General features: G+C 41.8%; 1 protein-coding gene and 1 long non-coding RNA gene across 3 annotated transcripts; both read right to left on the bottom strand.

The window, feature by feature from the left end:
* Positions 1-674: 674 nt before the first annotated feature.
* On the bottom strand, positions 675-97,306 carry PIAS1 (protein inhibitor of activated STAT 1). 2 transcript variants are annotated; one of them, XM_073304444.2, is made up of 15 exons: positions 97,244-97,271; positions 68,315-68,386; positions 58,256-58,700; positions 25,492-25,576; positions 24,730-24,777; positions 23,235-23,325; positions 22,154-22,288; positions 16,776-16,881; positions 14,697-14,770; positions 7,308-7,468; positions 5,761-5,891; positions 5,189-5,366; positions 3,537-3,679; positions 3,168-3,205; positions 675-1,943 (listed from the first exon to the last, which is right to left on the bottom strand). In XM_073304444.2, exons 2-15 carry the CDS (start codon positions 68,315-68,317, stop codon positions 1,650-1,652), a joined length of 1,932 nt encoding a protein of 643 aa, XP_073160545.1. In that variant the 5' UTR covers positions 68,318-68,386; positions 97,244-97,271; the 3' UTR covers positions 675-1,649. The 2 variants fall into 2 exon arrangements, with proteins under 2 accessions (XP_073160545.1, XP_073160544.1); XM_073304443.2 differs by lacking the exon at positions 68,315-68,386 and having other exon boundaries at positions 97,244-97,306.
* On the bottom strand, positions 27,753-37,898 carry LOC140895128 (uncharacterized). Its single transcript, XR_012154111.2, has 3 exons — positions 36,539-37,898; positions 29,287-29,326; positions 27,753-27,828 (listed from the first exon to the last, which is right to left on the bottom strand). It is a non-coding gene; the product is annotated as an uncharacterized LOC140895128 (long non-coding RNA).
* Positions 97,307-121,896: the final 24,590 nt, after the last annotated feature.

Raw genomic sequence — 121,896 nt, 5'->3', positions numbered from 1 at the left:
GGGACATAAAAATTCAGACAAGAATCTGCTAATTGTGGTATTCCTTCCTATCCTTCCTGATAAGCTTGTTACCTGCACTTTCAACTAGCTAAAAAAATATTTTTCACACCAGAGGACATATTCACTCTCTCTGGTGAGGACTTTGGGACACAATAGAATCACCTCCCTGCTCCATCCCCCAACTCTTATTTTAAAGAATCTCCTGAAAAACTGCTTTCCATCTATTTACATGTTTCTCTATTTAATAAGAATGGATCAGTCCAAATGATCCATCAGTTCTAAAAAAGACTTTCCTATGTCATGCATTCTTTTAAAAAAAAAAAAAAAAAAAGTAATAGGAATTGGAAAACACGTATGGCTCACACAGTTCAATAAAAGCATACTTAAAAACAGGGAATCACTCAAAAAAACTAGGAGGCCAAAAAGAGAAAAATCCAATTTGGAACCACTAACAGATTTCTACAGACAGACATTTCAATACAGTTAAGTGAGTGGGCTATGGTTTGGGTGCTGTTTTTGTTTAGTTGTTTTTTTAAGCTTAATGTCTAACATTCAATGTTAAGTTAATTTTGATGCATCTGAAGTCAAAAGACGATGTATCACTACCACTGACAGCAGCACAAACCATGCAACAGTGCATTCTAAACCATACTTCCTTCTCTTTGTTTGACAGGCTTGTTTTTAGCAGAAATTTAATCTATTGTGGCCAAAAGTAGGTATTCACTGACAGAGCCATTTTGGCCCCAATTCAGTAAGCTACTTAAGCACACTGCTCACTTTAAAGCACATGAGTCATTCCACACCTTAAAATTTAACACACGTTTAAGTACCTTGTTGATTGGGACCGCAATTATTTAAAGGATTAATACTGGAGGTTAGAAATAAAAATCTAGAGTGACGGTGTGTCAGTGCTTTTATATGGGGCTAGATTCTATGAAACTGTCCTGTCTCAAAACAATACCTCAGCTTGAGAGTGTATGGAGTCTGGCCCATAAGAGTAACTGACACACTAATGAGCTTGCAACATGTTTGATGAAAGAGCTGGAACTCCACATGCCAACTGAATATACAGTCATATAGAATCAGAAATGACATTTAAAACACACTCCCATATCCTGCACTACAGAGGGTATGCGGTGGAATAGTACAAGTAGGGTATATATCACTTTAAGCGTAATAAATCTGTGCTGAAAAGGGGTTAAGAGGAATTCAGTTCTACCATCAATTGTAAATGGCGTTTCCAAAAGAAAAAACCTCCTGCAACGTAGAAATTCCTTTCCTTTTTCATTAACATTACTGTGAAGAAAATAATGCCATGTGTGTCCAAACTAAAGTAAGTAAATCACTGGACAAATGCATACGTGTAAAATCTTCAGCATCCAGAAAAATGAACTGAAGTTTTTCTTTTTTTCTTTTTTCTTTTTTTTTTTTTTTTTGTACTTTTCTTTTTTTGTTTTGTTTTACCAGTCAGGCCATCTTAGGTTTATATACAAAAGTAAAACTGAAAATATAGTTTTGTTCTCTGTACACGTCTTAAGCTTTTCTTTCCTAAAAAAGGAAAAAAAACACCTTGTCTACGTTTCTAAATAGAGTAAGATAAAACCAAGCACAAAGATCTCTTTTTCTGACAAGTCCATTTAGTCCAAGAATTAGTCCAATGAAATAATGTCCGGTATGCCAAAGATAGATGCCGTGTCTGTGCTGCTTCTATTTGCAACTGGATGGCCATGATTCTCTCGCAAGCTGTTGGAGGACACAAGACTGCTGTTACTGCCACTATTGCTACCATTAGTGGCTGGGAGAGTACTGCTTCCTCCTGCATTCAACTGATCGAGAAACATCTGGGATGAAGCGTATGGGAAAAAACGAGGGTGCAAGAGTTCTGGATCATCTGACGCAGAAACTGCCGCCGCTGCAGCAGCGAGAAGGGAAGTGTTGTAATGCTGTGAAAAAAGACAACGTTGTAAAGTTACACTTCTGATTCCACAGGTTTTCTTCACAGCGGCACAAACGAGGTAGAAAGTATCTGTGTATTCTAAGCTTCCGGAATTCTAGAAACTGACAACCATTTGTCTACTCTGTGTTGTCCAAGTGTTACTTTGTAAGACAATTTGTAAAAGCAAGTGAACTGAAGACTTTGGTTTCTAAAGCCAGAAGAAAACTGGAAACAAAATTAGTACTGGTTTCAAAGTAGCAGCCATGTTAGTCTGTATCCACAAAAAGAACAGGAGTACTTGTGGCACCTTAGAGACTAACAAATTCATCTGAGCATAAGCTTTCGTGAGCTACAGCTCACTTCATTGGATGCATTCAATGAAGTGAGCTGTAGCTCACGAAAGCTTATGCTCAAATAAATGTGTTAGTCTCTTAAGTGCCACAAGTCCTCCTTTTTTTAAAATTAGTTTGCTCCTACTGGATAGTAAGCAATCTCTCTCAATTCCAAACCATAATGAGATACTATTGGGATGGTGAGAAGCAGTGTACTTTCCCTTTCTTACCCCTCCCCCACAAAAACCCCCACCTATTGGCAAGAAACTACTCATACTTGAATGGAATCTTTTGGCCAGAATTGAGAGACACAAGCCACCCACTACTGTGACATTAGAGACAGATACTTATTTTTACAGTCGGAAGACCTCTCTTACTGCACTCAAGAAACAGATTCAGGAATAGTCTGCTTAAAAATCAGTAGGTAGTGATCACGGATTCCAGTAGGACCATTATTTTTTTTAGCCTACAGGCGAGCCCCAAAAGAAGTGAGCTTTCAGCTTTAAAATGACATTAACGAGAAATACTAGTTGCCGATGATCCTTTTTGAATTTAAAATAATTTAAAAGTAATTTGCATTTTGCTCTTTCTGCCAGTGGTTTCTAGTTTGCATTTCTCCTCACAATGAAAGCAGACTGCTCAGGTTCAATTCCTGCTATACATATACTAGTGCAATGATGCAATATTTGCCAGGCAAACTAAAGGGCAATGATTATTTCAGAAGAATTTCCATTCCTATTTTATTATTTCAGAAAAATTTCTCTTAGCATTCAAGTTTTGTAAAGCCTTTTTTTACAAAAACCTATACACTGGCTCAATTTCTGACTCTCTTGAATCCCTTTAGAAGGGATTTACTTAAAACTAACTTATGCTGCATTACTCATTTTTCTACAACTTACCTGATTGTCTCCTGATAGGAAAGGGAAGAAATCTAATCCTGTGGAAAGTCAAAATAAAAAGGGTTTCAGTTTCTCAAGAGAAAGTTGCCCTTCCCACCCCCAAAATCAAATAATTTAACCGAAGTGTGATGTGGATGATCATGAAATTTAACTTTTAGTTATACCTAGACAGTGAAGTACCGTGTGTAGGAGAGATTAAGTGTTTTTATCCCTTCAGATAAGAGTTAACCTGAGTTAAGCATAGAATTATCTTCTCTGAGCCCCAAAATAGTATTTTGTATGACTGGACCACTAATCAATTGTACATTTACACTGCTTCACAATAGCGTGAACTTTTTAAGTTCAATTCAAAGCAGTAAGAAGCCTAACCTTGTAAATCATAAGGCATAGGTGTCATGTGGAATGGATGCCTGTAGTCCTGAATAAGTGATGTATTCATGTAACTTGTGTCAACAGCAGGAAGACTTGGGGTTCTTGAAACGGGAGATGCTTGATGGGGTAGGTTTAAAATGCTGCAAAGGAAAGAACATTTTTCACACTTTGTAAACATGTTTGATTTAAATATTAACCAACAGTTTGAAGAGTGCAAATTCCTGCTTGCGGAAAAAACAAAACCCAAAATACCAACACATGCATCATACAGAGCTTTAAAAACCAAAGTTAGTCCTGAAGAAATCATTCAAAATGTGGCGTGCATTACAGTAAAAGCACATGTCGCTCTGGCAAAAGACATATCCCTGACACTAGAGGGAACAGCCCCCGCCAAATTTCAAAGTCTTGTTCCAAAGCATAACGGTCTAGAACTTTAACAAACAACAGTTGTAAGGAATTTTTTTACAACTGGGGGCGGGGGGAGACAACACATTTTTCCTCTAATCTTGCTCTCAGAAATGGCTGAATCATTTGCACAGAAACATAAACCAACAGACATCTGCATGGAAAATTTCAGCCCACATGGTTACATTTTGTCAACGTTATAAAGATATGAAAACAGGTCTTATAACGGAAAGTGTTAGGCAACTTTAACTTTAGTCAGAGGTAGCACTGCCTATATTAATAAGAGAATGAATAGCCATCACGAGTCAGGACAAAAGGACCTGAGGATTTAAGAGTTGTTTGTGTGTGTGTGTGTGTGTGTGTATATATATATATATATATATATATACACACACACACACACACCCCTCTTAAATTTATATGTGTACACACACACACACACACACACACACACACACACAGTTAAAAGCCTGCATAACATCCCAACAATTATTTCTATATGCTACACAGGGCATTTCCTATGGAGCAACAGCCAAGGAGATCTTAACTAGACTCACATGATCACTGAGCGGCTTTAGTACTGGGATAATAATCAGAACAATGGCACAATCCCTTTGTATAGGCCCAGAGTTTTCATCCATGAATGTTTTACCAGTTCTGCTCTATTAACAGCATCGCTATTTATTTATAGCTGGTTATTCTGGTATTCTATACTGCTGCTTTGCTGGTGGTAGTCTTTGGCAAAAACAGACAATACACCCACACCACACTATGTCAGTTTCTCATACTGCTGTTGTTCTCAGTTGTGTACTTTGTTTCCACAATTCTCTACTAGCACAGATTAATTTCCAAACCTCTCAAAATATTTGTTTCTTCAACTATACTAGCTCAAGACCTTTTTCAATGGTTTCCTTTTTTGTCATAGGTCAGTTACAAAAATGGCTTCATCATTGTACTGTGTTTTGTAGTAAAACCCATAAAGTTCATCCTGTGAAGTTGCAGCCAGACAAATCTTCACTTCTGCTAGCAGACCACCATCTTTTTAACTCCCAGTCTGTGAGTTATGAGTTACTGAGATCAAGCCATAGTTTGTGGTATCAAGTTCTGTTGTAATAAACTCAGGACAGACTTTGAATAGTGAACTTCCAAGGTGCAATTAAATTTCACTTGATATTTGTTTTCACCATTGCGTGTCGTGAACATATTTTCATCTTAACTAAAAATAGTGCCCACTTTATTCTTACCCCTTATTATTTAGTGGTGATGCAGGAGAAATGGAAGGACAGCTCCTCTTGGCAGACGGTACCTCCTCCTCCTCATCTGAGGAGCTGTCTATGGTTAGATCAATCACTTCTACTTTCTTATTTTTATTTGATTGCTGGTGAGAAGACACTTGATGATCCAAGGAAGAACTTATGCATCCTACAAAGATTTAAGAAACATGCTAATTATTTAAGCCATAATTTATATTGTACATGCATTACAACGAAGACAAGCGTCACTTGGTTAAATTAAAATTATACATGCTTGCCATAAATAAAGCTTAGAAGCCAACAAAAGTGGAAAGAAAACCAGATTAAAAAGCATTAACAAAGCTTCAGAAATACAGACAGGCTCACATGGATGTTAATGTTACTCAAACATCTTACTTCAGTTTCATCAATAAAAAGCTACAGCTACACAAAGGGAACGGGCATGTTCCGTTGCTCATAGAATTGTAGTACTCTTTTAGAAACAAACCCACATTTTAATATTTTAAACAATGTGGGTTAACAATACGAGATTTAGTTTGTACCTTCAAAAATTTAAGACTTACCATCAACTCCATTATAAGACGCAGTTACTTCTTGAACCTCCTTTTTGGATCTCATGGGAGCCCATGACCCGTCCTCCTTAAACTGAATTTCATCACAGTCTGTGCAGTACTTCAAGATTTCCATAAACAACCTGTGAAGCAAAAACCTTAATATCCATCTTCAAAAAATAAAAAGGAAATGGAGAAAAACTTTAAATTAGATTAAATTAAGGTAAATTAGAACCATTCTTTTGAAAGGATTAGTCCTATTTGAGAATTTCAGGCATTTCTCTCTCCTCGGTACAAGTTCTTAACAAGGAAACTGAAATGTTAAAATATTACTTAAAATAATCTGCACATTCACTTAATGATACAGTAGAATCTCGACTGTCCAAACCTCAATGTGTTGAGCTCCTTGTTGTCCAAAACAGGTTCGTGTCCCACTATGTATATTACGATGAAAATTCCCCTATTTATCCAAATTTAGTCAATGACTTCCCTGACATTTAGATAATCAAGGATATAATGTATTTTCTAGGAATCCAAACATTTGGGTAACTCAAATGGACTCTAGTACATTGCATCAAGAAATGATGCACAAATCTGTAAGTAAGTACATTTATCTCAAGGCAAAACAGTGAGGAACAATCACTGCTCATAACTGCATACCCCAATTTGCCACCGTAACCATCAGTTGCTTGTTTCCCTTAAGATTCCTTCTACTATGGATGGAGTAATGTTAACAAAAAAATTAAACACAAAGCTTCCTTAAACTGACTGTGAACACAGCTGGCCTAACCATGTACGAAGATGTCTGAGGGGCAGCCATTTCTGAAGCAGGCTCTCAGAAATTATTCCATCTGTAAAGTGGACAGGGCCACTACGTAAAATGAACAAAATCCCTCAAAAGAGGAGGCCAGAGGGCAGACAATACTACTCTAAGGAATGAATTTCCTACTGACTGTGCAATTAGCTCTTATTTCTGTAAAATAATATTCTATGTTGATCCCTACTGCCGAGGGATAAAATCTAGAGGAAGGATTAGGAGAGAGGCTAGTTAAAATAGCATAATCACCTTGATATATCTTCTTTACCAACAGAGCTATGGATATTAGCTTTTTGATGACTCAAGTGTATCAATCCATAGAGATTCACTTTGGGAAATACGTTTCAACCTGGGAAAGAGTGATCCTTCCCAGTAATTAAAATTAAGCTTTTTCTCCCGAACAGAACCACATGATAATTTCCTCATTCCCCCCAGGACACACACACTGCTTTTGGAGAAGCAAATTCCTGCCCAGGTAGATTGGGATCTGAAGAACTAATGCTGAGCACTGAATCCATATGTTGCAGGTGTGCACAGAAGCTGGTGCTTGCTTTCAGTGAGGTTTTTAGGTTCTTTGGGACGTTTTTTAGTAAGTAGCATCAGGGAAATAAACACATGTAACAACTCCAAATGTAGAATGTGCAAAAAATTTAGATAGGAATGTCTTCTTATAAACTATTCCCAGACACGGTACATCACAATTACAAATTATGCACTGTATTTTGCTCCAAATGTTACTTACCCATCAATAATGAGGTGTTCATAGGGAGCCTTCTTGTCACAAACAGGACAAACCCAAGTAGGTTTCTTCTCATTCATCTGAATGTACAGAGTGGCATCAAAACACTGCAGATGTGAACAAGTCAGGGCCCTGCATGGGATAGTTAGCCGCATTTTCCCAAGCTTTAGGAGGAGAAAAAAAAAAAATGGTTGCCTCTTTTGAAAAACAAACGTTCATCTGTTTTAACCACGAAGATGCAACTGTGCTAGAGTTCAGTTTCTAAACATTAAGTATTTCAGGAAATACAAGTTCTGATTATTATATTCAAGTCACACACCTTTGCTGTGTCTTTTCTGTGTACCGATAGCATCAATAACAAGTGCTACTACAGATAGATTTTTTGTCAACAAAGTTCAGACATGGGAAATGGAAGACCATTTCATTTTTATACTCCTGGCCCAAAATGCAAAGTCAATTTACCTTTAGTGTTTTAGACTAATAAATATGAAAAATAATTATTCTCCCTCACTGGTGTACTGGAAGCTACAGCTAATTTGCCATCCACTACCACCACACCTAGTCTCTTTCAGCACTACAGAGTATCTACATAGTGTGGAAGACTATATAAGAGATGACGAGGTTCATTCCCAGCCTTGAGACAGGAAGTGTCTTTTTATTCTGTGTTTGTTCAGCACCCAGCACAATGTGGCTCTGCTCCATCACTGGGGATCCCAACCAACACCATCCTCCAAATCAACAACTGCCGACCTGAAGTATGTCCAAAATGGAAAAATCTACTCCAAAAGAACAGTGTCTAAGCAATGTAGATGATCACACTCACACAGCATACTACAGGAAGAGAGAGCGCTCAACCTAAGATTTAGACAAGAAAAATCTTGACAAAGAAAATGCAGTCCAAAACCAATCCAGAGCCTAAAAATATTCCAGGCTCTCCCATTTAAGTAAAATACCTAATGGAACAGTTTGCAGGATGTTTCAGAAGCTACATGGTCATGTACACTCCTAAGAGGCAATACAGGACTAGAGCCACAGGGTGGCACTCGCTCTCAAAACATCAGCGAAGCTAAAAAAACCAACAAAAGAGAACAAAGGCTCTGCTTGCAGTGAACTACTTCCTTCCCAAAGCTTCTCCACAGCAACCTTTAAGCAGCGTGAAATACCTGCTTCCATTCTCAGCAACATTCATCCATACAGTAGTTTCTAACCCATATCTTTATCTTGTTTATTTTTCTTCCCTCTGGCTTTCAATCACTAACACAAGTCACCTACAGATGGGAGTGGAGTCATACATCTCCCAGGGGAATATGCAGTAATGGTAGTATAGAGATCAGTCAGCAGGAGGTGCTATGCATGCCATGCATTTGGCAACCCTTCCCCCAATACCCATGACCAAGCATATTATTTCTTTCACACAGTACTAGTCCCCCTGATCCATGTCTGTTCTAAATTCATATCTCCCAGATGGTAGGTCAATGGCTCATTTGTCTTTTGGACACAGTACAATTCACCAACTACAATCAGTATCATGATTAAGCATGTTGGAAACAGAAGACCTTTTGTTTTCCAGAACCTGGATGCTTAAATATGATGCAAACTAAAAACAATAGCAGCAGCAGAGCAGTGACACAAAACTCCCTAGGAAAAAACAGGTTAACGAGTATTGTAACAAGCTTTGCAGTGTAGGATGTTGAACTCATTCTTAAATACATGACGCCAAATAATGCATTGCCACACACATCAAGAAATAGAAGTTTTCTTCTCATAATACCATTACCACATTACACACATAATTTCTGAGTACTAGTTAAGACTTAATAGGATACCTAAATACAGTGTGTGCAATGTGGACAAGAAATGATGGTCTCATTTCCCAGCTTTGCATGAAAACTTATTGGGTTAGATCCTTCAGTTTGGCCAAGCTGTGTTCATGTTACTAAGGTAAAAGATGCAGAAGGGAGGGAAACTTAGATCATCTTTACACACCACATAAAGGAACAATACAGGGTTCAAGTCCAATATTTCTGGCTGCACTCTCACATCATTTAGCCTAATACATTGTAAATGCATATAATAGAGTTATCTTCACAATAAAAAGAGAAAAACTAAAAAAAAAAAAGAGGAAGTTTAGAATTTGCAGAAAATTGTAGAACCACAATAGTTGCCAGATTGGGGGGGGGAGGGGTGTGTGAAATTCATGTCAATTATTTACTCCTTTCCTCAAGGCTGGGGTTATTTCTGGAAACACACACATGGTCTTTCAAACTTCCTCATGCAAACTGTCCTATCAGCAGCCTCTTTGTTGCTGAATCCTGGGTCAGCTCCTTCCAGGTCCTTGCTTGAATTTCACAAAGTTGGGGTAGGGCTTATTTGCAAAAGCAGCTTACAAGGAAATTCAGAACATATTCAGAGGTGATTTTTCAGCCTCTTAGAACCTTTATATTTTTCTCCTCTCAAATTTAGGGCCCAGCCTTGCAACCTTTATTCATGCATGTAGTCCCATTTATTCCCTTAGAACTACTTTCATAAGCAAGAATTGGGATAGCTCAGTGGTTTGAGTATTGGCCTGCTAAACTCAGGGTTGTGAGTTCAATCCTTAAGGGGCCATTTAGGGATCTGGGGCAGAAATTGGGGCTTGGTCCTGCTTTGAGCAGGCGGTTGGACTAGATGACCTCCTGAGGTCCCTTCCAACCCTGATATTCTATTCTATGAATTACTCCTGCAAGTGAGGGCTGCAGCATGGGTCTTTTAGCAGCCATTTTTCACCATGCCATGCTTTACATTCTTTGGTTTTGGTACTTGAATTACTGGAGACTAAGAACACTTTAAAAGGAATGATATCAGGAGGGCCAAATCGCATTTGGAGTTGCAGGTAGCAAGAGATGTCACGAGTAACAAGAAGGGTTTCTTCAGGTGTGTTGGCAACAAGAAGAAAGCCAAGGAATGTGTGGGCCCCTTACTGAATGAGGGAGGCAACCTAGTGACAGAGGATGTGGAAAAAGCTAATGTACTCAATGCTTTTTTTGCCTCTGTCTTCATTAACAAGGTCAGCTCCCAGACTGCTGCGCTGGGCATCACAAAATGGGGAAGAGATGGCCAGCCCTCTGTGAAGATAGAGGTGGTTAGGGACTATTTAGAAAAGCTGGACGTGCACAAGTCCATGGGGCCGGACGAGTTGCATCCGAGAGTGCTGAAGGAATTGGCGGCTGTGATTGCAGAGCCATTGGCCATTATCTTTGAAAACTCGTGGCGAACCGGGGAAGTCCCGGATGACTGGAAAAAGGCTAATGTAGTGCCAATCTTTAAAAAAGGGAAGAAGGAGGATCCTGGGAACTACAGGCCAGTCAGCCTCACCTCAGTCCCTGGAAAAATCATGGAGCAGGTCCTCAAAGAATCAATCCTGAAGCACTTGCATAAGAGGAAAGTGATCAGGAACAGCCAGCATGGATTCACCAAGGGAAGGTCATGCCTGACTGGACTGTGATTCACCAAGGGAAGGTCATGCCTGACTAATCTAATCGCCTTTTATGATGAGATTACTGGTTCTGTGGATGAAGGGAAAGCAGTGGATGTATTGTTTCTTGACTTTAGCAAAGCTTTTGACACGGTCTCCCACAGTATTCTTGTCAGCAAGTTAAGGAAGTATGGGCTGGATGAATGCATTATAAGGTGGGTAGAAAGCTGGCTAGATTGTCGGGCTCAACGGGTAGTGATCAATGGCTCCAAGTCTAGTTGGCAGCCGGTATCAAGTGGAGTGCCCCAAGGCTCGGTCTTGGGGCCGGTTTTGTTCAATATCTTCATAAATGATCTGGAGGATGGTGTGGATTGCACTCTCAGCAAATTTGCGGATGATACTAAACTGGGAGGAGTGGTAGATACGCTGGAGGGAAGGGATAGGATACAGAAGGACCTAGACAAATTGGAGGATTGGGCCAAAAGAAATCTGATGAGGTTCAATAAGGATAAGTGCAGGGTCCTGCACTTAGGATGGAAGAATCCAATGCACCGCTACAGACTAGGGACCGAATGGCTAGGCAGCAGTTCTGCGGAAAAGGACCTAGGGGTGACAGTGGACGAGAAGCTGGATATGAGTCAGCAGTGTGCCCTTGTTGCCAAGAAGGCCAATGGCATTTTGGGATGTATAAGTAGGGGCATAGCGAGCAGATCGAGGGACGTGATCGTTCCCCTCTATTCGACATTGGTGAGGCCTCATCTGGAGTACTGTGTCCAGTTTTGGGCCCCACACTACAAGAAGGATGTGGATAAATTGGAGAGAGTCCAGCAAAGGGCAACAAAAATGATTAGGGGTCTAGAACACATGACTTATGAGGAGAGGCTGAGGGAGCTGGGATTGTTTAGCCTGCAGAAGAGAAGAATGAGGGGGGATTTGATAGCTGCTTTCAACTACCTGAAAGGGAGTTCCAAAGAGGATGGCTCTAGACTGTTCTCAGTGGTAGCAGATGACAGAACGAGGAGTAATGGTCTCAAGTTGCAGTGGGGGAGGTTTAGATTGGATATTAGGAAAAACTTTTTCACTAAGAGGGTGGTGAAACACTGGAATGTGTTACCTAGGGAGGTGGTAGAATCTCCTTCCTTAGAGGTTTTTAAGGTCAGGCTTGACAAAGCCCTGGCTGGGATGATTTAACTGGGAATTGGTCCTGCTTCGAGCAGGGGGTTGGACTAGATGACCTTCAGGGGTCCCTTCCAACCCTGATATTCTATGATTCTATGATAAAAAAAAAGATGAGACTTTACTCTCCAAAAGCGAAGAGATTTTCTTCAAACTTTCCAAAGGAAAATTTACCGTGGGTCTGAGACCAAGCATTGACAGTTTCTGGGAAAAATTTCTACAGGGAACTGAAAGTTATGTATTAGCAAATGAGAACAAGGGTTTTGTCATAGAATTGTGTTCAGGACCATGAATACTATGTTATTAGTCACCATCCTAGTTCATTTATATTGCAAGCGCCACTTTACAGGACACACAGGAAGATATGGTATCTGTCCTTAAGAACTTCTGCAATGATACAACAACGAAAGAGGAACAGTGAAGCACACTGAAGGATGACTCCCAAAGCGTGTGCATGTTACATACACATCACCAGGATGATACAGAAAAATATGCCTAACATATTCTGTTTTAAACCTTACGTTTATTAGAAGAGACTAGGCTTAAAGAGAAAGAGGTAGCATAGACTGAGATAAAAACCATTCCACAAGAGCCACTTCTCAAAGCTCGGTTAGGTATTTCATTTATATTTCACATCACTAAAAACTTAATTTTTCATTTCTGCATTAATTTTAATTCAGCTATCTTTAAGCTTGCAGCCATGGAGACTGCCTTGCTCTACGTCCTTCCTGCTCTAATATAAATTCATCTGAACCAAAACTCAGACAAAGAGCAAACATTTAAAAAGCTCTAGCTAAAAGGACAGATTACGAGACCCCAAGTTGCAAAAAAACCTTCTTACTATTCCTATACATAAAAGAAAATACCTGTAAGCTTGTTTTTCCTAGATCAATTTCTAGGTATGTTTAAGAATAAAACTGATGGACTGTTCTTTCCCTCTATAAATAGGGGTAAATAGGACAACAAACCGATGTATTGTTTTAGAAAACTGGTCAGCAGGAAACCAAAACCAAAAGGTTGCAAAAACGATTAAATTGCCAAAAGTGCCAATGAAAGGCAATCAGCTACTACTGAAGTAAACATCTGTAACTCCAAAAGATGCACCAGGATTTAAGTGACTGAGCTACTGTATTAGCACTGTTAACGCCTAAAAATTAGACAGTTCCTAGATTTAGTAAATTAATCCCTATTACTGCTTTTCATTGGAGCCTAAGTAGTCTTTAACTTTAGGAAATAAAAGCATTGTACTTAAAGAATTAAACCATGGCAGCACAGTACTAGTACTTCCTAAGGTAATGAGGTTCCAACAGTACATAACAAAAATTTAACTATGCAAAGATTCAACAAAATCAAGTTACTCTAAAGTTAATAATATTATGTATACAAGAGTGTTCTTGACCTTTACATTAATACATTATTTGTATTACATCTCTCAAACTCTTAAGAACAGGATTTCACTTTTTATAAAAGCAATACTCTTGCACTCTCTTTTGCTTAATAAAAAAAGAGTACTTTTATCTGGTGACATAAGTGTTAAATACTATTATAACTAATATGTGCCATACCAAAAAGCCTTAAGAATGAAGATTAAATATTAAAATATCCAGCACAGCTATAAACATATAATAATCTGCCTAACAAATACTTTTATAAAAGAGTCAGCAAAGTGAATTGTGTTCTTTGCAAGGTGGAGCTTTTTTATCCAAAAATATCTTTCCATTGTCAGAATCCAAGAAGCCATTTAATAACCTTACAAATAAGCCCCAATTTTGCCAGGCAACAGAGTAAGTAGCAAAGTCAGCTTTATTCTTGAGAGTCACATTTCAAAACTGAAAACTTTCAGCATCACGCTTGAGTGGATCTAGACAAATCAGGAAACAGATGCATCCTTATTCTTGACACAGTTTAAGTTTTAGCTGCAATTAAGACACTGTTGACCAAAGACAGAGCACACAGTAATGAAGAAGTATGTTACATTTCATGGGAAAACTAAGGGTATACAGGATGCAAAATAAAGTTCATAACAATTATAATTCATACTGTGTAATTCAGCTGGTGATAAGAAACTGTAATATGTACAAACTATTGTTTAATTCCTCTTCTTTTCCAGCTCCTTTCACCTCTGGTAACAGTTTAATAAATCTGTTTTGATTAATGTGTCTGATCTCATTTCCAAATTCCAAGGGACTAATAACTGAAGTCATTTGTGAGTTACACAGATTGGTATGGGAAGCAAGCAACCCTGTCTATTTCAAATTTTGCAGCAACCTTTATTTGCTTAAAATGTCCTTTGGACTATTGATTCTTTTTTTAAATTGAAAACAATAAAGCCCTGTAATTGAAGTGTACATATATACCTATCACCTTCAGTTACAGGGATTTATCTCTTTGGCTCCAGGAGCCAGTTGTTGGTGTGCATGTGTACACGGATACATTCATCCTATTGCTAATAGTGGTTGTACCATGGCCAAGCACCAAGAAGTTAAGCTATGTTCAATATCTAGATAAACTATCCCCTTTTAGGACCCAACCCATCAACACTTAAAGGTGATTAACTTAAAGTATTTGCATAGCCCCAGTGAAGTGAATGGAACTATTCACACGCTCAAGGTTAATCACGTGCTTATGTGCTTTGCTGGATCCCAAACTCAAAGAGTTAATATATAAGTGAACACAGCTTTTAACTTGCATTAAAAATTGACCCGTAACAGCCAGTTCAGTTTCATCAGAACCAGCTTTGCAGGAGTTACTTTTATACTTACTGGACACAGAAGAGAAACTCTTAAACTGGTTGTAGCTATTTCACTGTCTGGGTCTGCAGTCAGTTTCTCTTTTACTGCCATTTGAAGGAAGAAGAAAAAAGAAAAAACAGAGAAAGGTTTGTTATGCACACTTCACCAGGATGATGATAGTAATACACATGCCTAAAACAATCTGCTTTAAACCTGCAGTTTGCCATGTCTATTTGGAATGAGCAACATTGATTATATTGTCCCAAACTCCTGCAGTTCTGTAAACCTGAAGAAAAATATTCATGTCTGCATGTGTAGAGTGTAGTTCCCATGCAGTTTCTACTCTCCTAAAACTTCAGTGGAGCACCATGAAAGGAGAAACTTCTTAAACACAATATTTCATTTCTAAAAAAGAGTTTCTGCATAAAAATACTAGATTTTTATGGGTAGGCAATTTTAAAGTGATAAGCTCTCTAATAAAGCAATATCAAGTTCTTTGGTCAACTGCCGGATTTAGGCACATTAAAAAAAATAATTTGTTAAATCCTGCATGTAGGCTTGCAACCTCCTGCCTCTTTGAAATAGATATTAGGGGCTCCAATGATTCAAGGGAAATGCACCCTTGCAGAATGCTGGTTGCAGAATTGATAGGCAAAAGGAGGAGCATGACCAGGCAGGCACTCGTATAGAATTAGTATTGTAAGGACTGCAGTCAAATATAGGCCCTGGCTCCTCCCTTGCACCCTCTATTTTTGTCTATAAAAAGAGTTATAAAAAGTAACATAGCTGAGATTTAAATGCAGAGAAATCAGGCAATTCCAAGTCACAGTTGCTACATGAGCCTTAGCTGCTCCTTCTTAGTGGGTGTTTCATTAATGTGTATACCTTGTAAGTGCAGTGCGGCCAAGCTTAACACAAAGTCCTTGAGAGGAGGAGACAAATGGCTCAGGAAACTTTGTTGGATTGCCTGATTTTTGTGCCCTTAAATTTCAAATCATAACGTTACATTAACAGAGTTTCATACACATAACTGTTCAATATTATTTTTGTACTTGGCATTTAGTGGTGTCCTAGTCTATGTAGGTTCTGCTACGGTGTTCATCACTGTAGTACCTGTGTACCTTCCAGAAGTAAATGAAGCAACGTGACTAAGTTCTGTCACATGTTTGTTCCCCCATCCTCTCCTTGGGAAGAAATGTGCACAGCAGCGTGCTCTGTTTTTTGTTTTTTAAGTTAATTACACACACACACACACACAGCGCTGTATCTTTGAAGGCAAGATCAAAGAAACACACCTTGCACTTAGCCCAGAAGGTGATGAGGTTTGGGATGGTCCAGTGGGGGGGAGGTCATACCACAGTCTTGGACCATCCCCCAGTCAATCACTGTTTCCTGCACAGATGAGCTTCACCCTTATTGTGGAAACTTCCATTGTGCCAGGGGAGCTAAGTTGTCAACTACGGTCAACGTATCAGTATGTTGATATCAGGGAACATCATCAGCCACTGAGTTCACATTAGGAACTCTGAGCAAAATGCCAGGTGAAATTAGTTTACTGTTTTTTAACAAATTAAAACCGGATTAGTTGAGTGGCCAAAAATTCTCTTGCATTTTTACTCTACTGTGGCAATGGTCTTACCGGGCTGGCTCATAATTCAGGCAAAGGCCTTTGATTACTCAGATTTAGACCAGACTTCAGTGATAGCCATCAATGGAATGAATGGATTCTAGGATTCTCTCTTTTTAAAAGAAAGGTTTGAGAGTTCACTATATTTTTTTCCTGCGAAAGGGTGAATTAAGCAATGATAAGTATTTGGGGGGAAAAGAAAAGGCTAGAGTTGCAAAGTTACACCCTGGGTTGCGTGGAAGCCTCAAAGAGCAGTAACTATCACAGTAGTACGGTGATACAAAACAACCAACAAGTCTGCTAGTGAAGATTTAGTTTCTGAAGGGATCAGCAGGTTCTTCCTTTTTTTCCTTATTCCTGTGGCTCAAAAATTTAGATTTACAAAAAGTAGCCTTGAGTATCGTACCAGAGGTCAGGGCTAAAAATCTTATAAAAGCTGTTTCTTTATATTTAGATCAAGAATTTGAATGCATTAGACATACTTAGTGCTTTAGAATGATCAGGATTCCTTATTCCTTTTGCTCGTAACCTCTGTAGTAACACTGTAGAAGACAGCTGTTTTACAAGATAAACTGCCATAGAATAATTCTGGAAAACAAACATATAATGAAACAACTCAGCTGATATAATCAAAACAACAAAGAATCTGCATAAACACCATGTAAAATTTATAATCTCTGCGATTATGTGGACCTAGACTTCAACCATCGCTACAAAATGGTGGCATAACTTTTTTAGACTAAAGAAAATCCATTGTGTCTATGTTCTTAGTAGGTACTAGGAAGTTCTCAGGACCAGGATTTTAGTCCTTAGGATAGAAGCAGCAAGGCGAATCACAAGCTCCACTGAGATTAGAGCCAGGTGCAAGGGAAGTTATATATTCAATAATTCCAACACCACAGTTATCACTTTTCTCAAAATTTCAAACCTGCAACTTGGGGCATTTCGTCAACAAGCAATTTATAAAGGATAATTTCATATCAATAGCATTAAGCCAAAGTGCAGTACTGCACACATATTTAAGGGAAAAAGTCATGTTAAATTTGGTCTAAAGTTCAAGTTTTGAAAAATAAGCTTTTATAAAACTTAAGACCAGTAGACATGCTTCCATGAACATATTTCATTTAACTGCATTTGAAACAAGTGGTCTTTTAAAAACCAAAAAAACCAAAACAATCCAAGCTTTGCATTCTGTGCAGTGTTTACAACCCAGTCTCTACAAGCAGTGCCCTGACACGTGAGAATCTGAAAGGGAAGTTGATTACTGAACCCCACACCTAGTTTTATTGTTGGAGCCGAGAGAACAAACTAAAACTGTACAGTTGTGAAGATTTTTGATTTTTAAAGTTATCTGGGGGTTTTCATATGAACAATATCATATCATAAGTAAGTACACTGTCTTTTTAAAAAATAGGATATGAAACCACACAGTACAAGCAGAAACCCCAAGGACAAAAAAAATTGTGTCCTCATGTTGCATGGCAGGAGCACATTCAAAACCATCTGGTACAAAATTTACTCTCTCTCTCTCTCTCTCTCTCTCTCTAAACTTGAGCACGATTCACAATTATTTTTTTAAAATATAGAATAATCGTGTTTTCTGTGATAAACTATTTAAAAGAACCTATGCTAAGAATGTTCTTTGTGGGCAATCCCCCACTTCTGGATCCATAAGCCATTCACATTATTTGTTTGGGATAATGATAAATATGAGGAAGAACTTCAACAATAGTTGGTAGGTGGCGAGGGCTAGAGGGCTCCCCCAAAAATGTATTTTCTGAGCCACCCCAAGTCCACGCACACACCCAGCTCAGCAGGAAAAAACCCACATCTGACTGAGCCAGGGCCAGAAACAGGCTGGGGAATGGTGTAGCGATGGCCCTGCCTCAGTGCTGGATTCCTGGCAGGTGGAGCTAGATTCCTCAGCCCCAGCTGAGAGCACTGGCTCCCAAATGGCACTTCCCAGGAAGTTTCACTGGGATGGGGTGAGAGTCCCTGGGGGACAATCCTGAGATGACTGGACCCAGCCCCACAGCTGCCTGCATGGTAAGCATGGGGTGACCTAAGCGCCCCCCTAAAAGGATATTTTACCAGCCACTTATGTCTTCAATAATAATATATACCATAAAATTTCACAATTTAAATACCAGAAACACATTATTTTAAATATTTTGCTCTTGCTAGAGATGCTTCCATCATTAAAAACCTCTACTGCTTTAACATGTTTGTTTAATGCCTCAATTAGGATAGAAGTTAGGGAAATGCTAATTAACATTGTGAAATTATTTACTGACAGCTTGAATCTACAAAGCTAGGTACTTGCCCAAGGCAACTTTCACAGAAGTCTTTGGAAAGCAGATTGTGCAGACACCACAATTAGGACTTCACTAAAGGTATACTCTACCAGCTGAGACATGTAACCCAATATTTAAAAAGAACAAATGCCCAATTTTTATCTATCATGCATATCCATAAAATAAAACTAATTTCTACTGATTTATTGGCAGGATCCAAATAATAGAATTAGGAAGCATTATTTCTTGTGTGGAAAAGATCTGACTAATCATTTTTGTTAGATATACTGAGTTTATTTGCCATTATTCTTCTAGTTTTGATGACTATAAATTCAAAAGCTTTTCCAAGATACAGCTATGCAATTTCAGTTATAGCAAATGTCCATTTGCACCCAGAAAGCTTTGTGAAAACAGCTACTTCACTATAAAAAGCAGCACGGTGTTGTTTTTTTCAATGCATTTCCAATAGACAAGAAATAATCTGCAGTAAACTAAAGCAGGTGAATTTTTTTGGAAACTTGTTTGACATTTTGAAGCTCACTTTTTTTTTTTCTTTTGCCTAAAAGGCCAGTAGTTTTAAAAACAGCATTCAGCAGGCATCTGTTCCATAATCTAACTGGAGATCTGGTCATGCTTCAACTTCAATCCATTTTGATAGGGGGAAAATACAAGAGTGATATTGTATACCTGACTGTTGTGCACAGATGGGCAATAATTATTTTTCTACACTGTTTCAATGAATCATGGGTTTTAGTCCACACTTGGAATAGATGATACTACATCTCAGGCTAATTCTCAGGCTCTAGAGAAATAGGATGGCTGCTGGTAGCAAAGCCACATCTGATCAGCTTTTCTCAAGTCCTCATTGATTTTGTTAAGCATATCTGGCTTTCATCATGAACATATACACACAGATTCTCAATGCATTGATCACTGATAGAGGATTGGGTCTCATGGACTGACTGACTAACCAACTAAATAAAAAATACTTTCCACAGGCTATTCCAGATGGATAGAATTTCAGTGGAACATCAATCATTTAAAAACATTAATTACATCCTCCCTTCCCCCAAAACATGCTATAAAACAAAACAGTGCAGTTAATAAAGTATGTGGATAAAATACAGCTGTGAGAATTGAAGCGTTAAATGGCAAGTTTAAATCCCCACATGCACTACTGAGCTTTCATACTTTCGAAGATTTACCTCTGCATTTTCAGAGTTAAGAAACACTCCCCCATGCAACGTGTTACACACTGGTAGGTCAGCATTACAAATCTCTTTGATCTCAGGTAACATGCGATAGCACACAGACATAAAGCGGTAGAGGGCAGGGGAAAAGAGGAAACAAAAAATCCTTAGTTACCCATTACTATACTCCATAAGTGTTTTTCTCACCAATTAAGCTTGCTTGTTAGCTTTCTAACGTATGCTGAAGGACAGGTGAGTCGCATCATACGCACATTTAACTTACGCAAATTCATCTATGCTTCCTCAGCAAAAAAAAAAAATCAAAAAAAAAAATCTGTAAATAGCACGGGCGATTCCGCCCACCATTCCACTCCACGAGCTTATGGCCCGGAGTGAGCGTGAGATGGGAGACGTGAATCTGTTGTTCCCTCAGTCAGTCTCAGTTCCGGCGTGCCTCTCATAGCGTGAACATCTCGCTGTGCTGAGTGTGATTCTAGTGTTTAAAGATACTGTACGTATTTTTTCTACAACATGGCCCCTAAACGCAAGCCAACTACTTCATCTGGTGCTCAACCGAAGAAACAGCGATCTGTTCCAACGCTGGAGGAAAAACTGGCTGTGTTGGACTTATTGAGAGACGGTATGTCGGTCCGCAACATGGAGCATAAGTATGGCCACAACAAATCTAGCATCCGTGCCATCAAGATTTGCGAGAGAGAAAATTCGTCAAGCCATGGCATCAAGTGCTCCAATAACTGCTAAGGTGACGAGCCAGGTGTGTGATAAAACTTTAGTGAAGACTGAAAAGGCATTTAACTTATGACTGGAAGACATGAACCGTAAACGTGTGCCGATCGATGGCAACGCATTGCGAGAAAAGGCTCTTAGCCTCTACGCGCTGTTCAAACCTCCCGCCAAAGAGAGACAGACAGCCTTCTGACGAGAAGGAATTCAAAGCTAGCCAAGGTTGGCTTAACAGTTTTAGGGACCGCTTCGACCTCAAAAACGTGCAGACTACTGGTGAAGCTGCATCTGACAACGAAGAGGCAGCAAAAGCCTACCCCAAACAATTAAAGAAAATCATAGAAGAAAAGGGCTATCTTCCCGAACAAGTTTTTAATGCTGACAAGACTGGGCTCTTCTGGGAAAAAATGCCCAACCGCACTTACACTACGAAATCGGAAAGACAAGCCCCTGGCTTCAAAGCAGCTAAAGACTGTGTTGTTTTGTGGCAATGCGGCTGGGCATTTAATAAAGCCGGGCTTGCTCTACAGCAGTGGTTCCCAAACTTTAGCAGCCCGGGAACCCCTTTCACTAAATTGTGAAATCTCGTGAACCCCCTCCTAAAAATGAATATTTCCAGGGATTTAAGTTTAAATTTCCTCCGCACTCCGTGAGGCTCCTGCTGCTGGACCCCTTTGACCGCCCCGGTCAACTGAGCTCCACTGAGCTCGGGCTGCCAGCCCCAACTGCCCTGCCCTGTTCTCCCTGGGGCTCGGGCTGCCAGCCCCAACTGCCCTGCCCTGTTCTCCCTGGAGCTCGGGCTGCCAGCCCCAACTGCCCTGCCCTGTTCTCCCTGGGGTTCGGGCTGCCAGCCCCAACTGCCCTGCCCTGTTCTCCCTGGGGCTCGGGCTGCCAGCCCTGCAACCGGGTCCCACCTGCTGCCTCCAATGCCCAGGGTCCTCTGGCCACCATTAGTGAATTTTTTTCTGGCAAACCCCCTGTAACATTGTGAACCTCAGTTTGGGAACCACTGCTCTACAGGGCTGCAAATCCCTGTGCCCTAAAAGGCAAGAACAAAAATCTGCCTGTGTTCTAGCAATCAAATAAAAAGGCTTGGGTGACAGCAGCATTGTTTCTGGATTGGTTCCACAAGTGTTTCATTCCAGAGGTCAAGCGGTACCTCGAAGAGAAAGGACTTGACTTTTAAGTGTTGCTGATCGTAGACAATGCTCCTGGCCACCCTGCTCCGGTTTGCACGTAACGACGTTGACTTCGTCTTTCTCCCCCCCATACCACCTCCATCCTCTCAACCAAGGCGTGATTCGCTGTTTCAAGGCCACATACACGAGGCTTACGTTCTCACGGATACGTAGCGCTATGGATGTTGATCCCAATCTTAATGTGATGGAGTGTATACTCAAAAAGAAAAGGAGGACTTGTAGCACCTTAGAGACTAACAAATTTATTTGAGCATAAGCTTTCGTGAGCTGTACTTTATGGGCGATTTAAGGGATTTTCAAAGGTAATTTTGACTATACGCGATTTTCACCTTACGCTGACTTTAGAACCTAACCCCCGCGTAAGATGCGACTCCACTGTAGAGCTGATTAAAACTTTTCTCTAATACATAGATCTGACCAAATAGTAACTCACTCTTCCAATTTCTGCAGTCCATGAAACGACGATGGTGTTTGGTACCGTTGTAGACAATCTGACAAGTGAGGTAATATTGATTGGTCGGCTAGGTCGCTTTGGTTCAACACCATTTTTGGTTGGTGGAAGATAGCCCTAAAATGAAACAATTATTTTTTTAATTTTTCCCTTTACAAGAGATATTTTAATCTCATTTTTCCTAACAAACTCCATGCACTGTTTGTGGAGGGATATTAACCTGCTTTTTTCCCCCCTAAGTATTTAAAAACACAACCAGCAGCCAAGATCTAAATCTTGTAACTGCTGACACCCTTCCAATTTGAAAACTCATCTTCCCAATGCAGATTTTTAGATTTAGGGAATTTTATGCTAGCCATTCTACATCAGTTACTGTTGAAGGTCTGCCATGGTAAATCTTGGAAAACTGTGCAACAGTCATAGTAACAATATGACAACTCCTAGAAATCATGGTAAAAGTTACAGTCACAGACAGGTATTTAGGAACCAACTCAACACTGCAGAACCACACTTATAAATATAGTTTAAAATATTTATCTTTATGGGGACACTAAGGGTATGTCAACACAGCAATTAAAAATCAATGGCAGGCCTGGGTCAGCTGACTCAGGCTCACAATGGATGGGCTCCAGGGCTGTAAAATTGTGGTGTAGACATTTGGGTTCAGGCTGGAGCCCAAGCTCTAGGACCCAATGAGTGGGAGAGTTCCAGAGCCCAGGCTCCAGCCTGAGCCTAAATATCTACACCACAATTGTACAAACCTCACAAACCCAAGTCAGCTGACATGGGCCCACCAGTTTAATTGCTGTGTAGACATACCCATCGACAGCTGGGGTACCTAGGTCTGAGCCCTTTCCCTTACACAGTAGGGTTACACTTTTCAATAACAGCTTGCCTAACTTTTTATCCAGTTCATTCACCCAACAATCAGACCCCCCAAACCCGATGTCAAAACAAACATTAAAAAACATGGAAGCTGCTATTCTTATGATATTTCAGGCAAACATACACCCTTAGCTGTACTACTGACATGATACAAATCAAAAGAACCTCTATTACTTACTGGAAGGCTACATGGTTTCCCATTTACTTTCACACAGAGATTGGGTGGGAAGTGATCTTCTTGTGGACAACTGGTTTCTGATAAACAAAACCTAAATGCAAAGAGTTTTGATCACCTGTCATATTTAAAATGTGTTAAACAAGTTCTTAAAGGACTTCATGTTACTAGGTATGGATTTTTGCTACTGAATTATGTGTGTTTAAGAAGATTCAGATGACGGTCTGAGCAGCAGGTAGAATTAAATCTTCAACTTTGATAGAGAAGTCTGGAATTATTGAGTTGTTCTGTATTGCCATGTGACCAACAGGCAGAAAAGCCCCAAGCACAAGTACTTGTTTGAATAAAGAGGGCTCTAGGTTCCTCTATGCGTGGCTTGTTTCTATGACTCACTCATTATGAGACAAAGCATGTTCCTGCTACCAGAATCCTTCAGTGTCTGTCCAGTTTCTCTTCCCTCGATCTTCGCTGCCTGACCTCACCTTACTAAAAGCCAAGGTTTTTGCAAAGGAGAGAATACATGCTACCTCTCCAACTATTCCTCCTTTATCTAAGATAAGCAGGCCATGCTGCAGCAGCTAAGGCTTCCAGTGTTAGTCTGATGCTCAAGGTCAGACCTTCTACCTCAGTTCAGACAGTTTCTGATAATGCTAATCTCAGTATTATGAAGGCATGTTTGCTGCTGGAAGCAGTAGTAGACAGACCCTCTTTTGTCCTCTGAGGTGACTGTAGATCCCCCGACCTCCTACGTACCAGCCTTTCTGATGCGCCAGATTCAAAAGTAACCTTTTAGCTCCTCTAGATGTCTGCTAGGAGACTCACACTACCCATTCAGAAATACCACTAAATTAAAGAGAGATTATAGGACCAAGCCAAATTACAGTGAGTCTGTCAGCAAATCCAAAACAGACTGACTGTGATTTCCCCACCTCCTGTCTCCCTGGTTAAAGACATGGAATGGGGCTGCTATGCTTGACAGTTGCACCAGTTGAACAAAGTGGCCAGCACCCAACAGAAATCATGCTGGAACATCCTGTCTTCTGCTTCCTCTCTAGATCTAGCTGAGGGAGGCCCAGGCACCCATATCCAACAACAGATCTGAAGTGGGGGCAGGAAGCACAAGCACAACCTACAACTGCAAACAGAGGGAAGTTATGGTCACAGCTGAGTGCATCTAGGGCTGCTGACAGACTGGATGGACAGTCATGAGGAGCTTCTGAAAAGCTGCACAGAGCAAGGGCAAATAGCTGTAGTCTGCTCTTTTTGCAGTACCCCCAGACTGGGATTTCTAGCAGGAGTCAGCTCCTTCCTATGCCTCCTTCCCCCACTGTTAGAATACAGCAGGATTAGACTTATTTCTTCCCCCATAGCCCCTGAAAGAGCAATAATGATTTAGTGGGGTGTATACACATTAGAAGGAGATGTCATAATAAGATTTATATTCCCAAACTATTTAAAAATCCACTGGCCCCAAGATTATACTGTATGAATACTGTACCTTAGCTGGACCTGTACTGTGAAGTCACATTTGGTCCCAGAAATGTCCCTAGCAAAGATAGGACAAATACAAATTAAAAATGTGGCACATATAAAAACAAAACCTGAAAAGCAAAGCTCTGATGAGTGAGTACACTACCACAATCTGTGATACTTAATCTCTTGTGTAGGCATGCTCCTCCAAAACTGAGATTTAGCAGATTGCTCACTTGAGGACTCATCAAATGCTCACTGGACTATAAAGGACACTGGATTAAGCCTCTTGTCAGCAGTTATGGCCCATTCTTTCACTACTATCTCTACACTTTGCATATTCGCCACTATTCCTGGAGCGCCTTCCTTCTCTGGTCCATCAAACTATCAGGCTCTGTTCTTTTAAACCACTTCTGAACTATTGATCTCCATCATGTTGACTATAATAACTGAATCAATATTCTCAATCTCCGTATCTTCCTTGGTTTTATATATTGGAAGAAAAATTCCCACGAGTATGTTCACATGCTTAAAAGGAGGAATCACATCACCATGCTCATCGCCTCCTCTCGCCACCCTTCGTCACTCTCATCACATTACTAAAATTTAGATTATGAGCTCTTTCGGGCTGGGCCTGTGTCTTTTGTATGTATTCTGTGAATTGCCTAGTATACTACTGCATATTAAGACAGATTTGGGTTTGTTTTGGTCTTTTTTGAAGATACTGTATGCTGGTTCAGTTTCAGAGTTCAGAAATACTACCCTGAAGGATTTCTAGAAATGCACTTACATTGAACTGCTGATTTGCTGCACTTGTTGCGGTGTCAATGCAAATGCAAAACAGGTTTCTCGAAATCGCTGGCTATTATCTGATGCTAGGAAAAAGAAAAAGACAGAGTCACTATAAAATACAGCAATACAGAAAGTATATGTAGCATGGTACGTTGCTTTAGAATAAAACTAAAATAACTTAATATATATTTATATCACACATGATATAGTGTTAAAAGTATCTGTTGTTGTTTGTTTTAGTAACTTATTTCAAAGGCACCTAGATATACACCTTTATTAAAGCTTTTATAAAAGCTAAAAAAAAAATAACTGAACATTTTTATGAGAACCATATTAAGGCAGTGACAAATCAACTGAAGAAATAGCATTTTCTATCTACCAGTCAAAGAGAAATAAAAAAAGGTTAACATTGTCAAGACTATTATTTGGCTTTAAAGTACAAAATGCGTGAAAATGCTTTTCAAAGAAGCCTTTAAAATTACATTTTTTTCTCTGGATTCATTTTCATTATATGTTCCTGAATTAGTCTCTAAAAGTACAGTAATTATATACATGAGAAAAATACAGAATTTACAGTTGAATGAGACGAGCAGTTCCCATCAAAACCACTATATATATTTAACAATATATGTTATACACTCACGCTTCGTGAGATGTACAACTCAGAAATAACAGTTGTGCTTAATTTCTTAAAATACAAATCTTTCAACATCGGAGCCATAATAAAATAAACATTATGCATGCATTACACACCTGTTGGGGAAGAAGGAGTAAATGAAATTCTAAGCTACCCGGGCTTGTGCCTGCAACTTCTCCCTTGCATGCGGATACTGCAAAGATCACTGTGTTGTCACATACCATACAATCTGTGGATAAAGTACTTTCAACTGCAAAGCTATTACAAATGGTACCTTTCCTGAGCACTAAAAGTTGCTTGCTTTAAAAAAGAAAAAAAAAAATCCATCTAGGAAATTTTAACATGCTTATCACCATGGTATCAGAGGACAATTTGTAACAAAGAAGAACATTCCGCTTAATTACTTCTAACTGTTTGTATCATGTTATGATGACTAACTCCTGCTTTGTGTTTTAAACACCTACCAGTCTGATGATTTTCTACTTTACTACCATCCACTTCCAACTCATTCCTGAGGAACCATGGATGCTTAACAGGATACCAGAAGGATCAACCCACAGCAAGGCAACAATATATCTGCAGCTTGGACCCAATTATAAAATGGATACCATGCAGGTATTTGATGGATTCTAAACACCACAATGACACCTTTAAATTACATTCAGATCTTTATTCTGTGTCAACAACACAGGTGTTGGGTATTGTCATAAGTGTGCACAGACAACATGCAGAACAGCTCATTTATAAGATATTTTATTGAGCCATCACTTTGGTCAATACATACCATGAACAGTACTTCTAAGGGATAATAACTGTTGCGCTATTAAAATGTGTGCAGCAACCAATAAAGCCATATGGATATAAGCAGACAACATGCCAGTAACCGCTTTTTTTCTTTTTTTTTTGTGGGGGGGGGGTGGGGGAGATAGGAGAACCTATTTAAATAGAAAAAAGTGTGTGTTTATCTAGCCTCCTGTCATTTATACTAAAATCAATTTCATTAACAGATATCACCCAGGATATATCCTGGCTGGTTAAAGAGATGGAACATATTAAAGTGGGACAATGTTTATTAATAAACATTTATATTATGATAGCACCCAGAGACCAATCAGGATTAGGGTTCTAGCACATACCATCAAACTAACAGCTAACCATCCCTGCTAACCATTCCTACCAACCCCCCACTCACGCTACTTATTCTTTTTAAAAACACAGAATACCATTTCCTCCTTTGCCAAACTCGAGATAGCACACTCTGGTGCAAAGACCAAGATCCAAATCAATCACAACTATGGTAATTTATGAATTTTGGAAAAGTCTGAATACAATGCGCACGATGTACAATATAAACAAAACATTTTTATACTCCATATATATTACACAAACACCCCAGATATAAAATAGCCAGATATAAAAGAACAGATTAATAAGTGATCTATTGTGTTCAACCCAAGATAAACTACCCAATCATTCTAATATGCTGCCCTGCAAAAGATGCTTTAAAAAGGGGGGCGGGGCGCAGGGTGGTGAAGTATTTGTTCTCGTCTTTGTTTTTGAAGATACGAAAGGTGGCCTGAACAATTCTTGTTTTGATTTTTAAATTTCTTGCTTGTTTTTTACCTTAGAAATTTCAAGTCTGGTTTTGCTAGAGAAGCTCTGGAAGGTCTCAGGGATGTTTGTTGTAAGCTGCAACACCTTAATTGAAGGACAAAGGTGTTGAATGTTTAACAAAGGCTTCCTTTAGCCAACATTTAATTATTCAGTGAAGTTAAATAGGTGTTCAAAAACAACATTCTAGAACAGTTTGGCTAGAAATCTCTTCCTCTCAGTTGCTCAGCTTTCAACTTTATTGGCTTTGGCAACACCACCAGTCTATGTGAAGAATATGGGTGAAATAAACTAACAGAAAAAAGCATTTTTAAAAACTCTCTCTCTCACACACACTCTCCTCTTTTTGCCCTCCCACTTAGTTCTACATAATAAGACAACAAAAAAGGCCATAAACTCAATTTTCCACCCCCTTCTTTGCAAGTCTCTTTTAATCCATCAGCTTGTTTTGATTTTTACTAAGGAAAAATACACAGGCCCGTGACCTTGAAAAGTAACTTCAAATCCTCTGTATACAATTTCATGGTGCTTCCCAGTTCTGCCAAATTGTTACCATCTTATAATGTAGAAGTACATTCTTCTGTGCTGACATGGGAGATTCCATAAGTCAAACATCTCATATGCTATATAGCCTTGGCACATTTATAAAAGAATAGATGCCTTTTGCTTGAATTGATTTAGTTCCAAAAATATGTTATTTTATGGAAACTATCATCCCTCAAATTCATATAACCTTTAAAATATCTGATGAAATCATAAAAATCTTAAATGATCCTTTTTAAATTTAGGATTAGTTTATTTAATCCAAGACCATTACCTAGTTTTAAACATACATTGAAAGGGATAAGAAAAAAATTAGGCTTGTTTTTGCTTTTTTAAACCATCATTGTTAGTTTATATTCCAAAATAACAGCAACGAAAACACGTAGTGAGTTTTTCTATTCTTGGTTATCAATTGAATACCCACTCCATCCCAATATCTGAGCAGAAATCAGCATTTGATAAACCAGTGGTACCCCAAATGTGGGCTTCAGACTATTAGTGATCTATTCTACAAAGACGTGCTTGATCACAAGGTGCAGGCTTTTCTCCCCATTCCCAGGTGCAAAACAACATTGTCCAAATATACCGGACCCTCGCTAGAACGTGTGATTTGGGATCCATGCGGGGACTGCTTTAAAATTAATTCTAATTAAAAAGTAATTAAATTTGGGATCCATGGCCACGACCGCGTTATATACGAATTCGCACCATATAGACGCACATTCTAGCGAGGGTCCGATGTATTGCTTTTCCATGTAAGCAATTGCTGTAGTCATCACAGGAATGTTACCCAACTGCAAATAGAAAGGAAGAGTCCTTATGAATTGAAGGAAAGTTGGTCCAGAAGCCATTTCAAATAAGTATATCCACCTTAAGAAAAGATTTCAGAATCCTAGTCAGACAAAGCAGTAAGCAAATGATCATCACTGACATCACCACCTGCAGGAAACTGTGTAGCTCAGTATGTTGGTTAAAGCCAATATTAGTTTGGATGTGACCTACCAAAACTGTGTCTGATACTATTAGTAAAGAGATTGTCCATCTGAAAAAAAAAAATTTAAGTGTGAATATGTCAAAGTGTGGAATTCAGTGAGCTCTCTATTAATTGAATTTAACCTTCTAAAATTAATATATTCCAATAGGTAACAAAGACCACAATTGTATATTTGCATTTATATTACATTGTAATATCAAGGTCATAGTCACTTTTTAAATGACATGCGATTGTCTTGAACTCTTAACAACCTAGGAAGTGTTTAAGTTCAAATACATGTACACTTAGAATGTCCAACTGGGTGTTTTGTGTATGCATGCATGAGAGAAAGCTTTAAACTCTGTACTTCGGGGGGAGCACCCTGTAACCCCCCTATTCATCATTTAAATATGATTGTGATCTTGCATATAAAGCATGCCATGTAAGGTATCAGGGGAAATGTAATGATCTGCTGGAAGTCACTGTTCTATCTAAACATGTATATCATTAGTACATATGAAGTTATGAGATTGTGTTGTACGGCTGTCAGTAAAACATGCTGTAAGTTGGGGAATCGACCAGGTATTAGCTCCGCAGAGACAACAGCAAGGAAAGTAACCAACGCCCGGGCAGGCGTCAAACCACCATCAACTCCCATTGTCCAGCAAGGGAGTTACCATTCAATGACTCACCTGGCATAAGGCAAAACCAAGGGAATTGCTCAGCCTTGCCTGGGGCCTCAGCAATGCCCATCAGATATGCCTGGACTTGTGTTCTCCAAGCACATGGACTAAGGGTATAAAACTGAACACAATGGCCCCATGCTTGGCCTTTTCTCCCCCACCTGTGCTGCAAGCAACAAGGACACTGAGAAGACTCCAACAGAGGAGACTGGCCAACGTTTCAAGGGTGAAACCCGTGTACTAAGAATTGCAATATTCAGGGGGGTGAGAAAAACTGCTTAATCTAGATGTTGCCCAGTCTAATAGGGTTGAGAGTTTAGACTGCGTGCTTATATTTTATTTTGTTAACTACTCTGACTTTCTGCCTATCACTTTTAATCAGTTAAAAATTATCTTTTGTAGTCAATAAACTTGTTTTACTGTTTATCTTTACCAGTGGGTTTGCCTGAAATGTTTCGTAAATCTGTTCAGGTTTACAAAGGTTGGCGTATATCCACTTTCCACTGAGACTTGCACTGCTCATCTTGAGCAGTGCAAGACGGTATATTCCTGAGGTACGAAGCTGGGAGATGCGGGGATTCGGTTGATGCCTTTCTCAGTGTGATTCATGAGCAGCTAGGGCTCTGGAGTAACTAGGGACCTGCCTGGGCACTCTGCCGAGGCATAGCAAGCTTCTAGGTAAACAGACATGCAAACAGACCTTATAATGTTTTAAAGTTCTTTTTCTTTTATGCTTTGTTGTGTTCCTACTGTTAAGATTCAACAATAGTTTGGTTTAAGAAAGCTGCCTGGTTACTGTATTAACCACTGGCCACAGTTCCTGACAGTCTGATCACAGGATTCTCATCGCTGTGGGTCTTGATTACTTCCACATCTTTTTCCCAGGCATTGAGAAATGCATTCTTGTGCCGCTCATAAAGATTCAGAATGGTGCAGCAAAGATCATTTTCCTAGCCCATCGCTTCGACCATGTTACCCCTCTCTGAATCCTAATGCAATGGTTCTCAACCTATTTATCATTGTGGGCTGCACATGCAGCTCTCTTTGTGTTATGTGGCACACACACACACACCCTGTATGATGTGTCATGGGCCACAGCTGTGTGCTGAACGGGCTGCAAGCGGCCTGCAGGTTGAGAACCACTGCTCTAATGGTTCCCATTTCTCTACTGCATCCAACATAAGTGGCCTGGCTGCACTTTCAGGCGCATCATGACCTTTCCCCATAATACCGATCATCCCTCGCATTTAGTAGTGAGGTCTATTCCTGGCTCCAATTGGTCCAGGAGGCCAGCCTTCAACACCCACTTGTTAAGTTTTCAAACAAGAACCTTCCTGCTTTCTCCCACCTCACACCTGAGAGGTGCTCACTATACACATCTGCAAAATTACCTCCATATCCTCCTTTAAATCCCTCCTTAAAACTCTCCTTTGCCATGATGCCTACAAAAAATGGCTGACCAATAAGGTCTCACTGTTTCCTTATACTCTCCCATCTGTCTGTATGTGTGGTGCCTCTTATACTTAGATTATAAACCCTTTGGGGACAGTCTTTTTGTCTTGCGTTTGTACAGTGCCTAGAACAATGGGGTCCTGGTCCTTGACTGGGGCTCCTAGGTGCTACGGCAACAAAGTATTTTTATTAATAAAGGTTCCAAACTGAGTTGGGCCTGCTGAATGGGGATATGATTGAGCTCTATAAAATCATGATTGGTGTGGAGAAAGTGAATAATGAAGTGTCATTTACCCTTTCTCATAACACAAGATCTCAGGGGTCACCAAATGAAATTAAATAGGCAGAAGGTTTTAAACAAACAAAAGGAAGTATTTCTTCACACAACGCACAGTCAACCTGTGGAACTCTTTGCCAGAGGATGTTGTGAAGACCAAAGACTATAACAGGGTTCAAAAAAGAACTAGATAAATTCCTGGAGGATAGGTCCATCAATGGCTATTAGCCAGGATGGACAGGGATGGGTGTCCCCAGCCTCTATTTTCCAGAAGCTGGGAATGAGCAACAGGGAATGGATCACTTGATGATTACCTGTTCACTCCCTCTGGAGCACCTGGCATTGGCTACTATCGGAAGACAGGATACTGGGCTAGACGGACCTTTGGTCTTACCCACTATGGCTGTTCTTATGAGTAATCACTGTTAGTGCACAAGGTACTCTAAGCTAGGGCCAAGTCTAAGAATGGCAAGATTCCACGGACAGGTAAAAGCAAGTGGCCTAATCAACTGAGAGGGAGCACTCAATAAGACCAGAAGATGGGACAGAGGAGAGCTAGCCCTGTAGCTGTGTGTCTTAAGTCAAGTCTCTGGTTGCTTCCAAATCCTTGGAAGGTCCTCAGTCCCTTGGTTAGAATGCTCCCATTAGTATAAGTTCATAGTCCAGAGGTTTGAGCAGGAAAGAGACAAAATGCAGATGTTTGCAGGGCCTTTTATTGCTTCTGCCAAGTGAAGGGAAACCCATGGTTCTCACTGTGGAAAATTACAGGGAACAAGATGGTGTTTGGAGTCACATGGGCAAGTAACATGTCATGCCCATGCATGCTTCGCTTAGTCATAGTAGAAGCCATCATCCATACCCTAGTTAGCACATTCAAAGGAAGTCCATTAAGTGTAGATAGGTGTCTCCCATGGTCCACTGTGAGTTAAGCGTTCCTTGATGAGCCACTTAACTTGAATAATCCCTTTAAGATGTGCAGGCTAAATACCTTGTGGGTGTTACCACATGAGCAAACATTTGAAATACAGGTACAAAGTTAATATTCATAACGTCAGATACAAAAATGAAACATGTATACAAATAGCATAATCATATTCAGCAAATCATAACTTTTATATTGACACCTTACTTGACATACTTTGTATGAGATTTGTTGCAATTATATAACGGTGGTAGCAACAATGATCTGCATGATCATATTTTACTCAGATAATGTCACACAGACAATCATTACCATCAGATATGGAAAATTTGAAGTATTAATGTTTATGTAAGTCTAAAGGAAAAATATAAGTACTCCAAATACTTCCAGATATTAACTGAGAATAATATAAAGACCCGACCTAATACTGCTAGTTCTAGCTCAGGGACTGAGCTTTCAAAGTCATTTACACTATAAGAGTATCAGTATTACAGAAAACATTCATTCCTTAGTGAGAAATTATTGGATTTAAGGAAATTAGAAATGGATAAAAAGCCTACCACCTTCCTGAACTGAACCTTTTACACAATTCCTATACTTCTACGGGATTTATAGGATATGAACAGGTCTTGATACAACTGAAATCATAATCCGCCTTTACAGTCCAAGACTACGGTGCTGGGGTATACAGACCCTGCACAGGGCCCAAAGGGGTTAAAAGGCAATAATGGGCCCAGGTAACCCCATCCCTACAGGCCAGCTGAGCATACTCCAGCAGGAAGAGCAGATTAAAAGGTTTCAGAGTAACAGCCGTGTTAGTCTGTATTCACAAAAAGAAAAGGAGTACTTGTGGCACCTTAGAGACTAACCAATTTATTTGAGCATAAGCTTTCGTGAGCTACAGCTCACTTCATCGGATGCATACTGTGGAAACTGCAGAAGACATTATATACACAGAGACCATGAAACAATACCTCCTCCCACCCCACTCTCCTGCTGGTAATAGCTTATCTAAAGTGATCACTCTCTTTACAATGTGTATGATAATCAAGGTGGGCCATTTCCAGCATAAATACAGGTTTAACCAGAACGTCGGGGAGGGGGGAGGTAGGAAAAAACAAGAGGAAATAGGCTACCTTGCATAATGACTTAGCCACTCCCAGTCTCTATTTAACCCTAAATTAACAGTATCCAATTTGCAAATGAATTCCAATTCAGCAGTTTCTCGCTAGAGTCTGGATTTGAAGTTTTTTTGTTGTAAGATAGCGACCTTCATGTCTGTGATTGCGTGACCAGAGAGATTGAAGTGGTTTCCGACTGGCTTATGAATGTTATAATTCTTGACATCTGATTTGTGTCCATTTATTCTTTTATGTAGAGACTGTCCAGTTTGACCAATGTACATGGCAGAGGGGCATTGCTGGCACATATCACATTGGTGGATGTGCAGGTGAATGAGCCTCTGATAGTGTGACTGATGTGATTAGGCCCTATGATGGTGTCCCCTGAATAGATATGTGGGCACAGTTGGCAACGGCCTTTGTTGCAAGGATAGGTTCCTGGGTTAGTGGTTGTGTTGTGTGGTATGTGGTTGTTGGTGAGTATTTGCTTCAGGTTGGGGGGCTGTCTGTAGGCAAGGACTGGCCTGTCTCCCAAGATTTGTGAGAGTGTCGGGTCATCCTTCAGGATAGGTTGTAGATCCTTAATAATGCGTTGGAGGGGTTTTAGTTGGGGGCTGAAGGTGACGGCTAGTGGCGTTCTGTTATTTTCTTTGTTAGGCCTGTCCTGTAGTAGGTGACTTCTGGGAACTCTTCTGGCTCTATCAATCTGTTTCTTTACTTCTGCAGGTGGGTATTGTAGTTGTAAGAAAGCTTGATAGAAATCTTGTAGGTGTTTGTCTCTGTCTGAGGGGTTGGAGCAAATGCGGTTGTATCGCAGAGCTTGGCTGTAGACGATGGATCGTGTGGTGTGGTCAGGGTGAAAGCTGGAGGCATGTAGGTAGGAATAGCGGTCAGTAGGTTTCCAGTATAGGGTGGTGTTTATGTGACTATTGTTTATTAGCACTGTCCAGGAAGTGGATCTCTTGTGTGGACTGGACCGGGCTGAGGTTGATGGTGGGATGGAAATTGTTGAAATCATGGTGGAATTCCTCAAGGGCTTCTTTTCCATGGGTCCAGATGATGAAGATGTCATCAATATAGCGCAAGTAGAGTAGGGGCGTTAGGGGACAAGAGCTGAGGAAGCGTTGTTCTAAATCAGCCATAAAAATGTTGGCATACTGTGGGGCTATGCGGGTACCCATAGCAGTGCCGCTGATCTGAAGGTATACATAGTCCCCAAATGTAAAATAGTTATGGGTAAGGACAAAGTCTCAAAGTTCAGCCACCAGGTTAGCCGTGACATTATCGGGGATAGTGTTCTTGACGGCTTGTAGTCCATCTTTGTGTGGAATGTTGGTGTAGAGGGCTTCTACATCCATAGTGGCCAGGATGGTGTTATCAGGAAGATCACCAGCGGATTGTAGTTTCCTCAGGAAGTCAGTGGTGTCTCGAAGGTAGCTGGGAGTGCTGGTAGCATAGGGCCTGAGGAGGGAGTCTACATAGCCAGACAATCCTGCTGTCAGGGTGCCAATGCCTGAGATGATGGGGCGCCCAGGATTTCCAGGTTTATGGATCTTGAGTAGTAGATAGAATATCCCAGGTTGGGGTTCCACGGGTGTGTCTGTGCGGATTTGATCTTGTGCTTTTTCAGGGAGTTTCTTGAGCAAATGCTGTAGTTGCTTTTGGTAACTCTCAGTGGGATCATAGGGTAATGGCTTGTAGAAAGTGGTGTTGGAGAGCTGCCGAGCAACCTCTTGCTCATATTCCGACCTATTCATGATGACAACAGCACCTCCTTTGTCAGCCTTGTTGATTATGATGTCAGAGTTGTTTCTGAGGCTGTGGATGGCATTGTGTTCTGCACAGCTGAGGTTGTGGGGCAAGTGATGCTGCTTTTCCACAATTTCAGCCCGTGCACGTCAGCGGAAGCACTCTATGTACAAGTCCAGTCTGCTGTTTCGACCTTCAGGAGGAGTCCACCTAGAATCCTTCTTTTTGTAACGTTGGTAGGGAGGCCTCTGTGGATTAGTATGTTGTTCAGAGGTATTTTGGAAACATTCCTTGAGTTGGAGACGTTGAAAATAGGATTCTAAGTCACCACAGAACTCAGAAGCCCAGGCAAGGGATGATGGCCCGGCTGCAGGAGAGCTGAATCCTTCTTTCAGGAAGCCAGACAGAAGGTTGGGCCTGCGAGGGGACTACACATAGCAGGTAATGCCATCAGCAACCGCCACCCACTTCAAGAAGCAGCAGGTCTTGCAAAGAAGCCCTGTTCACTTGGGACTTTGACGTTATTGACTGTTCAGACTATAAGTATCATGCCCCAAAATGAAGGGGCACATAGGCAAAAGTAGCCCAGGGTGGCAGATTTAGGCTCGCTAAGGGGAGGATCCTGCCATTGTTACTTTCCACAGGGCCCTGACCTGGTGGAGTGGGAGGGCCCAGGTTCTCCTACCACACCATGCTTAAGGACAAAGACTCCAGACACAGTGGGGAGGCCAATAATGCCAGCCTAGAGGCACGGACCAGGCACTGCTACTGCCCCCCATGACAATAAGACAAGCGGCTGGAGAACAGGTGCACTAACCACCAGGCTACCTGGCCCTCCAAGCCCCCCATCACAAAGACCATTCACTATGACATAAAATATATTTCACATTTGAAGTGACGTGTGGCAGCAATTCCATGCAAGCAGCGCTATTATTTAACAAAGGGAAAACAAAAAAATACATATATATTTTTTAAATCAATACTAAAAGGGAGAATTTAAGTCAGGACACAAACAAAGACCACACGACAACTTTCACTTAACTATGAGTGATTAAGACCTTTGTGGTTACATCTCACCATTAGCATAGTGTCCTATGCTGGGGCGCTGGCTCAATGGTGTACAACTTGATTATTTTAAAAGTGGCCTGTAGAGGCGGAAAAATAGTTTAAAATGTCAGAAGCTAAAAAAAAATTTATATAAAGCACGTAAGTATAATGTGTATACAGACAGACAGACAGCTCTGAAGCACAGCTATGTTGGAAGGAGGGAAGGGGGCTGAGAGGAGTTCACGCTCTTAACTGACACAGCTATGCCAGTAACCACCCCCATGTACACCAGCTCACACCAGCAAAAAAAGAGTAAGCTTTGTCTCTGCAAGGGAGCTTTGCTGTTGCAACTATAACAGCAATGCCTTTGTAGTGCCAACTAGTCCTTCGAAATATCAGGAACCTCAAGTCTCATCTTCACTGTGTTGCTGAACGACTTATTGGATGATTTAGATATGGATTAGGAACTCTCCTAGCCCTTATCAGAAAGGTCAGAGGTTTGAATCTTTAACAGAGCGCTTTTTTCCCCCCTATGGTCTTAAATAAATAGGTGTCAACAACAAAAATTTGTAGACAGTCTGCATAAAAATACATTTCTCATTGCAAATCTGTTTCTCTTGCAGGGTTTCTCTATTACAGGGATTTTCAAACTTCATTGCCCCGTGACCCCCTTCTGATAAAGTTACTGCATGACCCCCGGAGGGGGCGGAGCCTGAGCCCCATCATCCTGGGTGTGGGGAAGAGGGGGCTGCAGCCTGAGCCCCGCTGCCCCGGGTGGGGTGGAATGGGGGCCACAGCCTGAGCCCTGCCATCCCAGGAGGGGCTGGAGCTAGGGCTTCAGCCCTGGGTCCCAGCAACTTGAATGCTGGCCCTGGCCACCCCATTCAAAGTGGGTCGTGACTCACTCTGGAGTCCTGACCCACGGTTTGAGAACCACTGCTCTATTGTCATAAACCTGCTAGTTTGGTCATTCACTGCGTCTGGTCTGGGTTAAGTATGCAAGACAAATTTCTATTCTGTGTATGATACATACATACATACACACACACACGCGCGACATATCATTAAGTATATAGATCAAGAAAAATTGGCAGAAAACGTTATCCCTCTGTAATTTTTGTACGTACTCTGAAAAATGCTAAGTATTACTAGTACAGTACAGACCTGCTTACACGCGAATCCGCTTAACGCGCAGTAGCGCCATGCCTCCCAGTGCTACCTATTTAACACGCGAGACTCGTTAACATGGGGTACGGGAACTTGCTATGCAGCGCTACAGATTTGCTCACTAACTCACTGACACAGAAATCGACAGGAAGTGCAGAGGAGAAACGTGTCGTACGTCTTTACTGATATTGGTAAAGACGTATCACACACGATTAGTCATGGTCAAGCTAGAAAGATATATATATATATATAGTAGTATTATAGTAATATATATATATATATATATATACACACACATACACACACACACACCCCATTAGAAAATTTTAACCGTAGGCCTACTATACTGGCAGAGGGCAAGCGGCAGTGTCCCTACCCTGTAGGAGAAAAGCTAGCTGCAACAGATCGAGTAACTAGTGGAGAAACCCAGCCTGGCGTTTCCAAAGCTATTGGGGTTGCTGCATCTACTCTCCGAGGAGGGCTAAAAAACGAATCTAAACTGAACGGCTTTGCACAAAACATTGATTCTGCCACAGGGCTTAAGCGAAAACGTGCGCGCTATTCAGTAAAACCCACAATGGACAAAGCCACGTGCATGTGGTTTGCTCAGGAAAGGCTGAAAGGAATGCTACTAAGTGGGCCAATTTGTCAAGCCCAAGCGAGAAAATGTGGAAATTTAACGGGGGATGAATCATTCCAAGCCAGCAAGGGGTTTATAAGACATTTTAAAAAGGGTCATGGCATAGCACAGGTATCAATTACTGGAGAAAGCCCATCAGCCGATGAATCAGCCACAAACGCGTTTTGTCTGCGGCGAATGACAAACTTCATAAGAAAGAAAAAAAATGCAAGCCAGAAATAGCAGAAAACAACAGTGTTTTTTTTGTTTTGTTTTTTAAAGTGAATCAGACACTTTTTTCAGCACAGCCCTCTTAACCCACGGTCCGTTAACACACGGTCGTGATGGCTTGACTCCGACATCCGCGCGTCAATGGGTCTATACTGTAGTCTTCTTTGGGATTCAGGAACGTATCCCATAAAATCTTTAACCAACTCTATACTATCACATCCATAAAAAGGGTACATTCATTAAGATTGTGTGATGCTTCCTAATGTAACCAGTTGGACACCAGATTGTCAATTTATTTAGTCAAAAATGCTTTCCATCTTACTAAATAATTAAGAGCTAACATTTATACACTACTGTATTTTGATTAAATTATTAGTCTTACAAGTGTTCTACTAGAACAAGCACAGAAATTTAGAACATAAAAGTCATTACTGAACTGGCTCATGACCAGTGACTTCTAATAACTGTTTATTTCTGAAGACAGAAACATAGTATTACATAAAGCAACCATATCAAGACAGTACAACATTTTAGGAAACTTTTGCCAAGGTCAGTGAATGACCTTTGATTGTTCACTCATTGAGCCATAGTGATGAGCAATTCTGATTATTCAAAATAATTCTAGACAATCCAAAAGGTGGAAGTTCACAGGGCAAGTGGTGGGTCGTTTCTGCTTCGCCAGTTCCTCCCAAAAACTAGAAAATATCTAGTTTGCTACCAAGTAATTTTGTAGGGTTTTTGTTGGGGGGAGGGGAAGAGAATACATTCACACTATAAAGCCTTTTGATAGGCAGATGCAAAGAGTACTATTGAAGAAAATGACACAGTGGCTTCAAATTAACTCATGCATCATTGGATCCAGAAGCAAGCACAGAAAAAGCTCGCTTATAAGAAATTAATATTATTTAGAAAGTATTTGGTACAGGATTAAAGTTGCAACATAAAATCAACAGAAATTCACAGTGAAGGCTAATATGCATTGCTTCTCTGCCTAACCGGATATCCCTAATCAGCTTCACTACCGCAATCCTCAACATCCTGCATACAATAAACACTCCCCTCCCACCCCCGGTAACCCACCACTATCACCAGACCTGTCTCTTAGCACTAAACTTCTCCCTTCCTCTCTAATCAGAGAAACAAGTATTAGAGGCGGCACCTTTTGAACGTTCTGTCCTTTGCTCCACAGCCATTTAAATGCATACATAGAATACAGAACGTAGGACAGAGTCACCTGGAATCTGACCACTGTCATCGAAGAGTGCTACCACTTATCGGGAAAGGATGCCACTAATCACTACGGTGTCTGTCACAAAAGTCCAGAGAGCACATTGGACACCTGAACAGATGAAGATTTGGCTTCTAGGAATAGAAACAATGGGACATTCCATTCTATGCAGCCATATACATTGCACAGACAGAAGAATGGCAAGAACAGATGCCAGCTTGGCGCTAAGAATTGGAACAGAACAGTCTAGCACTTAATAAGCAACTGACAATCAAAACTCCTATATTCCTTTCTCTGTTCTGCCACTGACTCGCTGTAACACCATGGCCAAATCATTTAATCTGAGTGCCTCATTTTACCCAGCTGTAAAGAGAGTCTTGTAACACTTCTCTCATGGATATTGTGAAGCTTATGTTTGTGAAGTCCTTTGAGATCTTTGGATGAAAGCTGCTAAAGAAACATGTAAATCAGTCTTCTCTCTCCTGTAAACTGACCTCTGGTTCCTGCCTAGATTCTCTGGAGGAGAAAGGTAATCCCATTTGTCTGGGTTGCTATGGAACGGCACTAGATAATCTTTTGTGGGCTAGAACCCATTTTATCAGATGGATAGAGAGGAAAATACAGTAGGCAGTATACCTGCCTACCGTATTTTCCACTCCCATGCATCTGATGAAGTGGGTTCTAGCTGCCTACTGTATTTTCCACTCCCGTGCATCTGATGAAGTGGGTTATAGCCCACAAAAGATTATGCCCAAATAAATTTGTTAGTCTCTAAGATGTCACAAGGACTCCTTATTGTTTTTGCTGATACAGACTAACACGGATACCCCTCTGAAACTAGATAATCTGTCATTGTGTAGTGACAAAGCACTTAACTAACTGTAATTGCAAGACATGCTTTGTCACTGAAGTGCAATATTTCAAGTTTTGGTCAGTTTGTTGAAATCTCAAATTCATTTCTATACCCAGAGCTTTTAGCAATCAATTTTTAAAAGTTTAAAGTAAAAAACCCTAAATTTAACAACAAAGAAAACAACTTTTAGAACAAATGTCTAAATGCATACGATACTGACAGACGGGAAAGACTAAGAGCTACAATTAACTTGTGTAAACATTATACATTTTAGAACTTTCCATACCATATTTTATATACAGAAGAAAGCAATGGAAATTCCATGCAACTGGATAAACAGTTATTTACACTATCTTTTTAAAGCATGCATTACAGTACTTCTGAGTAATGAATACAACCTCTGCAGACTTCCCCACAGTCAAGAAAGAACGTCACCATTGATACTTGTTACCCCATCCTCCTCTCCTCACTCCCCAACACTCCATTTGTTTGTTTCTTCCACCGGCTAAATCTGGTCTTTTACACGGTACGCTTGTTTGCAGCAGGTGCTGTAAGTTACTATACTTTTGTACTATGCTAGTGACAAAGGGGCCTCAACTTGACTGACGTCCCTTGGCACTACCACTAAATAACTATGAAACAACCTAGGCTCTTCACTGAACACCCTTTCTAAGAGGCCAACTAAGGCAGGGATCCCTTAAACTTTATCCAAAGTTTTCAAACCTGGATGCCTAAAGTTAGATTCCCAAACCTATATTTAGGCACCTAAACATGAGCAGCTTGGTTTTTCCAGAAGTGATGAGCATGCACAAATCCCACTGAAATTAGTGGGATCTGCAGATGTTCAGCATCTTTGAGGGGGGAAAAAATCAAGCCAGTTGATTTATTTAGGCACTTAAATCTGGATTTGGGGGCCCAACTTTAGCCATTTAGGCTTGAAATTTTTGGTCTCTGTCCCCTACAGCACTGATAGCAGCTGAGTAATCCTTAGGGATATTAAATAACTACCTTTATCAAGGACCCTTTACAGGAATATTACAATGCTGGTTAAAGGAGCCTCATGAAGTGAAGTATATTTTCAGCCTATACTGAGATGAAAGTGGCTGAAATTCTATAACAAGCATTAGAGTTTGGGGCAGCCAAAAGGCTCCATTTTGCTTGGGAATCTGCCTCTTAAGACATGCAAACAAAGCCTTAAGATTAGGTAATTCAGGGTAATACCAAACCCTATAATGACAACCACCAAATCTTTGTGTCACGTTTGTTTTCTCGAGCATTTTGATTTGTTTTTTTTTTAAGCTATGGTGAGGTAAGAGAAGCACTGACTGAGAAATTCCAGATTAAGGTTCCTTCTAATGCCAATAGCCCTTCTGGTACCTACTAAAGAAAATTACGGTTTTTCTGTTGGGTTTGGAGGTCAACAAGGTCCCAGAGCATTTGCCAGCTCAGCATCCTCTCTTACAGACAGATGTGTGTACAACCTAAACGGAATACACACACACACACAATTTGGCAAAGCACTTCTGCGCATGCTGTACTTTGACAATGGGACTACTCATATGCTTTGAGTTAACCATGTGCTTAAGTGCTTGTTAAACTGGGGCCATAGTTCCTTCTGGCACAAATTCCACTCTGATCTTGGACAGGCAACATCTAACAATCAACCATTGCAGGACCCATTCAGAGGGAGCAGCAGATATGCCTTTGAAGACATGTATACTCCATACTGAAGTATCTTGTAAGACGCAAGACTTCAGTTCTGAAGATTGCTCAATCTCTTTGCCTTGCTATCTGCTACACAGTAAATTGAAAAACTAAATTCCATCTCCTGCAGCTAAAAAGCTAACAGGTTGGTTAGAAACTACACTAGACTTGAAAATATGGAGACCCTAGACTACAGAATGATTGATTTCTTGTATTTAAGGGATACAAAGTGCAAATAAGAAGCTGAAACAAAAAATTACAATAAATTAATGTATTGTGTTTCTAGTTCAGTCAAACCACAAGAAAGAAAAATTAGCAGTTCACTCTTGCATTACTAAAAGAGTTGCAAAACCGGAAATCAGAAAGCTCACAGCGGAGCTGAAACAACTTGGTGTTTTGTTGAACTTCCTCCCACAAAGCACATCAACATATGTGCCTTTTCTTTCTCACTTGTTAAAAGAGATAGTAAAAGCTTTACTTCCCTAATAAGCCTCACCCTGGTTATGCATAGCAATGGGTCTGCCTACCAATATATGAAAGGCAAAAATTGTTACTAAGTCAAGTATTTGCAGCTTCAAAATTAGATTTCTAAGTGTACAAATTAGATTGTCTAGTGAATAGCCTTGACTGCAGTCAGTCTTACCAAAAGAACTTCGATGAAGTGGGTTTTAGCCCACGAAAGCTTATGCCCAAATACATGAGTTAGTCTCTACGGGTATGTCTACACTATGGAATAAGGTTGAATTTATAGAAGTCGGTTTTTTAGAAATCGGTTTTATATATTCGAGTGTGTGTGTCCCCACAGAAAATGCTCTAAGTGCATTAAGTGCATTAACTCGGCGGAGCGCTTCCACAGTACCGAGGCTAGAGTCAACTTCCGGAGCGTTGCACTGTGGGTAGCTATCCCACAGTTCCCGCAGTCTCCGCTGCCCATTGGAATTCTGGGTTGAGATCCCAATGCCTGATGGGGCTAAAACATTGTCACGGGTGGTTCTGGGTACATATCGTCAGGCCCCTGTTCCCTCCCTCCCTCCGTGAAAGCAAGGGCAGACAATCATTTCGCGCCTTTTTTCCTGAGTTACCTGTGCAGACGCCATACCACTGCAAGCATGGAGCCCGCTCAGGTAACCGTCACCCTATGTCTCCTGGGTGCTGGCAGACGCGGTACGGCTTTGCTGCACAGTAGCAGCAACCCATTGCCTTCTGGCAGCAGACGGTGCAATACGATTGGTAGTCGTCCTCGTCGTGTCCGAGGAGCTCCTGGCCACGTTGGCTGGGAGCGCCTGGGCAGACATGGGCGCAGGGACTAAATTTGGAGTGACTTGACCAGGTCATTCTCTTTAGTCCTGCAGTCAGTCCTATTGAACCGTCTTATGGTGAGCGGGCAGGCGATACGGACTGCTAGTAGTCGTATTGTACCATCTTCTGCCAGGCAGGCAAGAGATGAGGATGGCTAGCAGTCGTACTGTACCATCTTCTGCCGAGCAGCCATGCGATGTGGATGGCATGCAGTCCTTCTGCACCGTCTGCTGCCAGCCAAAGATGTAAAAGTTAGATGGAGTGGGTCAAAACAAGAAATAGACCAGATTTGTTTTGTACTCATTTGCCTCCTCCCCTGTCTAGGGGACTCATTCCTCTAGGTCACACTGCAGTCACTCACAGAGAAGGTGCAGCGAGGTAAATCTAGCCATGTATCAATCAGAGGCCAGCCTAACCTCCTTGTTCCAATAAGAACGATAACTTAGGTGCACCATTTCTTATTGGAACCCTCCGTGAAGTCCTGCCTGAAATACTCCTTGATGTAAAGACACCCACTTTGTTGATTTTAGCTCCCTGAAGCCAACCCTGTAAGCCGTGTCATCAGTCGCCCCTCCGTCAGAGCAACAGCAGACAATCGTTCCGCGCCTTTTTTCTGTGCGGACGCCATACCAAGGCAAGCATGGAGGCCGCTCAGCTCACTTTGGCAATTAGGAGCACATTAAACACCACACGAATTATCCAGCAGTATATGCAGCACCAGAACCTGGCAAAGCGATACCGGGCGAGGAGGCGACGTCAGCGCGGTCACGTGAGTGATCAGGACATGGACACAGATTTCTCTGAAAGCATAGGCCCTGCCAATGTATGCATCATGGTGCTAATGGGGCAGGTTCATGCTGTGGAACGCCGATTCTGGGCTCGGGAAACAAGCACAGACTGGTGGGACCGCATAGTGTTGCAGGTCTGGGACGATTCCCAGTGGCTGCGAAACTTTCGCATGCGTAAGGGCACTTTCGTGGAACTTTGTGACTTGCTTTCCCCTGCCCTGAGGCGCATGAATACCAAGATGAGAGCAGCCCTCACAGTTGAGAAGCGAATGGCAATAGCCCTGTGGAAGCTTGCAACGCCAGACAGCTACCGGTCAGCTGGTAATCAATTTGGAGTGGGCAAATCTACTGTGGGGGCTGCTGTGATGCAAGTAGCCCACGCAATCAAAGATCTGCTGATATCAAGGGTAGTGACCCTGGGAAATGTGCAGGTCATAGTGGATGGCTTTGCTGCAATGGGATTCGCTAACTGTGGTGGGGCTATAGACGGAACCCATATCCCTATCTTGGCACCGGAGCACCAAGCCGCCGAGTACATAAACCGCAAGGGGTACTTTTCGATAGTGCTGCAAGCTCTGGTGGATCACAAGGGACGTTTCACCAACATCAACGTGGGATGGCCGGGAAAGGTGCATGATGCTCGCATCTTCAGGAACTCTGGTCTGTTTCAAAAGCTGCAGGAAGGGACTTTATTCCCAGACCAGAAAATAACTGTTGGGGATGTTGAAATGCCTATAGTTATCCTTGGGGACCCAGCCTACCCCTTAATGCCATGGCTCATGAAGCCGTACACAGGCAGCCTGGACAGTGGTCAGGAGCTGTTCAACTACAGGCTGAGCAAGTGCAGAATGGTGGTAGAATGTGCATTTGGACGTTTAAAGGCGCGCTGGCGCAGTTTACTGACTCGCTTAGACCTCAGCGAAACCAATATTCCCACTGTTATTACTGCTTGCTGTGTGCTCCACAATATCTGTGAGAGTAAGGGGGAGACATTTATGGCGGGGTGGGAGGTTGAGGCAAATCGCCTGGCTGCTGGTTACGTGCAGCCAGACACCAGGGCGGTTAGAAGAGCACAGGAGGGAGCGGTACGCATCAGAGAAGCTTTGAAAACCAGTTTCATGACTGGCCAGGCTACGGTGTGAAAGTTCTGTTTCTCCTTGATGAAACCCCTTCCGCCCCTTGGTTCACTCTACTTCCCTGTAAGCTAACCACCCGCCCCTCCTCCCTTCAATCACCGCTTGCAGAGGCAATAAAGTCATTGTTGCTTCACATTCATGCATTCTTTATTCATTCATCACACAAATAGGGGGATGACTATCAAGGTAGCCCAGGAGGGGTGGTGGAGAAGGGAAGGAAAATGCCACACAGCACTTTAAGCACAGCACTTTAAAAGTTCACAACTTTAAAATTTATTGAATGACAGCCTTCTTTTTTTTGGGCAATCCTCTGTGGTGGAGTGGCTGGTTGGCCGGAGGCCCCCTCACCGCGTTCTTGGGTGTCTGGGTGTGGAGGCTATGGAACTTGGGGAGGAGCGCAGTTGGTTACAGAGGGGCAGCAGTGGCAGTCTGTGCTCCAGCTGCCTTTGCTGCAGCTCAACCATACACTGGTTTGATCCTCCAGCAGCCTCAGCATTGAATCCTGCCTCCTCTCATCACGCTGCCGCCACATTTGAGCTTCAGCCCTGTCTTCAGCCCGCCACTTACTCTCTTCAGCCCGCCACCTCTCCTCCCGGTCATTTTGTGCTTTCCTGCACTCTGACATTATTTGCCTCCACGCATTCGTCTGTGCTCTGTCAGTGTGGGAGGACAGCATGAGCTCGGAGAACATTTCATCGCGAGTGCTTTTTTTTTTCTTTCTAAGCTTCACTAGCCTCTGGGAAGGAGAAGATCCTGTGATCATTGAAACACATGCAGCTGGTGGAGAAAAAAAAAGGGACAGCGGTATTTAAAAAGACACATTTTATAAAACAGTGGCTACACTCTTTCAGGGTAAACCTTGCTGTTAACATTACATACATAGCACATGTGCTTTCGTTACAAGGTCGCATTTTGCCTCCTCCCACCGCGTGACTACCCCCTCAACCTTCCCCCCTCCCTGTGGCTAACAGCGGGGAACATTTCTGTTTAGCCACAGGCAAACAGCCCAGCAGGAATGGGCTCCTCTGAATGTCCCCTGAAGAAAAGCACTCTATTTCAACCAGGTGACCATGAATGATATCTCACTCTCCTGAGGATAACACAGAGAGATAAAGAACGGATGTTGTTTGAATGCCAGCAAACATACACTGCAATGCTTTGTTCTACAATGATTCCCGAGCACGTGTTACTGGCCTGGAGTGGTAAAGTGTCCTACCATGGAGGACGCAATAAGGCTGCCCTCCCCAGAAACCTTTTGCAAAGGCTTTAGGACTACATCTAGGAGAACCGCAAATGCCAGGGCAAAGTAATCCTTTCACATGCTTGCTTTTAAACCATGTATAGTATTTTAAAAGGTACACTCACCAGAGGTCCCTTCTCCGTCTGCTGGGTCCAGGAGGCAGCCTTGGGTGGGTTCGGGGGGTACTGGCTCCAGGTCTAGGGTGAGAAACAGTTCCTGGCTGTCGGGAAAACCGGTTTCTCCGCTTGCTTGCTGTGAGCTATCTACAACCTCCTCCTCCTCATCTTCTTCGTCCCCAAAACCTGCTTCCGTATTACCTCCATTTCCATTGAAGGAGTCAAACAACACGGCTGGGGTAGTGGTGGCTGAACCCCCTAAAATGGCATGCAGCTCATCATAGAAGCGGCATGTTTGGGGCTCTGACCCAGAGCGGCTGTTCGCCTCTCTGGTTTTCTGGTAGGCTTGCCTCAGCTCCTTCAGTTTCACGCGGCACTGCTTCGGGTCCCTGTTATGGCCTCTGTCCTTCATGCCCTGGGAGATTTTCACAAAGGTTTTGGCATTTCGAAAACTGGAACGGAGTTCTGATAGCACGGATTCCTCTCCCCAAACAGCGATCAGATCCCGTACCTCCCGTTCGGTCCATGCTGGAGCTCTTTTGCGATTCTGGGACTCCATCATGGTCACCTGTGCTGATGAGCTCTGCATGGTCACCTGCAGCTTGCCACGCTGGCCAAACAGGAAATGAGATTCAAAAGTTCGCGGTTCTTTTCCTGTCTACCTGGCCAGTGCATCTGAGTTGAGAGTGCTGTCCAGAGCGGTCATAATGGAGCACTCTGGGATAGCTCCCGGAGGCCAATACCATCGAATTGTGTCTACAGTACCCCAAATTCGAGCCGGCAACGTCGATTTAAGCGCTAATCCACTTGTCAGGGGTGGAGTAAGGAAATCGATTTTAAGAGCCCTTTAAGCCGAAATAAAGGGCTTCATTGTGTGGATGGGTGCAGGTTTACATCGATTTAACGCTGTTAAATTCGACCTAACGTCCTAGTGTAGACCAGGGCTAAGGCGCCACAAATACTCCTCGCTTTTTTTGCTGATACAGACTAACACTGTTACCACTCTGAAACCTGTTCATTATGACTGTAGTTCAGTGGTATGATCTACTCTCATTGAATGCCCAAGGGTCAGCTGAATTCTTAACACATGATTAACCACTCCCTTTAATGGCTACTTTTTAGGTAAATGTAAATAAAAGATGTGCCACTCTCCTAACTGCTTCCAGAAAGCAGATATGAGAGGTGCAGGATTTCAAGAAAAGAACTGGGTCTGACTGAGACCCAGGGCATCCAGCAGAAGTGGTTTCCACTTGCTGGAGACAGGAATCATTGGAGCCTGTCAGCCAAGAAACACCATGTGTAGGACTGCCAACTCTGACAGAAGTTATTCCAGGAGATTCCCGCCCCCCCTCCGATGTGAATGTCATTTTCTTAAAATATCCTATTAAAATCTCCTGGATTGCTTTCCATAGTCACCGGGAGATTGATGCCAATTCTGGGAGACTCCAGGCCAAACCTGGAGGATTGGCAACCCTGTTTACACAGGTAAAGGGACATCACTAAAAGCTCTGTTCTTCTGTCTTCCCCTGCTGTAAGGCTATGACAGGTAGACAAAATCATAGCCTTCCAGCAGGGGAAGACATTCAAAATCAAAATTTACATGGCTTATATCTATATATCTTTTAGATCAGGATACAGTAAATGCCAGTTCATAGCGGACCGTAATCATTAGCTATATGATAGGTAACCCATTTTATTTAGCGAGGTTCTAGAAGAGTAAAACCTCCCACAGTACTTGTTATCTTTTAATGTAAAAAGCAAGTTCAAAAATTTGCAGTTACAACCACACAAAAATACCATCTACTTGTTGCAAAAACTTCATGTAGGTATTTCTAATGCGGTCTTCACCATGGTATCTGAGCACCAAGAAAGTTATGGAAAATCAATTATCTCACTGCTAAACACCAGAAAGAGCTAGTTTATAAGTCTTAGCATAGGGAATATGGAGTATATTCTAAATGTAACATAAAAAGAGGCAATCAGAATCCCAGAAACCGCCTTTCAAATAGTATAGACACACACAATCACTCTAGAGAGAAATATCTAGCAAAAAGAACAAGAGTACTTGTGGCACCTTAGAGACTAACAAATTTATTGGCGCATAAGCTTTTGTGGGCTACGGCCCACTTTATTGGATGCATAGAATGGAACATATAGTAAGAAGATATACATACACACACACACATACACACACACACACACAGAGAAGGTGGAAGTTGCCAGACAAAAGAAATATCTAGATCGCTCATAGTTCAAATACTCAAACATAATTGCTAACATAATTGCAAAAAGGCTAACTATTGTTTCCATTATAACTTGTTGCTGAGTGAATTCAAATTTGGTTATCCTGATTTGAGGGCACTCAGTACTTGAATGATCAGGCCCAAAGTATGTACACTGAAATGTACACTCTTTAACCTTGGGGTAAAACAAAAGGTGTATATTTACTCATTTGATAGCTTTTTGGGTAGTTATACTGGGGAAAATCGTGCTTCTACTCAAGTCAATAATTCCTACGAACTTCAATAGGGTCAGGATTTTACCCCCATAGTTTTATCAATGGTTTATCTCTCTCTCTCACACACACTCACACACTTACTTTAAACTTTTCAGAGTACAGGCCTACACCCTGAGCACCAGAACTATTGCAACACCGACAGATCCCAGTTGTCAGCAGGTGGGATCAAACCTGGAACCTCTGGAGCTTAGTGCACGAGCCTCTACTGCATGAACTAAAATGCAGCACAAATATGGCTGCATTTGTTGATTTATCAAGAACCACATTCTAGTGAGATATAATTTTTTTTTTAGTCTTCAGTTGTTCTTGCATTTTTATTCTCCACTTCTAATCCTGATCTTGAATGGTGTGGATTTTATTAAACAAGCTCATTTTGAGGTTTTGAGCCCTTAAGAAGTCTCCAAACTACTAAACTTGAAAAGTGAATATATTTTAAAGATTGGTGAGGATTATGTCAATCCTAGTGTACCAGAAATCAGCTTACATTTAAATGTAAGATCCAATTATAAAAACCCTGAAAAATCACGTTTAATGCAACCATCACATTCTACAGTAAGACCTGTGATCATCAGTTCAAATTTGAATAAATTTCTTTAATTCAGAACTAATTAAATAAAGTTTGGTCAACCACGTAGCCGTGCTATATGCAGGGAGATCTCCAGCAGGCAAATTTGAGCCACTACTATTAATATACTGCTTCAGCATTCGTCCCTTCATGTTACAATTCGATTTTGACAGCTCGTTATATACTAAAATCACTCCCATAAAAACCTAGGTTTTTTTTTTAAAATTAAGTAAATCGCTTAAAGTTTAGCTTTTACAGCACAAACTACAGCTATTTTGCACACTAACAGCATATAGCTGATGCACTATTTGCCTAATGTGTTTGATAAGGGTTTGACATTTGCAATTGACATCACATCAACTTCTCCATTTTCTCAGTTTCATGTGTGTCAGTTTTAAGCTGCTAAGCAAAAATCAGTTGGTCACAAGCACAATTTTCTGATTTTTAGATCTACCAAACCAATTGTGAAAGTGGGATGACCACCAACTACCTGCTTATCTGCATAAAAAGTGTTTTATTCCGAGGCCTTTCTATGGTATTCATTATAGTAACAAACTAAAATTTTGCAAGATTTGTGCGCGCGTGTGCACACACACACACAAACTAGTCTGACAGACATTCACTTTTCCGTGTTACTAACCTTTCCTAACTGTGTTCTCAATTTAGTGACAGAATCTGTACAGGCTTTGTATGCTTCTTTCACATGACCAGATAGGATTCCCCTTGAAGCTAGAAAGCCTATGTTACAGTTTTCACATATATTCAGGTATTTTAGAGTTATTCTGACAGACCAAAACCAGACTACGAGCCTAACATTTCCCATATAGTTAGGTGTGCCAATATAGCACAAAAAGTGTTCACTCTTTAAACGTTAATATTTTTACAGAAAATCTAGAAAGGGACATGTTTTCCTAGTGTGAAAGCATTCTGTAGCTAAAGCAATACCCCTTCAGTATTTTCTGAGAGGGAAAAAATACCCACCCCCCACAAGCCCGGAACAATTTTAGAAAAGTTCTATAGGTGGTTCAGACTATATTTTCACTAAATAAGAACATAATGTACTCGTTTAATTCTGCTGGGTGAATCATTGCCAATTCGCTTAGACAAGATAATTTTCAGCAAGGTAAAGATGTTATACCCAGAAGTCAAGTCAAGTCACGATTGTTTGCATCATCAGTCAACTGTAGGTTCACTCCAGAATGTTTTAGTAAGATACCCTAGAGATACCCAAAACAACGCAAAGAAGATTCTTCACTAAGGGACTGTGACAGAATATACCCGTGTTCACACCCTACACACACTTTGAATAATGTTTGTACAAGTTATGCCTTGCAAGGTATCATTTAAAAATTCAACTTGCTGATTAATACTACCATAACAAAATACACATAGCAATATTGTATGCAAAGTTATAAATATAAGCTGAAAGGATGACTCAAGTCTGCTTCCAAGTCTAGGGAGTGGTTAACCAGTTCCTTAGAGACAAAGGGAAAGCAACTAAGCTGATGGACCATTACCTGCTAAGTGGCCATTCTTTGGCAAGGAAGGGGGTAGGGACAAAAATCTGCATCTGAGCAAAGAAACAGCATGAAGTTCCCTTTCTTCACCAGGCTGCCTGTGACCTTGCTCCCAGCTGTAAATGCTTCTCAAAGAGGGACAGGACTATAAAAAGAAGGGGCAGACACTCCAAAACACTCCCCACTCATCACATTCTCTGCACCAGAGAGGACAAAAGGAAACAGCCACTGGGCTTTGGGGTAGCGGTCCTGACCTGAAGAGTTTTGTCAGTAATCTTACTGGAATTATGTGGTGAGAATTGCTTGAATCTAATATAATTTAAGTTGGACACTAGTAAGGAATTTATATTTTTCTTGTATGCCTCATTACTTAAAATCTCTCTTTGTTACTGTTAATAAACTTAATTAATTGTTTTCACTAATCCAGTGCACAACCGTAAGTGTTCAAGTAACTCCATTTGGGGTAATAAGCAGCGTGTAGATTATTCCCCTAAAGAATAACAGATTTAATATATTTGTACTGTCCAGGAGAGGGCTGGCAGTACAGGACATACATTTCTAGGGGAAAATCTGGGATTGGGAGCGTTGGAGTCACCCTGTGCTAATCTTTCTGGCTGGTAAGAGCAGAGATGTGGCTGGCTGGCTGCAGCACATACAGAACAGACATAGTAGGTAGAGACTTACATGCTGGAGGCTGTCAGCAGTCCAGGTTGGTGGCTACAGCAGCAAGGCATTGTAAAGGTCACCCCATGTTACAGGACAGGTGTGACATAGCCCCCACTAGTCTAGATTATGCCACGGTATGTCACAAGGACATACAGGTGAGTCGCATCATACGCGCATTTAACTTACGCAAATTCATCTATACGCGCTCGGCAAAAAAAACAAGATACCTGTAAATAACGCGGGTGATTCCACCCATCTTTCCACTCAATGAGCGTATGGCCCGGAGTGAGCGTGAGATGGGAGACATGAACCTGCTGTTCCCTCAGTTGGTCTCAGTTCTGGCGTGCCTCTCATAGTGTGAGCATCTCGCTGTGCTGAGTGTGATTCTAGTGTTTAAAGATACTGTACCTATTTTTTCTACAACATGGCCCCTAAACACAAGCCAACTACTTCATCTGGTGCTCAACCGAAGAAACAGCGATCTGTTCCAACGCTGGAAGAAAAACTGGCTGTGTTAGACTTATTGAGAGACGGTATGTCGGTCTCCAACACGGAGCGTAAATATGGCCGCAACGAATCTAGCATCTGTGCCATCAAGATTTGCGAGAGAGAAAATTCGTCAAGCCGTGGCATCAAGTGCTCCAATAACTGCTAAGGTGACGAGCCAGTGTGTGATAAAACTTTAGTGAAGACTGAAAAGGCATTAAACTTATGACTGGAAGACATGAACCGTAAACGTGTGCCGATCGATGGCAACGCATTGCGAGAAAAGGCTCTTAGCCTCTACGCGCTGTTCAAACCTCCCGCCAAAGAGAGACAGACAGCCTTCTGACGAGAAGGAATTCAAAGCTAGCCAAGGTTGGCTTAACAGTTTTAGGGACCGCTTCGACCTCAAAAACGTGCAGACTACTGGTGAAGCTGCATCTGACAACGAAGAGGCAGCAAAAACCTACCCCGAACAATTAAAGAAAATCATAGAAGAAAAGGGCTATCTTCCCGAACAAGTTTTTAATGCTGATGAGACTGGGCTCTTCTGGGAAAAAATGCCCAACCGCACTTATACTTCAAAATCAGAAAGACAAGTCCCTGACTTCAAAACAGCTAAAGACCGTGTGACTGTGTTGTTTTGTGGCAATGCATCTAGGCATTTAATAAAGCCGGGCTTGCTCCACAGGGCTGCAAATCCCCGTGCACTAAAAGGCACAAACACAAATCTCCTGCCTGTGTTCTGGCAATCAAATAAAAAGGCTTGGGTGACAGCAGCATTGTTTCTGGATTGGTTCCACAGTGTTTCATTCCGGAGGTCAAGTGGTACCTCGAAGAGAAAGGACTTGACTTTAAAGTGTTGCTGATTGTAGACAATGCTCCTGGCCACCCTGCGGCACTCCAGTTTGCACATAATGACGTTGAAGTAGTCTCTCTCTCCCCCCACAATACCACCTTCATCCTCCAACCTCTTGACCAAGGCATGATTCGCTGTTTCAAGGCCACATACACAAGGCTTACATTCTCACGGATACGTAGCGCTATGGATGCTGATCCCAATCTTAATGTGATGGAGTGTTGGTAGTCCTTCAACACTGCCGACTGCATCATTTATATTAAACAGGCAATGGATGCAATCAAGCCTGAAACAGTCAATGCATGTTGGCAAAACCTATGGAAAGAATGTGTGAATGATTTTACGGGTTTCCAGACCATTCACAAAGAAGTGAAACACATTGTTCAGGTGGCCAGGCAAGTGGGTGGTGATCGCTTCGTCGACACCCTTGAGGAAGAAATTGAAGAATTAATTGAGGGCCATAGAGAAACGGCCTAACGAAGAATCAGAGGAACTGACAAAATCATCTACAGAAGACGAAGATGACGACGACGAACAGGAAGAGCCAGCAAGTTGGAATCTTCATAAATTTGCTGAAGTGTTCCAAGCAGCAAAACACTTGAATGATTTAATTTCTGAATACGATCCCTCTATGGAACGAAGCCTCAAAATCACACGGAGTATTACGGACGATTTGAGACCATATCAAGAAATGTTTGAGTAGCTCAAGAGACAACAGCGACAGTTGCCAATCACCATGTTTTTCCAGGAAAAACAACCAGCAGCAGATGAGCCTACGCAATCAACTCCTCGAGCTGAACCAGAGCCAACCACTTTGTCTACGACTCGCTCTCCGTCACCCAAGCTCTCCATCACCTCCGTCTCCTGGATCGACATCAAGCCCTGATGACCCCCCCGTAATTAAAAAGACAGTACTGTAAAATTATATTTTGCATATATACTCTATTATATACTGTACGTTACTGTATACATATTACTGTACAGGGTTGTATACACAAAACCATGTACAGTATACTGTACTTTATGGGCAATTTAAGGGATTTTCTAGGGTAATTTTTACTATATGCGATTTTCGCCTTACGCGCTGACTTTAGAACCTAACCCCCGCGTAAGATGCGACTCTACTGTATAAGAATTGGGATTTATTACAGAACTATGCTTTTGAGGGTTTGCTGTAAAGCCTCATCATTAGGCTTGGCAGAATTAAGTTTGAATTTTTTTAAATAGTTTCAACAGGTAATATTTTTAAGCTTTTAATTTTTTTTATTGATTTAAATTTTCAGTTATGAAAAATTATTAATGGGAGGTCAGACAATTATTGAATCTCAATGTCTCCTGACATTAAAAGTCAAAGCTTTACATACAAATTGCCCTCATCACATGTCAAAATACAGAAAGTAAATATCCTTAAATCATCAAATTATCCCCTTTTTGCTATTCATTCACTAGTCCATTTGTAACAAGCCTAATTCAAAAAATTTTAAATGACTGGATTGTGACTCAAGTTATCAAGCAGCATTTTTCTTTCTTTGCCTATCTGTGACTTTGATGATCATTGATAGAAATATATTTTTGTTGCTTTGTGTATGTGCAGTGAAATTGATGTTTACTGACATTCACCAATAAAAATCTAGTCCTTCCAAGCCTACTCATGATCAATATTCATTGCTAGAACACATTTAATTAGAGATTATACTAATCATCTTAAATCAGGTGCATCGTCTAATGCAGATGCTTTCTTGACTTTGCAACATCTAACATTGCTAAAAATCAACCGTGTCCCATACACTGCTGAGCTGGGACCAGACATCTCCTGTTCTCATAAAAAAAACAAAAAACAAAAAAACCACAAGCCTAGAGGCAGCCCCCTTGGGGCCAGAAGGGATGTTGTAAATCCCTTCAAGTCTCAATGCTACAGACAATATAAGCATAATCTTTTTTATTAACTGCAGGGCTGTGGAAAAGCTAAACAAGAGTTGTGCACTGGAAATGCTCTGAAGGAAAAATGAGAGAATCTGCAATTGAATAGAGCAATGGCAGGGAATAATAATTCCACTACTCTGTACTGTGGAGTCTGCTATTTTGAGTTCTCAAAAAGAGCACAGCTAATGTAAAGCACTAGCCCTGTAGATTTGAGGTTTACAAGTCCAATGTCGCTTTGTGAATATACTGTCCCTGCACTGGTACAGCTCACTACTGCAAAGTATGTGGTATATTACAAGTCCAGAGAAGATAAACAGTTGATTGAATAGCTACTGTATAGCCCTCTAACATTGGCTGTCTGTCACAGAGAACATAGCACCAGGATTCAGAGTAGCAGCCATGTTAGTCTGTATCCGCAAAAAGAAAAGGAGGACTTGTGGCACCTTAGAGACTAACCAATTTATTTGAGCATAAGCTTTCGTGAGCTACAGCTCACTTCATCGGATGCATACTGTGTCATGAAAGCTCATGCTCAAATAAATTGGTTAGTCTCTAAGGTGCCACAAGTACTCCTTTTCTTTTTACAAATACAGACTAACACAGCTGTTACTCTAAAACCTGTCTAAATGGAATGTCTTCAATTGTGGGTGAAGTAATCAGCATTCCAGTTTCCAATCAATGATACCCATCTTACAGGCATAAAAACTTTTATTAACACTAATGTTTAAAATCAAGTTTACACAAGTTAAGAAGGAAGGTACTGTACATCTGGGGTTAGGCTTGAGTTATGAGAGATTCCAAGTATCGGTTACAAGGTTCACAAGATACATTCATAGCACATAACCAGAATAGACCTAAACTGGGGTGCGGGAGTTTTTAAAGCGTTAGTGAATAAGTGATCTCAGGTATGCCACCCACAGAACGTATTTAGAGTCCAAGTCAGTATTGGCATCACGAATAGGTACATGGGTGGGGTGCGTCCCTTGATGCTTCAGGGAAGGAAGTGGGTTATTTCTGTGACCGGCAGTCTTGTTTGCTCTATATTAGAAGATATTTTAACAGTCTGGAGCTACACTCTGAGGAAACAAGTGACAAGAGACTTACATCTATTGCCTTCTTTTGTTCTTGACGACAGAAAAAATGGCTGGTAAATTCCATTTGCCTACCTGGTAATCACATTAATTAGTGAATTGGCTACCTACAATATTTGAGTACAAAGGGTGTAACTCTATTTTGGGTATGACAAACAAAAGATCTGTGCCTTTTCGAGAATTTATGTAACCGAGTAATTACTCTGAAAAGGAATAAGTGAAACCTAAATAAATTAGGGTGCACAGAACTCAAGGAAAGTCTTTGACCAGTACCAGAGACTGACAACAAGTTCCATTTGTGAGAATCGGGGAGCTATTTGAATCCCAATTAAAGTCTCCAGGCTGGTCTCATCGTGGGAAGTGCAGGGATGAAATCAAAAAATTCCTATTCACCTATAAAAGGTCCAAGGAATAAAAGAAACCAAAAGATAACAGTGCAGGCTGTATTTCAAACAGGAGAAATCACAAGGAAGGTGCATCAGCCATTTGAAGACAAAGCAAGTGGTCTGGAAGACTAACACACTTTGAGGGTGGGGAAGGACTTCCTTGCAACAATGAAGGAGATACCTGAATATTTGGGGCAAACATCCATCAAAATAACTGAAGACAAACTAAAACTACCATGTACCCAATAACATAAAACAAACATTTTATTTTATTAAAGTAGAGAAATTAATACACAGCCTTTTTCTATATGGTAGTTAGTGGCACAGTGATTGTCAAGGAAGGCAGGTCCTCAATTGTATTTACATTTAGAAATACCTATTTGTAAACCAATTAAAGTCTTTTTAAAGTGTTATTTTTTTTTAAGCTGAATCAAGTGTTTACATCTGCCAATTGCTAAACCAGTGGGTTTTTCCTCACTGACATAAAAAAGCATTAGTGTGCGTTCTTCTTATATTTGTGGCTTTTTTTCAAAATGCCCCCATACCGCCTGTAGCCAGTTCTGCTAAAGACTAGACAATTACTATTTACCCTGCACTATAAGAAGAAACCAAAAGAACTGGTTCTGACATGCATGCCAGGAGTCCTACTGAAATCAATGGGACCACGTAAGCACTTAAAGTTAAAAAAGTGCTTTGCTGAACCAGGGATCCAGAACAGGAACACAAATTGCTATGTGCTGCTCTGTAAGACTCCAAATTACCCTAGTCAGCTACACAAATATGTTATAGATTATAACCACAAGACATTTTAAATACAAAAGTTTGCAGATCTTTCATAGTTAGTAAATTTAAGTCTAGAATGGACCATTATGATTATTTAATCTGATTTCCTACATAACACAGACCATAGAATTATTTATGTATCTGCTGAGCCCAAGTTTTTGTTGAACTTTCCGGTTTAACCACCTGCTTTTAGTTGTTCAGACTTCCTTATTTTTTAAGTTCCCTTTTCTAAAGCTTCGAGCCACAGTGAGCTTGTTTTTTGCCCATTACTTCCAATGAGGATGTTGAACTTATTTATACTGGAGGCAACAGTACTTAGTGTCTTAACTATAGTTACTATTTGAACCAATCTATGGGTATTACTTAAGATGACGTGTCTCCTCTTGTGCACTATAGAACAAGTTGTTCCAAGAGGCAACAATTTCTTGTATCTAGAAATATTGGTTCTCTAAATCATGTTTTTATTTAACATTTAAGCCAGTTTATATGCTAGAAGCTGAAGCCCCCACCCCCCGCCGCCCCTTTATTACTGAAGAGATATTCTAAATACAGAATTAACAACATTATAGCCTTACCTAGACTAGTTGGTTTTATCAGTTCATCCAGCAAGTCATAAAAAGGTAATTTCTGAAGCTTTATGTCTGGATGGACAGGGTGGAGCGCGGCTGTTAGGTGGGGAAGTTCCAGTTCATGTTTAGGTCCCAGAAGAGAAACAGGAAGCAATGGTGACGTTGCAGGGTGGCCATCATAAGTGAGCTGTGGAATGGTAGATGGAGACAAAGTTGCTGGCATGGAAGTTGAGTGTACGCTGGGGAGAGACAAGTCTGCAGGTGTCATGATTTTCTGAGGGAACCTCCGCCTATAGAGTTCTTTAATTTTCATTTGGACAGCAGGGCTGCAGCCGGCTTTTAACAAATGCAGTGCTTTTGTGAGAAGTTCGTGTTTGCGTCCGTGCTTGTTCCTCCCCGCGTATCCCAGAAGTACTTGCAGCTCAGAAACTCTAAGGCTCATAACCATTTGCTTGAAGACAAACAAAATTCATAAATATTAGTATTACAGTTACCACCTCTGCAGTGTTAATACTTTTCTGTTAATCTTTTTTATCACAGCTTATTTAGAACCTGACATTTCTATCCCATCCTTGACTATCTAGAACACAACTTAAAATGGGATTGTGTTTATTGAGTACTAGTATCAATCTAAATGTAGACAGTCTGGAACAGCCTTTTTACTTTAAAAGGTACTGAACTTTGATTTGCTAAGTGTGATCCAAGACCATCACGGCAGGAGTGAAAATTTTAGTAGAAAGCGGACCAGCTTCAAAAAAAGACCAGTGGAGGGGGGGGGGGGGGGGGAGAGAGGGAAGAAGATTTGTAATGGGAGATACCAGTACATTATTCGTAAGTTTAATATGGTTTTCTTTCAATTGTACATTTCAGTAAATACAGTTATGGTCTAATAAGTTTGGTTCCACTAATATGACCAAAATATTAGGGAGTACCTGAAGGGCAGGACACTAGTTTTAAAACACCATTTTGAATTAGCTTATGCTACATGGAAATGTAGAGTAGTGTTTCCAACAAAAAGAAACGACAGAGCATAAATCCATTCGTAAAAAAAAAAAAAGAGAGAGAAACCATCTCTAAAATTCAGAGCCCATTAACTGACAAGTACCAACTATCACAGCGGTCTACACCAGGGGTCTCAAACTCAAATGAGCACGAGGGCCACATGAGGACTAGTACATTGGCCCGAGGGCAGCACCACTGACTCTGCCCCCCTACGCTGCCCCGCCCCCACTCTACCCCTTCCGTGAGGGCCCGCCCCTGCCCTGCCTCTTCCTACCCCTTCCCTGAAATCCCCACCCCAACTCTGCCCCTTTCCTGCCCCCAGGGGGTGCAGGAGGGGTGCAGGGTGCGGCAGGGGGCTCAGGGCAGGGGGTCGGGGTGCAGGGTGGGTCAGGGGGTCAGGGTGCAGCATGCGGCTCAGGGTAGGGGGTTGGGGTGGAGGAAGGATGTGGGGTGCAGGTGGGGGCTCAGGGCAGGGGGTTCGGCTGCAGGAGGGGTTCAGGGTCCGGGGCTGGCCTGGCACACACCGGGGGCAAGGCAGGCTCCCAGTGCACGCCAGGCCGGAGCCACTCTAGGTAAATGCTGGGCCCCGCGGGGAGCTGGTGGGCCACAGGAAATAGCCCCACAGGCCGCATGTTTGAGACCCCTGTTCTATACAAATAAAATAACTTCAGCATAAAGTTTGCAGTGTATTCAATACAGGTATTTGGAAGGATATTTTGTTATCTACCATCTTACTTGACTCCTAGTTTTAGGGATGTACACTGCTGCCTATCACCATAATATTTGAGCACAGTCAAAATATGTTAAAGTCAGAAGAAGAAATTACTAAAGTAGTCAGTTTTCAGAGTACCAGCCGTGTTAGTCTGTATTCACAAAAAGAAAAGGAGTACTTGTGGCACCTTGGAGACTAACAAATTTATTTGAGCATAAGCTTTCGTGAGCTACAGCTTATGCTCAAATAAATTTGTTAGTCTCTAAGGTGCCACAAGTACTCCTTTTCTTTTTGTAAAGTAGTCAGTGTATTTCTTTTAACCATGAGTTTCTTTTGTCATCACTGTGTTTCACCCCCTTTCTCCACTTCTGCTAGTCAATTTTCAACCCCGCATATCAGTCTTACCTCTCCCCCACATCCCTACTAAAAAGACAGAGAACTTGAGTGAAGTCAAAATAAGAAGCTGCTAGCTACGGTGGCTAAGGTAGCTGCAATCAAGGACTAGTATACTCCAAACTTGAAAAATCTCACAACATTTCATCAAGGTAACTTTAAATACTATGTTTTTTAAAATGCATTCTGTTTAAGCTGTTTACCTTAAGCGGCTCCTCTAAACAGGAATGAATAATAAAATGTTGTTAACTTTAAAAAATAATATACAAGTACATGTGTTTATGGTCTAGACCATTTAAGTGTTCTGAAGGACATATCACCTTGGTTTGCCTCAAGATACATTTTCTCTTACCCATTTATATCAAAAGAATTATCTAGTGCTGACTTAGTTTTTGAGGTGGGAGTTTTTACATGCAAAGGAAACCTCCCGTGAGGTGGATAAAAAGACAGCGACGAGAGCCAAATCATTTGACAATGTTTAAGTTTGATGATACTGTCATTTTAAAAAGGCACGACAGAACTTAGATCAAGTGGCAAAGAGGAACTAGAGTGTGCATTTGAGGCAAAGGGAGGGGGGAGGGAAATAGCCACAGGTTTCAAAAATACTTAGAGGGGGTTTTATTTCATTTGGCATTGATAGGACCCTACCAAATTCACAGCTGTGAAAAACAAGTCATGGACCGTGAAATCTGACCTCCCCTGTGACATCTGGCTATTGTAGGGGAGGGGCAGGGCTCAGGGGGCCCCAGCTGGGAGCTCCTACCATGGGCCTGGCTCCAGCTGCTAGTCCGAACCCAGGGTGAGGAGGGACAGGACTTCCTTTTCCCTTGCAGGGGCTGCTCTCAATTCTGGTCAGACCCACCTCCGGGAACCTCCCACATCTGCAGGAAGCTCCAAGGCCAAAACTGTCAGCCCCTGACCTGGGCAGAGAGGCTGTGGGGAAAACCCATCCCCTGCAATCCTCATTTCTGCTCTGCTGCTGGCACTGGCATTGACTTTAGAGCTTGGCATCTGGCCAGCAGCCACTGCTCTCTGGCTGCCCACCTCTGAAGGCAGCACCCTTGCCAGCAGCAGGCAGAAGTAAGGGTGGCAATCCCACAACTCCTCTACAATAGCCTTACAAACCCCTACCCCCACAACTCCCTTTTGGGTGAGGTTACAACCTAAGTTCCCTCTAAACTGCGGGGTTGCCTATTAAGCCCCAGGCACGGGTCCAGGGCTGTGGCCGGGGGAGAGGCGCCCCTACCCGCTGGACCCAGCGCAGACGTGCCCCAGACTTGCCGTGGCAGGTGGAGAGGAGTCCTTCCCCCAGCCCAGCCGGAGCTGCCAGAGAGAGAAGCTCCTCCCTTGGCCCAGCCCAGCCCCACCAGAGCTGCCCTGACTGGGGAGAGGCACCTCTCCCCAGGCCCCAAGCTGCTACGGCAAGAGAGGGCTGGGAGGAATCCTCTCTCCTGACCGCAGCCCTGGGGTAGCCTGCACCCCAAACCCCTCATTCCCACCCCAGAGCCCACCCCATGTCCCGCACCCTAACCCTCTGTCCCAGCCTGGAGCTCCCTCCCACACTCCGAACCCCTCGGCCCCACCCACCACTATATGAATTTTGTTACAAAATTCATTCCACACATGGATGTAAAAAATTAGAGGGAACAATGGTTACAACACCATGAAATTTCATATGTAAACATTTGAAGCTGTGAAATTGACTATTTTTAAAACCCTATGACCATGAAATAGACCAAAATGAACCATGAATTTGGTAGGGCCCCAGGCATTGACCATCACTGTTAGCTGAATTACTATGAAATTTTCAGATGCCATTTCCAGTCTAAAATTAGCAATTCACTTCTATTTTCCTTTTCATACACTCAAAACATTATATATAGGCTTTATCCTTTCCATATATGATTGTATCCTCTGGTCCCTTTACTCTTGCATAGTCTCTCCTGTTTCCCAAGATGGCCGGCTGAATGAAACCAATGACAAGTGTAGATTGCTTCACTTCTCTTAGGGAAGTGAGAGGACTTTTGTGTAATGAAACTGAGAATCCTCTGTGCATACAGTACTTCCCTACAACCCCAACAGAAACAAAGTCCTAAACAAGGCTCTGGTCAGTTTCTCTTTGGAAGCTCTGCCAATGACTGGGGAAGAGTTCTATTCAGAATAGCAACAGACCAATGAGACACCATTCTGAAGGATTTTCCTGCAGGGGAATTTTGGAAATGCAAGGGGTCATGGGAAATTAAAAGCCCACAGTCCCAAAATGACCACCTGTTTTTTCTTGTATGGAATTTTCTAAAACCCTACCTTTATTATTTGGTATTTCTAATGTCAATTTACAACAATAAATTTCAAGATAATATTCATTGGGTTTGAGGAGTAATTAGGATAAGTTGGGGCCTAAAATAACGGCAATATTTTGTAGCCAGGTAGTATCAGCCTTCTGAGTTTCCACAACCATGGAAACTGCTGTGGAGTCCACTCCTTACCACCATTTGCTGCCTTAGTGTAATGAGAAATCTAAGGTTCCATTTAAAAAGAGATGTTGTCACTTGTGGCTAGGAAGGTAACTTGAGATGCAAAAGGAGTATAAAATGATGCTCTGATGTATTCCGGAACTCTTCAAACCACCAAAACAATAGTTCTGATATGTATACTGCCTCACTAACTTAATGAATTAACTCTGAAACCTAAAATATGGCAAGATTAGAGAGCTCTCACTACTTGTTGTTTGAGCAGAAACATGCTTATCCCACAAACCCAACCAATCTTCCCCATCTCCCTAGATGTCAAGAGTCTGAAATGTTCCCTACCCAGTTGCTAAAACCTCCAGCTTCCTGCATGAAATCTTCTACAGTGTGGGTAGGTATTGTCAATATACTAGTCTGTGGTGTACTAAAAACTGAAGGAACGTAATATTTTTTAAAATAGCTACTATACTGATTAAAATGAAGGTATTTAAATATGAAAATGAATTATGTAATTTAAATAAAGTTGTCACAGAATTTCTGTATTTCTGTTAATGTAAGAACGGCCATAGTGGGTCAGACTAGCCGAGTATCTAGCCATCTAGCCGAGTATCCTGTCTTCCGACAGTGGCCAGAGCCAGATGCTTCAGACAGAATGAACAGAACCGGGCAATTATCAAGTGATCCACCTCCTTTCATTCAGTCCCAGCTTCTGGCAGTCAGAGGTTTAGGGACGCCCAGACCATGGGGTTGCAACAGACAAATATGATCCAAGGACCATGCTGCAGAAATTTGGGCCAGTTTGGTGCAGAGTACACATGCTTTGGGCACACTTGAGAGATCTATTAGTATCTTTTACATGTGCAGCTACTCCATACTCCTAGCTAAAGGGTATTACGGTATTTCTTTATATTGATTTACTCAACTAGAGCAGATGAGCTTTCATAAAAAGAGAGGGTGTCTTAGAACATTTCATTCACTCACAATATACTGTTGACAACTGAGAGGGAAAGTGACATTTAAGTACATCTGAGACACTGAAATACAACATTTAAATCTTCCTTGTGTTTAAAGAGACTCATTTGTTAAGCTGAAGAGTTTAAACAACTATTATAACCATTTCTTCAGTGGCTAGAATCTCTCATAATTCTGCAGTTTTCTTGCTTTGGTAAGAATCTCCAGATTCAGTTCTTGGAAACATTGGGGAAACCCAGACTGGATAAGGAAGTTTTCCAACTAGAGAGACACCCCATTAATAGGAGTTTTCCCCTTAAAGGATAAACACACAAAATGTGTAGTAAGTACTGATATGATGAAAGCATGATCCATAGCATAAACAAACTTCATTAGCCAAAATAAATAACATTCTTCACTGATTTCCTATCCTGAAACCCCTGTACCTGAACCTTATTTTTAAAAAGGTACAGTAACTGGATTACACTGGCAACATTAAGAAGCTAAAAGTGACATTGAGTACACCTGTTTAAGGGAACCCCATCAACCTGGAACTATTTTAAAGTTGATTTTTGAAACAGACTAGATTTAAGGTATTTTCTTGCTGATTTTTGTGGTTTTATGATGTTTTCCTATTTTATTGATTTTTTATTTTTATTTTTTTTTTAATTAAAAAAAAAGTGTCCTCCTTCCCTGTTGTAGCATAAGAGCTACAGGAAAAATATGGGAACTCACTAAGGCCACATCTACACTAGCATTTCATCAACATAGCTCTCAGTTAGGGGTGTGGAGAAGTTTGAGCCCTGACCGACAACTGTACTGGCAGAATCTCCTAGTATAGATGGAGTTACACCTCCAAAACTGTGCTTTTACTGGTATAGGTTGTTTCGCTTGGGAGGTGAGGAGGTGGAATAAGCTATGCCAGAAAACCCCAGCTTTGCCAGTATAAGCTGCATCCACACTAGGATCCCTTTGCCAGAAAAGCATTCCTAGTGTCGATAAAGTCCACGGTATGCATCCGATGAAGTGAGCTGTAGCTCACGAAAGCTCATGCTCAAATAAATTGGTTAGTCTCTAAGGTGCCACAAGTACTCCTTTTCTTTTTGCGAATACAGACTAACACGGCTGTTACTCTGAAAACTATAGTGAGGATACACTGATTATACACCAAGTGCTGTCAAGCATACAAAGTAAACAAAATCAGAAAAAATAATTCTCTGATTTTTCCAGCCTCATCTACACTTAAATGTTTTGCTAATATGGCTATACAGGCAAAACGCCTTTAGCATAGACAAATTTTAATATCGTACATGTCATAAAGCAGAAACACAAAGGGTCTGGGACAGCTTAAGGGCTGTTCAAAGTGAATATCAAGGTAAGATGATAAACAAGCATTGTAAGGAAAGTGTCTGTTTATTTTGACTCATTAGTCATGACCTTGTAACACTAGAGATTAGAGCTAACCTGAAAATATAAATCTGACATTTCTTGTTTGGCTACATAACAAACAAATTATGCTCCTGTGTAATAGCGTGGAGCATTAGTCATGAAGAAGAATTATCTTACATATAAAAATCTCACCCTGGTCTTCTGGTGCTGTATCTCATGGTTCATTTTTTCACTTTAAGATACAGATGCACTGATGGCCTTGGGCGAGTCATTTAATTTCTGTATCTCAATGTGAGCGATGTGCAGACTAAAACACTTCCAAAAGAACACCCCACAAGTATTATTCAAAATTGCCCTCTTGGTTTTATGACGCTCATGGACTTGTTCCACCCCATCTCTGACATGGCTGCACACATTTATTTCCCTCCTAACAGGAAAGATTTACTTCCATTTGTGCTGCCTCCAGCTCTCTGTCTTCCCCAATCCTTTCCAAACAAGTAACTCCTTTTAAATTAAGCCAGAGTTTTAGCAAACACTGGAAGTAAAGGTTGTACAAGCACCAAAGGCAAAAAGATAACACTTAGGTGCATTTAAGGGCAGGACCAAAGGAAGGTGATTTTTGCCTAAAGCTCCCACATTGGCCCACACTTTCTCATTTCAGTATGGGAAAGACAACCCAGGAAACGAGTATTTCTACATCCACAGTAGTTGGTCAAGTGGCATACTTACAAAAGTCAGGAAGGACACATTAGTCTAGGATGCTGACTAAAAAGTTGTGACCCTACTCAGGAATGTTACTGCATTGGCAGACACTTTTAAATATGTATTTGGATGGGCACCAAACCGCACATTTTGCCTAAAGCCACACAACAACCTTTATGACATTCCACCCATTATTCTAAAAGGTCTTACTCAGTACCGAGGAAGCTGAATACCTTCTTCATCTTTTAAAGGAAGTAAATATTTTTTTAAAAAACAGAAAGGAGGGGGAAGGTAGATAAAGACTAAGGGTAGAGTGGAAGCGGGGACGGGGGGGGACTAGAACCTTAAAGATGAGCTAGAAGTGACAGGGAAGTAGCGGAAAAAACAACAGAATGAAAAAAAAATGGAAGAGGGAAAAGTTACCATCACTAAAAGAACTTTCTCACCTAAAATCAAAGATTAAAATACCAAAGAATTTTTTAAATTGCCAGTAACAAGTGGCAATAGTTATAAAATATCTCCAAACCAAGGACGGGGGGGGGAATAGAGAGAGAAGAAGAGTGAGAATACACATTTGAGTCCTGGGGAATCTTCTTTCCCAGAGTTATTTTTTTTTAAAATGTTAACTTATTCTGTCTCACCCCCTCCCCGCCGCCAACAAAAGCCTCTCCAAAAACTATAAATCATAGTCGCTGTAGAATTTCTATTGAGTTTCCAACAGGAAATACACAGTTAATAACAGAAAATTATCAGAGCTAACAGCCCTGGTGCTGATTCCAAGGAAATGCAAAGTTTTTCTTTTAAAATATATAACTGATGGAAGTCAGACAAAGTCCCAACGGCACATAAATGGATTTTACAAGTCTCAGAATATGCCACTAATAAGAACTAGAAGCTGAGAAACAAGACTTCAGAAATGTGGGACACCTGTATAGACAAAGTTAAAGACTTTCATTGTATTACTACCTGATCCTGCAAACACTTATGCACATATATAATTTTACTCACTTGGGTAGCTCCACTGACTTACCTGGGACTACTCATGTGCTTAAATGTTTGGAGAACCTGAGCCTGATTTATAAAAGTCCAAGTTATGCTAGCTGTAAGCAGGAACCTCGGACATTATCAGTATATTTATTTAAATAATTAATGAGTTACAAAAACAAAAATAAAAAAGGAAAGCTGATTAATGACCACACTTTGCTCTACTCTGCGCACAGTGTAAGGCACGGGCCAGTCTACACTAAGATTTTGTAAGGGCTTCTATCACAGAGGTATTGAGGGTATGTCTACACTACAATCCTTACTGTTGCTGTGGTATAAGCACTTGCTTCAGCAATGGAAGGGGTTTTTCTGTCTACAGTAAATTGACCTCCTCGAGAGGCAGTAGATAGATTATAGGAAGAATTCTTCCATTGCCCTCCAACATCTACACCAGGGCTCAGGTCGGCTTAACTATGTCTCACAGCGGTGTACATTTTTCACACTCCTGTAGCTAGATCAATCTTTAAGTTTTAGATATAGATGAGGCCTGAATAGATAAGGAGAACTGGCAGCAGTTATTGTTTAGGTGAGCCTTAAGGATTCAGACACATTTAGTGTTAGCAGAGTTCTACAATTGTTTCCCAGACAAATACAGACAGACATTTTTTCTTCTTCTGTGATTCAAGCTATAAACTACTACTCTAAGAAGTTTATAGCATGGTTCTAAAATATGGTTCTAAATGAGGTCCTCAAAAAATTAATCCTTGTTCACAATGAAAACCATACCAAAGGATTAAATCATAGTACAGAAAGGGTCTCCATTAATCTCATGTACCTACAGCATCCAGCAGCACTAACACATTGTTTCACTGCCAGATAGCTCTTTGACACTAGAAACAAGAGTCTCTCTGGATGTTCTGGTAAAATCTTACGATTGCTGATGACGCAGCTTTGTGACGTTCCCCTCTGGGGTCATCCAGACTGGTGATCTGCTAGGCCTCTCCAATCCTTGACTCTGGGAGCTAGCCTTACCCTGCTCTTCTGTGAGAACCCCACTCCTGGGCTGTTCATGCACAGCCTCTGGCACATAAGCTGCTCCCAGCTACTTGCAACCGAATGACACTAACCAATATCTCCGGTCCCAAACACAATCCTGGGAACCTCCGTCTTGCAGTGTCCAGTTATGCCCGCTGGACGCTGCAAGCTTATATGAATGTGTCAGTTTAACAAAGAAATTGATATGTATCAAGCTTGTTACCCCAGGGGGAGACTCTAACACACTTCAAACCAAACACACTGCTTCAGGAGGAATAAACAAACAAATGTATTAACTATAAAGATTGACTTATAATCACTTAAAATCTAAGCATAACAGGTCAGATTTGGTCAAATGAAATAAAAGCAAAACGCATTCTAAGCTGATCTTAACACTTTCAATGCCCTTACAAACTTAGATGCTCTCACCATAGGCTGGCTGGTTGCCCTTCAGCCAGGCTCTCCCCTTTGATCAGGGCTTCAGTCATTTGGTGGTGATGTCTGTAGATGGAGGTGGAAGAGAGAGGAAGAGTATGGCAAATGTCTCTTCCTTTTATCATAGCCTTTATTGCCTCTTGGCTTTGTCCCCGCCCCTTCATAATCAAGTTAGCATTACTGAGTCTCTCCAAGCAAGATTGAGCAATTCCCCTGGTGTGGCCTCATGCAGGTGAGTCATTGCATTGTAGCTCCCTTGATAGACAATGGCTGTTGATGGATTGTTTGACATCCCGCCCAGGCATTGGTTACTTTCCTTGCTGTTGCCTCTGGTGAGCTAATATCTGGCCGATTCCCCCAAATTACAGCATATTTTAGTGACCACAATACAATACAATTCTCAGAACTTCATATGCATTAATGATATACATATATGGATAGAGAAATGACTTTCAGCAGATCATAACCTTTCCCCCGATACCTTACAAGACACGCTTTATATGTAAGATCACTATTATATGAAAATGAGGAAGGAGGCACGCTCCACCAAGGTATAGAACTATTCTAAGAAGTTTATAGCATGGTTCTAAAATATGGTTCTAAATGAGGTCCTCAAAAATTAATTCTTGTTCACAATGAAAACCATACTAAAGGATTAAATGATGCTACAGAAAGGGTCTCCATTACTCTCAATATACCGGGGTGGCCAACCAGTCGCTCCAGAGCCACATGCAGCTCTTCAGAGTTAATATGCGGCTCCTTGTAGAGGCACTGACTGACTCTGGGGCTGGAGCTACAGGCACCAACTTTCCATTGTGCCAGGGGATGCTCACTGCTCAACCCCTGGCTCTGCCACAGGCCCTGCCCTCACTCCACCCCTTCCCAAGCCTGCCATGCCCTCGCTCCTCCTCCCCAGAGCCTCCTGCATGCCACAAAACAGCTGATTGGGAGGTGCTGGGAGGGAGAAGCACCAACTGGCAAGGGCTGTCGGTAGGTGGGAGGAGCTGGGAGCAGGGTGGGGAGCTGATGGGGGGCTGCTGACATATTACTGTGGCTCTTCGGCAATGTACATTGGTAAATTCTGGCTCCTTCTCGGGCTCAGGTTGGCAACCCCTGCACTATACCTACAGCATCCAGCAGTATTAATACATTGTTTTCCTGCCAGATAGCTCTTTGACACTAGGAACAAGAGTCTCTCTGGATGTTGTGGTAAAATCTTACAATTGCTGGTGATGAGGCTTTACATCACGTATGGCTAAGATTTGTTCATCCCTTCAGGGATTTTACAAACTAAACAACTGGAATTCCAGGATCACAGTAAGATTTATGAAAATATTAGCAAGGATGTCAGGAAGAATAACATATTCCTTCTCTGTATGAAGTCACATTCCCTAATCTTAAATCCCATTTGTAAGACTAGCATTCTGTTAAGATAGAACTATAAAAATTGTAAACAGCCAATTGAAAAATTGCAAGAGAGTAAGACCAAAAAAAATTCATGGAAACCTCAAGCCCCTCCATGACAGGTTGTAACTTTCTGCATCTATCTAATGCATACAGAACACTAAAAGGATGAAGTTACAGTAATTCAATATGGAAGGGAGGCAAAAGCAGAAAAGTACAGTAATAAATATACAACACACTATGACCTTTATGGAGGATATTGCTTTTCATAATGAAAAACTCAGCTCCTTTCTGGTGTTACCCAAGCAATGTTTTCCCAAGGTGGTGTAAAAAAAAAAAAAAAAAAATGTACAAAATAATTAGGGCTGTCGATCAATCACAGTTAACTCACACAATTAACTCAAAAAAATTAATCACGATTAATCGCACCATTAAACGTTGAATACCAATTGAAAGTTATTAAATATTTTTGGATGTTCTACATTTTCAATTATATCAATTTCAATTGCAATATAGAATACAAAGTGTACGGTGCTCACTTTATGATTATTTTTTATTACAAATATCAGCACTGTAAAAATCCTCACCTCATACAAGTACTGTAATGCAATCTCTTTAGCATCAAAGTGCAACTTACAAATGTAGTTTGTTACATAATTATACTCAAAAACAAAGTAATGCAAAACTTTAGAGCCTACAAGTCCACTCAGTCCCACTTCTTGTCCAGCCAACTGCTAAGAGAAACAAGTTTGTTTACATTTACAGGGGATGCTGCCCTCTTCTTAATTACAACGTCACCTGAAAGTGAGAACAGGCGTTCACATGGCACTCTTGTAGCTGGCGTTGCAAGATATTTACATGCCAGATGTGCTAAAAATCCATGTGCCTCTTCATGCTTCGGCCATCGCTCCAGAGGACATGTGTCCATGCTGATAATGCTTGTTAAAAAAATAATGCATTAATTAAATTTGTGACTGAACTCCTTGGGGGAGAATTATATGGCTCCTGCTCTGTTTTACCAGGATTCTGCCATATATTTCATGTTATACCAGTCTTGATGACCCAGCACGTTGTTCATTTTAAGAACACTTTCGCTGCAAATTTGACAAAATGCAAAGATACCAATGTGAAATTTCTAAAGAGAGCTACAGCACTCGACCCAAGATTTAAGAATCTAAAGTGCCTTCCAAAATCTGAGAGGGACAAGGTGTGGCGCATGCTTTCAGAAGTCTTAAAAGAGCAACACTCTGATGTGGAAACTACAGAACCCAAACCACCAAAAAAGAAAATCAACCTTCTGCTGTTGGCATCTGACTCAGATGATGAAAATGAACATGCATTGGTCCGCACTGCTTTGGATCGTTATTGAGCAGAACCCATCATTGGCATGGACGCATGTCCTCTGGAATGGTGGTTGAAGCATTATGGGACATATGAACCTTTAGCACATCTGGCACATAAATATTCTATTATTGTTTAACAGCACAATTAATCGTACGATTACTTTTTTTAAACACACAATTAATCGTGATTAATTTTTTTAAATCGATTGACAGCCCTAAAAATAATAGGTGCCAATTACGTGTCCCTATAATACACAGGTGATGATGTAGTGTCCTTACCTGAGGAAAACCTTATTTTATGTATTTATTCCCTGAGAAGAACAGTTCATAATTGTTCGTTTTGAACAAATGCTTTCATTCACTGGTCCAATTTACAAATAAAAAGTTTCAGGTAACCTTATTTTATTGTTAAGAATAATTTGCTATCCAAGTGATTTCAACATACTGCAACTGCAAGGAAAAAAATAAACTAGAATTGATCCAATGTGCTAGTTCCCTCTCTTCTAAGTCAGTCACCTTAAGCAGCTCACATGTAACACCACCTAGTTCATGGTTCTGATTTGCTAACACTAGGCTTCTCACTCCAGTGGCAAAAGTATGATATACAGCTTCAAAAGTCAGATACCATTTACTGCATAATGATCTCACACAACATCTGTCAGTTTTCTTACTAATAAAACCATTGAAAGCCTTTTAATATATATCAGTTCAAAAAACAGTTTTAGCACTTCAGAGTTATTAAAAATTCTGTTTGGACATCTAAGAATAGAAAAAACATCTTTCTTGCACAGAGGCTTACTGATTTATTATAGATTAACTCCCCTCATTTTGTTTTAAGGTCTCAGAAATTAGCTGTATTTGATGTCTAGAACCTGTGGTCTGGTTTATAACGGACCCAGCAGCTAATGAAAATTCCAAGATGTCATGGAAGTACATCAGTGTCAATATATTACTGGAGTGTGGATAACAACAGAATAGCCTCTAAACCTCCTTTTTTTTTTTTTTTTTTGGGGCAGTTTGGCCCACAAACTTAAAAACAACAAAATAAACCAAAATAAACAAATGAAAATACCCAGTTTATCTGTGTAGGTGGTTTAAAGCCAAGATTGTTCAAGCGTCACTAACAATTTCTAGTTATCCAAATGCCCAGCTTAAGAAACATGAAACAGAGGCACTCACCTCCTGAGTGCCTGCCAGTGGCTGGGTGTGGTACTGCAATCGTTTTCCTGCTCCTGGCACTCTCTGCAAGTTGCCAGCCTTGTTAGGTGGATCTTCAGTGGCTCAGCCCTCCAGTCAAATCACACAGTGAACAATGGACCACTTCTGGGGTAGCAAATAGTTCAACCGTGTATCAGCCCTCACAAGGGTCTTTAGCCTCACCTCTGGGTCCTTTACATCCAGCTCTGTGCTTGGGCTTCTAAAGCAGCTTTGTCCCCTTCTCAGGGCTTAGGCCACCTCGCCAGTGGGGGAACCTAGGCCCACCCACTACTCTAGATTCTAAGCCAGGAACCCCATAAACAGCAGCTACATGCTGCTCCCTTTAATTAGTTGCTGCTGTAGTCCCTTGGCCTCTTCCCACTTGGTCCCTTTACCTTTGGGTTAGGGCTCTCAGGTCCTCTCACTCCCAGGTTTAGCAAATGTAACCAGTCAAGCTCCTTTGGTCCGAGCGGAGCCCCCTTCCTTACCTCTCTTGTTCCAGCCAGGAATAAATCTGTAAGGCCCTGCAGCTCCTTTTAGCTAAGCCTGCTGGGCTCTAGTTGACTGCTTCCTCAAGGCCTCTTTCCTCCACTGGGGCAGGGTTTAGTAGCACCACAGGGCCTCCAGAAGGTGGCCCCAAAGGCCTGGTACACCCAGTCGGAACACCACAAAAGGGCTTGGTTTTCAGAAAGCACCAAGCATCCATATTTTGAAAACCAGGCCCCTTTACAGTGCCTCAAGTAGGTCACACAAAAATCACTAGTCACTTTTGAAAATCTTGGCCTCAAATCTGTTTGGACTAAGGTGGGACACACTCACCTGTACCTAAACGATCTTCAGTATAGGGGCAAATAGGTACCTATATGGATATATGTGGGAATGACTGTTTCTATTTCCATCTGAACTGTGCTGTAAGCAAAAGGTGCTCTGACATCATGTCTGGAGTGTCTTCTCACTGATAGATATGCTCGATGCTATTCAAAGATCATCTCTGTTGTGGTCAGTTGTTTGAAGCCAGAACCTTTTTAAAAGCTTCCTTTACTGAAGAAAACTATTTCTAAGATGTTATGATCCTTGAATCAACCTATCCAAAAGTGAGGAAATAAGTTGATGAATGGTTTCTAAGCACACTTAACAGAAGGCCTTGGACACTGAAACAGAACCTCTGAGCAGCAGCATTTTACTCCAAAAGTGAGTATGCACAGGAGGCCCTAAACCTTGCCATTAATACTATCATGCTTTGGTATCCAATTTGTTTCATGGCTTCACAGAATACACCATAACCAGGAAGTAGCAAGTTCCATCAGCTCTCAACTGACATCTGTGGAACAACTAGAGCCAACAGCATACAAGGAATAAACATGCTGTGCTTGGAAGCAGGCACAAGTCTATATATTGCATTGGAGACAGAGAAAAATAATTAAGATCAAGCTTACAGTAAGGAATACTCACATGTAGTACTACAAGTCTCAGCCTAAAGCAATTCCAGTTTTTCCCAAGTTCACAAAAGGGAGAATTTTGAAGAGAAGAGCGGCACTTGAGATCACACAGGGCTGTTTTCCCAGGCCCAGGAGACCATATCTAATCCTATATCAATAACTTGACTTAGAGATCTTTAGGGACACCTACCACCTGCTGGAGACAAAACTAGTGGAAAGCCCTGTCCAGGAAAGCCCACTCTGAGAACAAATATCAACATTCACATGATAGCAAGACAGACACGATGGTGATATGATAAAATACATTTTCTTTCCAGTGAATGACTGCCATTACTATCTGCCAAAAGTTTAGGACTCTGAATGCCATTCTCCCAACATCTTTAAAGGTGTTCCATGATTTTCAGAGATAGCTGTGGAATTTGCTATGCCATACAACCATAAAATCACCACTTAGCCATATTTAAGCTGCCCTTCATTTAATACAAGTCACATTTGATTTTAATCCACTCCAGAAGCTTTATCTTCAAGAGATTTTATTCACTAGTATACTAAGTTATTACTACTGGCATTAAGAGGTTGTACAATATGGTAGTAACCTTTATTTTATTTCTAGGAAACTCAAATTTTCTTCCCAGGACATTCAAGCTTCATTTTCCCCGTATATTTAGTCTTGCAGATGGGACTTGTTTTACAGTGCTATTCATTAATATAATGTTAAAGACAAGTAATTACAAAAACTAATTTAACAGGTTTTTTATATGCAATGGTGTGTCTGTGTAAAGAATAATATAGCTTTTATGGGTAAAGACAAATGAGGAAGGTCATAAATAAGACATGCTTTCAAGGATTTGGGATAGGGTTATTGTCAGACAAATTTGCTTTTTATTAAAAATGCTCTTACCCTTGACTAAGCCATCCAGCTGGTTGACTGAACGGTTTTAATTCCTGTGTAACAAGCCTCACTAGAGCCCGCCTAGAGCTACAAACACAACTGTGTTAAGGGCCCCAGAAACAAAATGGTTGGACCTGGCCCAGTTACAGCATGTCTAAGGATAACATGGGGAAACTATTCCATGGTATCTGTGAAATCAAGCCAACTAGTAGTCCAGTCATCTATGAAGCATTCAAAATTCATACTTTTGTCTATCCCATTTTCCCTTCTAGTAAAACCAACAAAAATTATGGAAGTGCATCCATTTTTCTACCTTTTGATGTCCAGATTTAAGCTTCTGCACACTTGAAAAATCAATGCCCAAATATACAGCTATAAGTATTAAATTGTGATTTGCAGAACAAGAAATCTCATATATGAAACAGAGGTGCCACTTTAGCCAGAACTCTTGACTACAGCATTGAGTAGAGATGGAAACTGTGTTTTTATTTCGTGAATATCATCCAGCGCAGAAGATATATACCCAAGTAGCTTTTAGAAGTCAATTTTTTAAAAGAAAAGATGGACTAAGATTTCTTATACTGAAATAGAATGCAAGTGGAATTTAACAAATGTACTCATACAGTATTGGGAGAGGGAAAGATGACGGCCGGAAGTTGTTTGTGGAATATCTTAAGTGCAAGAATTAAAGCAACTCACGGTAAAGACTATTTTTGCACTCGGTTTTGTTGCTACTTGGTTTTGGTAGCAGTCATTTAAACCTCTTCAAACTCCAATAGACATGTCCCTCTCTTCAGTCTTGTCAGCTAAAGTAAGTGTTTGTTCTCATATCAAACTTGTTTACTCAAAACACAGATGTTTATACCCCTTCAAGTTAAAGAAAAATTCATCCTCCTTTTAATATTTTCTTTTACTTTAGAGAGCTGCAAAGTGATCAGTTCTTCATGCCCTAAAAAGAGTATACACCTTTCTATCCTTTACAAATCAGAGAATGATATTGAATTTTTTTACTGTTTACTTAACATGAAATGGAACAAAAGAGTATATTAATTTTAATAAAAGTGTAAATTGTTCAAACAGCTAGAAAGAGGATAAGACACACCAAAAGGCACCTAAAGTTTGCAACAGTAGACTTTGCACTCCATGGTCACAAATTCCCAGGCAGCACCATAGGAGATAGCAGCAGACTGCACCGTCATTCATTACTTGAGATATCTATACAAGTTTCAGTTTACAGCTCAGTATCTAAAGTTCATGTCAATGCTAGATACTGAACTGCATTCTGAAGCCAGTGTACACCCCCCAACAAAGTAACCATGCCTATACCCTGGTGGGCGACCAACAAGAGTAAGGTTTCAGAGTAGCAGCTGTGTTAGTCTGTATTCGCAAAAAGAAAAGGAGTACCTGTGGCACCTTAGAGACTAACAAAATTATTTGAGCATAAGCTTTCGTGAGCTACAGCTCAGATATTCCATTTCCTTCCTTGCTATCAGCCCAAGAAGAAAATAAGTGGCAAAATTGTTTTCTGGCTTTGTGGCATCCCTGTTCACAAGATCTCCCTCTGAAATATGAATTCCCTCCCCCTGTGAATTACACCAATGGGCATACAAAAGGGAGTGATTCTAAATTGTCAAAGGCTTGTCTACACATGGAGTTCTTTCTGATTAACTATTCCAGAATAAGAGTGCCCACACCTGGAGTTAATTGGGATTGCGCCAAGTATAGACAGAATAAGAGTGCCCACACCTGGAGTTAATTGGGATTGCGCCAAGTATAGACATACCCAAGTGCTTTGTTACGGCAGAACCAAGTACTATAGGATAGAAATACACATTTGATACTACAAGACCTTTCACCCACCCTGCCTGATGTAGGAGACAGTTTGACAGTGTGTTCACAGCAGTGACAAAGCCAACTTAGAAAGGAACATTACTACAGTATCCACACAGCTTTGGGTAAATTAAGCTTTTTGGGGGGAGGGGAGACAGTGCATTGAATATGCATGTATATCTTGGTATGAGACAGAGAAGCATTTTACTTTAATATTACAGCCCTTTAGTACATTACTGCTTATACCATTCTCAGTGTTTCCACTGCATGATTGTGGAGCCTCCAGTAGGCAAAATACTCCCTAGGTACAACCTCACCCTAAGCTTAAAAATAAGTAAGTTTGACTACTTTTGTCACAAGGAACCCCTAACTTTACTATAATTAGTCACTTGCCAGCACTGTCTGGGTCCGGTTAGTTTCTGTTTCATCTGTATAGTCAATTTCCCTTGGGTTTTTCACAGAACAAGGAGAGGGGAAAAAAACTGTTTAAGATTTTCTTTAAAATGTATAAAAATTAGCAAGGAGACTCAGGGGGCAGAACAGGTGTAGTACCAGTAACCACTTTCAAACTTCTTTATTAAAATTGACTATATTTTAAGTTGTCAGTATCCCTTTAAATCAAAGGTTATCCAGACAAAGAGTCATTTCAAAAAAGATAAATGCAAGACCTATTGGAAGTCTTAAATAGGTATTTGTTATCTATTCGCCCTTGCATTATGATACAGTCTTTAATTACAGGATGACATACCTCGCCCTCGCCCACCCCCACCCCCTTTTTTTTTTTTAAACAGAACCCAAGCTGGACAGTGCTTACTAAGTGAGCAGGTAATCAATATTTTGTTTTTCGACATGTGGACCCATGCCTTATTTACTTCTATGAAGACTGAATTAATTTTCTCATATGGTTTTCAGTACAGTATCAATGCTTCATAGTTTTCAGAGCAACCCTGAGAGATGCAGAAGTATTATTACCCCCACTTTACAGAGGGGTTCAGAGAAGGGAGACAAGAACTATTAGATTGGCAGATTATCCCATATCTGCCCACTGCCATCAGAGAGAGGATACTGGGACAGATGGATTATGGGTCTGATCCAGTCTAGCTATTCTCTTTTTCCTAAGTACATATTAAAGTTTGCACAGTGCAAGTTTAAATTAGACTTACTATTGGAAAGAGAACCGGGGGGAGGGGCGGGAAACCCTAATGAACTATGTACCCTTACCAATGTTTTAAATAAAATATGGTATATTAGAATTGGTCCTTTGAAAATGTAACTATCAGGAAACAAACCTAAAACAAAAACCCTCTTACTGACTTTGTAATGACTGTTACCAAGGAGGAGGGATAGCTCAGTGGTTTGAGCATTGGCCTGCTAAACCCAGGGTTGTGAGTTCAATCTTTGACGGGGCCATTTAGGGACCTGGGGCAGAAATTGGGGATTGGTCCTGCTTTGAGCAGGGGGTTGGACTAGATGACCTCCTGAGGTCCCTTCCAACCCTATGATTCTATGTACGTGGATCCAGACCCTCATAGGCAGGTGTCTCAGTCAGATGTATTATTATTTGGAAAGATCACAGTTCTAAAGAGAGCAAAAAAGTGCCAGAATATAAGAATATAATCAGACTAACCCCAAGGTTGTTGAGAAATGTCAATTTCCACTGTTTGTCTCAAATCTGATTTCAGGTTTTAGCCCAGAGATCATGGGGGACAGTGGGAGGACAGGACACCAGCATGGTCCTCATTCAGTAACATACTGTTGTGGTCTCTACCCTCTCTCAACACCACTCCCTCACTAACTGCTGAAAACAGTGTCCAGGCACTGAGACCAAGTTGTTTCCCAGTCATCTATTACATTTTCAGAGTGAAAATAACAGCCACTCACACCTCCCTGTCATTCCATGTCCTCCAACCTCGCTGCCATCATCACCCAGCCCTTTCAATGTTTAACATTATTCATATGTACACATTTCCATGTTGTTAGCATAATACACTGCATTTTACCCAATATCCATAATATTAAGGTCCCAAATACCATAGCCAAACCATCCAGTTTTCCAAATGCTCCTGTTTTTACTATGTCAACATGTAACACAATTCTCAAAAAAAAAAATCACAACTCCTCATGTCTGATTTTGAGCCAAATAAGGAAATGTATTTAAATATTCCAGTATTTTAAACATTAGCATAAAATAGATTTGGTAAGTGCATGCAAGCCCCTTTCGCTTCTAGGTCACTTGTTCAAACCTAGTTAAAAAAGTGATAGACTTCTGGGCACTATCAGCTATTTCAGTGTTTATAAGATCTGTTGGTAATCAGTACAGTTCCCAGTGGGCTTGGGGTGAGGGTGCCACCTATCTATAGATCATCATTGCAACCACTGTTATACATTTGCAACAAATCTTGTTCAAAATGTAGTATGTAAGATGTCTATGAAAAGGTTATGATTGGCTGGTTATGATTACACTATCTGTATGCATATATCATTTTTTGTATTCAAAGTTACGAATATTGGCTCTATGCCTGGATTTCAAATGCTTGCTCCTGGGGTAACGCCCACAAGGTAGTTAGCCAGCACATCTTCGAGGGACTATTCAAATTAAGTGGCTCATTAAGAAACACTTAACGGACAATGGGAGATGCTCATCTACACTGAATGGACTGTCCTGCAAACATGCTGTTTGAAGTACAGGTAATGGCTTTTATTGTGTCCAAATCTTCATGCATGGACATGTGACTTGCCCATGTGACTCCAAACACTATCTTGTCACCTTTCAGAGTAACAGCGGTGTTAGTCTGTATTCGCAAAAAGAAAAGGAGTACTTGTGGCACCTTAGAGACTAACCAATTTATTTGAGCATGTAATTTTCCACTAGCTGAGCTGAGGGCTTTGTTTGAAACAATGGGTTCCCTCCACATGGCAGAAGAGATAAAAGGCCCTGGAAAACCCTTCATTTTGCCTCTTTTCTGCTCCAGCCTCTGGACTATGAACTTATATTAATGGAAGCATTCTAACCAAGGAATTGAGGATCTTGCAATGATTTGGAAGCAGCCAGAGACTTGACTTAATCCAGCAGTTTATTCCATTACTGCTACAAGCCTGAACCAAGAACTTTGCAATTATTGTATGTACTTGATTCCTTTAACCAATTTTAACTCTCAACTTACTTTCTTTTTATGAATAAACCTTTATATTTTAGATACTAAAGGATGGGCATCAGCGTGATTTTTGGGTAAGATCTAAGTTATATACTGACTTGGGCGTGTGGCTGGTCCTTTGGGATCAGAAGAACCTTTTATTTGAAGAGATTGGTTTTAAAGAACCACTCATCTCTAAGTCTAGTGTTTTTGGTGGTAATACAAGGACTGGAATGCCTGAAGAAACTGCTTTTATGACTTCTTTTTAACCAGTGGGGTGAAGCAGAAGTTTACTTTTGTTGCTGGTTTGGTATATCCTATGGGGAATTAGCCACGAGTCTTGGGGCGTATCTGCCCTATTTCTCAGCAGTTTGTCCTGAATTTGGCATCCTCAGTTGTGGCCCACTGAGGCACGGTTACACTACCACAACTGTTGGGAGGAAAAAATGTTCTTGGTGAAAGAGAGAAAAAGGACTGAGCCATCAATTGATTCAGAGTTTATGCTCTTTCTTCAATGACAATTTTAAGCCAAGATTTTAAAAAGTGACTGGTGACTTTGAATGACCAACTTGATATACCTTAAAAGGCCTTGATTTTCACAAAGCACCAATCCTCTAAAATTCAGGCACTCAAAAATCACTAGTCATAAGTCTTGGTTTCACCCTTCCAATCAGCCATTGAATGGAACAGAAGATGTATTCCCTTCCCTGAGCAAGGTCCCTAGATAGCAGCTTGGTAAGAATTTCAGCTGTGGGCGATGGGCTTCTGACCAAAGAGCGTTTTTCCCCCCTGGGCCTTGTGGATGCCTTTGACATCTTATATATCAGCCTCTCTGAGTAGCAAGTGTCTAGAATATTTTTCAAGTACTTGGTGCCTACAAGGACTTGAAAATATACCAGACATTTAATTCATATCTTTACATTGTCTCTTGTCTCATTCACTGGCTGCCTCAGTAGGGGCAAGGACTGAATCATCCTCTCATCCTTAGGCCTTGTCTATATGAGGAAAGTGCAGTGTATTAACCCATAATTAGAAAAATGTTAACGGCTGTAACAGCTTTAAATATGATTTTGCCTTAGAGTGAACAGACAGTTGTGTTATATTTAAAAAAACAAAAAAACAAACAAAAAGAAACATTAACTGGTCATGGTTAATCCCAAGGCAAAAAATCACATTAATGTTGTGTACATGTTCCTGCATTCCCCACCCCACCCCGACTATAGACAATGCCCATAGAGACAGTTGTTCTAAGTTAGGGTTGAAGCACATGAATGAGGCAGATAGGAAGCTGTTCTGCAGGAAGAGGGAGTATTTCACTTCTGAGCACCATTAATCTGGCACTCCCCCATTCCCTCCTTCAAACACTACATTTATTTCTTAATAAAAGATTGCCTTAATTTAACTTATTTTCCACCCAATGGAAATAAACCCTGCATTCTAGCTAAAAATGTATATGCCAAATTAAAAATACACAAGTTAAAAAAATCACTAAACAGACTACAGAATAAATCAGGGATGGGCAAACTTTTTGCCCCAAGGGCCACATCTGGGAATAGAAACTGTATGGCAGGCCATGAATGCTCACAAAATTGGGGATGGGGTGTGGGAGGTGGTGAGGGCTCTGGTTGGGGGTGAGGGCTCCGGAGTGGGGCCAGAAATGAGGAGCGATGGGTGTGGGAGGGGGCTCTGGTCTGGGGCAGGGGTGTGGGCTGTGGGGTGTGGCTGGAGATGTGGGGTGCAGGCTCCGGGCGGCACTTACCTCAAGTGGCTCCTGGAAGCAGCAGCATGTCCCTTCTCTGGCTCCTACACAGAGGCACACCCAGGTGGCTCTGCACACTGCCCCGTCCACAGGCACCACCCCTGCAGCTCCCTGGCTGCAAGGTTCCCAGCCAATGGGAGCTGCACGGGTAGTGCTTGGAACAGGGGCAGCATACAGAGTGGAGGCCCTTGGCTGCCCTAAACATAGGAGCTGGGGGTGGGGGGGTTGTTCTGTACCTCATGGAAACACCCTGCACTCCCATGTTCATCCTTATAATATGATTCTGTGGTATCTAATGCAAAGTTTGTCATGCCGGATGTCTTTGGAAGGCTCATGATGTACTGAGCATTGTTATGGTAATGTTATAGTAATCTTCATTATAGTAATGTTTAGGTTGTAATTTCATGTATATAGTTATAAGGCTGAAAATGTGTCCTTATGGCTTAAAGCAAGCCCAGGCAAAAACTCACCAAGAACAGAGGGGCAGTTCACACCTCATGAGAGCATGTATGGGACAAACCCAGCCCAGCCTCACAGGAATAAAAGACACTGGCCTAAGTAACAATGGATCTGTTGGACTCCCAAGTGAGTGACCCTTTCTTCCTTTGGTCAGTTTGGAACTGTGATGAGGTAATGCTCACCTGACACTGAAGGGGGGGGAAGCCAAGAGGGAAGAAAGAACATGATAAAGGGAGAAACGTTTGCCTTGCTCTTCCTCTCTCTTCCACCTCCATCTACAGACATTACCACCAAGCGACTGAAGTGCTGATCAAAGGGGAGAGCCTGGCTGAAGGGCAACCAGCCAGCCTGTGGTGAGAAGCACCTAAGTTTGCAAGGGCACTGAAAGCGTTAAGCTCAGCTTAGAATGCGTTTTGCTTTTATTTCATTTAACCAAATCTGACTTATTGTGCTTTGACTTATAATCACTTAAAATCGATCTCTGTCATTAATAAATGTATTTGTTTATTCTACCTGAAGCAGTGCATTTGGTTTGAAGCGTGGCAGAGACTCGCTTTGTTAAATTTCTTTGTTAAATTGGCAAACTCATATAAGCTTGCAGCGTCCAGCGGGCATAACTGGACACTGCAAGATGGAGGTTCCCAGGGTTGTGTCTGGAACCGGAGATATTGGCTAGTGTCATTCAGTTGCACAATCCAAGGAGCAGCTTACATGCCAGAGGCTGTGCGTGAACAGCCCAGGAGTGGGGGTTCTCACAGCAGATCAGGGTAAGGCTAGCTCCCAGAGTCGAGGATTGGAGTGACGTAGCAGATCACCAGTCCAGATAACACCAGAGGGGAACGTCACAGTGGGCCGTGGTGTGGCCCCCAACCCTGCTCCCAGGAGCCGCATGGAGTGGCTCCTGACTCTGCTCCCCGGCTGGAGCACCGAAGCGGGGAAAGCCCCAGACCCCGCTCCCCAGTGTGAGCTCGATGGCTGGATTAAAACGGTTGGTGGGACGGATCCTGCCTGTAGGCCACAGTTTTCCTACCCCTGGAATAGATATTGCATTTAGCTCAGCTTTAGCCACACTAATAACTGCTACTAAAATAGCAGTCTAAGAAGATCATAGTTCAACATCAAAGCTATTCGGTCAAGCTTTCCACAGAAAAGAGAAAGTACATTACAAAAACATGAAGGGTGCAAAGTAAGGCACTCGGGAAATTAGAAAGTTATGATGGCTTGTGCAACTTTAACTCAGCCCCTTGTAAGTAAACCTTTTTCTATCATCACATGCTATTTTTAACATCCCAGATCCCTGCCTCATTCAGAGCACAAGATGGATGGTGCTCAGTGAATGAAACAGCTGGTTGGTATTTCTTCTCATATTTATTGTTAAGCGTATGGCCCGACTTCATTTATCGTACACATCCAAATCCTGCACTGAATAAGGATTTCTTATTTAATAAATCTTTCCAGAGTGATCATCAACGTATTAGCTGTTTGACTCTCTCACATTAATGAATTTATCCTCACAACATCCCTATTACACATATACAGAACTGAGGCACAGAGAAATGAAGTGACTAGCGCAAGATCACACAGGAAGACTGTGGCAGAGAGAGGAACAGAACTCAGACCTCCTGGGTTTCTGTTGCCACAAGTCCATTCATCCTCTTACAGTAAGCTCCTGTCACATTCACCTTACACTGTGATTAAGACAATGATGCTCTGGACTTAAACCAATTCACCACACTACACTACTCAGGTGCAATCACAAAGTGACAGTCCTGAAGAAGATAAAAAGCATACCATCATAGGCACACGGGGACAAATAAAGATAGCACAAGAAATCTTCACATTGTCATTTCCTGCTCGAGTCCTTCACTTCGTGACTTGACCATTTTTATAATGCATTTTGTATTAAATAAATACCATGAACTTTTTTATATTCAATTAGTTCCTTTTGAGTCCTGCCTCATTCCCAAACACCTTCACTAACCTGTAAGACACAGCACTGCCTATTAAACTTTCCTAAGATACACACGCATGTACAAAAATAGAAAGTTAGCATGCCACTAAAAGATTACAAAAACCAGTGTGCATGCATAAAGTACATACTCCTATAGTTTTGATAAATCACTAGTTTTAACTAGAGCACCAGAAGTCCCCAAATCAGATGTGCCTAACTGCCAAATTTCAAAGTTTCTACCATTACCAATGTGCTTGAGCTGTTTAAAATAAAAAGTATTTTTTTTCTTTCACCCATTTCTCCAAAACTGCTGAACAATTGACTCTAAACTGAGAAAAGTCTCTCAAATTTCATCCAGAAAATGCTTTAAAAAAAGGAATGATGTTACAAGCAATTGAAAATAACCCCTTAGAATGAAAACACTTATGCAATGTCAACTATAGCGGTCCCTATCCGAAATGCCTGCAACAAAAACTGAAATTGTAGCCTCTTCTGATAGCTCACAAAAAGCTATCAGCAAGATGCTCCAGCAGATTAATTGAAGAGATGCTGCCAGGCCAACCTAGGTTCCAAGGTTTTACAAAATCTAGGATAAAGAGTGTTTTGTTTTTATTCCAATTCAAAGTTCTAGAATTAAACTTTCCTCTGCAGCACTTCCAAAAAAATAACAGAATCATGGAGTGCTACAAAAGCACAGTTAGAGGGCAAGCAGAGATTCAGGTTCAGCCCATTTTTCAAAGTGCTCAAGAATCTACATGCATACTCAAGTAGTCCTGAAAACCGCTATTTCTCATTAGAGGCTGGGATAGAGCTGCTGGTACAAATTTGGGGTCATTTCACCAAAGGATTCCTGAAATACAGTGCATAGGGAGGACCAGTCAGTAAACTTTTCCCATCCATATAACATTTTTGCACATTTCTGTGGCACAGACTATGGTACTGATCTGGACAAAACTGAGATTACCCAACTGAATTTGATCTCAGTACCTTGTGTGACAGAATGGGATAGGTCTCCATCAAACTGGGAACTCCATTTTGTTTTGTGATTTCCACTTTTGTACGATCTCCCATTTTGTGTGCTAACTGCCATTTTGCATTCAGTGTTCAAAAGTCAAGGTCAGTCTATTCCAGACACTGCCCTACCACAGAAGAATGTTGGACACCCCAATGAGGATCACCAATGAGAGTATCCTCAAGAGCCAGCAACTGATTCTACATTGGCCCATCTCAGGGGACAATGGATTTCTTGACACGGGACTCTCTTGGCTGGGATTGGAATTACCCACTGTACGTACGTGACTAAAGGGGATCAGAGACTGTTTTTTTTTTAAGGAGGGGTATGCTTTTTGAGAAGAGGGCCCATTCACCACCTCAGAAGATGGGGCTGAAAGAAAAGAGAGCAGGAAGGGACCTGCAATGCTGACCAGACCTTAGACTCTCAGGGGGAGAGATCAGATTAAGGGGTTGGGATGAAGAAAGAGACACGGCTCAGGACTACAGCGCTCTGCCCCACTCTAATGGTGGCCGGGCCTACTGGAGGCCTAACAAACATGGGTCTTTAACTCCAGCAGCAGAGTCGCATGGTTTTAGACCCAGAGGTTCTAGCTTTGCTCCCCACTGCTGACAACTCACCCATGGCCCATCACAAATGCATTATGAGGCTGGAGCATCCTGAACCAGGTGCAGTGCACTGTATCAACCATGAAAAGGAGCCCAATTCATAACACACGTATGTGGGCCAGGTCTATATTAGGTCAATACACACATTCTTCAACGGGATAGCTAACAAGTTAAAGCCCTAGCCATGACAGGACAGGCTGTAGTTTTACCGCGGTAATATTGGTTGAGTTGAAGTATCACCTCGATTAGCTACAGTGAGGTAAAACTACAAGTTGCCCTACCTACACTAGGATTTTAATGTGTTGGCGAACTCACGGTTAAAAAAAAAAAAAAGAAAGAAAGACAGACAGACACCACCTTCCCCACCTCCTCCCCCCCACACCCCAGGAAGCAAACACTAGCCCTTGAACCTGAGCCCTATCCAAAGACTGAATACAAATCTGCCCTCAGCTGATTTCTGAGAATGTCTGGTATGCAGAGTACAACTCAGTCTCATTTCTGCTGGGACGGTAAAAGAGCTTCTTCAGGAAATATTGCCCGAAGTGCAGGCTATGTTATGGAGCAGCAGGTGTAACTCCCCAAATTAAGACTGAAAACTTCTCTTAAACAGAAAGGTTTGCTCGAAGTGCTCTATAATCTACACAAGTAAGATGACTGTTTTGAAAACTGGTATGCCACAACAAGGATAGACTCTGTAGTATAAAATTCAGAGTCACGTGGCCAAGAAATTCAAGAGATACAAGTATCAGAGGGGTAGCTGTGTAAGTCTGTATCCACAAAAACAACCAGGAGTCTGGTGGCACCTTAAAGACTAAGATTTATTTAGGCATAAGCTTTCGTGGGTAAAAACGTAACACCATTAATTTGGGCCTGAATAGGGACTGGGAGAGGCTGGCTCACTACAAAAGCAATTTTCCCTCTCTTGGTATTGACGCCTTCTCATCAATTATTGGGAGTGGAGCACATCCACCCTGACTGAATTGGCCTTATCATCACTGGTTCTCCACTTGTAAAGTAACTCCCTCCTCTTCATTTGCCAGTATATCTATGTCTGTATCTGTAATTTTCACTCCATGCATCTAAAGAAGTGGTTTTTTACCCACGAAATCCTATGCCCAAATAAATCTGTTAGTCTTTAAGGTGCCACCGGACTCCTCATTGTTCCTGAGATACAGGCTCCCTCCCCACCCAGAAAAAGCAAACTGCTTCTAAAATTCAGATTTATCAACTTTTTTGCATGGCTGACCTTCTTATATCAGTAGACTGACCCTGAGTTCAGCTATTCAATGGTACCAGTTTGGAAATATTTCTATAATACATTACAAAACTCTTACTATCCCTGCTTATCATGTTTGGCCCTCTACAACCTATTGTTTCTTCAAAAACTCTTTATGCATGACATGGTGGTGTGGGGGCAGTGTCCTGAGTATGACTATCTACCACATTGAAAATGACACCAGAGAAGCCAACACAGAGGACCCAGAAAGGACAAATCAGTTCTGTGACAGGAGAAGCTCACTGAACTCCTGCTATGCATGGATCAGTTCTCCTGCTAGGCATGAGGGATCAGGTCTGTGTTGGGAGCTGGGAACAGCTGGGAGTAAGTAATAGGAGTAGGTCACCACACACACCCACCCCAAACGGATATTTCCATTGATAACTGAAATTCACAGCTAGGAAAAGAAAGAAAGATATCACTTGATATCCTTAAATCAAACTTATTAGTTATTTACTTTGTATATTTTAACATTATGTTGATAGCTTTAAAACTTAAAACACAAAGTAACCTTTTGAATCTGAACATCTACTGTCATCAAATAATTGTCTGCCCCCCCAAGTTTCTGCAACTGTGAAAATGTAAATAAATAGAAAAATGCTTAAAAATAAACAGATACTATCAAAATTATTTTTAAAAATATAAAAACCAAGTTCTGCCAAGCCTAGCTATGAGTCATTTCCCCTCTCCCTCGCTGTCTCCACCTGGCGGATAAACTCCTCACATCCCATCGTGTATCATGTTCCTTCCTATTAGTGGCCCCTGCAACCTTAGTAGAAGCATGGTGGGACCAGGAGGAAGGCATACCTGACAGATAAGTGATGTGTCCAGAAATTCCCCTTGTGTACCTCAGTCATGCTCCCTTCACTACCACCACTGCCTCAGAAAACAAGGGAAATTTACTGCAAAAAAAAGCTTCATTAATGCAGAGTTAAGGTTGTTTAGCCTTGTCTCATATGTGTTAAGAACATGGAAGGTGGCTAAACTTAAACCTCTGAAAACCAGGAAGGAGAATTAAGGTAACGTCTCCCACACCACACCCCGACGCAATCTTTACTCTGCCCCAAATCATCTGTCAGAGATAACAGAACTGTGTCCTTTCAGAGCACGTAAAGGCCTAGGATGAAAGTCACATTTAGGATGGGCCAAGTGAACACAAGCTAGCTAAGCCCAACCTCCACTCAATCACTTCACTCACTCCAAACAAACCCCCGAAGACTTGCCAGAAGTTAATACCTGTTCATCCGTGGCCTAAGGGTTCCCTGAGACAACACCTTTGGCTCCCTAACTGAACCTTGTGGTACCCTCTGATGTATTCAAGCAGACTGGTAGAACCTCCCCCCAGATAAATAATTACTCCTGAGGGCATTCTATGCCAAAGTATTAAAAATTCTGCACCAAAAACTTAAAATTCTGCGCACAGTCCCATCCTCTCCTGCTACAAGCCGATCCAGCACTAGCAGCTGATCCCGGTGCAGGGCAGGAGCCAGTGACTGGGGTGTCCCAAGCCCTGAGGTGATATACCTCTCCGCCGGCTGTTCCGGGTGCCTGAAATGATGTACCTGCACCACTAGAGAATGATGCATGACTGCTCTTGCAGCTTCCCTTTGATTCCCTGTAAGAAAGCCATTTTTCTGCGGGGAAGCAAAGAAATCTGTGGGTGATATGAATTCTGCATACGTGTAATGGTGCAAAATTCCCCCAGGAGTAAACAATGCAGAACAGAAGATGCACAGCTGTACCTGAATGTTAGTGCAAATGTCGAGCTGGGGTGGGCACAGAATATGCAAGTATTAGAACAGAATGAAACTCTTTACAGTCCCATACCTAGAGGAACGTCAGCTTCTGGAGGAGACAGTGGACCCATTCTAGCAGCCTTGAAATTCTTCAGACATTTACAGGACTCTTTCATGCATTCTTAGATTTTAATGCTAAGAGGCTTAGGTTTTAGAGCCAATCATCTAATCAGACCTCTTGCATAGCAGCCCAGAAAACAGGTAACCCGGCTTCCTCTATCGGCTCTTCTCACTTAGCAAGCTGCTGTATCTTGCCCTGCCACAACAATTCTTGAATCAACAGAGCTACATCTAACACAACGAGGATTAGCAAGAGCATATGAAGAGGAACACAGACCTAGAAATGAGTCAGTCACAACATAGAACATGGCTGATTTTGCTAGGAATAGGGCAGGTTTGATTGGTCCAAGTTCTTATTGCCAGGTCAAGGGGGACAGAGTGAAAGTTCTGTGGAGACATGCCATGGAATATATTGCCTTAAACTGTATTTTTTGTTTTCAAAGGTTTAAGTTTAGCATTCTGTGTGTTCTGAGAAAGCACTAGACAACCTTAACTCTGCATTAATCAAGTTTTTTGGCAGTCATTATATTTAAGCACGAGAGCCAAAAAAGACTAATTTTTGTTGCCTGATGAAGACAACAAATTCCAAAAGTAGACAATTGTTGAGAGTTGTATTTTTAAAAAATTCTTTCACTTTTAACAACCAAAGAAGTTAACAAAGAAAATCTACTTTTTAAAGATACGATTTTTAAATTTTTCCTTTTCAGGAACCATTTACACTGAGAAGAATTAGTTTTACCATGTGAAATTTGTACATAAGTGAACATTTTCCCTCTGAAAATGTTCTCAGTATTATTTAGATGATATAGTGTTGCAATAGTGACAGAGCAATAAACAGTACAATCCATGAGAGAATCAACAGAGGCAAATCCTGAGTTTTATCAAGAGGATTCTTTAGAGTTCAGCTGTGCAAGCACATGTCAAAGTAGCCAGCCAAACAACGCACTTCCCCAAAAGCAAAGTTTCTCTTTGGTTAAAATTCAGATGTATCTACAAAAATCAGAATCAAGGTTCCTACTCACAACGAACAGCAGTAGTTCAGGCATTTGAGGTATAAAAGGTGTAGCAGGTACGCAGTAGCACCCTTATGAGACAAAGCCACATTTACACTCTGCATCAGCCTTGTAGTTCTCCTAAGGTCTTGATTTCCTTCTACACACCAAGATATAAAGGAGCCTTGAATCAGAAAGGCACCTTAATGTCTTCATTGGAGCCACAGCACCCGAAGCACAGCAGTAACAGCCGGAAGAGAGAGAAAGGCATTTCTGATACAAGCTTAAGTGCAGAAAAAAATTCTGCCTACAAACAGAACCAAAAGGGCTGACCACCAATATTTTGAGGTGAAAGGAAAGAAGAGCGCTGAACCTACTTCAGTCACAAACGCTCTGGGATCTTAGGTGATCTCAACGTCCAGAGTGCTTTCTCCTCCCCCACAAAATAACTCTTTTAAAGTCCTTGGTTCGCAGCATGAAAAGTAGTTTCTGCTCTGGCCTCATAAGCATTATTGCAATCAACAGAGATTACAAGAGATACTTAAGGAAATGGAGAGACCAACAACTCAGAGGGAATGGAAGGGATGAGAGTATTTCAAAATAATTAAACCTCAATTGTTGAAAAGTTTGGGGGTTTGGTGCTAAGGAAAATAGTTATCAAAATGTCAGGTTCTATAGGAACAGGTTACAGGGACTAAAACAACTATGCTAAACACAGTTGTGACAAGTTTTCACCTATCTTTATGCTTCACATAAAGGTAGGTCAGAGTTCATGTCACACAAATCAAATTAAGAGACTCACAAATACCCATTTTTGCTAAGAATGAAGAGGCACAGTATCTATTTGTTGTGTATACAACCTGCTGTATGGGACACCCTTTAAAGAGATTCCCTTACGTGTCTGCCCACAACCTTTTCCCACAAATGGCCAAATAAGCTGAAACCTCTCTCTGGCCTCTAAAAATGCCAGGGAAGGGGGAAATCAACCTAGAGCAGGGGTCATCAATAGGCAGACCATGGGCCAAACCCAGACTGCCAGACGCTTTTGAACAGACTGCAACATCTTTTTATTTGTTATTGGTTTTGTATTATTTTCTCCAGAGTCTGGACCTTGACAATATCTTGACCAAGAAATTTGGACCTTGACAAAAAATAATTGATTACCCCGACCTATAGGGTAAGGCTAACAGATATCCTTTACCTATACTTTTCAAAGCAAACAAAAACAAACTTCCAATCTTTTGATAATCATATGATTTGTATTACCATAGCACCTGATATCTTGATTGTACAATCAAAAGGGAAATTAACGAGAAGTTTCATGGAAAAAATAACTCATCAGCATTTATTAAACTACTATAAATAATTATTGGCTCCTACACCTTTCCTCCTCTTTCTCTCAGAGGTCCATGAATAAAAATTCCACTCCTAACCCCTTGAACAATTTACCAAGGGTTGTGGCGGATTCTCCATCACAGGGAATTTTTTTTGAAAGGTATGCGTTAGGAACTATTTTGGGCAGCTTCTTTGGTCTCTGTTATACAGGATGTGAAGCTATATGATCACAACAGTCCCTTCTGCCCTTGGAATCTAATAATACACCTCTCTGCAAATACTTTAGAATGGCCTCTACTGAAGCATGAGCCCTTCACAAGTGTGTGCACCCTATGTGTGCATGCAACAGAATGAAATGCGGTGGGTGGACTTTTACAGCAGAAGGACGATGCACAGCAGCCCATTTTATTCATTTGATCTTTGCAGTTCCAGCGTGAGCAAAAGCTTAAAGAAAGACACCCAGTTCAAAATACATTGGAAACCATGACCAATGCTGGCAAAAGTAAGTATGAAAATAACGTGCTCTACTGACTCACAAGTGAGAAAGAAACTTAAAAGCACAGAAGTGTGCAAGGCAAAATATAAAAGGATTACGTAAAGATGCCTGTCATTAAAAAAATTCTGTACATAAAATGCTCATCCAACATTGAAATAGGTAGCTTTTGTTTTTTAGCACTGGCAATACAATTTAACTTAACAGCCATACAGCACGTCCCCTACTAGGAAACCCATATATCATTATTATTACGACCTGAAAACTATGCTACTAATGTGTCCCCATTATAACAGCTTCCCTACATGTAGCAAAAGAGTATTTCCTATTTGAATTTTTTTAAATCAGTTTGTACCCAATTTTGTGTGTTAATGCTATTATGTATTTCATTCCACCTCTTGGTTCACTTTTTTAAAAAACAGAAATTGTATCCAACAAGAAACACACCAGGGATCTGTTCAATACCCAAAGCCACTTTCTCAAAATGAGAGAGAACAAAGGAGGAAACCTCCCAGCATGCACTTTCCAAACCAGCTTCTTAGGACCACATCAAGACAGACAATACTAAAGCACAAGCTTTTCTTTTTTATTCTTTGATCCCTGTATAACAATTGATTATCCAAAACTGTGTAATGGTTACCAAAAGACTCTAGTACCAGGCAAAGATCAGAATAATCTAATTCTTCCATTCTTGAAATTGGTTAATACTGAAGGAAAGGTTTAATCACCCAAGTATACAAACTCCAATTAGAAAGAGCTTTAAATAGCATACCTTGAGATAAATTAGAATCTGCATGCAGTTGTATGGGATATGGGGGGGTGGGGGGTGTTTAAGAAAATTAACACACATCTCTTCTTAGAGTTAGGGAAGTAAAACAGACTAAAATAGACTTTCAAAAGCCGCCACGTTTCATAGAAAAGGGATGAAAACAAAATATTGGTTCAATTTATTCAGAACTTTTAATACACCAAGAAATATAGTAATCTTATGCCCAAGATCTGCAAAAGACATTTGATGTTATATGAATGTTTTCTAACAGCACAAAAATGATCAAGTCATGTAGAATATTTCAGTCCTTTTCATCTTAGGAAACAGGACATGAATGTAGGCTTTACACTTTTGTCTAAAAATTGTACCTAATTGTTACTATTACAAGTAACAGTGACTGAGAAAAACAGTTCTAATTTTTTTTTCCAATTTTACTTTAAATATTTCACAACACTATATGTATAATCGAGGTCACTGTTTTCTCTGTATAATTCTGTAGATCCTTCACACAAACAAGACAGGAAAATGTTATCTAAAGACAAAAACTGGCACTAGACGCTCAGAGGCATATACCTTGCAACTACTTGGTTGGAGTTTTGTTTTGTTTAAGTTTACTAGATTTCAAGTTGATGATAGTCCTTTAATTGGTCTGTGGATAAGAGAAGAGGACAACAATTTTGCCTGAGAAAAATAAAATGCTAAAGGAACTCAATTGTTCACTTTGTAAACAGAAATTTTACTGTGTCTTAAATTCTGATTGAGAGTTTTCATTCAAGTAAATCCCCTTTTAACTTCAAACCTAGGATGAGGAAAACTGATTTATTGGGGTATATTCTTACTTAATATATTTATTTCACCCAACTTCCAACATAACATATGACACCTTACTGTTAACACACTTCCTGTAAAGATTTGCTCCATCTAGCATTTTAAATAATAGGATTTCTCAGGAGGCTTACAACACAAGGTGTCTCCCCACTTCCCTCCACCAAACTAATGCCACCCATAATTCAGTAAACAGATCTGATATCACCTGATGTTTCTTGTTTCACAACATGCAAAGAAAAAGATGAAAAGGGAAGAATAGAGTCTGAAAAAAACGTATTTGACCTTGGCAAGTGGAAAGCTTTCCATGGCAAAGTAGGGAGCCCCTAGTCCATCAATTTGTAAAGACTATAAGATTGTGTTGGTTATAAATTACAACATTAACCCTTATGGCTACAAATATAATCTTCCAAATGTACATCTATGCAGTGTTGCCCCCTCAGGTCTGGCCTTCCTAAGCAGCATCAGGGTGAAATTAACAAGCCACTAGTCAGTTTCAGAGCTATCATTCAGAACCCTGAAGGCAGCAGTGAAACTGAAAAGAATCATCTCAATTTCTTTCTGCTGCTGGTTGGGAAAGCAATGAACTGCAGCAGCACAGGCTGGCATAGGAAAAGGCCAACAAACAGGAGAGAGAAAAAGGCAAAAATAGACACAGAAGACAAGAGATGGAGAAGAATAATGGATACAAATACAGCCCTATGCTGAGAGCAACGGGGAAGCTAGGGAAGAAAGAGTAAGAAAGTCCTCCTATCCTTTCTTTCAGCAGCTAAAACACGCCTCCCATCTCTCCACAAACACAGTCTCAGGAGGCTCTGAGATGGCAAAGGATGGGAGCGTCAAATTTATCAGACCTTTGAGGTACTGATACAAGTGACTATTCTAGTAGGAATCCCAGTCCTCTCCCCCACTTTCTTCCACCAAACTAATTCCACCTCTCACCCATCCAAAAAATATCTTGCGTATCAGTTTCTGCCTGGTAGCTGGCTGGCTGGCAAATTTTACAATCCATCGAAACCAACCAATCTCAAAAACATTCACTACTAAACATATCAACTAAGCCCATTGCTGTTAGGTTAGAGTCAGTCAGCAACATGCTCTCCTGTATTTTCTATACTAAGATGAATTAAGTAGTTAAGCAGGGAAAACAAACTTCAACATTTTATCTTTAACATTATATAGACAGCAAAATTTTTAGAAGGCTGGGGGAGGAGGAAGGGCTTCCTAAGGTCTCATGCAATATCACCAGCAAGATCTCCCTGAAAACAAGAAGCAGTGGAGGATATTAACAGGATTCATTCATCTTCAGCTGGCACAGAGAATCACCATCATCGCATACACAGACCCCAAAGGAGCTAATGACCTTCCTGAACAGGCACGGAATGTTAAAAAAACACCTCTTCACAACCTGACTATGCACACAATACCCACAATAACTTCCCTCCCCACTGTATTTTCCACTGAATGCATCCGATGAAGTGAGCTGTAGCTCATGAAAGCTTATGCTCAAATAAATTTGTTAGACTCTAAGGTGCCACAAGTACTCCTTTTCTTTTTTCACAATAACTTTATACATATAGTATATGTATTTGGCTCATGCACCCAAAAACAAGTGACATAAACCTTAGATGGACACTAAGAGGGAAAAGACAGACAGACATTTTAAGGAAAGGGAATTCCCTCAGACACATAATAAACATTACACATTATATACTCTAAAACCTCTTACTGTGGACCTCATGATGATTCATGCTGATCAGAAATATATAGGGGTTGGAGGAAAGAAAAGGGGGAAACACATACCGTAACATATAAGATTTCCATTTTGATCCTCAAAGTTAATTGCACTTTACTTTTATTTTAAAGAGTCAGCGTGAACAGCAGCTTTTGAGATAAACTTAGTTCATTTTTTGTATTATATCAAGTTGTGAGCAATGTGTTTGGTTTCTCTCTTTTGTTACTACTACAAATATCAGGTTGGATGTGTTGTACAAATAAAGTTATACTGTCTCCTCAAATCTATGATGATCTCTGTCTGAGAGGATCCACCCATACCAAGTTTGTTCATTCAGACATCAAGTATCTCATTTTAGGATTTGTTTTGAAGCAGATTTTTCAGAAATCTCTCTTGAAGGATTAGTTGCAAATATGCATTCTAATGAGACTTTAAAACTCATTTAAATAATCTCCTTTATTCAACTTATCAAACCCAGAGACAGACACATTAAGTGAGGGGACAGAGGAAAGGTTCTCTCATAAGAATGGCCACACTGGATCAGACCAATGGTCCATCTAGCTGAGCGTTCCAACAGCGGCCAATGCCAAGTGCCCCAGAAGGAATGAACAGAACAGGTAATCATCAAGTGATTCATCCCCTGTTGCCCATTCCCAGCTTCTGGCAAACCAAGGCTAGGGATGTTTCAGAGCATGGTTTTGGATCCCCGTCCATCCTGGCTAATAGCCATTGATTGACCTATCCCTCCTTGAATTTATCTAGGATGGTTTTTTTTAAAACTCTGTTAGAGTATTAGCCTTCACAACATTCTCTGGCAAAGAGTTCCACAGGTTGACTGTATGTTGTATGAAGAAATACTTCCTTTTCTGCGTTTTAAACCTGCTGCCTATTAATTTCATTTGGTGACCCCTAGTTCTTGGGTTATGAGGAGTAAACACCACCTCATTCACTTTCTCCAAGTTCTTTCCTCTCAAAGAGGGGTAACACCCACCACCTTGATTTCCTTCTATCCCCCCTTTTCTGAGAGTAATTGGGGGCTTTAATTATAAAGCAAGGGAGGCTGTCAATTCAGGGAAATTAAAGGACAGTTCCTCTTCCAGACTCATAACATACATAGCAACCCGATCCAGCAGATTCCCTCCCCCTCTTGTACTAACTAAAGCATCTCTCCATAGGGGTCCATTTAAAAACTTTGCTGAGTGCTCAGAGAGGGGGGGAAGGGTGAGCACGGAGAGGAGGATCTGTGGCACTAGCAATCCTCCTCCCTCCCCAGTGAGACACGGAAAGAGTATTTATGCCTGTATCTGTAATTTTCACTTCATACATCTGAAGAAATGGGGTTTTTTTTACCCACAAAAGCTTATGCCCAAATAAATCTGTTAATCTTTAAGGTGCTCCTCATTGCTTTTGTGGATACAGACTAACACAGCTACCCCTCTGAAACTTGAAAAAGAGAGAGGCATCCTCCTCCTGTAATCACCACTAAATCACTCATTTCTTCTCTTTAGCCTTTTTATTTGCATTCTAGCTGAGCAAACCCTCCAAGAAAATACAACCAACGGTACTACACGCCGCCACCACCACTTGTGTTTACTTCCTGAGGCAGAGCCCCATGTCAATAGCCCTTCGTACAACACTAAATAGTCTCCCTCTCCTCCCCATTGGGAGCTGGATATTTGGGGTGCAGGGATAAGCTACCTCCTTCAAACACTCTATGTATCTGGGGGGGAGTCCCAGCAGGATCATCGAACCTACGACAACACAATCCACCCCCGGCCCCCCACGCTGAGAGCATGAACCCTGGGGGCCGAGGGGACGGACATACTAATCCTAGGTGAGGGGAGCCTCAGCTTCCTGCTCATCCCAGTCCTTCGAGACCCCCACCCCGGGAAGGCTTAGGGGGCAGAACTGGCTGTGCAGCACAGCAGGGAGCACGGTCTCTGGGGCTCGGGTCTCCCCCCACCCCCGGCCGCTGCGGGGGAGGGCAGCTGCTGAGAGGGCTGGGGGGGGAGGGGTCAAAGACAGGTCCCGTGTCCGTCCCGTCCCCCCCATCTGTCCTGGCCCCCTCAGCCCCTGCTACTGCGCTGAGGGGAGGAGCAGGGCAGGTTCCCGCCACCCCTCCCGGGCGATGAGGAGAGAGGGGCATGGGGAGGCCGAGTGCAGCTGCGGGGGGAGAGGAGGGGAGGGGAGAAGCTCTGAGCTGGCCAGGGGCGAAGGACAAACACCCCCCCCCAATCTGGCTCAGCCCCTGCTGAGGAGGGGCAACCCCCCACCCCCTGAGAGAAGTGGGCTGTGGGGACAGGCGGGGGACGGGGTGCAGATGGGGGAGGGGAAGGGCAGCCCCCCCCTAGCTGCTGAGGGGAGCGGGGAGCAGCTCTAGCCAGGCGGGGTCGAAGGACCGGTCCCCCCCGCAGACTTGGCCCCTCAAGCCCCTGCTGCTGAGTGTGTGGGGGGGGGGTGCGGTGGCAGCAGCCTCCCCAGTAGCAGGCAGGGCCCGGGGGCCGCTCGCCCCCCGCCGAGCCCGGCGCTGCAGAGGGGACCGACCCCGGCGGCGCGGGCGACCCGAGCGGCGCGGGGAGGGGGGATCGCGCAGGGAATTGAAGCTGCGCTGTACCTTTAGTTCCGCACTGTCCGCCATCTTGTAACTCCGGGCGCAGGCGCAATGAACCCCGCCGGGACCCCGCCCCGCGCGCAGCGCGCTGCGTTTGAATCGCACGGCGCCATTTTGTCCCCGCCCCGCCTCCCCCGGGCGCGGCGGGGCGCCGCCTGTCTGCCCTGTAGGGGACCCCCGCGGCCGGCCTGGAGTCGGGGCCTGGCCCCGGCCCCTTACACCGCAGTGCAACAGCCCCGCATCCCGAGCCGGGGGGGGCAACGCATGTCAGACCTGGGGGGCAGAGGACACGGGGGGGGGTAGTTGATGGGGAGGGATATTGGGGGAGGAGGACAGGGCTCAATCCTGAACAGCCCTCAGGAGGGAAGCCCCACTGGGAGCGGCGGGGGGCCGTGCCTGCGGGGCAGTCAAGGTCCCGGGGCCCACCAGCGCATTACCCTGGGGGGCCGCCTGCCGCAGGTTGCCTCTCCCGTCAGTCTATGGTAGGACTGGGGCCCTACCAAATTCACACTCCATTTTGGTCAATTGCATGGCCAGAGGATTTAAAAAAAAAAAATTAATGATTTCAGCCATTTAAATCTGAAATTCCAGGGTGTTGTCATTGTCGCAGCATAGCCTGCCGCTCTGGTCCCTACACCTAGGGGCAGCCAGGGGTCTCCGCTCCGCACGCTGCCCCCACCCCCAGTGCCGCCCCTGCAGCTCCCATGGGCCGGGAGCCACAGCCAGTGGGAGCTGCAGAGGTGGTGCCTGCAGACAGGGCGGTGCGCAGAGCCGCCTGGCTGCGCCACCATGTATGAGCCGGAGAAGGGACATGCCACTGCTTCTGGAAGCCACCTGAGGTAAGTGCTGCCCAGAGCCTGAACCCTAACCTGCTGCCCCAGTCCTGATTCCCCCTCCTGCCCTCCAAAACCCTCAGTCCCAGCCCAGCGCCTGCACCCCCAGCCGGAGCCCTCGCCCCCCCTACCCACACCGGAGCACCCTCCCGCACCCTGATCTCCTCATTTCTGGCCCCACCCTCAACCAGAGCCTGCACCCCAACCCCCATTTTATGAGCATTCATGGCCTGTCGTACAATTTCCATTCCCAGATGTGGACCTCCGGCCAAAAAGTTTGTCCAACCCTGCTCTATACTAATACACAAGTGAATTGTCCTGGGCCTTTGGCATGAGCTGCCATCTGGCTCATGGAAGGTGTCACCAATACGACAAACTTTGCCTGTGACTGCTGAATCAGAAGCCCTGACACCCCTAGGAGACTCTTGCATACACCCAAACAGGGTACGCAGAGTTTCTATGTGAAAGTGAAAGCTAACCCCATTTTAAGTTCTGCTACTATTGAGTCGTGATGATTTTTAGGGTTACCTAAGGTGTCTGTGGTAAATCACTGTGGCCTGCTTACAATAAGAGGGAATCTTGTGTGCGCCCAGGGGGTGACTCCACCAATTTTGCCACCCCCAGCAGTCGCCGAATTGCCACAGTGCCCAGAAGAGCGGCAGAGCTGCCACCCAAAGCCCGCTGCCACGGGGAGAGTAGTGGGGCTGCCGCCGAATTGCCACCGCAGGACATGGATTGCTGCCCCATTTGGAATGCCGCCTCACGCTCCTGCTTGGAAAGCTGGTGCCTGGAGCCAGCCCTGTGTGTGCCCACCAGGGGAAACCACATTACAATTATCGGCTATTGGGCAACACGAGCACTCCGCTCGGGCTCCGCAAGCCTCGCTCTTTTCCAATGCAGGCGAGCAATTTACATCCCACAATGCACATCAATCCACGGCTTCCAATAAAGCAGTGCACCCCAGTTCACTGGTTTCACCTCAGTTCAACACCCTTCCCAGCACAATGCGCTTTCATAGGCTTATGCTAAAATCAAACAGAAGTTTCTTTAACAGCTTGAGATAAAGATTCAAAATTAAGCCAAGTAAAATGATTTGGAACCGTAAAGTTACTAGTAAAACAAAACATGTAATCTATAGCATCTACTTATTAAGTTACCTTATTAGACAGGAGTGTCTCTCTCACCCAAAGGTCATTCCTTGCAGCACTTGTCCAGTCCCAAAAACTGGGATTCAATTTTCATGAGCCAGTCCCATGCCACTCCTCTATAATGGATAATCAGTCATTTATTTTCTCTAGGTAGGTTTCAGAGTAACAGCCGTGTTAGTCTGTATTCGCAAAAAGAAAAGGAGTACTTGTGGCACCTTAGAGACTAACCAATTTATTTGAGCATGAGCTTTCGTGAGCTACAGCTCACTTCATCGGATGCATACCGTGGAAACTGCAGAAGACATTATATACACACAGAGACCATGAAACAATACCTCCTCACACCCCACTGTCCTGATGGTAATAGCTTATCTAAAGTGATCATCAAGTTGCGCCATTTCCAGCACAAATCCAGGTTTTCTCACCCTCCACCCCCACCACACACAAACTCACTCTCCTGCTGGTAATAGCTCATCCAAAGTTACCACTCTCCCTACAATGTGCATGGTAATCAAGGTGGGCCATTTCCAGCACAAATCCAGGTTTTCTCACCCCCACCCCCATACACACACAAACTCACTCTCCTGCTGGTAATAGCTCATCCAAAGTGACTACTCTCCCTACAGTGTGCATGGTAATCAAGGTGGGCCATATCCAGCACAAATCCAGGCTTTCTCACCCCCACCCCTTTCCGGGGACACACACACACACAAACTCACTCTCCTGCTGGCAATAGTGCATCCAAACTGACCACTCTCCAAGTTTAAATCCAAGTTTAACCAGAACGTCTGGGGGGGGGGGATAGGAAAAAACAAGGGGAAATAGGCTACCTTGCATAATGACTTAGCCACTCCCAGTCTCTATTTAAGCCTAAATTAATAGTATCCAATTTGCAAATGAATTCCAATTCAGCAGTTTCTCGCTGGAGTCTGGATTTGAAGTTTTTTTGTTTTAAGATAGCAACCTTCATGTCTGTGATTGCGTGACCAGAGAGATTGAAGAGTTCTCCGACTGGTTTATGAATGTTATAATTCTTGACATCTGATTTGTGTCCATTTATTCTTTGACGTAGAGACTGTCCAGTTTGACCAATGTAAATGGCAGAGGGGCATTGCTGGCACATGATGGCATATATCACATTGGTGGATGTGCAGGTGAACAAGCCTCTGATAGTGTGGCTGATGTTATTAGGCCCTGTGATGGTGTCCCCTGAATAGATATGTGGGCACAGTTGGCAACGGGCTTTGTTGCAAGGATAAGTTCCTGGGTTAGTGGTTCTGTTGTGTGGTATGTCGTTGTTGGTGAGTATTTGCTTCAGGTTGCGGGGCTGTCTGTAGGCAAGGACTGGCCTGTCCCCACCCCCAGACGTTCTGGTTAAACTTGGATTTAAACTTGGAGAGTGGTCAGTTTGGATGAGCTATTGCCAGCAGGAGAGTGAGTTTGTGTGTGTGTGTGTGTGTGTCCCCGGAAAGTGGGGGGGGGGGGGTGAGAGAGCCTGGATTTGTGCTGGAAATGGCCCACCTTGATTACCATGCACACAGTAGGGAGAGTGGTCACTTTGGATGAGCTATTACCAGCAGGAGAGTGAGTTTGTGTGTGTATGGGGGTGGGGGGGTGAGAAAACCTGGATTTGTGCAGGAAATGGCCCACCTTGATTATCATACTCATTGTGAAGAGAGTGGTCACTTTGGATGGGCTATTACCAGCAGGAGAGTGAGTTTGTGTGGGGGCGGGTGGAGGGTGAGAAAACCTGGATTTGTGCTGGAAATGGCGCAACTTGATGATCACTTTAGATAAGCTATTACCATCAGGGCAGTGAGGTGTGAGGAGGTATTGTTTCATGGTCTCTGTGTGTATATAATGTCTTCTGCAGTTTCCACGGTATGCATCCGATGAAGTGAGCTGTAGCTCACGAAAGCTCATGCTCAAATAAATTGGTTAGTCTCTAAGGTGCCACAAGTACTCCTTTTCTTTTTTCTCTAGGTAGTAACAGGCTATGGCTCATTGCCCTATGGACCATCTCTTCCAAGAACTCTCCTGTGTCTTTGAATATGCTTAAGGGTAAGGCTGCCTCTTCCCCAGACAGTAAATACAAACTGGCCCCTTGCCATTGTTCTCATGTTGATTGGGCTTCCAGACTCCCCCTCTTCAGGTGATGTTTCACTCCAAAACAGAGCTGGAACACAACGTCCTAAAATTGGTTCCTTTACAAACACATAGCAATAACCATGACAATGAGCTAGTTCTTAGCTTTCAGTAGAGACCACATATGGCCCCCTTCTATGTGATATTGAGAAAATGATCACACATGGATGTAATCTACCTGCCAGGGCATGTATATATCATAGGAGTCCCTGGGAAGTAGAGGCCCCTCTCATGCATGGAGGTCACAGTGAGGAGCTCATGGTAACAGGAGGTGCTCTTTCACTGCAGGGACTGCCAGAGAAGGATTTTCATTGTAAATGGAAAATATGGGTATAAATTACCCATTCCCCCTCCCCACTTGACCTGAAAAGCTTGGCTTTATGAAAACAAAACATCCTGCACCCATAATCCCTGATACTTCTGAAATTATTGGAAGCTGTAGCATTTTAGACTATTAGTGTACAATACTATACTACTGATTGTACAGTTTATAGCTTGGTGTTAGAGAATGGCTCCCTCCCCCGTCAGAGTGTAACATACTGCTCTTGGGAAAAGCATAACCTCCTTTTTGCCTCTTGGAGTCTGTGTGGACTAGACTGCTTCTGAGTGCTGCCCGTGCCAGGCTATTACCACAACTGCAGCATCAGCTAGCAGGCTGCCACCACAGTGTTCTCTCCTATAGGCATTGTTGTACATGCAGTGAGATACATACAATGTGCACTTGCACTAGGAAAAATTTTGTAACTTTTTTGTACCTGTGCAAGAAAAGGGGGAGTGGGGAAAGCCCTGCATTTTCCTAGCATATACAAGATCAATGACTGCTGTTTATTTCGTCTCTACAAAGAGCAAGGAGAACAATGGGAGATGCCTTTTCATACATGTTCAGGCCAGAAGGGACCATTGCATCATTTCGTCTGATGATCCCTTCCAGAGACAAAAGGATGGCTCAGGGACTCAGGAGGATCCAGAATTTTCCATAGCACTTATGAATAAGCTGGGTTCCTTTAACAGGAGGCATGATAACATAATGCCTTTTAGAGGGCAAGTAAATTATTACTTATGAAAACTTAAGGAAGTTACATAGGTGGTTGCAAAATCAAGCAACTTAAGTGCTGAATGTAGGTTGCATGTGCAACCTCAGCTTGGTTCCCTTATGCCTATGCATTATAATAAACTTTGGTTACATGATCACATTCTATTTTTTTCCATATATGACCTCTCCCTCGTTCAGTGCACAAGATGGACATGCTCATGGAAGGGAATAAAGCAGCTGTTTGAGATTTTATTTTTTAAATTCAGGTAGTGCCCCCTGCCTACTTCAAAGCCTGCAATTAATACAGACTTACTAATTTCTTCATGGTCTTTTCCAGGACACTTGTCTCCATAGTATGAGAACCTCACAAACGTTCATGACTATCTCCACTGCAAGATAGCAGACCATTAATATCCCTGTTCTGTATATGCGGAAACCATGAGAAAACTTGTCTGAGGTCATACAAGGAATCAGGGGCAGAGCCAGGTTTATTATTCAGTACCTCCTGGATTCCACTCCTGTATTAACCCTTTTCATCTGTGCCATTAGCCAAAATTTGAAGTCTAGCAGTTTGTTTACATTAGGAGGAGAAATTAGATGACTGAGTCAGGTATATCTTTAATGCAATCCTGTTAATTTACCAACAATGTACATAAAAAGCCTTGTTTTCCTGAATGCAGTAGAAGTCAAATGGCAGAAGACAGGTTTCTTTGCTCACAGTCCCAAGCTTCTTTCCAGCCAGCACTTTACCCAAAAGCGTGCTCAGGTTTTTCTTAGGGTCACACTACCTGACTATGTCTCATGCTTCTTTACGCCTTCTCTGTGTATTCCTCTTATTTCTCTTTTTTTCCTTCTGACACACAACGGCATGCAATCAAAATCAGTTCCCAGCCCTTGTGTTTAAGTTCAGCCCACAGTGAAGTCCCTCTGCCCAAATAGTGCAGATTTCACAGTGGCCTTACACATGGCCTGTGTTTGGGGTGGTGACTCCTATTGTTCCAGACATCTTAAAAAGGGGCCTTTAATTTTTCCCTCATTTAGACTGAATGGAAGGCAGTTATACACTTACCGCTTCAAAGAGGTTTTTCTCAACAATGTGCATTTCTCCTGACCTCACTGTCTTATTGCAGAGGTTCTGAGCATCCACAGCTCTCATTGGCTTTTTGCCACATCAAGCCCCCAGGTGTCTTGAGTCAGACTCCCAGAAAAATAAGGAACAATTAGTGGTCATTTGACAACATTTTGGGATAAATTACTTGCTCAGCATCACATTGGAAGATTGTGGTAGAGGCTGAGATAGAACTGAATCCTGTGTGCCAGCCACAAAAGCATCTGTTCTCTTCCTGCTGCAGCTCCTGCCTTGTTCTCTGCACACCTTCTGACTTCTAGAGCAAATGAGGCACACAACAGTTGCGTCTCCTGTAGGCTATGATATTTTAGTCTTATTTCCGTTGTTGGGTTTAGTGGGTGGGTGCTAACCGGTGGCCTGGGGTATACAGGAGGTCAGACTACATGATCTGGAGGGCCCTTCTGGCCTTACACTTTAGGCTCCATGGGTATATCTACACAGAAAAGAAACAAACAAAAAAAAAAAACACACACCCACACCCTGCAGCAGTGAGTCACAGAGCACAGGTCAACTGACTCAGGCTGGTGGGGCTGGTGCAGCAGGACTAAAAATAGCATGTAGATGCTGGAGCCCAGGCTCCAGCCCATGCCCTAAGCCCATCCCCCCTTGCCAGGTTTCAGAGCCCGCCTGAGCCTGTGCAACTAACCTGCTATTTTTAGCTCAGCAGCGTGAGCCCCACACACGGGTCAGTTGCTGTGTAGCCAGACCCTAAGGCAGCTTATCTAGCCAAATACAGCCTGCCCTGCTCAATTAGAAATCACTCAACAGTGGTTCCCTGAAGAAAATCAGAAGACAAGGCCCTAAAACAAATTCAAGAGATGTCCTGTCCATCCAGATGTACCATTGTCCCCTCTCCATAGTTAGCTATTTCAGTGGACTAAACCAGCCCCATTTGCAGTACCGTATTTTAAGGGATATTATATAATTAAATCATTAAACATAGGAATTATATATAATCCAGTCACTTATTTCTTTCAAAAGACATTTGCCAAGTCCAACATCAACATGCAAATCCCTCTTTCAAGGCTTGTGTCTTAGAGGCTTGTCCCTCCCTTTCCCACATGCACACTTAGCTTCCCACTGAACTCCCTGGATTTTAAGCAGGTGCTTTAAGTGCTTTGCTGAATCAGGGCGTAATGCCATCAAGCTTGAGATGGAGCCAAAACCTGCCTATTGTCCTCTCAAGACATGCAACCTTGCTTTTAATATTAGTGTATTGACTATAGCCTCTATGAGGAGCTTCCTCAATTGTAGGAAAGAAAGGAAGCAAGTATAAATGGAAGAGTAAAGAAAGTTCAAATGCCAGACACTGGATTATCTCTGAATACAGTGTATTCATGTGTACTTTGTACCTTTTTAGATCTAGGTGTTGATCTCTTGTCAAAGAAAAGGCAATTGACCTTAAAAAAAAAAAAAAAAACACCACACACAATCCTTATAAACCAGAGCTTCTTGTAATACCCAGTAAAAGAATTTGCAACAATCACTTCATCCTGACCAATGGAGGTTGGTGGGGGGGAAGGAGATTGTGTTATACCCAGTGTTAAATGAAAGCACAACCCTTTCTGAAATGACAAGCAGCTGAACCATTAACATAAATTGCTACTTACACCAAAGTATTTAGCTTTCTTGACACCTTCTGCGTCCTCCTGCAGACAAAGCTGATACAGATCCATTATTTCTCAGTTTGGCCTTAATAGAACTACATTTTAGTTTTACAAATACCATATATTCTTGAGTATAAATGAAAAACTTTAACATATGGGTAAGGGCTGTTTATATGCAACTAATTTGGGCTCCTCTTTCCCCCTCAGATTTAGGGGTTGGGATTAGTGGGCGAGAAAAGGCTTTGTCTACACACTGAGGATTTTCAGAGAGTCCTGCATGGGTACTCTAACATGGCTGCAGCTCCACTGGTAGTATGAATGGTGGAGCACTAGTGTAGACTAGCCATCGGTGTTTTTACCTCCATGTCACTTAGACCTGCATTTGACATTGCAAGTGGCTCATAAACCAAGCTAGTAAAAAACATTTTTAAATGGTTTCCATTTTTCAGGGTTCAGAAATTAAACAATTTCTCTTGTTTTTCTTAAAAAATGAATTTCCAAAAAAAATCAGGTTTTAGAAATTTCATATACTAAAAATCTTGAATGTTCATTCCCCTCCTTTTTTTATTGCCATAGTGCAATAAAATATCCAGAATACACCCTTACCACCACCCCCCCAAACATTTTCATTTTGCTACTCTGAAACTTTTCCAAACTTCCTCAACTTTGTAAAAGTTGAGTAGCAGAGTTAGTTTCATTTTTCCTTTTCTACTCTTTTCCCCCCCAACATTGAGGAAGTTTTGAAAAGTTAGGTTTAGTTTCAATGAACTGGGAAATTTAAAAAAAGTCCAACAGCTTCTCATGAAAATTAAGTTTGTTTTTTTTTAAATTAAAAAAAAAAACCCCAACAAAGACTTTCATCAGAATGTTTCCAACAACAAAAACTCCCAGCAGCTCTAATTGTAAACATTTTTGTGAGTAAAACAGTTGATTCTTGAAAACCAGTTATGCTGTTTTTTAGTATCAATACAACTTCAGCGCGTGCCATCATAATCATAAATATATCCTGGGTTTAATCAGCTGACACGCTGCTGAAAATGTGTGCTGGTCTACACTGACCGCTAAGGTGTTGTCTGCATGGGATCATTGGACTCATTTGTTGAAAATCATATACAGACAACATTTTGTAATATAGATAAGCTCTGTGGGTATATACAGTAGGTCAATAGGGCTAGCTGAGTGACCTAGGTAACTTACCCCTGTGCTCTGCTCAGGGAGGTGGGAGCACTGCAGAGGTATATATAATAGATCCACAGTGGCTGGCATAGGTGACCAATGGGCTCTCCCCAGTGAGCACCAGGTTTGTTCTATGCTGGAGGCCTGATTCTCCTCCCACCCATGCCAGTGTAAATCAGTAGTGACTCCACTGAAGTTAACAGACTTCCACTGTGGTAAAACCTATAAGAGGGGAAAATCAAGCTCCCTAGTCTTGCTCCCCCACACTAGTGAGAGATGGGAGTATTATGCAGACAGTTAACATACCAGGTTTCATCCTCCTCTAGCCCCGTTAACAGCAGCAAGTCACAGGCAAAGCTCCTGCTCTTTTACTCACCCTATATTAAGCCTTGGAATTGCAGCATATTGTAGTGGGAATGACCATTATAGGGAAGGTTGCCTCACAGTCTGTTTTAACACTCTGTTTGGATCAATTTAGGAGTTCCTGACACTGTCCCCTTTCTCACTTTCCAGGCTTGATTTTTGCCCAAAGATGAAGTAAAAACCAGTTAGTCCACTTTTGAGAATTTTTTGTTTTACTCACTCTGATTCCCATTCGAAACAAACAATTGCAACTTCTTTTTCTAACAGTGGTACAGCTGGAATGTGTGGGCATATAGAACATTAAAATTTGGCATTGAAATAGGGGTTATTGAGAAATAGTATGTAGAAGAGCATTCTGGTGAAAATTGCTTTGATACACAAGCAGATCTGTGAACCAGTCACTGTGTCAGATAGACTTGAATGGACTTGGTTTTTCTATAGAAAGTAGATGTGGAATTTCACAATAGGCTACAGCTTAGGTTTAACACATAGGACTAATAGTGAAGTTTTGCTGGCATATGCAAACCATCTAAATTCACTACTAAATGAGTTAATTGTCTCATCCCTTGCACTGGGGCTAAGGAAGGGTATGTTCCTAGTTGAAAAAAACAAACCAAAAAAAAAAAATGAATATTCAATCCATGGCTGCTGGCTAAATTATTAAAGCCTGACAGAGAGAATTTATTATATAGAAAACTTAAGATACATTGGACCATGTTGCCAGTGAAAATTATGTAAATATACAAGAGTGAAAAATATTACAAGGCACTGCATATATGTATTTAAGGTTGTAGAAAAAGTTTTATATTGCATTATTTGAGAAGGGTGTAGCGTCTGATCATGTAATTAAAGACTATTGTAACTCAGGCCCCTTGTGAGAATGTATTACAAGGTCGTATGGGCAACCTTCATTTTGAGCCTTCCTCCTGCAACTTAATGTTCTTTTCACATAGTTTTTTTGAGTAGCTATATTTTGTAATGCCAGAGACTCCAAACCTACCTACATCGAGGAGACTCCAAACTGAGCTCCATCAAGTTGCGATGGGAAAAGAGAAAGCTTTCAGCTCTATTTTTGTATTTAAACTTTTGCACATTTGATGTTACTTGAACGCTGTGCGTGTGTTTGTATTTTCTCTGGCTGAATTACAGGCATTCCAATTCCAACCAACCAGCTCTTCAAGTACAAGGTTATTACACCTTCAGGACAACAGTTACATGAAACACAATTAGCCCATTTTCTATTATTTGTTTAGCCTCTTTTTCCCCTTAATATCACATGGGTGAATTTAGTGCTTATGAAAGTGACTATTAGCACCGATTTGACCTAGTCTGTGCCCTGCAAGCTCACTCACATTGCTCTGCCAGTGTCCCTCAGGCCTGACCTGCCAGAATAGCTTTATTTTATGCCTGTCTTGAACAAAATAGACCAGGATAAGGCCCCCAGATTAATGGTCAGTAAGGACCAAAAGCAGGTTGAGAAGACAGGTCTTCCCAAAAAAAGCCAATATAATTGTCAACTACACCACCTACTTCCCCAGCGATTATCTTCATGTTTGGCTTCTGAATGATTGATTCCTTTAAAGTTCACACACACTTCTGCCCACATAAAAGGAAGGTTCCCAGGTACAAGAGGAAAGAGATTGGAGGATTATTCGTAGACAAGTAACTGGAGTTCCATGGAAAGGAAAACAAAAGTCTTGACTAATTATTTAATGTATAAGGTCCATAATCCATGCAATTCATCAAAGACTATTTGTACTAGATGGACATCAGGCTACAGGGAAACTACCTTCTCCATTGACAAGGAAGATGAATAAATGACTTCCTGCCAGCACTAACTGAGAAAATAATGGGCTGTATCCTGCAGGCTTGATAGGTTTTACTCAGATTTTATTACAGAAAACTCCCATTGGTGGATGGATATAATAAGGATTTAGCCCTCTACAGGGTTCATAACGCTACAGGCTTTTATTAGCCCTGACAAGGAAAGAGTCACTTTTTAGGAATGTTTTCTTCAGGAAGGACAAGCACTGATTCTTGAGATATTTGGCTATACATGTAAGAGCATTTTCTGCTCTGCCTGGATGGAATCCAGCTTTTGTCAACAAAAATGCAGCTTCACTGGGCTGCAAATGTCTCAATGTTATTTTTTTCATTACTTTATTATCAAGTCTCATACCACAGATGTAATGCAAGAAAAAAAGGGGGAAGATAAATGTGAAACAATTGCAATGGGCCATAACCAATTTACAATGAAATTTAAGATGAACAGTGGAGTATGAGTTTCAAAGCTCAATACAAAACTAGGGGACTGGATGGCTCAGAGGACTGGAATTGTCCTGGAACAAGCAAGAAGTTGCAAGGAAAAGCGTGGAAAACTGTAGGACGTTTCCTCTGATTTTAGCTGAAACATTGAGGGAATTGTCTTAGTTTGGGAAGTATGATGTAATGCTTCCCAGGGGTACCCAGGTCTGTGAGGCACCTTGCTACCACCTGCCCTTAGTGTGAGGAAGCTTGTCTGTACCTGCTAGACATCTGCTCTCAAACTCCACTAGCCAAGAGAAACGTAAGCGCTCCCCATTAGGTCTACACAGGCGGTTTCTTCTCTACAGGTTAGCAACAGGCCCATTCCAATAGTTTCCCTGTAGCATCCAACCTCTGGTCCACTGGATACTCACAGTATTCCCAGATTCACTGCTTCCAAAGAAACAGCACAGTCCAACTTATCAGTTCCACTTCAAAACACACAGCACTTAGATAGGTTTATAGTGAAATCAAGTATAAGGCTATTTATCAAAGTGCAGAGATTCAAGTAACAGCAAGTAGAAGTATTGGAAACAAAATGGTTACACATAAAACAAAATCATAACATTCTATAGCCTAGACTTAATTACCTCGATATTCTCATGGCTTGTAGGGTATTGCTTACCCAAAGTCCTTGCAGCGTTTTGCAGCTAGACTTGAGACAGACATGCTGACAGCTTATCTCCTAGGTGAAGGAGACAGTGCATTCCTTTACCTCCCAAGATATACAAAAGTCTCATCTATTGTCTTTATTCATAAATAGGACACTCCCCCATTCTGTTTTGTTTCTTTCTGTAGATTTTATTTCTTGTAGCTATATCAGCATTTTGACTGGCACTTGACTCAATCTCTAAATAGCCCTCCAGGATGAGGTAGACCATACTTCTGTGTCTGGTTAAATGTGTAAGTGTCTGTTGGCTCCTGCCTCAAAGAAACCTGCCCCAGACATGTCACTTCCTGGTGACCTGCCTTAACACAGTTTTCATTATAGATAGAGAGCTTCTTAAATATTATCCATTTTGCAATGATTATGATGACCAGCAGGCTACTGGCTCTCCCTAGAGACCTCACATGCCACCCTTTTGTGAACTGCTATATACACATATATGTATTAGGTACTATGAACTACTCTATCTGACCAAGGGGATCCCTGTAAAATCCCTATACAACCTCTGTACCTTCTGGCACCAGAGATCCCTGGGTCATACTGTGGTCCTGATTCATCATTGCTCAGCACCTTTTGCTGTCATTTAAACCAATGCAAACTCAGTACTATTCTGCCAGGACAGCATTTTATATTCACTTTGCACAGGGAAAAACAACTGTACAAGATGACGGAGAGTCAGGTCCTGTAACAAGTCTTTTCTTCTTTTAAGAGTCTATATTAGCCTTTTCCCCTACAATTCCCCACTGTTGCTATTATCCATACCGATCCACTGAAAACAATGTTAGGAGCATGAGGGTAGATACAGCGCTGTCAGCCACCAATATTTTAACCACCATGTTGTCTAGACCTGCTCATAGAGTTAGATGACACACTCTGGTTTAAGTGCCAGCAGCCAGCCAGTGGAAGATATCTGATGCAGCTACAGAATTATCTTTAAAAAGCACTGACATTCTCAATTGTTAGGATATTCTTGTTTTAAAAGAATTGCTTTACCCTAAAGAGCACTGCAAATGAAGCTGAGTTACAGTAGCAAGAAGGGTTGATTTCAAACAGCTTATATAAAAGCAGAGCTAATTATACTGTAGTAATTACCTGAAAAGGATATGTATGTTGTTTTTCCACCAGTCAGTACTACTATTTTTGAACTTTGCTTTGTTCTCCTGGATTGTTGGAGTCATGCTATCGCCAAATGTCCTTCCAATCTCACCATTAATATGCAGCGTCCCAAATACAGCCATTCCTGACGAAGTTCAGTTGCAGATTCTGCTGGTTTATTCAAAATCTTTTGTGCTTAATTTCACTTCCCTCTTCAGCATATCCTCAGCACCTCACGTTTGGAAAATGTTTTGTGCAAATAAAATATTTCTAACAAACATTTTAGTCCGGACTATATAAGATGGTAACTTTGCTACAAGATTCTAGAAATAGCACCCAATGGGGATTTACTCCTGTCTGTCAGAAGATACATTTGTATACCCTTCAATTATGTTCTTCTGTTAATTGCCCCTTTCCTGCCAGCATTTTTCTGGATAATAGAGAGGTCTCACCATCCTCTTGTAATTTCAATGAGAAAAGAATTTTAAACAAGATTAGACAATGCAGAATATCTAGTCATAAGAATCTTGATCAAACTTGCTTGGTATGACCCTGATCCTACCTCCGATAAAATTGCCTCCATGAAGAGCAGGAATAATTGTGATTTATAAGAGTTGTTTTCTCGCTCACTCTCATTTTAGGTATGTGTTATTGATGTCTGTGATTTTTCAGGAGCAGCCAGTAAAAGCAACCAACCAATGAAAGCAAGCACTGCAAACACAGTCAGCACAACGCTCCCAAGAGGGGAATGTTGTCCAGTGGCAAGAACAGCAAAGTGGGAGTCAAATCTTTGACTCTTTCCTAATTGTCCCACTGACTCGCTATCCAACTTTGAACAAGGCATGCCTCACATTACTATTTTGTAAAATGGGGATAATCATGTTTATCTCATTGAGATGTTGAGATCAATAATTAACATCTGAAAAATGCTTTGAGGTTCTTGGATGAAAAGTGGTAGAGTTGGAATGCCTGCAACATCATGTATTGCATCTAGTGCCTTCATCTTCAAAGTTCTTTACAAATGTTAATGAATTAACAAAGAGAAAAATATCAATAAAGATCATATTTACTCATTAAAATTATTCTCCCAAAGCATAAATAACTACATCTGCCTCCAAGGCAAAAATAATTTAAAGAAAACCTAAATGCCAACTCTAGTATCAAAGTGTAAATCCTCAGTGGCACCATCCATGGAAAATCTACTTTGAACTAAGGATTATTAGTTTATACTTTTAATTAAGATAATTGGACACTGGGCCCAATCCTGCAACCACCTAGATCAGTGGGAGTTTTTATAATTGTTTTCCTCACTGACAGCCTAATCTTGCTCTCCCTGAAGTCAAAGAACATCAGGCTGGCCCAGTGGTCTGGTATGTTGGTGCCCTGCACTATAGAGTTTCATTATATTGAAGTGTGCCAGAATAAGGCTGCTTGCCTGCTAGCCCTCTCCATCAAGGACCCTACCAAAGAGGAGATAGCTATTCTCAGGAGCCTGACACAGCGAGCAAAATTGTAAACAAACACATATGCTTGTTGTGTCTATGGAATAACGAATCAGAAAGCTGAGGAAACACTGCATGAGAGACATTCTAGAGCCAACATTCAGACACTATTCTTAAAAATTCCCCAGTCTGAGTGTCGAACAAAAGAGGTAAGAAATCATAACGCACAAGACTAACATTAAAACCGTTCTTGTAAAGAGCTGCACATTGCGGGGGATTTTCTTCTGAAATTCCATATTCCAGCTGGCACTAAATGAAATATGCTGTCATTGCAGGAGAACAAAAATCTGTCAATTTACTGAAGAGTTCATAGGAAACTAGACCGTCAAAATGTATGTTCAGCAATTTTAAACCAATACTTAAAGAAGGTGTTTCCTTATATTTTCCCTGCTGTGCCCTTCATCTCTGTCTGAGCCTCCTTACTCATAGATTTCAATTGCCACCTTTAAATAAAAACAGAAAAACTGTGGTCATTATTTTCTTTGCTCAGAATTTAACACATTTCTATAGATCTCCTTTACTACAGAGATTACAACATGTCAATGACATTCTGTATGACCGTGCTCCCTAACATACATTCCAGAATGTAATGGACTATAACAGATTTTATAAAAATCTGTTTTACTCCATATACTGTGCAAGTCATTTTAGGCAGCACATCAGTGTTCAATAGAAATACTTCCTTTTAGCGTATTCTCAATGATTGGTAATATGAACTTGCCAGAGGTGTCCCCCACAAAACCTAAGCTGCTCTCTAACCTTTTCTGCCTTTCTGTGAAGAAAAGTCATCTGAAAATGCATTTTGTAGTCTAGTCTTGTTAATTTCATATGGTTGTTTCTCCAGAATGGGCTGAAGGCTCTACAAAGACTCAGGGATTAAAGTGTCCCAGTTAATCAATTGCACAATGGCAAGCAGGCAAAGCTTCAAGTGTGTTTGGTTTTCGGATAGAAATCACATATTACCTTTGGGAAATACTCCTATTGCTTCTGTTACCCATAGTTTTTGATCTCCTTTTGTTGAACTGGGAGGCAGGAATGAGGTTTTTTGGTTGTTTTTGTTTTTTACATCACATACTCATGTGTCACTGTTGCACTAACCTTGCAGTTACTATATATAATGCTACATATTACTGACAGTATTTTACAAACTTTAATTAATCCTCAACATCCCTAGATGGAAGGCAAGGACCCAATTAATTGTATATCATTATTGTCATGGCCCCAAAAGGCTGGCACATTTAAACTTGGGTAATCCCTTGTAGGACAGACATTGTGTGGACTGAAGACAAAACTTCTGTTAATAAATATGCCATTGCTACAGAATGTTTCAGATCAGAATGCATTTTAACAGCACAAACCAGACTTGGATCTCAGGACAAACAGCCAAGAGATCTCTCTCATCATGTGCTCTTAGAATAATCTTCTGCCTCTCTTCTAGCTCCACAGTTCCTCTGTTTGCAATCCTCAGCTCCTAACACAAAGGAGTCTTTGTCTGTAACTGTGCCCCAAACACATAAGTAGTGTCTGTTCTTGGCCATATGCTTTCAGATGGCCTGATGGGATTCCAAGCTATATTTCCACAGTATGCATCCGATGAAGTGAGCTGTAGCTCACGAAAGCTCATGCTCAAATAAATTGGTTAGTCTCTAAGGTGCCACAAGTACTCCTTTTCTTTTTGTGAATACAGACTAACACGGCTGCTACTCTGAAACCCATCTTAAAAACAGTCGTTCCTCAAACTGACTCAATAGTGCACACTACAGTTAAAACCATGCGAGCAGCATCCCAGGAAACGCAGAGTGGTTAACTCACAACTCCAGCATGGTTTCCTTGATCAACATAGTTCTAGTAAAAATAAGAATACTCTTGTATATTGCACTTCCCATTGTTAGAGATCAAAGCACTTGAACAATGGTGATCGCAGTGTCATTGTCCCCATTTCACAGAGAGGGAAACTGAGGCAGAGGGGAAGTCGTTTGCCCAAGGTCACCCAGCAGGCCAGGGGAAGAGCCAGTTAATTGAGCCCTGGCTTCCTGAGTCCAGTGCTCCAGCCACCAGATAATATTGCCTATCATGTCTCAAACTACCTAGCTGGGTAGATTATAGTGGGATATCCACAATGGTCAGGGAAGCCCTGTTTGAATCAAACTAGCAGTTGAAGTGTTTGAACTCAGCATCCTACTAACATGGTGGACAGAGCTTAAATTCTTAAAATTTGTGCTCCACTGAAGTCAAGCTTGTTCCTCACTCTTGTCAGAGTGCCCTTCGTTTTCCAGCAGAAATGGACGCTGGATTCTGGGATGGCTCCAGGCCCAAATTCTTCCTTATCTTTGATTATTTCTTTCCCCATTTTACCACACCATACTGCACAATGCAGCTTGGCTCAAAGTAAAGCATGGGATTGGTTTAACCAGTATAGATCTCCGGCTGGTGTCTTCCAACCTACCAAAGTGGAAGGAAGGGAGAAAAAAATACAAACAGTAGCCTTCGCTAAATTTTCACTTTGTTATTGGAGGCTCTTTTCATAAATATTTGTATGCTTGTTTTAAAACGTTGCAGACATTTGTGAATGATTTCATTTCACCATCAACAGTTGCCCAAACTGTTGAACCCGGAGTTGCTGTGGGAGTTTGCAAGTTGAACCTGAGCATTTAGTGGTGCTCCAGATGGGGGGATGCGAGGGGAAAGAGTTTCTTATCTGCCAGGCAGCATGTTATCTAAGTCAGCCAGCTGTGCTGGCAGAGAGAGGACTGGGGGATGGACAATGTTAGTGTAAGTGAAGACACAGCATTCCAGGAGGAGAATGGGCAGAAAAGGGACTTTCCAAACAGTATGTTGCTGTTATCTGTGTCTACAAGCTGCACTGATCATGGGCATGAGGGGAAGAGGGTCTAAGCTGAGCATTGTCACTCCATCCAAAGTCACCAGCAACTCCTGACACTCCAACAATTTATCACCTTATTTTTAAATGACACAGTCAAAGCAAGCCCAATCCTGCAGTCTCACATAAGCCTTCCAATTAAAGTCAATGGGATTGCTCATGGAATTGTAGGACTGGAAGGGACCTCGAGAGATCTAGTCCAGTCCCCTACACTCAAGGCAGGACTAAGTTCTAGACCATTCCTGACAGGTTTTTGTCTAACCAGCTCTTAAAAATCTCCAGTGACAGGGATTCCACAACCTAAGTTCCCTCTAAGCTGCACGGCCGCGCAGCTGCCTATTAAGCCCTGCGTAGGGGCTCAGGGCTGCGGTGGGGAGAGGAGCCCCTCCCCGCCGGCCCAGCACGGACCTGCCCGACTTGCTGCAGCCAGGGGAGAGAAGCCTCTGCCTTGGCCCGGCCCAGCCCCACCGGAGCTGCCGTGGTGAGGTGCCTCTCCCCAGGCCCCGAGCTGCTGTGGTGAGAGAGTCCTCTCTCCTGACTGCAGCCTCGGGGCAGCCTGCACCCTAAACCCCACATCCCTGGCCCCTGCTCCAGAGCCCACCCCAACCCTCTCCTCCAGCCCGTCCCACACTCCAAACCCTTTGGCCCCACCCCCACTATATGAATTGTGTTATGTGCACCAAAATTAAGGCGATGCATCACACATCACCTCCATATTGGTGGACATAACAAAATTCATTCCACACATGGGCATAAAACATGAGAGGGAACACTGTCCACAACCTCCCTGGGCAATTTATTCCAGCACTTAACCACCCTGACAGGAAGTTTTTCCTCCTGTCCAACCTAAACCACCCTTGCTGCAATTTAAGCCCATTGCTTCTTGTCCTGTCCTCAGTGGTGAAGGCAATATATGAGACCAGACCTGTGTAAAGAGCTGTGGAACACACTCAAGCATTGGTGTGCTTGACTACCAACACAGGAAGGACCACGTTCAGGTTTCTTTGAAAAGGCAGAAATAGGCGTGCCCCTCACACTCTACAGGTATATCCACCATTGTATGGGGAAGACCCTTCTGCCCCTGCTGAGTCACCAGCGTCCATCAGAAAGGATCCTGTCTGCCAGCTTATCGATTCCACCAACTTAGTCCTTAATGCGCAGCTTCAGCTCCTGAGGAAGGCAGTTCAACAAATGCCAAACCAGCTCCACAGGGTTTGAGTTCTGGAATGGCTATAGGATGGCAAGTTGATTAAAATCCCCCTAGTCCGTGTTCTAACACACTGCTTTGGAAGAGGGGTCTTTTAGTCTCCATGAATGCTGCAGAATCAACAAGCCTGTTTGCAGTGGGCAAATTTCCCCCCAAAATTCTATCCCAGAGGCTGGTTGGAGCTATAGTGTAGATCAGGCTAATAGCAGCTTGAATCCAATTTTTGTAGAACCAGTTTTGAAGCCAGTATTATATATGCACCCCTTCTTTCAGCTGTTACCATAACCCTGGTGTGTTGCTTCTAACTGTGGTAGATACACAGTTTTCAAAAAGATGTGTGATGACAGTGGATCTTATAAATCCTGATCCCTGAAGCGACATCCCTGTGGCAAAGCAAGGGAGCCACTGGAAGAATTAGGATTTGTCCCCCCAAGAGCAGAGTTGGGTGAATTCCTCCCTCCTCCCAGAAAATGTCTCTTCAATCAAAAGAAAAATGGTTTCTTTTGTTTGAAGTGTTCTGGTTTGAAAAGAGTCAGAAACATTTTAAAATGAAAAGTGAACATTTTTTCCAATCAAAAATGGATTTCAAAAACCCCAAATGTCTCCGTTTTTCAGAGGAAACTATTTGCAGCACATTTAGAAAAGGAAAAAAAGCCACCATTAAAAATCCCTGCAATAAACAATTGGCACTTTTTGGCTGGTTGCACTCTGGGATTCCTGAACATCCCGTCCCGTGTTCCCCTCTGAGCTCCCTCTAACACACACAAATATTCTTGTGGCAATGGTGACACTATGGAGAACACGATCAACCAAATTTTGCCCTCACCAGTATAGATATTACATATCTGTTAATATAAATGGGAGCCTGGTATGTGAATTTGAGGACAGAATTTGGGCCTTTGCCTACTGAACCCCTCTGTGGGAAGAACGCAATTAGGTAAAATTGACACCGTGAAAAGCTAAGGACCAGGAAACAAACAAAAAGAAGAAATCTTTGTTACTCCTGCCACATTCAACACTAATATAATAGTGTCTCACGATCTAATGCTTTAGGTCTTGATTTAAGTACCCTATGCCTAACCTCACAGTGTTCAGCACACTATGTTCCACAACAAATGGAAGTGAGTTATCGGTTAATCAGAGTCTGTTCTTTATCAGTTCTGTGCAGTTACAGAACTTACATTTATGTACCGATTCTGCTTTTATTAGAGCCAGTCAACAGTGAAAGTCTGTAACCAGCACTGGAGCTGTACTACGGCACAGTAAAAGACAAACCCCAAAGCCTGAGACTCATGCATGGTACAGGGCATATTAACAAATCTCCCTCCATATCACGTACCCTAGAAGAATCTGTGGAGGATGAAATGATGGAGATTATGGCCACATGACCATGCTTCTCTTCAACACTCAGTTCTCAATTTTTGCCACCACTGTGCCACACATCATTTGGATGAGTCCTTTCCTTCTAGTGTTTTAGTAAGATGGAGGTTCCCGGTCAGTGAGGTAGAACCATCCATAAAATTAGAAAGAGAAAAGGCCAATGCAGTTATCCAGTCCATATCCCCACCTACATTTTCAATAATTCCACAACCCTTCCTCACACTGAGTACGTTTTACTCACGCAAGCAAGCAGTCCCACTGCAGGATCATGTAAATACAGCCACTAAACTGAAATTTGATCTTTTTATAGTTCCTTTACCTTCTGCTGCAACCTCTTCCATCTTGCCGAGTTGATGACGTGCGATTTCATCCCATTGAAACTGTAACTCTTTGCTTATCTTATAGGAGGTCTTCCAGCAGCAATGATAACTGGGTGTAACTGATTCAAAAGGCATCCATTGAGCTCAGGCAGGCCACATGGTCCCACAAGAAAATGACAAATGCTATTACTTGGGTTCACAACACCGTCACAGACACATTCAGAGATTCAGGGTGAAGTCTCATGGACTTCGGGGGGGGGGAGGGAAGGGAGACAAGATTTCACACACCATCCACAATCACAATCCTTCATGCTCTCTCTGTACCAGGCCCTTCAGATTTTATTACAATTTTGGGGCCACAGTCTACTTGTCCAATAGTCCCATTAACTTCCTTGGGACTATCAGTATGATTAACATGAGACATGTCTGGCCCGACATTCCTTTTCATGAACTTTGTTCTGCTGCTCTTGAGTTAATAGCTGCTCAGAGTTCTTTATGAGGCTCTGGGCTTTTAGCCATTCTCGTTTCTCAGAGCGGCCTTTGCCTATGGACATTATTTTAGCCAACTCCACTGGTTTTTCTAAAACTGAGCTCCAAAAACCATCTCAGAATGTGGTTCTGATTTGCCACATCTGTTATTTTTATGTATTGTTTTAGTCCACACAGATTTATAAGAGGTGTTACGTAACTTCGCATTGTGTCACATCATTCAACATATTTCCACAATTAGAAGCCCACATGTACATTTAAGCATGAGCCTGCCCCAGGTTTGTACATCTTTTAGCCCAGCCAGCCTGGGATACAAAGAAGAGCTGTGACTGTGGTTTTCCCCCAGGAACTAGACTGTCATTTACTAATGGCCAAGTGCAACTGTGATATGTGCCTCATGGATCACTTTTGCATTTGTATTAAAAAAACCCCACAAACACCCATATATTGCTTGAATCATGCACACTGTTGAACAAGAAACATTTTGCGATGCAGGCACAAGTAGACATTTATCCATGGGATTGAACCATCTCTTTTATGTACACTAATGAGCTCATGTTACAGAAATATTTTAACATTATAAATATTAATCTTGTGAGAAAAAATATATTTGCACTCAAAATCTATTTAAGGGATGGTATAAATAATGAACAAGTCCTGTTTTACAGAAATGAAATGTAACATTCTTGTTGGCATTCACTAGTAGCAGCATGTTGTATGGTCGTTCTCATAATAAGTGTTTTTCATCTTCAGAACGCTGCGCAAACATTAACGAATCAATCCACACAACCCTGTGAGGTAGCTGCAGATATCTAAAGTTTTGCTTATAAATGCAAGAATACATTCACAATCTGGGAAACAAGCTTTGATGAGTCGGAGGCAGTCCAGAGAGCAAGACTGTCTGATCTGAGTGGGAGTTTGGTGCCAAATCTGATGAACTGACATAGCGACTGGCAGAAGAAGTTGATGAATATGGATCCTTCTAGAAGCCTAGCAGTGAAGAGGCTATGGTAAATAGGCTAGATCTGAGTAGTGGAGCCCCTGGACCAAGTAAGGAGGGATCCTGAAGAATCAGTGGCAGCGTCTATAAAGAATCCCCTGTAGAATGATTGTGGAGAGTTCCGCATGTTCTAGTTTACGATGAAGACAAAGAGAGCTATATTTGCATGTGGTCCGTTTAGCCTTCATGACCAAAATAGGCATTCTGCCTTTTGCAAGAGAGTAGAGGGCCAGACTTGGAGCTCAAAGGTGGTGATCAATAATCCAACCACTGATCAAGGGGACAAACTCTGAAAGGAAGCCAAAAACAAAGACAATAAATGGGCCTAATCTGTGACTACATTAGGTAATACGGACTGAGAGATCGAAAGCCCAAATCAAGAAGACAGGATGGCGCACTGCCTCCAGTGCCCCAGGTGAAAGGGTAAGTTGGGCACTCTCACTCATTGTACTAATGTAGGAACAAATGACATGAGTGCAGGAAGAGTCTGTAGAAAACATGGACCTGAATGGAGAGCTCAGAACAGAAGCAATGGAGAGATCTCCTCAGTGAAGTTTCCAGTGCAAAGCATGAGTGTAGAAAAGCAAAGAATGATACAGGAGACCAGTCAACGGGTACACCCATGCTGTAGAATGGAGGGTTTGGGATGCACTGTACGTTGCCTTTGGCAATGAAAGTTCACCTTTTAGATTAGATGGAATCTATTAGACCAGAATGCTGCAATCTGTTTATCTTGCCACCCAGGCAAGGTGGACTATGTGATAGACGGTCACATTACATCAAAAATCACAATATTCAGGTTACTCCCAGTCCCAAAGGATAGTCACTTACACCAGGTCAATTGAACTCAGATCTCAAACCAAAGAAAGTTATAGCCAACCTTGTAATCAGCTAACTAAAGAAAAGAAATGAAAGTTGTTTTCAAGGTTAAATACAGGAAACACACACAAATGAGTTACAGTCTTAGATTTAAAAAGATAATATAAGCTTCTATGATAAGCAGCTCTATACCTCATTTAGGGCTGACCCAGGCCAAGCAACATGAGGATCTCTTTATTATGTTTAGGAATCTTTGCCCCTCAGAGTCCAGACAGCAAAAAGATCCTAGTTTCTCCGTGCCATGGATTTTAACCCACCCCCCCACCCCAGAATTCAAGATGATGGGATGAGATTATGTGCAGGTTGCTCCTTCCTGGAGGGAGTGGGAAAAGGAATCAACAAGGTCTCTGTCCTTTGATGCTACACAATGTCTTGTTTGCCTTCAATGAAGAATCTTGTGTGAAGGACAAGCACTTTGTCTGAATTAATGCTTCTTCTCCTGTTTGGTGACTTACACAATTACAGAGGTTTACAATACAAACACTGAATATAACTTTATACCATGGTTACAGAAGTTTTAAGTGAGATCAGTATATGCAGCATCCTACACTATTCATAAGATCTAGACACCAAACACATTCTTACAACTCTAATATTTATCTTACCTGTGGGTTAGTGTTGTTAAGGCCAGACTGGTTTCCAGCTATGCGCTTTTCAGTGTTCAGTGAGGGCCTGGGCCTTGGCATGAGCTGGCACCTGGTCTGCCTGCATCACAGGACCAAGCAGCTGAGCTGCTAACTGCAATTGCTCTTTAAAAATCAGCTGTGCTACCAGAGGGGAGAAGGTTAGTAAAGGTCATACCTATATTTTTGAAAAGGGCACTTGAGTGATCTGGGGAATGTAAGACTATTGAGCTTTGCTTCTGTACCCAGTAAACTCATTGAAAAGACCACACAAAACAGAATTATAAAATATCTGGATAGCCATAATATGAGATATGATCTAACCGACATCATGGCTTCTGTGAAAAAAGAAATCATGCCTCACTAATCTAGTCACATTCTTTGAACAGGTCATCAAAATAGTGGGTAAAAACTGGTTGATTTGGATTGTCAGAAAGCCTCTGACAAAGTCCTTAACAAGAGGTTAATCAGGAAACTAAGTAGTCATGGGGTGAGAGAAAGCACTGTCACAGATCAGAAACTGGCTAAGAGGCAGAGAACAAAAGTAGGAATAAGCAATCTGTTTTTCCTTGGCAAAAACTTAACAGCAAAGTGCCACAAGGTTCTATTCCAGAACCAGTGTTGATTAATATCTTTTTAATTATCTGCAAAATGAGTCATTTATCTTAGAGAGGATACAAATAAGAATGGATAAGATAAAGATACACTAAATAATGAAGTTAGATTTTCACTCCTTTATAATGCAAAAACAAAGGGACATTAAATGAAATTGAGAGGTGGCAAACTGAAAACTGATAAGAGGAAACTTTTTCACAGAGAACAATTAACATGTGGAACTCATTGCCACATGATGTAATTGAGGCCAAGAGCTTAAC

Source organism: Lepidochelys kempii, chromosome 10 (genome assembly GCF_965140285.1).
Source record: "Lepidochelys kempii isolate rLepKem1 chromosome 10, rLepKem1.hap1, whole genome shotgun sequence".
NCBI classification, from domain to species: domain Eukaryota; kingdom Metazoa; phylum Chordata; order Testudines; family Cheloniidae; genus Lepidochelys; species Lepidochelys kempii.
The sequence above is the reverse complement of the archived record's forward strand: the minus strand, read 5'-3'. Positions and strand labels throughout refer to the sequence as shown.

What these genes read in the sequence shown, in the direction of transcription:
- PIAS1 (XM_073304443.2), bottom strand. Translation starts at nt 97,267, where the DNA reads ATGGCGGACAGTGCGGAACTAAAG. An exon ending in GAACACCTCATTATTGATGG is followed by an intron (nt 5,892 to 7,307) that starts GTAAGTAACATT and finishes TTTGCTTCACAG; the next exon opens with GTTGTTTATGGAAATCTTGA. An exon ending in TCCTATCAGGAGACAATCAG is followed by an intron (nt 1,944 to 3,167) that starts GTAAGTTGTAGA and finishes CTTTTTTCACAG; the next exon opens with CATTACAACACTTCCCTTCT.